The sequence below is a fragment of the Chionomys nivalis genome, chromosome 18 (genome assembly GCF_950005125.1).
Source record: "Chionomys nivalis chromosome 18, mChiNiv1.1, whole genome shotgun sequence".
Taxonomy (NCBI): Eukaryota; Metazoa; Chordata; class Mammalia; order Rodentia; family Cricetidae; genus Chionomys; species Chionomys nivalis.
Window position 1 is genome coordinate 53444024 of NC_080103.1, and position 144179 is coordinate 53588202.

Sequence of the window (144179 nt, forward strand, 5' to 3'; positions counted from 1 at the left end):
TAGTCAGTCTAGGCCTCATGCAGTGCTCTCATGAATCACTTTGCCCTAAGAAGGACCAAGAAGGACCCAGCAGCAAAGCCTCCTTCAAACCTGCTTCAGGCTGACAGATCTTCACAGAAACACTAACCTCTGGACTTCCCCAAGACAGCATCCTGCATTCACTGTTGGAGTTTCTCCGCCACTGTGTTCTGCTGTCTCATAGGCACAAGCTGGTCTTATGTACACCCAGAGACAAGGACAGCACAGATCATATTTCAACACACTGTAGCACACTGATAAGGTCTGACAGCCTAGTGCACTGCAGATTTTTATCCCCACAGCCCAGGCACACTGAGTAAGAATCTGCTCTGTGAACAGGAGACGGGATCACATACTGGACACTGGCTCCTTCCTGCTTCTCTTCAAGACAGTGTCCCACCAATTTTTTATATGTTTGGTTCACAATATTTGCTAAATTCTGTACTGATATCTTTGTTGGTTCATGGGTTTTTACATGCATGAACTTAATTTGCAAATATCTGGGGATTTTCTAGATTTCTAGATTTTGTTTTCACTTTGCCTTACTGCAAATTTGGCCAGAGAGTAATTTTAACCCTTAGGTGTATTGAAAGTCATTTTGTGATTCAAAAGGTGGTCTGTTTTGATGGGTGTTGCATGTGTGTGTGTTTTGGTGACTGTTTCATGTGTGTGTGTTTTGTAATTGATACTGTTTCGGGAATGCCAATTAGGCTAAATCAAGTACTCTATAAGCTGACTTTTGCCTGCTTTTACTATCAGTTACTAAGAAATGCCAGAATCACCAGTGATAGTTACAAGTTTTTTATTTATTCCTTTAGTGAATTTTTATCTCATGTGTTTTGAAAGCCTGTTATTTGATGAGTTGATCCTTTTGTTTTCATTAAATAACACAATGTTTCTCTGATAACAACGTCACTTAAAATTATTCTTGCACATCAGACCTGTCAATTATCATTGAGCTTGAAAGTTGACACTATTTATAGTTGTGAAGACTGAGTAAAATTGAAGTTTAATTTGTAAATACTGCAGAAAACACTATATAGGGTTTTTTTTTTTTTGCTTTTGTTTTCAAGACAGGGTTTCTCTGTGTAGCTCTCACTGTCTTGGAACTTGTTCTGTAGATCAATTAGCCTTAAACTTAGAGATTTGCCTGCCTCTGCCTCCCACGTGCTGGGATTAAAGCACGTACCAGTATGCTTGGTGACACTGTGACTTTTGAACTTTGCTGTGAGGCTTAGGAATCATAACTACTTTAAGTAATATTTCTATGATACAGTCATCTAATAGTTTTTAATTTTTATTTTCTGGTTTTCAATTTTGTTATTTGTTTATTCTCAAATACTCAGATTTTTATGTTTCTTACATTTTTAAAAATCTTCCCCCCTCATTATGATTTATCCCCATTACTTCTGATCTGATCACAATACAACATAATCAAACTAAGCCACATCTAAGTAATTAAAATGAAACTAAGATTTGAGCCTCCTAGAAAAGCTTCTGTTAAAGCAAGGTAATTCATAATGACTTTTTTCTTGGTGGTGGCAAGCAAAGCATGAAATTATGTGGTACCATTGTTACAATGTTTTATTTTCAATATTACAGAATCCTACTTTATTTGATTTTTTATTTTCAACATTTTGTACGTTAAAGAGAACACCAAAAACTGCTTAACTGTTGACTGCCATTTCAAACGAATCAACTCTGCATTTTAAATGGACCAAAGAGCAGCAGCTCAGATTGTTTTTATAGTGTGTTCATGACAATCTGCAGTGTTATTATTCAAATTACACAAGAACATTAAATATTAATTTGGCCAAGATCCATCAGATCTAACCTTAAAAAAAAAAAGTCAATCCCAGAGACAAGAATGTCGGGATCGTGTTACCACTTTCTGTTGCAAAACAAGGGGAAACACTGAGTGCATAGGAGGCAGAAAACTCTAGCAGGGGTTATTTACAAGTATTTCCCTTTTCTCTTTTAGGTTTACCAGAATAAATATTTGCACAGCTGAAAGTGTTGCTAGTAGCAGGTTCTTGTTGACTGCCCCAGGCAAGGCAAATATCTAGTCATAGCTGGAGCATGCGGTTTGGGAGAAGACAGCTCATTATATAAGGTATATGTGGCTGCTGTCCGGACATGGCTTCACTTTTGAGTGAACTCTTAGCAACTTGTAGTCATTAGCTATACTGTTCTTTCTTAAAGACTTTTTGGTATGACACATACATTTCTTAGAGTGAACACTTAGGCAGGCAAATGCATTGCTGTTTTTGCTGCCCTGAACCTGGAATCTCTCTTGCATCCCTTATTTCTGCCCCTGGCACGTTTTGTCGCTCTCTGGCACACTAAGGCAAGGTCAGCAGTTCATCCCATATTCCCCATGCTGTGGCGTTCAACTTCTGAAGTGATGTTGCAGTGTTAGACGCTGGTAAGCAGCCAATGGGTTATGAGTGGCATGTTCCCTTCATTCATCTGAGGATCGATTCCCTCCTCCTAATCTTTGGGTTCTGATCCCCATCCTCATTGCAGCCGCTTCCTGAATCCGGGTCTTTATTGGCAGTGGATAGCTGTCTTCCGTGCTACTTTCTGTCTCTCCTGGGACCCACAGAAACCCCAGGCAGTGGGTTGGTCTTCCCTGGGCTAGTCTGCCGTGCTTCCAGTTTGCACAGTGCTATGCCGTGAGACAGATGCTCACAGTGCGGCCTGCTGAAGCTGCAGTGGGAAGGCAGGGCACACTTCTCACTCTCTGTCTACATCAGGACCCAGTAGACTGTGCTGTGATGGCCAACCAATGTTTCTCAAATCTCGGTAGCTGAAGAAGTCAGTTTGAAGCCCCTTGTTTCCATGGCTTCTTCGTCCCTGGATTTAGGCAGGAACTGATATAGATAGATAAAAGACAGCTGCTGCCGGGCTAAGGGAAAGAGAATAAAATGAGGTGTGTGCAGGTTAGTAAAACTCAATCCGCTTCCCCCTTTCGCCACAGCAAGTCAGATGGGGGAAGCCTGACAGCAACCCACGAAGAAGTTTGGTTTACCTAGGACAACACAGAGACTATGTTAAAACACAATCCACCCTATGGCTCTGGTGTTCCTAAACTTAAGGGGGGTTGTCAGTCTCTTAAATAATGGGCGGCGAGGTGTTAGTGCTCATGTGGCCACAGTTTTTATGATTCTTTTTCGTGTTCCTTTCTCACATCAAATTCTCTTCCATGGTGAAGGAAGCTGTCTTGAGCTCAGGAGAGATGGCTTGCTTCTCATTTTGTCCCTGTCGTGGGTTAAAGCCCTGGCCTTTGCAGCTCCAGAGAACTTGATTTTTGCAAACCATAGACATTGTTTTATTTAAGATTTTTTTTTCCTGCTGGAGTTGGGGCAATCTCCCTGTAATTTAGCAGCTGTGGATAGGATGTGTTTGTTCTTTCTGCTTTTTTTTTCCCCCTGATGATTTGTTGTTCGTTTGTTGCCATTGTATTTCGTGTGTTCCCTGGGCTTGGTGGGACCCAAAAGTCCTAGGGAAGCCAAAGACAGCCAATCAAAGGAGAGGACAGTGTGAGCTCTTCACCACTGGGAAGCAGGGAAGTGGCTGCCAAGTAAAACCTGCATGGGGGGCTGTTGTCCGAGAGAATTTCCTGCATAGGGGTGCCATTGTCCGAGAGAATTTCTGAAGCGTGCTTCCTATGGTGGTGGCGGGCTGTCCTCTCTTGTCCATAGTCACGAAGACTGACTAATCTTTAAAGGGTCTTTCCTTTGAGGATCATGTGACAAGGCTCTTGTTAAACACAGGTGTACTCCACCAGTCCTCAAGGGGCATCCGAGGGAAGTAGCAGACGGTAAGGCAGGAAGTTCAGCTCTGGCTGGTTTCATGAGGAGTTTAAAAGGCCATGAGCCATCACTTTCTCATCAGACTGTTTCTGTTCTTATACATTATTTAATTCAAGTATTGGGTTCCACCCTGACACTTCCTACACACTCGAATTTTCTTTACAACCGTGTATATTTGAAAAGGAGCAACTATTTTGAGTTCTTTACTCCTGCATGGATTTTCTTGGGGAGATGAAAAGAAAAATTTATCTATATTGATCCAGAGAAATCAGGATAGGCCTCAGAAAGGGTTCCAGCTTGGAGAACCAATGAGTTTATTGGGTTTATTATAGAAACCAATATGACTAAGGGCAGCTTCAATGGAAAGTCCCCTGCACAACCGATAGGCACCTGAACCATAGAAAATCCCTCCCCAAGCCACTCATTCACTTCTTATATTATTTAAACAAAGCTTAGGAGAAGAGAGTCTCAGGCAGGTCTCATCCAGGCTGGCGAGTCCCAGGGATCTCATGAGCTCCCTTCTTTCCACAAGGGCTTGTAAATGGGCTCAATCCCATGAGGGTGTCATGAGGGTGGAGACAGCTGCAGATTCTGTACAGTTCTCATGAAAAGATCTATATAACATCTATCTATCTATCTATCTATCCTTCTTTCTGTCTGTTTGTCTGCCTGTCTATTCAAATATTTAAGAAGTAACACACACATACACACACACACAATCCTATCTCTGAATTATATCAGTTCACACAAAAAAGGCATTGATTTACAGTATTTATTCATTCAAAATCACATGATAAAAGCAAATAAAATTAACTATATAGTTCTGTATTCTGCCTTTTATTTTAAAAATCACATAAAGTGATGAATATATTCAATATCTGTTCTAGGAAGCATGATTTTCATGCCTGTATACCAGTCTATTCTGTTGTTGAATGGAAATACATTTGAAAAGCTTCTTACTGCAGCTTTCATTTGGTATTTGTGTTGGTTGTAGCATATTAATTATGTCTGTCATCCTGAAATGCTTACATATATGTTGAGGTCTTCATGAGTCTGTAGTGGAGGTGTCTGTGGGTTAACACGCAAACGTGAAAGTACACAGTCAAACAGTGTGAACCCGGTTGGGATTTCTTGATTATGTCCAGTTTCCTCCTATGTGGCCTCATATGTTATAACAGTGTACCACTGTTATTTTATTCATGTATGGATGTAAAAGGAGGCCAGAAAAACAATGCTTTGTTACCACTTCTAATCTTCCCTTTGTGATTATTGAGTTTCTGGACTTACTTAAGCACAAAACAATTATTTTCCATTATACTTTTGTGTATCTGTAAAGGAGAAGTTAGAGCCTTGGCTAAAGTATTCATACCTAAGGTTCCCTGTTTTTCTGAGTGAGCATACAGTTCTGCATGTCTGTTGATTGACTGGCACTGTCAGAGGCCTTGTGATGTAGCCTTAAGAACAAGAAAAAAGCAGTTTCTCTGCCCCAGGATTTCCTTCCAGTCCCTGACTTCCATCCTTAAAACCTTCACTCTGTGGCAGTGGCCCCAGGGCCACATTGCTGCTTAGTTAGCACTGACCATAAGGGACACCTCACTTAAACATGTCCCTCAGAGAGTGCATGTAATGTCCTGCAGAATGCCCACCAGAATCATCAAACTATTTGTACTCCCACCAGCAAGGCCTAAGTTATGGTCTCCCCTTAAATCCTGATCCTTGTGGGGAACCTCCATGATCAATCTCTGCAGTCTTCACCATGGCTAGGAAAAGGAGCCGCCTAGACATCCACCAGCAGTCAACGCACAAAGAAATACGGTAGATGTAACAACGTGATGGAAGTTTCTTCAGCTGCAAAGAAAAACAAAAGCTCGACACTTGCCTGGAACGGGATGGAACTGGAACTACTATGCTAAGCAACGTCTCTCATACTTAGAAAGACAAATGCCACAGACTGTCTCTCATGTGTAGATCCTAGATTTTAGTTTTTATGTATTCATGTGGTATAAGTCATGAAATTAACCCCATGACATAAAAACAGAATGGGGACCACCAGGAAAGAGAGGAGGTCATTGGGAGGCGTGTAGGGAGACGGGGAAGGGAGGTGTGAGAAGAGGCTGTAGACAGAGTGTATAACCATGCTATAATCAAGCCCGTATTAATGCATCTGCTAACTAAAGGCAGTTTGCCAGTTTGGAAGCTGGTAAGTAACTAGACTAGCTATTGTTTTTTTTCAAAATTATTAATTTGAGAATCTTGTACAGTATATCAGTATATTATGATCATAGTAACCCCTCCCCCGACTCCTTCCACTCTCCCTTCCCATCCACCCAGCTTTGTGTCCTCTTTTTTTGCTGTTCTTTTTATACCCATCAAGTCTAACTTGTACCACCTCCCATATGTTCTCGGATGTATGTCCTTCTGCTGGGCATGGATGACTGCCATGGGCCACCGTCTTCAAGTCAACTGTCTCCCTCTCCCTCCCATCACCTACCAAAGCTCCTAGGTCCTCAGCAAGGGGCGGAGCTTCATGCCCACCTCCCCTTCCTGTGCTGGGATTCGGTCAGGCTGGAGTTTGCACGGGTCTCATGCCTAAGGTCTCAACTGCTGAGAGTTCACACAAGCAACTGCTCTGCTGTATCCAGAAGATGCTGTTTCCCTGCAGTCATCCATGAACTCTGTCTCTCTCTGCCTGTGTTCCCCATCTCCTGCAATGATCTCTGACCCTTGGCAGGAAGTCTCATTGAGGGTTGAGAATCCAGCAGTTTCCCAGTCTCTTCACATCTCTGTGCTCTATGCCAGCTCCTGCACATAGAAGCCTCTCTGATAAGTTCCAATGGGACAAGCTATTCTGGTCCAAGGCTTTGCCTCCTCTTCTTGCTCCTGCATCATATTGTTTTTAACAATCGATTAATATGATTATGTAATTTAGCAAACAAATATATATTTTGCAAATGAATTATGCTTGGATCTGGATTGTCCTGGGCAAACTGGTACTAAGCCATCCCGTGTAGGATCACTTTAAATGTATTTTCATATCTGATAGCAAAAGATATCTCCCCATTACTTATTTTTCATCTTGGTCACTTTTGGGAACAATATATATAAAGTGATATTCAGATAACCATGGATGAAGTTTTTACTCCATATGTAAATACAGTTCTACTTCATATGGAATGTTGTTTTCTCAAAATAAACAGGCATGTGTTTGTTTTGACTTTTGGGTTTATGAAATTTATGGTCACTCCTATAACCATAGGAGCTTGTTAGCATGTGGCTGAGACATTCTGCACAGGGCCACCTGCTCTGCGTACATCACGACATCAGAACCTTCTAGCTAACCATGCTTCCAGGTACCACTTACATCTTTCCCTTTATTCCGCCTTCTCACAGTCTGCCTGCGGCTGGAGGCAGCCTCTTTGCTAATTAGTTCAGGGTAGGGAATTTCGACACAGCCTCAGTTCAGATTGTTCCCGAAATGAAGGGCGTGTGACTTCTTGCCCGTACGATTTTGGGTCCAAGAGTGGATGGAGGAACACAGGCCTCTTTCCATAAACCAGGCAGGAAAGTCATCCCCAGATCCCATCTGCCTCTCCCCATGGCAAAGGGCTGCCATTGTTGTTTATTAACAGTTAACAATTAACTTATCTTGTAACACTTACATTATAGCATGAAGATGCGTGGGATGGAGGGGGCACAGCTCCTTCAAGGCTGCAATCCAACCCCCCCCTTTCCTCTATGAAGCAATGCTATAACTCTTTGCTTTCCCGGGATTTAAGAACACAAGGAAGCTTAGTGAGTATTTGTTTAAAAGGTTTTGAATGACTTTCCAAGCAGTAGCCATCACAGGGCTTGCCATTTGTGGTATTAGTTTTAATTTGTTTTTGCTAAGTGGTACTAATTTTATTTTGTTTTTCACTAGTAAAAACATTTGGTAAAGAAGTGATACATTCCTAATCCAACAAGGGCCTCAGGTTCTAGTAGCCAATCCTTGAACCTAAGGGCAGTGGATTTTGTTTTGCTTTGTTGTTTGGGGGGGAGGGTGCACCATCTTTGCTTTGTCTTTCCATTCTATCCTATCCCTGTCTAGGTCACGACAACTGCTCTTGTCTGGCTATGTCTCCCTGTGCCTTCACCTCACACCTGACCCCATTTGTTAGAAATTGGGGCCAGCTAGAATGGCATTCTCCTTTGATACCGGTCAACACGCCTTTTTGTTTGCTCTCATTTGAAGGATTCCTTGCTAACACTAGCCACACCTGACTCCACAGGATCTAGGTTCTCTAGGTCGATTGTGGCTTGGATTTTTCACGCAGAGGGAGGCTGCGAGTGGAGTTACTTTTACTTCAGCTTAGCTTACCAGCTTGATATCTGTGACAGTTACGGAGTAAAGAACCCCTGAGCATTGCTGTTTGAGGCTTTCACCTTGCCCTTGGGTGTCTTGGTGTGTGAGTGGCCCTGCTTACTCTTCCTACTCGATTCTTATGCTCCATGTGCAAGCTTACTTCTGACTCTAGTAATGAGTGTCCCTCTATCCCAGTCACATGCAAGATACTGTAGTGCTTTGCTGAATTACAGATGAAATAATAATAGATCGCACATGCTGATAAAAATTTAGCCATACTCCTGTGACCGAGGCCCATGAGACTCTCACACTTTAAGAGGTGAGATACAATGGGTGAATAAAAATGTTATTAAAACACTGTCTTCAGAGATCAAAAATATGTTTTGTTTTGTTTTTTAAAAAAGATTTGTGTGTGTATATGTCTGTTGGAAGAAGGGAGTTGGGATACCCAGGAGCTGGAAATACGGAAGATTTTGAGCCACGTGACACAGGAGCTGGGAACAGAAGTCAGGACCGCTGCTGGAAAAGTAAGACTATCTTGTGGCCACCTGTCAGTCCCATTGCCCCTCATGGTCACAGAGATTCTGACAGGCTGTCTCCTAGAAGGTGGTTTCATTCATTCATTCATTCATTCATTTTGTGTGTGTGTGCGTGTGTGTGTATGTGGGTGTAGAGACCAGAGCTTGACCTTTAGTGTCTTCCTCAATTGCTCTCCGCCTTGTGTTTGGAGGCAGGATCTCCCACAGAACTAGGAGCTCACCAGCGGGCCAGGTTGGCTAGTCAGCAAGCCCCAGGGGTGGATCCAGTCCTCCTGTCTTCATCTTTACTGCATGGGGCTTGGAGGTGGATGCAGCACAGACGGCTCTTTACATCGGGGCTGAGGATCAAACGCAGACTGTCTTGTCCACGTTCCCAGCTGAGGCATCAATGGGCACAGAAAGGCCCCATTGAATGTGCGTGACTGAAGGAATGGCAAAACCCGAACCCACCACACTCTAGACATTTCCCGAGCATCTGAGGCTGAGTAGGAAGGACTTTTCACCCCATGGTATTTTCTTGAAAGGTTACCAGGAAGACCCAACTTCTAGCAAGCTGTGACCCAGACTTTGTTTTCCAGCACAGAGAGAGCTAAGCCTTTAGACTCTGCTTTTGAAACAGCTTATCCAGTGCTGTTCACTGCAGGAGACCATAAAGACTCCCACAAGAAGCTCAGATAGGCATTGTTTCCTGTTGTAACACAAAGGCAAATGTTCTTCGCCTCTGGCATTGACTGAACTCTAGGGTGACTTTGGGGTTCAGGCTTTAGGGTATCAGGTCTGATCCTGGCAGAGAGCCAACACGGGTGGTGGCCTTGTGTTATGCTTCCCAGCAGCCACCTCAAACAGGTAGGTATCTTTCCTCAGAGATGAGAGAGCGTTTCAGTTCCGGGGATCGCTTTGGAGGGCTCCTAGTTGCTACTGGCCCTTTACGAAGCCTTAGATGGCATCTTCAAGCCGGCCGCGCCCATGGGCGCTAGGTCCCTAGCCAAGCTTCTGCAGATGCCTCCCCGGGCCGCCCGAGCTCTCTGCGGCGCAGATCCGAGCCTGGCCGGCGGGGGGCGCTCTCCCGTGGGAACTTGCAGAGGCACGGAGCCGGGCGGGACCGGGCTGCCCAGCCACCTCCACCCCCTGGACTGGCAAAGTTGCCCGGGACTCCAGGAGCGTCGCTGCGGACGCTGGAGAGCAGGCGCTCGTCTCCGCCTGCCCTGCGTCCTCCGCCGCTGACTGGCCGGAGCCCGGTCGCCCCGTCGCTCCGAGGTACCCTGAGGGCATGCGGCAGCCGCCGAACTCTCGGCTCCCGGGCTCGGCGGCGCGGGCGAGCGAGAGCGGTGAGTGAGGTGCTCGGAGAGGGATGGGAGTTCCCGGCAGGGACTTTTTCGGGGTTCTCCGGTCTGTTGTCCTCTCCAAACTCCCGGGACAGAACTTTCCTCCCCTATGTGTGGCGTACCTTGCCCACCAAGAGCAAAAATCAATGCTAATGCAAAAGCCCGGCTGCATCGGCCTTGGCTGCTGGGCTGGTGGGCAGGGTGCAGGGACTCCCAGCTCCATCACGCTGCGCTTTGCAGGGGCGCTTCTTTCCAAACTCCGTGGAGTCTGTCTGGTAATGGGAAACGAGTTCTCCCCGGGAGTCCTGGGAGGTGACATTTCCACCTTGCAGTTTCATTGGTGTGGTGCTCTGACTGTTGGTAAAAGCCAAGGGGTATCTTCTGAAGGTTTGGAAAATAGTTGCTCTGACCAGCTCTGATCAGTTGAGAGGGATGAGCCAAAGGACTCTGGGATCCCCCTCACCAAGGGGGACAAAAGTGCTTTGTTTTTGTAGCAGTTTCTTCATTGCCTTCTCTGCGCAAGTTGCTGCTATCAGAAATCGCTTAGAATGTTCTCAGGCTTGTGATTTGAGGACTGAGTGAATATTGCAAACAGTTTAGTCTCATTAACATGGTCGTGGAAACGGCCCTCCAAAGCACTTAGAGGTCAGTTTGTAAATGAAATGATTTTTCCAAAATGCCCCCCTCATAATTTGCTCCTGTCACTGAATCGGTTTTGCCCTGCCTAAGTCTCAGTCTCCGAAGGTCACATCAGCAGTAAAAGGCTCAACTTTTCAGGCCTCCTCCTTACAGTTTCTAAGACTGGGAATAAAGTAAACGTCGGCCCTAGCCAAACTCGTTTTTGCAAGCAGGTGAACGTTAGGTACCTCCCAGCCTCCCCTTAATGCAGAGCACCTGAACTGCTAAAGAGAGTTCTTGGGTTTACTCTCTACCAATAGTTGTCGATCCTGCTCACAGAGGTTTGGGTTCGACCCAGGGACTAGAGCTCCCACCCCCCAGGAATGATGCAGTCGGATCAGGCTTGGCTCAGTTAACACTGCTTGCTTAAGCAAACAGGGCCTTTCTAATATATCCAGCCAGCAAATGTGGCCAGGTAGGTGGGTCTTATGCAGGGAGACCCTGTGACCATGGAGACAATCCTTGCGTACTACCATATAATCAGTGAAACAAATTGTTAAGGAAAACTTTTTCCTATTGATATTTCTTTTTTTCTTCTTCGGCATTCCAAACCTTGATGCTTTCTTTGATCTGGCGACAAATAACACTCTTCTAAATTTTTACCAAATGCATTCAACAATTGCAAGTCTTTATATCAGGTCAGGTCTATTTGGGTCTGGCTGTTTTATAAGTTGTTTAATAGAACCGATTTGTACATGTTCTCATGAATGAAAACATTAAAATATGCAATGATTTTTTTTAATGTAGCTTCATCTGAACTTGAGATGCTACAGTGTTCTCTCTCTCTCTCTCTCTCTCTCTCTCTCTGTCTCTCTGTCTCTCTTAAAAACACACAGGCACAGAAGGTATGCACACATAGTACAAAAGCCAGGTAGCAAATAAAGCTAATTCTCTGAAAGTTGAGCATTCACGCCTAAGGGTGGGCTCTTTCTTCCCTAAGCTCCCCAGCTTCCTCCTGAGGATTAGCAGCCTACTATGACTTAACTTAAGCCAGTCTCTTATTTCTTTGGGCTGGGGCAAAGGGAAATCACTATAACTCAAGTATGAATTGCTCTTAACTCAAATGACCCATTGGCCACTCTCCTTAGCCATTAGTTCAAATGCTTTCTGGCTTGTGATTATACCCAACAAAGTGGTTAAGACTGATTGTAAGCTTCTAAATGCCCAGGCCAGGCTCAGGGCATTATTAATGTGGCATAAAGGGAGGATCAGACTTCCCAGTCAGCCCAGCCTTTCTTCTAGCCGGCTTTGTGACCGTGGGCACATTGTTTTACTTCCCTGGGCCTTAATTTGCTCATCTGTAAAACTGAAGATTACACTCAACTCCCAAGATTAAAAGAGAAGACAGGAGGGTCCCTGGAATACAGGAAGTACCAAAATGGTGCTTGGCCTTCCTCTGCTAAACATAAGTCCTGGCATTCATGTAAACCTGGCCACAGTGGTCCATTGTCCCAGGGAGAGTGTAGAGATTCCAACCGCAGGTGACTTAGGGCACACTACTCTCCTGCTGCCCCATTCCTGGACATGGACCTTGGGCTGGTTTCTGTTTTAACTGCTGTGACCAAAACTGCTGTGACCAAGTCTTGACACAAAGCTACTTAAAGGAGGAAAGAATTACATTGTTTCATGATTTGAAGGCACAGCCGGTTATGATGGTAAGATCTGGAGCCGGGCTACTTGTTCACATCTGCCAGAATCAGGACACAGAGAGGGAACAGGAAACATGCCTATTAACCTCAAGGGCCCTCCCTCAGACACATTTTCTCCAGCTAGGCCTCCGCACAGCAAACCCCAAAACCAGTACCTGTGGGTAACATGTCATATCCACAACAGGCCTTGCCGTTGTCTGTCTAGCACTCTCTACAGGCAGGGATCCTTCTCCTCTCTGGGCCTGATGATGCATGAGCCTTCTCCTCTCTGGTCCTGATGATGCATGAGCCTTCTCCTCTCTGGTCCTCATGATTTGTGGTCCTTTTCCTCTCTGGTCCTGATGATGAGTCATCCTCATCTGGATTTTGTGTGTAGGTGAAAATGTTTGGTTCTGCCATGGGTGTGAGAGGAGCTGGTGAATACAGGGGATTGTCTCCATAATCGCTTAAAGCAGTGGTTCTCAACCTGGGGGTTGAATGACCCCTTCACAAGGGTTGCCTAAGACCACCAGAAAATACAGATATTTACATTATGGTTCATAAAATTGTCAAAATTATGATTATGAAGTAGCAATGAAAATAATTTTATGGTTGGGGTCACCGCAACATGAGAACTGAACTGTATTAAGGGGTCACAGGGAGGCTTGAGAACCACGGGTCTAGAGTTTGTACCTTGTAAGTAATAGGCTAGAGGCATTCGGAGTATGAGAGTCCAGGTTCTTACCACAGCTCCATCTCTGTGGGATCTGCAGCCCTTCATATGTTCCTTGCCATGTTTAGTTAGCTTGATAATTTATATGGTGGGGATTGTAATTCCTTTCCCGCCTACCTGCATGGGTTAGCAATAGGTCCCGTGAAGTTCTATTATGAGCATTGTACTCGGGGCGGGGGGGGGGGGCGCGTTCTAACAGTAGGAACTGAAAAGGCAGGGCATCCAGATGTGGACATCCTGGGCATCCAGATGTGCACCACCCCACGCAGATTCACTCAGCACTAGTTACAGGAGTGTCAGGATTTCCATGTGGGTGTCTTGAGGACCAAATGGACATCATCGCCCTCTCTCTGTAGGCCTCTCTCCTGTTCTTTGAGGTTGCACTAGACTCCAGGGAGGAAATTGTAAGCAGGGCTTAAGAAGCTGCTCTTTGAGGGATAGGAAGTTAATCTCTGAACCAAGATTACTGAACAGCATGCAAGGCACAGAGCAAAGTTCCAAGCTTTCAAGTTAAAACTCATCTCTCACCTCAGTTCTTGGTACATAAAACCCAAGAGCTAGCTACCCTCTTAAGGCCAGGAAGAGAGCAGGGACAGCAGCTGTTAGTCATGCTAGACATGGCCCTGAGACCCTACACCATCCACCCCGCGCTGCGACGTCCTATGACCTGAGTTTTTAAGGCTCACTCTGCAAAGTGGCAGCATGATAACATTGGCAGTTTGTGTCTTTCAGTGAGAAAGACCTCCGTTACTCACCACCTAAGCAGAAGCCAAAAGAGTAGCGCCACCTGAGCGAAAGGTCCCAAGGTCCTGGGTTGTAGCCACCTCCTCATCTTGGTCCTCCAGGCCTCGATTCCCTTATTCCCCCACCCCCTCCTGGTTTAACTGTGTAACCCTTATCCCCTAACTTGTCCTGTTTGCTTTGAGCTTTCAACTCCACTTCTTCCCATGACCCCTGATGTCATCTTATTCTCATAAACCCCGGGCTCCTTTCGTCAGATGTGACAGGCTATGTTTCCCACCAGGACAGCAGTCAGCCTCATCCCTCCTAAGATTGCTAATCAGGTCCCCTATTGCTCATCATGTGTTTTTGTTGTTCCTGGGACACTAGGCTGAGGGGGGGGGAGGGTCTTCCAGTCTTGGCTTTGACTCAGCAATGTGCTGACTTGCACAGTTATAAAGGGACGGCTTGGCCAGTGGCAGGGCTGGGTCAGAGGTCAAACAGCCCTGAATAAGCATGCAGATTTGCCCAAAGACTTCTCAAGGAAAAATATGCAGTCTTAGTAGAAGCAGTGATCACGTTTTATGAATAAAACTTTAAGGCAATCCCTTGTCCTTCTTTTGAAACTCAAGTCTTGACTACCAGCCAAAATATTGCAGAATAAAACTCCATTCTCAGTTTCTCACAGCAAGGGTGCATGCAGACATCCCATCCCATCTCTGGGATAGAAACCTTGGTCACCTCGTCATTCTAGTATCTGCCAGGCTGCCCACCTTAAATCACCATATTTTTATTTTTGAGTTTGTTTGTGGGGAAGGATTCTGGACTATGTTAATGGGCTGTTCCTCACTGAACCTCTACCGTGAGAACTGACGTGCACTGATGACTTCTGCAGGAGTCACCCAGGTCTGTGAAGGTTGTCAGGGGTGATGTGTTGTTTCCATACTTCTCCGTGGGTAAGCTGGTGTTCCCCACCAAGGAATGATGTACCTTCTTTCACACTGTGCTCCCTTCAAGCGGGAAACAATCATGAGACTCCCTGTGTATTCATTTTGTTCAAATCTTCTGTCTGTGCTTATGTTGATGCTCAGATTGTACTCACTGGAGATTCTGTGATGCTTGTTCTTGTCTTTTGCCATTTCTTGAGTCTTCCTTCCCTTTTCTTTTCTGTCTTTTTCTTTTTGCCACAATATATTCTAGGCTCATCTTGTACTTTCTCTAAACAAATCCATCCTTTCTTAGTATGTAACGTCATTTTCTCCTTTTAAAACTGTGTATATAAGGGGTTTGATGTGGTGTTTTGATATACTTTCCTCAACACCCATATACATCATGAAATGATCTCTACCATTAAGCAAACTCACGTACTTCCACCTCATATAGTTGTGTGAGTGTGTGTGAAAAGTACCTAAAATCTGCCTTGTTGGCAATTTGCCACTACACATTGCCATATTATTGAGAACAGCCCTCAGTAGTACACTATTGGGTGGAAGGGCATGGAAATGGGAAGGCACAAACTTCCATTTATGTCAAGGTGACTATGTCTAGCAATGTACTGTACACTGTGAGAACAGTCTGAAGACATTAGCATACGGGAAGTTCACATGCCCCGTTGTTGCCTTGGTATAATTGTTTCTACAGGTCTCAGAAGGTGGAACTGGGAAATAAACACACACAGACACACACAGACACACAGACACACACACACACACCTCAGTGTTAGACCTTGCACTATAAAATGAGGGTTCTAATGCTGCACCCAGGGAGACTCTTTTATCTTCCCTCTGTGTATGGGGTGCAAAGCTTCTCTGGAAACTGGAGAATCAATTCCTGCGATCACGAGTATGTCTTCTTGTTTGCTCAGAGTAACCAGTCTCCCTGCCATGAAGCTCCCCTCCCTGACGACTCATGTTCATCCCCTTTCCTGTTCCTACAATTCTGAATTTCTGCACCAGCTTCAGATTCTTGCATCCAGTTCATCACTCCATGGCTCTGTTCATAGTCTGTGTGCATTGTGATGCTGCACCCCCTTCACTGCCAATGTCTCTGAATACCTCCAGGTTTCTCTGGGAGGAGGACTGAATCATCCCTCGCTGGACCCTGCTGCTCTGTACCACAAGCTTTCTGAGGCAATTGTATGGCCTTATGAATGACTTTGGATTTCTTTCTCACTCTCTCTTTCTCTCCCACTTTCCTGTTCATCCTGGACAGTGGGAAGCTTGAACCGGGCAGGGGGGAGAATTGGAATGGGTGGTCTCTTGAAGTCCAGTGGAATCTGCACACCGCCTGCACACAGATCTACAAGTGCACATCCCAGGATTAACCAGGAGGAAAGTCAAAGAAACCAGAAAGTTACATTCCCACCGGCTGTCCGCAGGTCTGTCCCCAGGTCTGTCCCCGTTCACGTCTGCCCTGGTTTAGCCTCGTCAGATAACGGAAGTCTCCAGCCTTGGAAAAGTTAATCATTTGTTCGACAGGACAGATGCAGACTGAGCCGCTTCTCTTCTGAGTGCGCTCGAAAGCAGGGAAGCTAATTACTGCTGTTTTCTACAACGTGCTTTATTTGACTTTGACATTTCTGCTTTGTCACAGGAGCTTTTTACCCCAATCAACTTTAGCCAATAATTTGAAGGAGAGATGCATTTATATGTCATTGGCATTTTTAATCACAGCCAGATCATATTTCTTGGGGAAATCAGTAAAAGCTTGTGGAAGGCAATATCCTCATTATAGAGATCAAGTCTGTGTGTTCCTTTTCTCATCTGAGCAGAAAATTGGCTAAGAGAAAAGACTTTGAGGGTTAGCACAGTGAAAAGAACCTTGGGCCAGAAAGTGGGGAGCTGGTCAGGGTGAATTAGCACCCCACTTGTAGTCAACTCACTCTGCACTGCCGTTTCCCCATGTGACCAGGTGTGAAGAAATGGGAAGTCACTGAAAACTGGGCAATGTGTTCTGATACTCCAATGCCACGACAGAATGGGTCAGCAAGCACTTGGCTTCTGTGTCTCGATATCGCAGAAGTACCTGGAAAGTGTCATAGGATGAAATAAATGCCTTTGATATGCCCCACCCACCCTGCACCATCTCTCGGTGACACACGGTACACTAGATTTCAAAGATAAATGGAAGCCATGGGAACTGCCTGGCATTGGGAGAGGCCATCACAGTACTTAGTCTAGGGAAAAAAAAATCGAAATTCAGAATTTGAAATATTTTCTATGGAAGGGGCATCCCTTTTGCATCATCGTAAAGCAAAAGTAAATCCTAAATTGGCTCCCTGTAAGTTTGGAACTGTCTGCAGACAAAAGGCCAAACTTCAGCGTTTCAGGCCGCCGGCTACAGAGTTCCCTCTTTTGGAGCCACCTGGAACTCTGTGGTGGGGAGAAAGTATCAACTGGCCTCTGAAGGAAGTGGAGAGGAGAGAAGACCTGGGCTTAGTGGCTGCTCTGATGGCAGGCCCATCAGGAAGCTAATTCCTTTTTTTTCCCTCCCTCTTGGACCCACCCCTCACCTCTACAGCCAGCCTGACGATCACTCCACTCTCTGAGTTTTCTAGACTTAGAAGGGAACCAGGACTTTGCATACTGTGGCTTCACCTCGTCCCCACAGCCTATGCTCCATTTGTCTCCCTCTTGTAACCAAAGAAACTGAGCATCAAGAGGTTCTGTAGCCTTGCACAGGTCCTGCTGATGTCAGCAGTAATCAAAGCAGCAGTGTTTGAAATGTTCTAAACACATCCACTCTCCCAGTAATCTTAGGAGGAAGGTTTTCTTACCGTCTCCATTTTTCAGATGGGCAGATTAAGGGACAAAGAAACTGGATGGTTTTCTAATTGATAAGAGGCTGAATAGTTCTACAGGTCATACTCATTGGCAGTGTGGATAGTTCCTATGTCAAAGAGACGACCTTTTCCCACTTTATATGATCATCACACTCTCAAAATCAGCTGTTTATACATGCGCTTATTTCTAGACCCCCTCTTCTGTTCCATTGGTCTATACAGTTATATTTTGGCAGTACCATATCATTTTAGTTACTGTAGCTTTGTAGTATGGTTTGAAATCAGAAAGATCTCTTAGACATTTAACAATTTCATGAGTTCCAGGCTTATTTTTCCTTGCATTGGATCTGTAGATCACTTTGAGTAGTCTGGAATGTTTTAGCAATTTTAAGTCTCTGATCCATGAATGTGAGGTCCCCCCCCATTTTTAATGTTTTCTTTAATTTCTGTTATCAGTGTTCTATAGTCTTCTGTGAACAAGTCTTTTGTGTCCTTGGTTGAGCCTATGACTCGGTTGGTATTTTGCTCTGTTTTGATGATATTATAAACGTAATTGCTTTCTTAATTTCTATTGTGGATTGCTCATTGTGAGTGCACAGACATAGAATTGGCTTTGTGTGTTTGACTTCTATTTTGCAAGCCAACAGAATTACTTTGTTCGTGCTGAGACTCTTTGAATCTGGAGTGTTCTCCACACAAAAGAGCATATCGTCTGTGAACAAAGGCAATTTTACTTCCTTTCTGGTCTCGATGCTTCCGTGGCTTTCTCTTGCCTGATTGCTCTGGATGGGGTTCTGAACAGAGGTGCCGAGGCAGTACAGCGGGTTCTGATCCAGAGGAGAGGTTTTAGTTCCTCCCACAAAGTGTGGTGCCCTCTCATCACAAGTCAGCATAGGTCTCATCAGCCGTCGTTCAGACCCTGAACCTGAGTCCCGTATCCTTTGTGCCTGTTCCTTTCTTCCTTCCTGCTGTGTTGGGGCTGTGGAAGAGTGGAGCCCAAACTCTGTGGCCCTGAGCAGGACCGTGTCTTCCCTGGACTGTTGCCATTTTAGTATAGTTACAGGATGACTTTATCATAATTCCTCCTTAAATCAAGGTGTTAGATCACAGACCATTAAAATCCCAGAATTGCAGTTCTGTATTGCATTGAACTTTCAGGAGGTTTGCAAGCCCTGATCTTCTTGGGGGTGTACTTTTGTGCTGCGTGCTGGAAGCATTGATTTGATTCAGTCCTGCCAGTAACCCTGCATGGTTTTAAAGATGATGTCAAATTTAGAGAAGAAGGAAGGGACAGTGGCCTACCAGTAGGTGTTGGTTGGACAGAGCCATTTCTGGAGGGAGGATACCACCTCTGATGAAGGTTCAGTAGATGGCCTTCACCATCCTACCCTGATGTGCTGTGTAGGCGATAGCACTGGCTACCCCGTTTCTAATCTGTTTCTAATATGCTAAAATGCTATCTTCAGTTTCTTATTTTGGCTGATGAACTGCCATACCATGGAGGAGAAGAAATGAGAGGAACTCAATTATAACTCAGAACGCTCAGGGAAAGGTAGTGGTGACAGGCCTGCAAATACTGAGTAAGAATTATGAGCTCTCCCAGTGAACTGTGAAACTGTGAAGCTAGCTTTCCGGAGTGGAACCGTGATGCTCTGTGAGACCCTCTACAGTGAGTGTTGGGAAACGTGGGGCCCAGGACAGAGGACAGACATGAGCCTTTTCAGGTCAAGCCATGGCTACCTTGCCCATGCAATTCCTTGTGTTCCTTTTGCTTTTGATGGATTCCATATGCTAGTTACCACACGAGAATTCCATTCCGGATCAAGTTCTCAAGCGTTCCTATTTTCTGGCTCTGGTGCTTACCCCTTCTCTCCCATCCTTCCATCAGTATGAACCTTGAGGTTTTCTGAGATGCAGACATGGGTGGGAGGATGCACCCTGACTCTCATCCCGCCGGAGCGCCTAAGAGACCTTGGGGATAGACCAACAAGTACTTCATGAGAATCCGGCTCCTTGAGGTCGGAGAAGCGGTTATATTTTCCTATACTCTGAAGCCCTCGGTTTCTAGACAGTTTCTATTCCTTTCTGCGTTTGCTCACAAGCAGACACTTCTCCCCTGAGATGGTCTCCCTCTATCAGTGTGTTACTAAAAGCCACAAGGAGCAGTCAGTACTCCCTCAAGCTCTGGTTCTTTCTAACCCTCATCTGGAGCCACAGGCAAGGATGTCTCAAGTGCAGTGATTTCAATAAAATAGAGGTTTATCTTTCTGTCTTGTTCAAGGCCATTCAGTACTGCTGTGCGCTGTGCGTTTGGACTCAAGGCGGCCTTTCTTCTTGTTTTGTGCCATTCCCTGGGACATTGCATTTGGGACATTTCAAATCTGCTTGCCAACAGGAAGTAACATGCTTGCCTGGCATTTCCAAGGCACTGGGTTCAGGCACCACTAGATAAATTAAAAAGAGTAAAGGCGAGAAAGCATTTCTGCTGAAGACAAGTGTATTTTCTGAGACCGTTCTGCTCTTCCTGCAGTTTTATCTTGGCAATGTCAAATTGCTGTAACCATTTTAAAGTATTTATTCTTAACTTCTGTATGTATTTCCTCTCTAATGGATGCTAGCCCATGGCTGTATTCATGGCTGCCCCAGGATGTTTTTCTTGCTTCTGTGTTTAGTGCAGGCTCCGGTGAGGGAGAACATAAAGGAATAAGAGGGAGTCTGAATCTAGAAACTAAAAGCCACTTTAGGAGAATTAGCACTTGGGGCTGCAGAGATGGTGCACTCGGCAAAGGAGCTCGCCTTGCAAGTGTGAGTATGTGCATTCTGCCTCAAGACTCCACAGGAAAGTGTTGTACATAGGGGCATGCCCTTGAGATCCCAGAGCTGGCCCAGCACCAGGGAGGCAGACGCGGGGGACCCTTGGGACTCATTGGCCACCCTTCCCAACTTTATTGGTAAGCTCCAGACCAATAAGAGAGCTTCCCTTAAGGGAGGTAGATGGTGTTTCTGAGGATGACTCTTGAGGTTGCCCATTGGCCTCCACGTGTGTGTATGTGTGTGTGTGCACGCACACACACAGCAAAGGGGTAATAACATTCAAAGGAGCAATTGGCAGGGAATTGAGTCATAGGAATTCACAAGAAGTGACAGAGACTTCTGACTCAGAGGCAGCAAGGGGGCAGTTAACACTCCCAACCCAGGCACCAGCCAAGAGGAAGGAGAAGACAAGGCTGTCCCATGAGAGGGCTACTGGTAGTAGCTGAACCAGTACCCCACTTCAACCTGGGAAGAGGGTATCCAGAAATCATCATGGCCTCCTCCCTCCTATCTCCTACTGCCCAGACAGTGCCTTATTGCCAGACTTGGGGACAAGAGGCAAGCAGGATGTGGGACAGGGGCTTCCCCATCAGGGATGAGTTCACTTCCTGGCCCATCTCTGGGATCTCTGAAGCATCAGTCAGAACTGTTCCCCACTGCAGGGCATGGGTCTGGCGTGTTCTTTCCTGTGCAGAGACTGAGGTTGAACTCAGGTGAACAAGAGCTGCAGATGTAAGGGGGAATCACGGCCAACCACCAGGGACCTGATGCTGGGCACCGTGGGAGAAGGTTTAGGACAAGCCCCGCGGGGTAAGGGATTCCAGACAGCCCTTCTGGGGACTAGAGACAGGCCACAGGAGGGCACGTGATACACAGATAGACAACAACAAAAAAGTTTGGACCACAAACTTTCCTGTTGCAGATTTTACACTGTGAAGAAATATAATTGTCCTCTCAAGTGTTCAAGTATTTAAGGCAACAATGTGAAACTTTTCAGAAATCTTTTATAGACAAAATTTTGGTCAATAAATATATTTTCTTTCATATGACTACCTACACTTTTCATTTTTGTATTCTCATTCCTTTGAACAGTGAAGCTACTGATATGTGATCGCACGGTGATTTAAAGATTACCATAGGAGTTACACATAAATAACACTAATTTTAAACATCTGACTAGCATGTTTAATGAGGGTCAAAGGTCAAAACATATCTCCCTCTGCGACCTTGATGAATTGGGCCTGGATTACAGTTCTATAACGAAGTAAACACAATTAAAGATTTACTTTACATCTGCATAAACGAAGTCAGGGAATCTGTGGATCACATAAAATCCGTGTGTTATTCTTTCCACTGTGTTTCCACTGCTGCCTTCCTGTTTAATCAAGGGGCTTAAGACAGTCCCCAGCCATCAGGAACATCCGGGAAACAATACTTTGATTACAGCGGTTTATTAAACAAGTCTGAGGGTAGAAGCTGTGGTATAGACCACATGCTGGAAGTCCACCCACTCCCCAGGGAGCGATGGCAGGAGGTGACCTGGCTGCGTATCTCCTGCTGCCCTCCTTGCCTCAAAGGCTCTCTCCGCGATCTGCTCTAACACATAGCCTAAATGTTTATTCTGCTAAGCTTGGCACGCAGTTTGTCCTGAATGCCACCATCTCCCAGTTAGTGATGATGTGGCAAGGTCAATTTCTGGGGCAGGGCAGGAGTTGGGGAACACATGCGAAGATCACAGGATAAATTCCAGCGTCATCCTTAGGAATGTTCTCTACCTCTTTGGGGGAGACAGGGTCTTTTGTTAGCCTGGCGCTAACCCATGAAGCCAGACTGGGTGGCCAGTGAGTACCAGGGACCTTTGGCTCCTCCTCCCAGCACTGGGATTACAAGCGCAGAGCACTATACCTGACATTTTTATTAATACATGAGTTCTGGGAATCAAGCTCTATGTTTGCAAGTTCTCTACTGAGTCATTCCCCTTAGCTCCAGTTTCTCATTTTATTGGGGATTTTCCCAGTCACACCAAGTGAGCATTTGCTGGTCCTCTGCGTGGCCCCTCCCTGGGAACCTTACTGCCTGTGCAGAAGACGGTGGGGGTGGGGGTGGGTAACTGCTGGTGAGGAACACAGGCTCTGCTTCAGAATCATTCTAGGCGTCCCAGTTGAAGATTCATTCTTAATAACAGAGGTGAGGGTTCAGCTTTCTGGAGAGAAAAGATGGAATGACTATAACAAGGCCAGCATCCCGGAAGTAAACACACACCAGCTCTATCTCTGATTATCGCTGGCATCAACTGTCCCATTCCCAACAAGATCAGCTTATGTGGAACCTGTAACAAATTGCTATTTCCCTGTTTATTTTACTCTGGCGAGGGTAAAGCAGATGCTTTCAATTTATTTTGAAGTTACTGTAAATACAGTGGGGTTGGTAACCTACCCCTCGTTTCTAATTTAAAAGATGCTTAAGTATAGCACAACTTTAGGTTTGCAGAAAAGTGGAGCGCACAGTAAACTTCCTCCTTCATGTCCCACTACACAGTAGCTGCCCTTGTTAAATCCTAAATCCACGCAGTCCACTTGTTATAGTTAGTGAACTGACATGGATATATTGTTACTACTGAAATGCTTGTTTCCGCCAGCTCTCCTCAGCCCTTAGGATGTACATTCTATCCAGTAGCTAAGCTTCTTACCCTTGACTGTGGTACAGTGTTTTCTCTGGTTGGGATTTTTCCGCTGATTTTTTAAAATTATTGTTGTTGTTGTTGCTGCTGTTGTTGTGTGTGTGTGTGTTTACATGGTTAGCAGAATGTGGGGTTGCTTCAGGAGATCACAGAGTAAATTGTTATTTCTAACACATGGTTTCAGGAGTTAGACAATCAACAGGGCTTCAGCCTGCTGACATTGAATTTGATCATCTGATTGAAGTAATATCAGCTGAAGAGTCACAGCTTTCTCCATGTCCGTGCCTGCGTTTGGACGGGAAGCCTTTGAAAGGAGGTCACCAGGTAGCACCTCTACGACAGGAAGTCGAGCTTCCCTTCCTAACAGTGGACTCTCTGTGTGATTTATTAGGAATTTGTCTGCTGGGGAGATCCTTCTCTTTGTTCCAACTGATTATTTTATTCAGGACCCAGCCCCGACCGAATATGCATAGTGTATGTTGGACTGTAATTCCACCTGACTTTGTGTTGTGACTTGGATTGGTCCAGCTTTGACCACTGGCTCTTTTTCTTTTGAAGTTATATTCCAAGAGGACCCTCCTTTCTGAGGTCTGCCCTCACAGGGCGCCTCTGTGGTGGGATTGCCCCTCAGACCACCCGGACTGTCTGCTCTGGTGAGACCCCAGTCAAGGGCAGCAGACACTATCCTCACACCTCTGCCAGCAGGATGTGGTGCCAAGTTATGCCAGGGAAATGAATGCGTTGTGAAACTCAAATTAGAGAGCATAGATACAGGGGACGAAAGTGGGAAGGGTCAGCGTGGTTAGAAGGTTAGAGCCAAGAGGCACGGGTGTCTTCGGGTTCTTCACTCGGGTCTGTATTTAATAAGCGTCTACAGAGACCATGTGTTTGGCCTTCTTCCAGGGCCCAGGGGTGTGTCATAGCACCGTGAAATGCGTGCCTTCCTAAATGTGCCTTCTCGCTGGAGAGAGCACCCAGACCCTGAACTAGATGGTCAGATGGCGAGAAAGGCTGCTAACCACAGCGCAGGCTAAGTGGTCTGAGTGCAGCACTTTGGCTGGTTCCCCTTAGAGAGCCATGAGGAAGAGGGACATGATGAAGAGACTTCTGCACGGGAATGGGGTAGAGGAATAACCCCTGGGAGTGTGTAGAAGAGGTGGATGTAGAGATGGGATAGGAGGTGTGGAGGCTTAGATGGCACTGGCTAAAGAGAATTCCAGGAAGTATAGCTGTGTTTAAATCGTTCTTGCTGTCCCGATTTGCCATTAACATGAATTATTGAATTTAGTGACCAAACATGCTGACCTATGCAGGCCTTCCTAGGTCAGCAACTTAACTGCGACTCAGCTCCCACCTAGTAAGATTCTATCTGGCAGAAGAAAGTTGTTCTGTTTGTGGACCATAGGAAGAGAAAACAGACAGCACCATCTCACCCCTCTTCTTTGCAGTTTCCTTTTGGAAGGGGGCACATTACTGAACAGCCGGGCAACAACTTGTCTCTGAAGACATCGCTCGAAATAAAAGCTGTGTGAGTGGCTTTCTGATGGCTTCATTTTCATAATTGTTTCCACATTCCAAGTTGCCTGATTATCTTTTTCTCTTCAGAGAAACAAGCTGGGGAGGATCTAAATGAGAGCCTCGCTCCTGAAGTTTTCATTTGGATTCCACATATAGAATTTCCAAACCACCATTTTCTGAAGTCTTACATTACTGGAGTTCGAAGTTGCGGTCATCCCTCCAAAGTTTAGCATCTCCCGTGTCTGGGTCAGAACTGCTAAACCCACTAAAACCTTCAGTACAAAAACAAACATCAGCTGAGATGTGGCAGAAACAAGAGGCAGCCAGCATCGTCAGTGTGACTGCATTGTGTCCCATGTGCTATAAAAACTGAACATGTATCTTCAGGAAAAGAAAAGATCCTTTTTACCCCACCTCAGGCCATTTCAAAAGAAGGCTGTTTAGAGTGTCCATCTGTGTTTTATTCTGTGGGGACAGTCTTTGATTGTGATTTGATGAAATCAGCTCTTTTCTAGTAATGTGGCTATCACCAAGCATATAACGAGAATTCACAGGTCTGCCTGGTGTTGCCTTTGCCTAAGGAAGAACAGTGTAAACTGAGTCTATGGTACAGCCCCGCGCATTGAGTCAACTGCCTCAGTGACAGTCGCAGGCACTTACGTTTCCTCTTCTGCAAAATGGCCGCACATCATGGCTGGGAATATGAAATGAAGCGATCCATGTAAAATGCTTAATCAGGCACTTGGCCCCGGGGTGCACGCTTAGTATTAGTAATTAAATCAGACTAGAGTGGAGATATTAACTCTCTGAGAACATGTGGTTAATAAGTGATGAAACTCAGTGTCTGTTGTGTAAGCCAGCAAAGCTGCTTAACTCCAGACTTTTCATTTGAGGGGAGTGGGGCATGGCAGAGGACAAAGGTCACCAAAGATCACTCGTTCATTTACCAGATCCACCACTCTCGGGATGAGGATGAGAGACAGGCCCCTGCTCTGGTGGAGGCCAGGGTTTCTGCATCAACATGGAAGAGAAGCCAGGCATTGACTGGGCTGCAGGGTATCTGTGTAAGTGCAGAAACAAAGTGATGGCAAGTTAGACTGGTCGGCGGTATCTTGCAGAGAACACTTTAGGCTAGGTGTGAAATGACTCAATTTTTTTTGAAATCACAGAATTATGTGGTAAAGGCTGAGAGAGGTCAAGAAATTCAACCTTTGTCATTAGTTATAAACTGGCTAGGATTTTTGGTGATTTCCAGCTTAGAAAGTACAATAACATATGGTCAGTCTGCCCTGGGAACCATCAGTATGCTTGGCAGCAAATGTAGAAGACAGGGTGAGGTGGCAGGAAGTCTCATGGGCAAATTAATGAAGGTTGCGTCCAGCTGCATCAGCTGTCAGTGTGGAAAGTCTTAGGGGGATGATAAAGTTTTTAGGCAAACATCACATTGAGCAAGGTAACCCAGATCTAGAAAGTCTTATGTACTCACTCATAAGTAGTGGCTTTTAGACAACAAAGAAAACCAGCATACAATTCACAATCTCAGAGAACTAAGACAACAAAGAGGACCCTAAGAGAGACATACATGGATGTAATCTACATGGGAAGTAGAAAAAAGATGCCCTTAATGTCTGTGCTGCTGGGGTTATACGTAGGAAGTGGTCTCCTGTGCCCATGTGTTGTAGAGTACTTCCCACTTTCTCTTCTATCAGGTTCAGTGTGTTCGGACTGATATTAAGGTCTTTAATCCATTTGGACTTGAGTTTTGTGGATGGTGATAGATATGGATCTATTTTCATTCTTCTACAGATTGACATCCAGTTTTGCCAGCACAATCTGTTGAAGATGCTCTCTTTTTTCCATTGTATACTTTTAGCTCCTTTATCGAAAATCAGGTGTTCATAGGTTTGTGGGTTAAAGTCCGGGTCTTCTATTCGATTCCATTGGTCGACTTCTCTGGCAAGTCCAAGGCCCAAGATCGAGGCCCCATCAGATTCAGCATCTGGGGAAGGCTGAGTCCCTCCTTTAAATATGGAGTTCCGCTGTGGTGTCCTCACGTGGTAGAGTGACTAAAGAGAACCCAACATGATCTTTCCCGGGGTGGAAGTCCGGTGGTGAGGGCAGAGTGATACTGCCTCCACAGTGAGGGTCCAGACTGGTTTGGAATGACGCAAGCAGACCATGGTTGTCTTGAATCTTTACATAATTTGAGCATCATTGAACACTTAATTTTCTCCTTGGGTATTGAAGTGAATTCCACTAATTAATATTTTCTATTAAGCCTTCCTGTGGCGATGGTAGACTTAGCCATACAGTCACTTTTGAGCAGTCTGAAGGGATCCATCAGAAACCTGACACATTGGTATCCTATACCTTATTCTGAAAACCATGAATTATTCTATAGCTGGCTGTGTATATAAAGAGTAATGCTTATAAAAGTCAAACATTGGAAAGAACCTCAGTGTCCAAATCTAGGAACTAGTTAAAAGTAGGACATATAACAGGATGTTAAAAAGCTGTTAAAATTATAAGATTGGTTTAAGTACATCAAATGAACATTCTATCTCAACAGTAACAGAACAAATATTTAATTCACTTAAAGATATCTTTCTACAGTTGAAATATAAATTGAGAATCAGACTAAGATTAGGTAAGACTAAGTGCTTTATACTACTTAAAATCGCTGTCTGGTCTGGTAATCTCTACTGTGGTGTGGTATCAGATTCAGCATTCACAGGAAGCTTTAAAGCTTGGGATTCCTTATCTATCTTTCCCTGTCACACAAACTTCTTCCCAAAAGGTGGGCAGCAGAACTCTTACGTCTACTGAGTGTCGCGGTCCCCCTCGGCCAGCAAGGAGGTACGCACGACACACTGGAGCTCTTCTTGCTAAGCAGTTTTATTCAGGACCTTTTTACAATTATATCACTCTCTCCCTCTCTCCTTTCCTCTCTCCCAGGGCAAACCTCTCCCAGCCCTTAAGTAGGCATGGGCTACCAATCCTGGATTGCCAGGTGGGCACTGCTCATAGGTCCACGCATACGCAAGCAGCTGACAATCATTGCGTGATAATAGCATAAGTCAGGCCTAGTTGATATTAGGAGTTGATTATCACAGAGAGCACTCGCTTTCGGGATCGCGGAGGGCGGAAGCCAGCACCATCAGGTGCGACTCCACGCAGCTCTCTACACATAGCCATCAGGTGTGACTCCACAGGGCTCTCTACAACTGAGCCTGTGCTCCAATGAAAAAAATCCCAGTCTTGTTTTTTATGAGGGATCGGACAGCCCTTCCAGCCAGAAGTTAAAATCTTGGCTTCAACTCCACTGGTTTTTGGGTTTTATCCTCAGTCTTATATTGAGAGGGACCAGTGTCATCCCCGCAAGCCTGGTGCTACAGTTTGGAGTCCCCTTTCACACAAGTCCTGACAGGACTTGTCTTCACTTAGCATCGGGCTGAATTTCTGCACACAGACCCTGGAGGTCAATGGCCTGTAAAGGCCTTATCCTCAATCACCTGTGGGTTGGAGAGTCTCCTGGGAAAGAGACTGACTTGAGGGGGTTGGGATGGAAAACGCAGCACACATAATTACATAGGTACCACCAGAATGGGTGACTAGGAGGAGGAAGTGAACGAGAGGAGAAGAGGGGGTGTTGAGGCCAAAGTCTCCCTCCCTACACCATATGCTTAATAAGTGATGTTAACTGTAGCCTGAAACTAAATGATGCTGATCGATCAAGACTGGAGGAGTTGGAGGTGTGGAAATTGATCCTTGGAGAAAGCATTTGGCCCTGAACGAGTAATTCAATACTACTACCTTGGCAAGAGTATGCCTGGCATTTTTATAAGCCTGCTTTTGATTACGGAACAGAACTCATAAATAAGAAATGGCCTGGACGTTACCAGCAGAAAACACTCATTGATGATTTGTGCTGTGTTGCTGTCGTCACTAGTACAGAGTGGAAACTGTAAGACAGCACATTTGACGGAGTGATGCCCTCGCCCATTCGTTTATGACCCAGCCATTAGTTACCTGCAGTGAGCAGGCAGAGCCTCTGGATGCGGGTGGGAATAAAAGACAACAAAAGGCACTCCCTCCCTGAACTTTCGGCTGATCCTGGGAAGTAATTTGCATGCAAACAGTGCCCTGTGGTGGGAGGCCAGGAGTGACCGGACTGATACAGGGGCACCCGGAGGAGGGGTGCCATGGTGTCAGCTGGTGGCTTACCAAGAGATTTCACCGAGAGTGATGCTTGTCCTCTTTTTGTTTCTTCTAGGATGTGCAGCTCCTCTCCACAATGAACGAGTGTCACTATGACAAACGGATGGAGTTCTTCTACAACAGGAGCAACACGGACACTGTGGACGAGTGGACCGGGACAAAGCTTCTGATCGTCCTGTGTGTCGGGACATTTTTCTGCCTCTTCATATTTTTCTCTAACTCCCTGGTCATTGCAGCTGTGATCACGAACAGGAAGTTCCACTTTCCCTTCTACTACCTGCTGGCTAACTTAGCTGCTGCGGACTTCTTCGCGGGCATCGCCTATGTGTTCCTGATGTTCAACACGGGCCCAGTGTCGAAAACCTTGACTGTCAACCGCTGGTTCCTCCGCCAGGGGCTCCTGGACGCCAGCCTGACCGCTTCTCTGGCCAATCTGCTGGTGATAGCGGTGGAAAGGCACATGTCAATCATGAGAATGCGGGTGCACAGCAACTTGACCAAAAAGAGGGTGACCCTGCTCATCCTGCTAGTGTGGGCCATTGCCATCTTCATGGGGGCGGTCCCCACCTTGGGCTGGAATTGCCTCTGCAACATCTCTGCCTGCTCTTCTCTGGCCCCCATTTACAGCAGGAGTTACCTCATTTTCTGGGCTGTGTCAAACCTCCTGGCCTTCTTCATCATGGTGGTGGTATATGTGCGCATTTACATGTACGTCAAGAGGAAAACCAACGTGTTGTCTCCACACATGAGTGGCTCCATGAGCCGCCGAAGGGCTCCCATGAAGCTCATGAAGACGGTGATGACTGTCTTAGGTAAGAGGAGCCAAATGAGCCAGTGTTCCCTCCCATTCAAGCCGCAAACAGCTGCTGAGTGCCCCCTGTGTGCAAGGTACTCCCTGTGTAACCAGAAGGCAGCAGAGTTAAGATGTAAATTCCCACTCACAGAGCTTAAATACACTGAGAAAGTGCATGTTCTGATAGGCCAAACAGCACCAGCAGGACCTAGAAGACCAGGCTTTCACTAAAAAATGTAGCAAGGAAGCAGAATAGATGGCACACCGGTATAACTCATAGTTTTAAAAGGCATGTGAGGGACCACGTGCTTTGGAGCAGAGTTGTGAAGGTAAGGAAGGGGCAGCCTGGATATCTGAGACATGTCACCAGACATACGATGAAGAGGGCAGTGGGAGGACATGAGGTCAGATAGCCAGCAGACGAGGCGGCCCACTCAGGTTATGGAGGACCATGCAATTGTAAGGACGTCGGTGTTTCTGAGTGAGGTGACAAGCGACTGGAAGGGTCTGGACCAGATACTGATGCTTCTGCCCCACTGCTGCAGGAGGATGCTGGTGTGGGATGAGAGCAGAGGTGGAAGGGGTGGAAGGGGCGTTCTGGGACTTGGGAGCGTCCACAGGAGCCAGAGTACAGTTGGAAGTGCTGGCCGGATCCTCAATGCGCCTTAGAGTTGAGGGGACTTTCCAGGCTTGGAACTAGAAACCTACTACTTGGGTGACTGAGGCAGGAGGATAGCATTGAGTTCAGTCCCAGCCTGAGCAGAGAGTGATGCCCTTTCTCGAAAAGGAGCTGTGTGAGAGGAAACGATAAAATTTGTGTTGATGTTGATGAAAGGAGCAGGGGCCGGGGGTGGAATATTATTAACAAAGACAAGGAAGACCGAAGAGGAGGTGCTGTGGGGAGCGTCAGGAGGGCGGAGTCGGACAAGCTCAGTTTAAGATCCTTGCAGATACTCAGTAGAGTGGAGGTCCTGCCCTCACAGGACACTGCCGGAATCAGGGATTAAGGCTTTTGTTCTGGTCCTGTAGACATTTGAGAAACTCTACAGGAAGAAATGGTCCTAAAGCCACCTGATCACTCCACCATGAAAGTGGATGTGATGTGGTGGAGAAGAGGATTATGGGAGGCACCTCCGTAAGGAATGGCCAGGAGGGGGGGTCCCAGAAAGGACCTGAGAAATCCAGGCATCCTAGAAGGCAAGAAAAGACAGTCAAGGAAAGTGATGGAGGTTCCTTAATCCAAAACACGTAGGAACAGAAGGGTTTCAAACTCCCTGTGGTTTACACTGAAAAAGAAAATTATTTCAGATTTTGGAACATCTGTGTTGGGAAACAGAGTGTATGCGGTGTGTATGGAAGCCACGTCATTACCTTGTCTCTAGGACTTGGGGGTCAGCAGACGCCAAGCAAGATGGTTCAAACCAAGGGCCTATTTAACAAATGTTTATAGCCAGGTGGTGGTGGCGCACGTCTTTAATTACAGAACTCAGGAGGCAGAGGCAGGCGGATCTCTGTGAGTTTAAGGCCAGTCTGGCCTACAAGAGCTAGTTCCAGGATAGGCTGCAAAGTTACAGAGAAACCCTGTCTCAAAAAAACTAAAAAATAAAAAAATAAAATTTGTATAGTGCCCAATATACACCAAATATTGCCCTAGTTTTTTTAAAATGAGGATTATCTGATGCTTCAATTATCCTGGCCATGACCAGGTAGAGAAACCAAGTGTAGGGTTTGAGCAATGTGCCCTAGATCATTTATTTGTTGGTGACAAACCAAGTCTTGAGAATGTATGTACATACTTGCGCTCAGGGTCTATTATAATGAGTTTTGATTTGTTTAGAGAGAGAGACTGTGTATGTGTCTGTGTCTCTGTCTGTGTGTATGTGTGTGTAGACAGAGGTTAGCCTGAGGTGATATTCCTCAAATGCTTTCTGGGGTTTTTTTAGATTCTTATTTATTTATCTATCTATCTATCTATCTATCTATCTATCTATCTATCTATCTATTTATTTTTATTGTTCTTATTGAGCTATATATTTTTCTCCTCTCTCCTCCCTTCCTCTTCACTCCCTTTCTACCCTCTCCCATGATCCCCACACTTCCAATTTACTCAGGAAATCTTGTCTTTTTCTACTTTCCATGTAAATTTGATCCATGTATGTCTCTCTTAGGGTCCTCATTGTTGTGTAGGTTCTCTGGGGGTGTGAATTGTAGGTTGGCTTTTCTTTGCTTTATGTCTAAAAGTCACTTATGAGTGAGTATATATTGTATTTGTCTTTCTGGGTCTGGGCTACCTTACTCAATATAATGTTATCTAGATCCATTCATTTGTCTGCATATTTCAAGATGTCATTATTTTTTGTCCACTGGGTAGTACTCCATTGTGTAAATGTACCACATTTTCTTTATCCATTCTTCAGTCAAGGGGCATTTAGGTTCTGGCTGTGACAAATAATGCTAGTTTTGTTTTGTGTGACAATCTTTCACTGGCCTGGTGCTCACCAGTTAGGTTAAGTGACTGACCAACAAGCCTTAGGAATCCAACTATTTCTGTCTCATGAGCACTGGGGTTACAAATGTATTCCACCATGTCCTACTTTTAACATAAATTCTGTGGCTCAAACTCAGGTCTTCAATCGTGCAAGGCAAGCATTTACCTACAAAACAAACTCCCAAGCCCTACGTGTGTGTGTGTGTGTGTGTGTGTGTGTGTGTGCGTGTGCGTGCGTGTGTGTGTGTGTGTATCCAGCCTTCTCCTTGACCACCTCACTGTCCCCTTAGCACGCTACAAGGACAAACCTGCATCTATGGTTATTTCCCCCTGGACCTATATGGGTTCTTGATCCTTCCAGTAAAGACTGAAGGTGCCTAATGAGCTGGGCTGCTCCTCCTGCTCAGTTTGTAGCGATAATTATCTGCTTGGCCATGTGTCTTGAGGCATTACTCATCTGCAGGAACCAATACCTTCTCCCTCAGCACATCCTCTGTAGCACACAGCAAGAGGTAGAAAGGGCTCCTGTTCCCCCAGGTGGAAAAAAGCAGGTCTTTGCATTAGTTACCATCATGGGCTTCACTCTCCTGCATGTGTTTGCTACAATTATGGGAGAGTTTAAAATAAAGGTGTGTGTGGTTTCGACAGGTGTGGTGTGGGCTAAGAGAAAAACCAGAATAAGCAGTGAAATCGCCCAGAAAGATAAGAGAAGTTGTGGGATTCAGAGGCAGCAGCACTGGGGAACTGGTTAGGGACAAGGAGAGATTTTGGTGCTGAGGATCTGGGGAAATTCTCTGGTGGTGAAACAGAGGGATTTGGTGGAAGACAGGAAGTCTGAGAAGGGGAAATGAAACTGAAGAGGTAGGTGGTGAAGGTGATGTTTTAAGATGTTTGCCTTCCAATGTCTGTAGTGACAGAGATTTGGGGTTTGACCCCAAGTGTTTTGAAAGTTTTCTGTAGAGTGATCTGAAGCATACTGGTTCATCTTTTGGGGAAGTAAAATCTCCCCATCCGGTATTGAATAGATTGTCTTTAAATTCTTTCCAAGATCTAAGTAGCCAAAGAAAAGGGAAAGCAAGGTGCATGTGTGTGTGTGTGTGTGTGTGTGTGTGTGTGTGTGTGTGTGCTGGAACAATAAATGAATGAGACCCCTGCAGGGCAGTAGCCAACACAGACTTCTGTAGATTAACTGTGTCAAAATGCAGATTCTTTTCCACAAGAGCATCTCCCAGTATCTTAGAGAGGAAGCATCCAGGTGATTGCCTCATGTACGAATTCCGTTGTCCAAAACAAATATCTCTCAAATGGTGAACTATTAGGAGAATCAGCACTTCTGGAGCCTGCTGTCATTGCAACCACTGGTTCTCAGAAGATCAGACAAGTAGCTATGTGATTTGGGTATTGCAATAAAAAATGCTAAACCTTCTTAAAGAGGGAATATTAACTATGTGGGATTAAGCTCCAAAGTTTCTTAGAAATGTTAGAAAGTCCATAAATATTCATAAAGTTTCAAGGAGGCAAGTGGCTGAACGAATTCAGTGAACTTTGTCTCACTTCCAGGGAGGAAAGCTTGGAGGAGGAGGATCTTAGAAAGTCTGGGATATAGCCTAGAAGGGGAAGGAAGAATTCATGTGGGTGGAAGATGTCCCAAGGATGAGAAACAGCACAATCAAAAGTGATGATCAAAGGTGCTGAGGATGCTGAAGAGTTGGCTGAATGGTTGAGCACCCTTGTTCTTACAGAGGACCAAGGCTTGATTCCCATTGCCCTCATGGTGGCTCACAACCATCCACAACTCCAGTTCAGGGATCAGATGCCCTCTTCTGAATCCCGAAGTCACCAGGTGCCAGCATAGTGCTCATAAATGCATGCAGGCGAAACATTCAATGCACATTAAAATAAGTAAATAGATCTAAAAAAATAATCTTTTTTTTAAAGAAGTGATGCTAGAAATACCCAAAGCCTAGCATACAAGGAAGGCCCAGTACCACAGATGCTTGCTTTCCTGTCATAGAAAGAGTTCCACGCTGAGCCAGAAAAGTGGCTGTCCCCTCAGTTGGCCATGACAAGCACACAGAGCAGGATCGAGGGTAGACCGCTTTCAAGGATGGTGGTGCTGGGAGTTCCGAATCCTCATGATTGGAGAGGCATGCCAGCATCCTGTTCATATCTCAGCGGCCCTGTGGCAAAGGACATGTCCGTGGAGGAAGTTGCTTATGGGTACTCACTGAAAAGACATGGGAAACATATGATCTCTCCTTCCAAAGAGCACCACACCCTGCCTAAGATGCAATTTTGAAATCCTGCTTCTCAATAAACCTAATCCACTGCTGTCACTGAACGTACACACAAAACCATGTTTATTGTCCGACAATATATCATGTGATCTGTGGACACAGGGATCAGAAGCCAGCTGAATTTCTTCTATTTTGCAATGTCTTACAAAACAAAGGCGAAGGGGATTTGTGAACCTATGAGGCTTCCTGTTCTGTGGAGTGATTAAACTGTGGGTTGTAATCCATTAATGTACTCTCCAGTTACCCATGAGGGTATTCCAAGTCAGTATATACCAAACTTAATAGCACCAAATTTATAAACTAGATTGACAGCAGCAGCTAATCAAAACTCAGCAACTTTTCTTTTTCCCTTTTTTCCTTAAAATAACATTTTTATGGCTTCTCTTTGTCATATCCAACCTTCCAGCAAAAGCACCCTTGCCCTTTGGAGTCATTGCTGAGTAATATAAGGATTACTCAGCTAGGAGTGCCGTGACACCAGGACAGCTGGGGTGATCCTCAAGCTCCACGCCAGTAACTAATGGATGGTAGACGTATGCAGCGTGAGTCTGCCGGACACCTGTGTCCTGTGTGCGAAAGGGGCGGAACTTCATCCCGCTAAGCAGAGCAGAGTGCAAACCAAGGTTATGAATTCTGCTGTAGTGTTCTTTTTCTTATTTCTAGACCAGAGTTGATTGGTTATCAGACACTAAAGGAAGAGGAAGATACTGTGGTGAAAGCTCAAATCAATACATAAAAAAAAAAAACAATGTCCAATAAAAAGAAACATCAGCACATTGTACTGAATAGGTTTAAGTGTCATGTGCTAATCTTTATTTTGTGTGTATTACGTGTGCTGGAGTCTTATCTAATATGCATCCATTCCTTGGGTTATGGTCAGGAATATTTCAAAAGCCAAGGTCTTAAGATCAAAGAGATTGTTTTTCTCACTTTCTCTCACCCCACTTCTTCTCTCTCTGTCTCTCTCTGCCAACAAGCATTGATATAATATATGTATATAAATTATATATATTTATATAAATTATATAAATAATTGCAAAGGCCTGTGGTAATTACAACATGGAGCTATACATTTTCTTCTTTCTTCCAACCACCTTACATAGATTGGTGCTAGACCCTTCTTTGTTTCTGGGGAGATACTAGTTTAGATTTTGACAGAATGAACAAATGGGGAAATCTAGCTTTAGGGAAGTTGAGTGGCTTTTGAAAACCCGGACCTCAAAGAAACGTCCAGGTTTGCTCAGATCCAGGTTGGCCTCCAGCGGCTGTGGCCAAGACGCGCTTCAAAGCGGGCAGCAGTCTCAGTTTTCTTGTGGGTGCGACCACACACCTGAGAAGGAGTGGTATGAGGAAGGATCCGTGGTTGGGCGGGGTGCAGTCTGCTGTGGCGAGGGAGATGGCTGTGGTGGCAGAAGTGTCAGGCTGCCTGCTCTGAGGAGCAAGGGCACAGACCGAAGACAGCAGGCTGGCTGTAGGCCTCAAAGCCTGCGCCCCCCTAGACAGCCACTTCCTGAAGCAAGGCTCCACTTCCCTAGAGCACCAAACCTCCTGAGTTTGTGCCACCCACTGAAGCACAGGTGTTTAAACATCTGAGCCTGTGGAGGCCATTTCACAGTTAATTCCAACAGGATGAAGGAGCTGAAGGCAAACCTAGTGAGGGAGGGTTGCATCCCAGGAAGGAGAGAAAAGAGCAGTGATTGATGGTCCCCCCAATGGGAGGCCTCCCCCAATGGGATCCCTTGCTCTAAGCACTTAAGATGCTAATTCATTTACTCTTAAAACTCAGTGTAGATGCTCCAACCAGACTTGGAACAAGTGTCACAGGAATGGCTCTGACCCCCTTCTGCGATCTAACTGATCCATAGTTTTCCAACTTATCCAAGCAGATGGTAAGAGGAAGGATTTAGGAGCCTGTGTGTGTGTGTGGGGAGGGGGGTGGGATCAGACTTAAATCCTGGCTTTGTGGCTTTCAAGTTGTGTGGCCCTGGGCAGTTTACCTAATCTCTCTGTAACTTGGAGTTCAGATCTGTAGGACAGAGATAGCGCCTTTGATATGGCAAGGGTTTAAAGGTTAAAGAGATACTGCTTATCACACCTCTAGGTTAATGCTCAACACATAGTAAGTACCAAGGAAACGCTAGCTCTGCTTCCTAGACCTTAGTTTAACTCAGGAGGGTTTCATCCCATATTCAAGCAGAATGCTCTCTTACCCCGAGAAATGCCACCAACTCCCCTAGAGACAGAGACTAGTGGTCTGTGAGATTCCGCCGTGTGGACAGGCGGTGACAATGAAGCTGACCAGGGCTCCTTTGCAGAGGGTGCCTGGCAGCTGGTAAGTGGCACCATCTCTGTCTCTGGAGATGGAGCGTCTGCTGTGGGCACCACAAACTGAAACTCTCTGCTCTTACTTTATTGATTTCTGTGATTACTTTCGTCCCCTAGACCAGATTCTGCCATGACTCCTACCTCTGACAGAGGACGTTTGTGTTAATACTTCATTTCATTGTGAAATTCATGAATAAAACATTGTAATACCCCAATGAAAACATGCTACAGCATTGCCTTGTGGAATGGACAGATCGCTGCCTTTCAGGGCCCTTTCTTAGCAGTGTGCAGGGAATTGTATCAGACGGCACATGACTAAAGCTGTTCAGAGTGGAGCCATCAAGGCACCAACGCTTAGTACAGAGTTTAGGGGTGTTTAGACTGAGTCGTGAAGTCTCTAAGAACAAGTGACCTGTATGCTTCATGATGTGCAATGGGACTCTGTGGGCTGAGGGAGACTTGTTCTCAGGCAGGCTGGGAATGAATGAGTGCCAAGATCCAGGTGCCCCTTAGCAGCTGCCCCAACTATGTTGCTGGACTTGTCCCCTCCTGTATTTGTTCATTTTCTTACGAGTGTGACCAAACACCTGACAAAAGGTAGTTAAGGGGGAGGATTTATTCTGACCTTGAGAGGAGAGAGTCCATCATTGTGGGGAAGATGTGTAGCAGGTGGCTCCAAGGTGGGACGACTCCATGGTGGGACAGCAGGCAGCTCCACGGCGGGACAAACCAAGGTGGCAGGAGTGTAAATAAAGTTGCTCATTCACATCTCAGAGGATCAGAGGAGAGAAAGGGAGATGCTGGCACTCAACCATCTTTCTCCTTTTTCTGTTTTGATTCAGTCAGGGTCCCCGGGTCATGGGTTGGTGCCGAAAGATTTAGTATTGGTCTTATCCTTCAGGAACCCTTTCCCCTCTGCTGATCCTCTTTGGAAATGTCCTCAGACCCAAAGGTGAGCCTCATTGATGCCACTGGTGTTTCTTAATATAATCAAGATAGCAATGCAAATGAATCACCCATTCCCTCTTCTTGGGGAATGCACGGGGACTGGGAAGGCCACCATATCTATTGGTCTAGCTCTTTGTCCCCTCTCCTTGATACCTTCCCTCCACTGCCTTGTCTGTCTTCTGCTTCTCCACACCTAGCCATTTGCCATCTCATTCCTTTCTGCTGTTTCCCATCTCACTGTTCCAGCTGTCTCTTTTTGCAGTCAGCTCAACTCTCATTTGTCCAAACCAGCACCCTTCTTCCCAGGCCCATCACAGCCGGTCAATTCCGGTTTCCTCCCACAGCTCCCCATGGGCACTATTGTATTAAATGAAGCCAGCATTGGAAATCCCTGTTCTCACTCCCTTCCCTGGATTTTCTTCTGGCTTATCTTGTTTTTCAAAACCCAAGGAGCTTCAGCTGGATTGAATAATCATTGTTTATTTTCTGAGAGCTAAGGACAGAAGCACTTTTTACATTTGATCTTCTGAGGAGGGGGTTCTGGTGAAAGATCCTGCATCAAGCCTCCCGGGGGTGCAGAGTTGCACAATCCTGTAATGCGTCTCTGGGGCTTTGATTTCTGCCAACCCCCAATCTAATTTAGCAGCTAGAGTATTATAATGCATGTGTGCTGGCCCGTGGTAGAATTTTATCAAATTCACCTCCGCATTGTACCTGCTGGAAATTTCAACAGGAGCCTGCTGTGTTCAACAGGAAGTCAAGGCAGGTATATTGGATGGAAGTCAAGGAAAAGGATGATTTCTGGAATCACAGACTGAGGGGCCAACAAGGTGTCCGAAATAAGATGTTCTAGTTGGAGACACCCCAACTGAAACCCCTCCTGCGTGCTTCCTGTCCCCGGGAGCCCTGTAGTGTGTCAGAAAAGATCCCATGGCCTTAAAGGAGTACTGTCAGTTGAAAGTGCTGACTAAATTTATCTTGTAAATTGTGGCTAGTTCTGTGGCCTTGAGCTCAGGACTTCCTGGTTCCTTCTTGTTCTGGCAGGTGCTGATCTCATACCCTGTAGCAGGTTACCTGTCTAGTGTGCCAAGCGGCAGCAATACACAGGGGTCATCTACTGAGGTTTAATCCGAGGGCTTACTATACAATCGTGGGCCTATCTTACTCTTCATGTTTTCTCAATGAATAGAGAGTTCTGCTTTTTGTATCTTCTAATCCTAAACCTTTCTTTACTGCCTGCTATGACCTGGCCTCTACTCCAAAGACTCGGCGCATGTGCCTGGCTCTAGTGTTTTATGGTTGTCAGGAGATGACCAAGGCTTATGAGTCAGCAATATGTCATGTGGAAATCATGTTAAGTCAAAGCTGTTCTGTGTGGCTGCCCCACGTATGACTCACAGGAACCTGAACGATGGGTTTATCTGAGGAAACGAGACGCCTACCCAGAAAATGTAACTAAAAGAAATTAGCCAAAGGACCAAGCAGGGGAGCAGTGTGGATTTGGATGGTCCCTGAAGGCTTCCCTTGGAGGTAGAATATAAGCCAGATATCCTTTGGCCAGGAAGCCATTGCAGGGCTACGTGTGGGAACGGAGGGAGCAGGGCAGACTGCTTATGGAATAAAGTTTTAAATGGCGATGTAAGGCATGCTGCGGCCAGCACACAGGGCTTGTATCCTTAGACGGTGTACTGTTGTCCCGTGTGCCGCAGAGACCAGGCAGGTGTGAAAGTGTGAGCTGGGCCTGAGGTGGGTGTGATGCTGTACAGAGAGCCTCTCCTGTGGCTGCCTGGGCAGACCGTGTGTTATGTAATGACGCATCGCCCCCACCTCTGCCTCCCATCTCGCCGCAGGAGCTGTGTGTGGCTTTACATGGTTTCCCAGCCTCTGAGCATTTGTTGTCTTCCCAGCAAACATGTTACCCACGGAGCCACCTTCCCGGCCCTGATTGTTTCATTTCTAATACCAATGTCATGCAGGAAAAAAACAGAATTTATTTAAACAAATACCACATTGTTCTGTCTAACCCTTGTGCAAAGCTGCAGGGAAAGCCTCACTGTCTCCATTTTTCAGCATGAAGACATAGTCTGAAAAAGGTGGAAACCTGCCCAGGTCACAAGCCAAAAAGGTAAAGAAGACTTCGTTTAAATTTCATCCTCTCCATCCATCTGTGAGCCCTCAGAGGGCACCGGCAGTGGCTACCTACTCTGCCTGGGGCACGCCTGACTACCCTGTGGTCCCTCCTCTTCGGGCTCTTCTGCAGAAGCAGTTTCTTCAGCCTCAGTCCCAATGATGTGGAGTCTGGTTTGTGTCACTAGAGACCTGTCATGCTGTGCTGTGACCTGATTGCTTCCTTTTTGGTTCCCACCAATAACATCCAGCCCCTTGTGGGAAATGCTTGCTTCTCAGTCAAGATCTAGCTCTGTCTTTGAGGAAGAGCTTGCTTAATCTAGAAGAAGATCTGACCTTTCTCACTGACCATAAGGCATGGAATGAGATTTCTTTGGGAGAGTTGGTCCTAGAGGTTGAAAGATCTCTAGGACTCTGAAAGCTGTCTCCTGCAGTTTCCTCCTCAGGGCAGCTGGTCATGTGGAGTGGGGTTGTATCAGGACCACAGTGTGGGAGTCTCTCTTCAAATGGCAACAGTGCAGTGAAGGCTTTAAAGAACAGGGAGCTGTTTCTTTTCTCTTCCTGTTTCCCCAGATCTCCCTCATGTTCCATTGTTCCCTTATGAAGAGCAAGTCGAGATAAAAGTAATGAAGATATTTAAGATGCTACAGCAGCATTTTAAAGCAGATGTGGTCCCTTATGTAAAGCCCTCTGTGACCAGCTCACAGTGGCTTGGATGACAAGATTGACCTCTTAACCTTAGATAGACAGGACGAACCCTACCAGGAGCCAGGAGACTGAGAGATCATTAAATGCTCCCCCAGGATCCGGACTCGCTGTGTGTGTTGGTTGGTGTTTAATCTCCTTGATTTTGAAGTCTTTTCTTCTCTCACGCTTGTATCTTTTCCTTATCAAGCCGGAACACTGACAACAGGACAGTGTCTCAGTGTTGCTGAGAACTCCTGCATGTTATCTTGGCAGCTAGGGAGCCCCAGGGGCTCCCTCAGTGCTTCCAGATTCCTAGTATTTCCAAACTGGACTCACCCAGGCGTCAGGGGCAGAGCACCCCTGTCATGTTTTCAACCTGCCTATTTATAGGCCCAAGACAAGGCTGATGAATGCATATCATGTCCAGAACAGCACCCCTCAGGACTGAGGTCACCCCAAGAACCCCACAGGTGAGCCTGCTACCAAAGTTCAGGACTTGGTGTGCAGCTTGACCCTTGGAGGTTTGGTGCCTTCCTCCCCAGGAAATGTCCCAAGCTCCTTGTTCCTGGGGCTTCCTACAGTTGGGCCTGGTGTCCTCACAAAATCTCCGAGCTCCAGAGTCCCTGTACTGGGTTTGTTTGTGAGGTTAGAGAAGCTGTAGTCCTGGGGTTGATTTGACTTCTTAGATGTCCCCCTGTGACTCCAGACATACATGGCAAACTAGTATCTATCTGCCTGCCTGCCTGCCTGCCTGCCTTGGTGCATATGTGTGCATTCGTGTTTGTGTGGTCGTGCGTGTGCGTGTTGTATACAGGTGTATGGAGACCATTCATCTCGGAGGGGATTTTGTTTTCGTTCGTGTTTTGAGTCAGCCCCTGACTTTTCCCGGGAATTCCCTGATGAGGCTACGCTGACGGGCCAGCAAGCCCCAGGTCTCCTCTGTCTCTTTCTGCCCAGCACTTGGATCACAAGTGCATGCCACTGTCGTTGGCTTTTCATGTGGATTCCGAGGACTGAACCCAGGTCCTTGTGCTTGCACAGAAAGGACTTTTCTGACTGAGTCAGAAAGTTTGGAGGAAGGAAAGGGAGAAATGATATAATTATCTTATAATCTCAAAAAAGAAAAGAAATAAATTTTAAGGAGAAACTGATCAGTGTCTGTCACATGACAGTCAGAGACTTAACAGAGCTGTAGTAACAATAAAAGGGGGAGGCAGCCACAGTTTGAGTACCTCAAGAGACAGGCTTCATTCTTATGTGGCCCCTTGAGGACATACTGAACATGCCAGCTGTCTTGAATGAACAGTGGGCTGTGGCACCCTTTCATGAAGGAAGATGCTAAGATCACAGTGGAACGAGATATTCCTCACCATCAATAGGTTCATCAGCATCTCTGGGCTCGACTGAGTTTCCTGAAGACTTCCTCTTCACTTTCTCAGGATAGGTACATAGACACCTAGAGATAGAGGGGAAACTTATAATGAGCCTTTTTCTGTCCCACAGCCAGATCCCAAATGATGACAGGGAGACTTCTTATGAATTATGAACGCTTGGCCTTTAGCTTAGGCTTACCCCTAACTAGCTCTTATAACTTAAATCAGTCTTTTCCTGTTAATCTGAATTCTACTATGTGGCTTTTAAAAACCTCTATTTCTGTACTTCCGATTTATTTAGCATCTCCTGGCATCTTCTTGGCATAGTTTGTACACCTAAATTTCTCCTCCTCTTCCTCTCTCTTCCTGGAAGTTCTGCCTAGCTATTGCCCATCCAGATTTTATTAAGTGAACCACAATGACCCATCTTTACACAGAGGTTGTGCACAGAATTCGGTTTCCCGGACAGCTGTTTGGAGGGCTCTTCAAACTACACAATTCCTATAGACATGTGGTCTAAGGAGGTGCTATGGCTCTGTGTCAAGAGGCATTTTTAGCTTGTACATAAATTCTCTGTTCTTTCCTGCACACACACACACACACACACGTGTGTTTCTAACTCAGTGATCTAGCCCCAACATGGATTTTGGAGAAATAGCTGAGGCATTCTGGATACTCTTATCTTGGTGTAAGCGGTGACTGCTTGTTCATTTCCTGGCCACCCAGCTCCAAAAAAATCACACAGAAACTATTAATTACAACACTGCTTGGCCTATTAGCCCAGGCTTCTTATTAACTAACTCTTACATCTTAAATTAACCCATTTCTAGTAGTCTGTGTATCACCATGAGGCTGTGGCCTACTGGTAAGGTTCTGGTGTCTGACTCCTTCAACAGCTACATAGCGTCTCCTTGGATCCGCCTACTCTCTCTCTCTCTCATCTCTTCCACCTGGCTATAGTCTGCCCTGCTATAGACCAAAACAGCTTTATTCATTAACCAATAAAAGCCACGCATATACAGAAGGACGTCCCACATCACCGGGGGGAGGTGCAGCATTTGTGTGAGCAGGGCAAAGGACATGAAAACACCAGGTGCCCCAGGAGGTGGTGACAGAGGTGGTGTGAGGGGAGTGGCAGAAGAATTCAGTTTGTCTAGTGGAAAAACAAAACAGCAAAATAGTGGCTTAGAAACAGAGCAAGTCCAATTAAAAAAAATTAGTGTCCCTAAGTGAAATCCCCTACCTTCCTATAGAACATGATATACTGATATACCATCTTGTAAAACCCCAGGAAATACCCTTCAGCCCTGATCTCTAGGAGAATAAACTACAGTAAAGTACAATAAGCCCCCAAAGTGACTCCATTTTGATCTAGCGGCTTCCATCTTAAAATTCATTTCTTCTGTCTGTTTAAAACTTTACAGTGTATTGTCATTGTCTTGCTCTTTTAGTTATGAGGAATGAACGGTTTTGTTAGGTTTGCTTGTATCCAGTCTCATCTACATAGCACAAACAACTCCTTCGTGGGCGCTGAAAGCAATTTTAATGGCGTGGTCTGAAGAAGGAAGCACCATCACTGTAGCTATTAACACCAGGGGACTCTCCTCACTGACCTCGCCCAGTGGCCTGCAGACTGTACTGCCCCTATTACTGCACTCCTGAGGAAACACAGAGAGCAGCTTCTAAACATTTTAGGGAATGTGGGAAGTCATAAAGAAAAGCAGAGAGTTCCCTGTAAATGAGAGGCAAGAAGGGTCTTCTAAAATTAATCCGGTGGCAGGATTTACTAGTTTTGAATGGTTACCGCGATATTGGAATTGGGCAAAGGAGCTACCAATGCAACATAATAAAAATTTTTTTTTTTTTTTTTTTTTTTTTTTTTTTTTTTTTTTTGGTTTTTTGAGACAGGGTTTCTCTGTGGTTTTGGAGCCTGTCCTGGAACTAGCTCTTATAGACCAGGCTGGTCTCGAACTCACAGAGATCCGCCTGTCTCTGCCTCCCGAGTGCTGGGATTAAAGGCGTGCGCCACCACCGCCCGGCCAACATAATAAAAATTTAAAAAAGAAAATGATGTCAAGTTCTGTCACTATGTCTACTGTGACTGTTGGTGAAGACTGGAATAGTTGAGTGGATGCGAATGGAGGCTGGGCATTTCTGACCTTGACTAGCACAGTGTGACGGGGGTCTCTACTGGCATAATATAGAGCAGGAACGTCTTTAAGACACTTCTGTTAATTCTTAGGAAACTCTGGGTAGTCTTCTTAGCAATTTATAAACATTTTTTCTTGGGTTTCTGTTAAATCAGCATTTATTAGTGACACATAGTAACAGGTTCCATTATGACATCTCTCTCTCTCTCTCTCTCTCTCTCTCTCACACACACACACACACACACACACACACACAATGTATTTTGACTACATTCAGCTCCATCATTATCCTCATTGCCTACACCCCACTGATCCACTGGGTATCAACTGAGTATATAGGAAGCTGCCTTCCCCAAGCGGAAGCTCCCCCTGCCATGTAGAAATGAACTCCCCGGTGTGAAGCCTTAGCAGGAGCAACTCTTCAGGGCTGTGGCAAGTAAGACTGGCAGAGCGTGTTTTCCCGTGTCTGTTTATATACATTCTGAGGATGCAGCTGAGGCATTGTGTAGCAAGCACACCTTTAGACGCTCCCCAGGGCTACCAGCTTCCTTTCTACAGATGGGTGAACTCCATGCCTCTGCGTTTTTTCTAAGTCTCATTTTTTTTTCTCAATAAAATGTGCTATTTCAGTGCCTACTAGCATATTATCAGCATTTAATTTAAATGGTTGATCTTAGTTCTTAGTACGAATAGACCAACACCCTCTGCAACATGAGAGACATGAATTTTTATTGTGGTTGTGTTATTTTACAGTTCAAAGGGTGGGTTTTACTTCCCCTGACCCTGTCATCCTCATGCCTTTTGTCGTTGGCAGATTTGTACCGTGGAGGTGTTTTCATTTGCTCTCTGGATAGTGTGTGCAGTGTTAACATGCCATGTCGTGACTCCGGATAAGAAGCAACTCAATGCAGGAAGGATCTATTTTGATTTGTAGTTTGAAAGGATACAGGCCCTCATGGTGTGGACAGCCTAGGGCAGGAGCCTGAGGCCACTAGCCACAATGTTTCTGAATTCAGATAACAGAGAACAGCAGCCAGGGTAAAGCTATCAAACTTCAGGGTCTGCTCCCACCTGACCCACTTCCTCTGGCAGGGCTCCAGCTCATGAACTTCCACACCTTGCAAAACAGTGCCACCAGCTGGGGACCAAACACTCAAAAGCCTGAGCCTGAGGCAGACCATTCCCATTCAAGCTGTGGGGGTGGGGAGATAGGACCAAGGTAGAAAGTTCTGGGTCCCAGGAAAGAGTTTAAGTTTTCACAGCGTTTTCCTCATCTGTGAAAGTCGTACCACACAGAATGTGCTCTTGGGAGTAAATGGAAGACAAAGCCAATAAGAAGTTTAAACAAAACACACAATGGTCTCTTGTCATTTGGTGATTACAAAATGTTTTCCATCAATTTGGTTTAGCCACTCCGTAACCGTGAGCCATAGAAGGGACAAGTTCTGAGGATTTTGTAAATAAAACCTATAGAACCGACAGAGTTAGTTAATGTAAATATATGAGCCCAGACCTTAGTTTCATAAATGTTGAATTGCTTTGGCTCTGGGATTTAAATAAACTTTAACAGCATTATAAGTTTCGTTCTTATGATTGCAGTGTGCTTGCTGCTAAAAATGTTCATTTTACAAAGACTGTGGCTTAGAAAGTAGAACTTTTTTCCACCTCTATGACCTTGGAATCTCTGCAGGTGCTGACACAGCATTTTAATACCGCCTGTGTACCTGTGTGTATCTGATACCCACACAGAGAGGAATCACACTCTGTCACGACAGTGTAGACTGTTCAGAATCCTTCCCACCTTGCTTTTATTGCTTGACTGTGTATACTGGTGATGAGGTCTCCTGTGTCCTTATAGACGTCTATATAGCTAGTCTTGTCGATGGCTCCAAGATTATATTTCCATTCCACACCGAATCTTTGATAGTTTATGAGCTTTTTCTAATTTTTCATCATGAAAGTGAGGTAGTGGTCCTCCTTCTAATGCTGCACACTTTCAAGTTAGTTTTGATCAGCTACGTGATTTGAAAATTTGTAGATTGAGAAAATATATGTTCTAAAATTTTGTTAGATGTTTCTAAATTACCCTCCAATGGGTTGTGTCCGAATGCACTTCCACAAACAATGTAGTAACCCTTTCTCCATCAACGCCAGGCTGTTATAACACACAGACCTTTGAAGGTAACAGTTCTGCTTTGGTACAAGATATTTGAAAGGGCACATACTATTCAAGGAACTGAGATTCAATGTCCCTTCCCATCCATCCATTCATTCAGATGATATTTTCTGAGAATGGCTATTGCTTGCCTATTTAGAATCGAGAACCAGCCCCCGCTTTCATGGATTCCAGTGTGGGTGATCCATAAACGAACACAATAGAACATAACTTCACGCTTTGTGAAGACAAAGAAAACACAGAATGGGGTTGATGGGTTGGTAGGGCTGGTGAGGAGGAGGCCCTGGAAGGCTTCTCCTCTGCTTGAATTGAAGTCTAACCTCACAAAGGCTGAGTCTACTGATTACCTGGGATAGAGAGCAATGTCCAGGCAGACCTGGCACCAGCAAGTGCAGAAGCTTGAGAAGGGAGCTAGTTGGGAAAGTTCCAGAAATAGCTCTACTGTTACACTGACTTGATTTGCCAGAAAAGGAAAATTGGGCAACATCCTTTGTGTTTGGAAGGACCTTGTGAACTGTTCAAGTCTCTAGAAAAAGCTGTTGGAAGAACAGGGTTGTTACTATTTATGCCTTCCAGGGAATCCTGCAATGTCCCACAGTTTGTACAACTTTTGTGCCTAGCAAAAGACTGTGGATTGTGACGTTTAAATAGGGATAAAAGAGGCTCATTGCCTTGCCATTGTAGAAATGTCTGTGGCATCAGGCTTCTTCCTCATGCCCCATTGCCTCATACAAACCCCACGGATTGATGTGTTTGAACGCTACTCAAGATAGTACATCACACTTGGAAGGAGGATCCAGAAAAAACTTCCGCTTGCTAGCTGTGTCTATGGACAGCCCCATCCCTGCCTAGAGATTCTGGCCCCGGTTGAAGTCAGCCTGAGGGGCTGTGTGGGGTAAAGAGGAGGGGGTGAGAAAGCAAAAGAACAGTTTCCACATGGGGGTGCAGGGTTCACCCCAGACCAGAGCTTTTGCAGCTCTCGACATGCATGGGTCTCAATCCTACCACCTCCACCTCGGCTTTTACATGTGAAGACCAAGTCGTCAACTGTCTCTAAAGTACTTGGATGTCATCATTCTTTTACCCTGTCTTACGGAGAGAATGAAACTGCCTGGGAGAAAGCTCAGGGAGACTGAGGCGTTGCTTACTGGGTGGTTTTTTTTCTCTCTACATAGACTCTGCTGTGTCTCAACATGTAAGGAAACCCTCTTTTTCATTGCTCTCTTCCAAGAGTCTTATGCAAGAAGGCTCAAACAAGAAAAACCTCCTTGTGAACAAAACAGCACCCTGGAAGACTTTGAAATCCATGCCAAGTGTGATCTTAGCCAGGAATTCAGACACAGGACTATTAGTTTATCTGCTCCTCCTAAAGAGACTTCCAGTTCTACCCTCGTCCACCTGCGTGGAGGCAAAGAATTTGCTTGCTCATGAGTAGTTTCCCAGAGGAGACCTTTTTAAAGAGGACAGTTCCGAGAGCGTGATGAGCAGGCGCTGGGGAGGTTTGTCATTTGCTCTAATAACACTCATTTTTATCAGAGGAAAAATGAATCCCCTTAAGTGGGTTTCACTTAGAGCATGTCTTCAGAGCTCTACTTTAGGAAGTGAAAAGTGTCAACAGCATGACATTTGCGAGTCCATTTGAATCGTCAGAGCCTCTGGCATGGCTGTACCACGTGAGGGCTTTCTCACTTTCTGGGAACTTTTAGGCTTTGGTGAGTGCATCAAGGTGTTTGTTTGATTTTGGCTTGAGACCCTGAAAGTGTAGCACCTGATAGAGGACCGATTTCCACTTTGGAAGCTCTGTGTAAATGCAGCATCCCGTTGTATGCACTAGCTGTCCTCCTGCTTGCAGAAACAGGGAAAGACTCTCATTTACTTAAGTGAAAAGAGAGGAGCAGTCTTAGATGATGCCAGGGTGTGGACATCATGTGCTGGGGCAGTCAGGGGTAAGGCTGGGAAGCCCCAGGCATGCTGGAGCTTCTTCCTGTTCGGTTCTCATCTGAGCTTCTCTCCTAATGCTCATTCATGTCTGCCTGGTTCTGTTTGTGTGAAACGTGGAAACCTGCAGCTGGGTGCTTGTATCACAATCTCTCTCTCTCTCTCTCTCTCTCTCTCTCTCTCTCTCTCTCTCTCTCTCTCTCTCTCTCTCTCATATTCCCTTTAACTAACTCAGCTTATCCAACCCGGAGCTAGAGTTCTGACCCCCATCCCTTGATACCTATGACTGTTCTGTCTGTCTGGAAGCTGGGATCTAGGAAAGGGATTCTAGTTGGTCCAGCATAGTCAAGGTCTGGTACTTGAAAGAAACTAATTTTGATCAACAGGAGAATCATGTTTGCCATGGACATCATCTGTGTAACCATGTGAGGATGCTTGGCTGTGGGAGGGGTGTGTGTGTGTGTGTATGTATGTGTGTGTGTGTGTATGTATGTGTGTGTGTGTGTGTGTGTGTGAGAGAGAGAGAGAGAGAGAGACTAAGAGAGGAATATGCACAGAGCAGTGGTTATAACTCCACTATAGAGTGGAGATCTTTGATTCGTGTCTGTCCTTTTTAGTCTTAGAACATGAAACTGAATACATGAAGTGGCTCGAAACTGCAGAGCAGGAAGTGTCTAGACTAGCAGAGGAGCCAGTGAGATTTTGTAGACTTCCATTTGGGACCATCATCCATGTCTTCCCTCTAAAGGAAATTTCCCCCTTAGTGAAAAAACACTCCAGATGGGACTTTTTGTTGTTAATGTTTCCTCTCCTCTCCTCTCCTCTCCTCTCCTCTCCTCTCCTCTCCTTTCCTTTCCTTTCCTTTGTGTCTCTTCATTTTGTCTGTTTGGAAGGGTCCTTCTTACCTGGGCAGCCAGACTGACTTCACTATCTTCTTACTTCCATCTCACAAATGTTGACATTATAGCTGATAATTTTTGTTGTAATGAGCTATTGTTGTTTTTAAATGTTTTGATTAAGTTAATGAGCAAATCAAACACTATGTGTCATAAGAAATTACTGGATATCTTTGCAGATCTCTTAAGTAAATATTTTTATGATCATGCTTGTGTTTTAAGTGGCATTTAAAATATAGTACACAAAAATGGGGAAAGAAGCTTCAGGAAGTCAATTATGGGCTATGATCTAGAGAAGAAAAATATGGAGCCACATGAAAATGCTGCCATTTTTAAGACCAAGCATTGCCAAAGGAAGTATAGCTGCTTATAACTGAGGGCCTGGATCCCATTCATCTAAAATCTCAAGTGATGACTTAGATATGTCACAGCTATGAGGATGAAGGTCTGCAGAGGGTCGGCTCTGACTAGGTGGAAACCATCCAGTATTTTCTGGAAGCAGGGTCTCTCTTTCAATAACCTTTGCACAAGAGATGCTGCTCCCAGTCAGGGACACGATGTTTAACCACTGCACAAACTCTTGGCACACTGCCAACTCCTTGGGTTGTGTTTTTTTCTTCACAAAAAATTACCCACTTCAATGCATTCTCCTATATGGTCAGCCATTTTTATATAATGCAAGTCTAACCAAGCTACTTTGTAGCTTAAAAGTCCTTTGGATACAATCCAAAGTCCACCACCAGAAGCACAGGCAGGTTTCACGACCTTTCTCCACATTATTGTTTTAATGAGATACCTGCCCTGCTCTGCAGAGTATACACAACTAAGCCCACTCCCCTGACTGAGGGTGCAATTCTTCCCATCCTTAGTAAACTGTTCAGAAAAAAGAAAATGCTTGTAGAGGGAAGGTCTTCCATCCCGAGCACTCTCACAGGTGCAAGGAGACGTCTCCTTTCAGTTTTCGTGTGAGCTGCTCCTTGTTTGTAAGAATGCATAGGAATGCATCCTTCCTGCAAGCTAGTGGTGTGCTTGCTCGAAATGACACTTCTGGCTGCCCCTTTTAGAGTGCAGCTCGACAGGAATCCTTACCAGAGTGATGAATAGCAAGTCTTGGAGTGATGTTATTAGCTCTAGGTCCAGCATGTGTTTAGGGATTGTCGTGTTGTCTCTGCTGTTGCTCTTTCCTGTAGAATGCTGTGAGTGACATACATTCCATTTACAAGTGCCCGTAGATTCTTCTTTGCTGTTAAATGCTGCTAGCCTCAAAGCAAACACTCGCGATCCTCACTGGGTGCCAGGTACCCTTTGAAGCACTCTACAGTTGTTTGTTGATTTTGTTCTTCTCTCAGGTGTGGGTTGTCATCATCCCCACTCTAGGCAGAGAAGGTCACATGCTCAAGGTCACATGGTCAGTCATGGGAAGAGCTGAGATTTGAACTACGCATACCATGAGGTTGTCGTTATTTATTGATTCCACAAATCTTTATTAAGCATCCTATATGAGACCTAGCCTATGGTACAGACAATTGAGAAGGCAAATCACTATAAATTCTGTACCAGCATGGGGTCTTGGGAGCATCTGGAAGATGGTCCCTGCTTTGAGACTCATGCAAGCTTTCCAGACCAGATGATGTTTTCTCGGTTTTTCTGAGTCAGCTTCCTTATTCTACAAAAGGGGAAAATGGCCTTGAAGGACACATGTGAGCATTAAATGCTGGCACACAGTGTAAAGGGTCGTTTTTATGAACCTGAGTGCTGTGAGTTGTGCAATTTGGAGAGGCCCTGGCTTGTGACTCTGTGAAGTACATTGAAAGCAGAAGGATCCTCAGGGACCAAGTCCCCAGAGTGGAAGACAGAAGGCAGGAGGCAGTCACCTGAAGAGGACTTACTCAGAGCAGAGAGGAAGCTGGCTAGTCAGTTGGGTGAGACCGTGAAACCTGCCTGCACTTCTGGCGGTGGACTTTGGATTGTATCCAGAGGACTTTTAAGCTACAAGGTAGCTTGGTTAGACTTGCATTATTTAAAATGGCTGACCATATAGGAGAATGCATTGAAGTGGGTAACACTGAGGCCGGAGGTCATTTGAGAGACTCTTAGGTTAATATATAGAATTGATGGGGTCTGGTATAACCACCCTCAGAGAGATAGATAGATTAAGGATGCAGGACCATTGGTACCTGGTGATTTTTCTCATATAAAGTGGAGTGCTGTATAAAGGATGACACCCAGATGTCTGAACATCTGGGCAGATGGGAGGGTTGTTCACTAAAGCTCAGGACATTTCACCTCACCTGAGTACAGGTGGGAGTCACTGTTCACAGGAGCGTGAGAACACAGGTGGTGGACGGTTCAGGGCAAGAGGTTGAACTGTGAAATCATCCATCATGGACCCAGGTGTCAGTCCCAGCCAAGACAGCTTTATTAGGGTTCATTTGAGATGTTAATCACAGTCGCAAGACTATTGGCACGGGCTGTTGACATTCCTCTGCTTGTCCCCTACTCCCCAGGGCCTGGCTAGTTCCCAGGCTGTTGATCCAGTACTCTTCCTGCCCCAAATCCAAACTAAGACCTCAGTTAGCTTTTCAGATCAAACCCCATTGTATTAGTAGGTGTAGTCCAGCCAACCAAGGAAGCTATTTATTTGCATATGTGTTTTTGCATTTTTGAATGTTTTATTAACAGAGATAATTACACCTAATAATGGCTGTCATTATGAGATTTTCACATGTGCATATAACGTGCCTTGATCATATCAAAGAGGATATTTTACAAGTAGATATCATAGAACTGAATTATTTATGCATGTTCTAAACATTCCCCCAACCAAATAATTTAAAATTATTTTGTTTTATTATGTGCACGGTGTTTTGTCTGCACATATGTCTGTGCACTACTTTTGTATCTGGTGCCCGTGGAGGACAGAAGACCATGCTGATGCCCTGGAACTGGAGTTATAGAGAGTAGTGACCGGGTCTTCTGGAAGAGCAGTCAGTGTTTTAAACCACTGAATCGTTGGTCATTGCATCATTTAAATCCAGATCCAAATTCCATTCTTTTCACCAAATTCCATTCTTTTCCAAACAAGAACATAAGTTTATATGCAAAGGTAGGAATCATATCCCATTTGATAACAGGTGATACAAAGGAAAATAAAGCTAGCTAACAATCTGCACGAGCTCTTCCAGACTTCCCACCGCCTGTCTCTTTACCATTAGTGTCTCGGCGCTCTCTCTCAGGGGCACCAAGGACTCCATCTCATCTGAGATGCAGGCATAGCGTTAAGCACTTTAATTGCCTTAAAAGCGCATCATCTGCCAAAAGCAAAACACTCTTGCAAAAGGTCCATGAAATACCTTTGTTCTGGCAAGAGTAATTACAACTGCTGAGCAGACAGGATGATTCATAACACAACTGCTGTTCAGGAAAAAAGACTGAGGCCCCAGGTCGGAGGAATGGCTCTCTGCTTCTCTATACTCTCAGCTGCCAAGGGCTCCTGCCTGGCACTTCTCTCCGAGGGTTGTAAACTGCTGGTCTCTTAGTATCCGGAGGTCATCTTACACTTGGGCAAGTGTCTACAAGTATCAGCAAGGCCATTTATTTATTCAGTAATTTGATCATTGACTCATGAATAGATATTGATCCAGTTCCCACTCTGTAACAACACAGTGCAAAGAAAAAACCTGGGGATATGAATGTAAATTTTCTCTATATGGCCTCACTTCTTGATATATACCTGATCTAGTTGAGAAAATAGACACGAAAAAGGACAGAAGTAACAACGATAAAACCAAATACCTACGGCATTTTGGAGTCAATACAAAAGGTTTCAAATTGATATATTTCAGCAAGGTCCTTCTGCCTCATAGGTCTCTGACTCTGTTCCAATTCACCTATCTTTAAGTGGCTAAATTTATCTTTAAGAAGACACTATCTTCTTAAAGGCTGGGAAATGGCAAAGCGGGTAGATGTGTTTTACACACACACACACACACACACACACACACACACACACACCGGGAATTCCTCATTGCTACTTTCTGTAACTCAGATGGTTCTGGTTTTTTGAGACATGTTTCATTCTGGACGTCTTTAAAGCCGACCAGTGGCCTCTATAAATTGGGCTTCACATAAGAAGTCAGTCTACCCCTACAACCTCTGAAGCAGGTACACATCCATGTTAGCTGATGCACAGGTTGGTTACTAGATTAAATAATGGTTGGCCCAAGTGGACCTGGGATTTGAACCCAGTGGTCTGTCTGTAGAGGCCAAGCTATTGATGTGTGATGCTACCTTTCCCCTCTATCAACCGTTTCAGCCTATCACAGCACAATAGATCTTTCCTAGAAGAGAAAAAGAGTTCATCACCATCCAGATAGGCTTGACTCAAAACCTCGTGCCAAAGGGAAAGGCTCTCTCTCTGTCTCTCTGTCTCTCTGTCTCTCTCTCTCTGTCTCTCTCTCTCTCTCCCCCCATCCTCCCCCATGTGTCCGCCAGCCCCAGAGAGGAATTTATCTTCTGTTACACAAATGAGGAAGCAGGCTTGGCAAGTCTTACTGGCGTTTGCCTAACCAGCAAAAATGTCTGTATCAGTAAAATAAATTAGTCATTGTGCTCAATAGTAAACACAGGTGTTTAAGCAATCAAAGAAGCGTGTGTTTAAAAAGGAAATTTTAGTGCTCTGCTCCTGAGGGAAAGGGCGCCTACAGAGCAAGAGGAGGGTCTGGTCAAGATGTCCTCACTCTACAGTGTAAGTGAGATCCCACCCCACACTCCCTTTATAACGACAGAGTCGATGTGTTTTCTGTATTCTGGACCAAGATGGGCAACCTCTAATGCATTACAGTTACTTGTTTATATCGGGGAGGGCACTTGGTATGATTTGTGTGGAGGTCAGAGGTCAGCTTGTGGGAGTCAATGATCTTTTCCATCATGTGGATCCCTGGGATCAAGCTCAGGTTGTTGGACTTGGCCACAAGCACCATTAGCTTACGAGCCACCCCAGTAGCCTGGTGAGCACCCACTCACCCAGAGACTTCTTTAAACCTGGGCCTATCTGCCTTTGAATCTGTACTTACATGATTTGGAGGTTTTGCTTCCTTAATTAACAACTTACAAAAATTTTACAGCTGTTTGTATGTTCTATCTTGCTAATCTTATTTATTACTAGCAATCGAAAGCTAGCAAGTCAGTTACTAGTAAAAGTAACTCTTAGAAGGAGGATTCCTTAATCGGGGTGTAGCATAGCATAAGTGTTTTCTTTATTCACAGCTGAATGTAGGGGTGCAGTACAGTCCTGGTGCTTGCTCCAGGGGTCAAAACATGAGCATCATTTAAGGCCAGAGACCAGAAGTTCAAGGTCAGTCTGGGCAGTAAAACAAGATCTCCTCTCAAAAAACCAAAAAACAAGCAAAGAACCAACATGTTTGACTGCCCAAATGTGGGAAAACAGGGCTGTAATAAGAGCCTCTGGTTCTCATGTTTCATATGATAACAACCCTTTACCATGAGAGGGGGAGCCTTGGTATCTTAGGTTCCTGAAATTACAGACGTCATGGTTCTTTTTGCTGTGACCCCTTGTCATTACTATAGTACCATACATGGTCCTGATTGAAGGCGTTTGCAGTGTTTCGATGGTATAAGTTTGATCAACCAGCACAGGAACAAATTATGAATATTCCTCCTTCCCAACATTCCAACAATCTCATTCTTTGTTCTCTTCACAAGCCCCCGAGTATTATCTTCCTCTTCATTTTCCTTCTATCATTACTACTCTGAGTTCCGGTCTTGCTGCCCATTCTGTTCACTTGATGTGTGCCCTTTGTTACCTTGCAACAGTTATTTTTATTCCCAGCTAGAGACAAACCCTTGGAGGCCAGGCCCTGCTCAAATCACCTTGACCTCCTGACATTTACTATAGAGACTCAGGAATCATGTTGGCGGTTGTGGGAAGAGACAAGAGGGGGAAGCACACAGCTTGCTTTCTTGCATCTGTCCCGAGGTCAGGAAGGTTCTGTGGTTGGCTATACAGACTAGAATGTTCCATTAGATACCATAAAGGCTCAACAGTCCAGTAAAGTGCAGCGCTCTTCATATTGAAGCTTGTGCTCTGCTTTCCAGAACAGAGGAATAAGAGCTTAGCCCAGCCCAGTGTTTAGCAGGAACGGTGTCTCTATGGAACTCCATGCCAAGTTAGGTATCACAGTGCCTGTGGCCTTGCTTCTACTCTTGACACAGCCTCAATCTAGCCAATCACGGGGGCGGGGGGGGTGAGATCCGTTTGTGTTCAACTCGAAAAGTAGGTACAGATGTGGGAATGGGGAACATTTGACTCAACCCAGGACAGAATAGGAAAAGCTATGGTGAAAAATACTGAAAAAAAACGCTGTAAAGGACTTGGAGGGTAGCCAGGAGTGGTGACTCACAGCTACGATGCCAAGGTAGAAGGGTCACTGTGAACTCCAGTCCAGCTCTGGCTACAGAATGAGACTCTGTCTCAAAAATAAAACAAAGCAAGCAGAAACAAGAGAGGGTTCCGCAGATAGCAGCAGTGCAGAGAGATGCGTGGGAAGGAGGATTGGGGTCAAAGCTCAGCTTTGCTCTTCCCTTTGGCCCGCCTTTTCTCATGTGTGTGCGTGCATGTGCGTGTGTATATGTATGTGTGCATGTGTGTGTGTATGTATGTGTGCATGCGTGTGTACATGTGTGTGTGTGCAGGATGCATACATCTGTGCATGACTGTGAAGCCAGACAACAACCTCAGGTGCAGGTCATAAGGCACCATTTAAAACCTTGCTTTTTTGAGACTGGGACTCCTAACAGCCTGGAACTGATCAGGTGGGCTAGAGCCACCGGCCAGCCAGTTCCGGAGTTGCCTTCTCTGCCTCCCTGGCACTGGGATTGCACGATGCAGTCCTCTTTTAAAGTAGGTTTTGGGAATTGAACTTGGGTCCCCATGTTTGCGCAGTAATTTCTTTACCCACTGAGTCATATTCTTAACTCTCTTTAACCTGAACATGAGCTGAACTCACCATGTTTTCCCAGGTTCCTGTGGACCCATGCTGCTCATTAGCACCAAATTGCATTTCATACAAACCTTGAGGCCAGAGTTGAAGGCTCCCTTCTTTCCCGTAGAAGGGTTCCCCAGAAGACATGTTCCCAGTTTCATGGAGGCTGAGGTGGTCGTTAGAATTTGGGTTGGCAGCTGAGAATAAAGATCCTGGTTAGTGGAAGGTCCACCCTTCACACGGGGAGCCCTTGAATGTTTGTCAGACCCCTTGACTCTTGGCCTCATTCCTGACTCATCGAATCAAGCGTCACCGCACATCTGGTGCCTGTTGGTGAGTTAAAGAGGCAAAGTCCCTACTTTCATGTTTACTTTCCAAGCTGAGTAATGGCTATTAATCAGTTAATCAACCAACCCATAAAAAATAATTGCAGAGCGCAACAGAAGGAACCCGGTCAGAATAATATTGAAGGGACTGACTAGGGTGGCCGCTGCTTTCTATGGAACAAAGGAGGCCTCTGCAATGGAGGTGACTTTGGGATTAAACTGGGGAAAGCTGTATTGAGTAAAGAACTAATTGGGAAGAGAGGGAGGAGAGGAGGAAGGGAAAGGGAGAAAGAGAGAGAGAGAGAGAGAGAGAGAGAGAGAGAGAGAGAACGCTCTTGTATTTTTCTTGTTTACTTGAATCCTGAGCAATTAACACTAAAGTTGGTTCCTTATAAGGGTTTGATAAGGGTTCAGTAAGGGCTCGATAAATATTTATGAAATGTCGCCTAAGTCCTCAGACAGCAATGTTTTTCCAAGGACTGAACCTGAATAATGGAATTGCGGGGGGCGGGGCAAGGATTGAGAAATGGACCCAAGACCTCAACTCTACCATCACACGTTAGACCTCCAGCCCAAGCAATTGTTTTGTAATTTGCAAGTTACTTAGTTAACTGACATTGCTCTCCCAAATAGAAAATAATCAGAATTCTTAATGAGAGAATAAATAAAATTGATAGCTAAATGCACATGAGAAGTAAAGACCACAGAGGCAGTAGAACCTGTGAGGAGGGGAGGGATGAGGAGATTAAGATAAGGAGCCCACATTTGTGCCTCTAGTGTACAATCAGTTTCAACACCAGTCAATCACTGCTGCTGCATTCTTGGGATGGAACCGGCTGCTCTTACTCTCATTGCTGTGTTGATTGCGAAGTAAACTTTAAATAAAAATCTTTAAAAGGGAAAGACGGTGTCACATTACATTTCCTTGAAGCAAATTCTGGTAAATACTGATTCTAATTGGCTTTGGGGAAATTCAGATATGATCGAAAGTAACAGAGGAAGGTATTCAATACAATTTGAATGGTCCTTTGAATGTTGCCCTTGCCAAGTAAAAACCATAAATGTTTGTCATTTGGACTCTTAGCAACAGAAACATTAAAACACAGAAACAGCAGGATGAGTTATTGGGGACGCTGGTGATTTAAGATTTAGCAGATGACCCTGTGCCTGTGTCTGTATGTCCAGGGGCTCTCGAGCCTCCTTTGACCAAGTGACTTGTCACAGAGAAGAGGGTGACTATGCTTTTCCTCTGTCTTAGAGCCAGTGTCTAGAACTCAGGACAAATTCTGGAGCTGAGCTAAGAAGGAGAGTTGTTTTTGCTTTGTTTTGATTTTAAGTAGTGATAATGACAATGAATTCTTTTTCCCATCTTTCTTGTGAGTCTTTAAATACACATTAGCCCTAACTCCTTATGATGGCCATGTAGCAATGACTTGTTTCCTTAGTGTCTGTCACAACCAATGGATGTACCTGTGGTGGAAAATGGCCTGGAAACAGAAAATGTTTGCCTAAAGTCTTTCAATGTGGCTTGTTCCTGCATCATTCTTCAGTGCGTCGTTGGATTAACTATTTCCTTGCAGCTCTTATATTAGTTAATTTGTTGCTGTAATGAAACACCATGGCCAAAGACAACTAAGGGGGAAAGAGTTTATTTGGGCTTGCAGTTTCAGTGGGAGAATCCACCGCAGTAGGAGAGGTCTGGCAGAACATGGACAGAGTGGTGCTATTTATGCCCAAAGTCTGTCCCAAGGATGTAGTTCCTTCAGCAAAACTCCACATCTTAAAAGTTCCATAGTCTCCCCCAAACACCACCACCAACTGGGGACCAAAACTTGAAATATATGAGCCTATGTGGGGCATCTCATTCAAACCACAACAGAGCCGATGGTCTCCGATTCCTGGGAGAAATGAGAGCATCCACGTTGGAAAGTAATGGATGTGCACTGTGGCAGTAATATAGTGGTCAAGGAAAGACAGATTTGTGATCAGTAGGATCTAGGTACAAGCTAATGTGGGAATGCGTCTACTTAGAAGAATTAAGCTTTGGTTGTCTGGAAGATGGACTTATGGGGGCTCTTACCTTCTGAAAATAGGTAGCTGAAAAGAGCCAGCATCCCCCTAACACATAGCACCCCACCCACTGGCGCTGCCACCTGCCTGATGCCTTTGTTTTCAGATGGGAGCAGCCATCACTGTGCTCTGGGAGCAGAGGGTCAGTGATCATCTGGGACCTTCCTTGGGCCACTGTCCAGGCCGTTTCCCTTTCTACCTGTGTTTTATTTTTTCTCTGCAATAATAGGGATTGAACCTGTAGCCTTGCACGTGGCAGATATCTCCCGCTGAGCTACATTTTTAATATTGTATTTTAAGACAGGGTCTGGCTGGCAAGTTGCCCGGCTTGGCCTTGAATTTGCAATCCTTCTCCCTCAGACTCCCAAACAGCTAGGATTGCACTCCCTGTGCCACAAAGACTGCCGGCCCCAGATACTTCCTCTTTTTTACCCTTGTGACTTATTTTACAACAAATATAAAGAAATTAGAATAGGCCTTATAATAACAGACACCATCACTTACATAATTGATCTGTATTGATCCTACATCAAGGGTTATGTTGTGAGTTTGCCACTCAGTGACTCATGCCCTTGTATTCTCCCCTTCAGTGAAGTAACTGAAGACACAATAGAGAGGCAGCCATGACCTTCTGGTACCTCAGTTTGTGGGGTCAATCTGACTTCATTTATTATGGCAGAAATCCAGGGTATGAAGATGATTTATCTCCAAAGTTGAAACAGAAATAGTTTTAGTGGGTTTATTATTTGAAACAAAGATATGCTTGTGGCAAAAGTTAACACACCAACAAAAAGTACATAAGGAAAAGACTGTTTGGATCATGCTGAGTAGAGATTATATCCATCTGCTAGGAATTTTACATATCTATTTTGAGAGGATTTCTAGCTACACAAATACACAACCATGAAAATTTAATGTGATAATATACGGAGAGTGTGTGACACAGAAAACACTTTGAACATGTTGGCTCTGACTGTCCAGATAAATCTGGGCCTTCTCTTGCTGTGCTGCTTAGATAACCTATAAGCAGAACTAGGAGCAGGCTTTGCCTGCTATAACATGCTCACATGTGCACACACGCACACATGCAGCCACTTACTGCCACTATAAAAGAATGCCACATGGCAGGTAAATTATAAACTATATAAGTTTATATGTTTATATGCTGGGGAAACTAAACATAGTGCCTGTGTCTGGTGACAGCTTCATGCTATGTCATAACATGGCAGAGGAGCAAGCCAGCATCCATGAAACCCGGGCAAGAGAGTGTGATCTTGTCACAAACCTCCTGTCGACATAATGAACCCGTTCCTGGGATAATGGCATTTTTTTGTTTTGTTTTGTTCTGCCATCATGGCCCTCTTAAATGTCCTACTTTATAATACTGCTATCACAGTGACTGAGTCTCAGCATGAATTTAGAGGAGACGGCCAACTGTTAGCATACACGCTCGAGTGTGCAGTTTCTCACATCCCACCTGTTCCTGCACTATCTGGGAGCCGTGCAAGTCTGACAACTCAGGAGAGATCCCTTTTGTGTATCTCTCAGTTTGGGATGCTGGTGCTTATCTGGGGGCCTCACAGCTAGGAGATGGGGAAAGTCCCTTGTTATCTTGAGAGTAAAGTCTTGGCTGAAGCCTAGATTCTGTCCGCTGTGATTTTTGCTCTTGACTCTCCTCGGTTGCCAGTTTCTTCATCTATGCATTACTGGAATTGGACAGAGAGCTCCTTCTGGCTCTTATAGTCAATAATTGTGAGTTTTACTTCCTGACTCCATCTGTCTTTTAAGTAATCGAGAGACAGATATTCTTCATAGCTCCAGATGAGGGAAGTCTTGGGTGTAGTCAGAGATATCTCATGACTCCAGTCAGAACTGATGTCTTGAAGAGGCACTTAGAATGCCGTCAGGTGTTCAGTCCACACTCACTTCATTGACAAGGGACACTTGCTAAGCTCTGGATGCTGCACTAGATATTAGGTGAGAGAGACAAGAAGGCAGAAGAACATCTAGGGAGCGCGTAAGATTAGGCGTGAAATACTACGAGGTAGTTGTCTTAGCTAGCTTTCTGCTGCTGTGTAAAGCACTGTGACCAAATGCAACTTGGGAAGGAAAGGCTTTATTTCACCTTACAGTCTCTCATGAAGGAAATCAAGTCAAGAACTCAAGGTAAGACCCTGGAGGCAGGACCTGAAGCAGAGGCCATAGAAGAGTGCTTCTTACTGGCTTGTGGCATTTCCTGAAATAATACAGTGCATGCCTAGAAAGACTATGTTTGGGTGACATGATGCCCTTATGATGAGTATCTACGTGAAGCCCTGTATATACTCATCATATAGACATCACAGTACCCAAGTAAATGACACTCACAGAAATGTTTTATTAGAGTGGTGACCTCTGGAGCTGTACAATAGGGGAGCCTTGTGCTAGCATGTTCCTTCTCAATAGCTTAAAGAACATTTTGCATACAAACATTTTATATATATATATATACCATTATACTAATATGTATGTAAAATATATACATAACTTAGTACTTCCCAGTGTCTATAACTAAGTCTATAGGTGTAAACTCATAGACTCTCCGTGAGTATCTACTAACTCACCTACCAAGCTAAGATGTGTCATTTCCAATGAAACATTCCTTAGGGAATTTCACCTAGAAGGTAAGTTACTCTTGAGGCCAAAAACATTCTGTGAGCATCCTAAGTTTCCAGGCTTCTTTTTCTTTGCTGATTGAGGTTTATGTTGGGTGATTTTAAGAACTTTTTTTTAGATTAAAAAAAACCCTTGGAAATTAAAGAACTTTATAATTCAGCTAATAAGCACCCTGACCTAAATCAATGTCTAAAAAATGGGTCATAATGAGAGGTTGGATTTGGGTTGAATATGATCAAGGTACATTGACGGATTATGAAATTGTCAAAGAACAAATTAATAATATTTTTTAAAATAAAATTAAATAAAATCTATACCACACACCAGTGAAGGTTTACTGAATAAATTATGATTTATTCAAACAGTGACATAAGCTGTCAAGAGCCATACTAATATGGATATGACACATACCTATAATTTATTACTTTTTAAATAAAAATAAACCATAAAACTTTATGCATAGCATGAATATATTATGCTTAAGTGAATGGATTATTTCATTAAATGATCTCTCCTGAGCTGTTGATCTAACATGGCTCCCAGATAGTGCAGGAACAGGTGGGATGTGAGAAACTGCACACTCGAGCGTGTATACTAACAGTTGGCCGTCTCCTCTAAATTCATGCTGAGACTCAGTCACTGTGATAGCAGTATTATGAAGTAGGACATTTAAGAGGTTGTTGGACCATGAGGGCAGAACGAATGCCAATATCCCAGGAACGGGTTCATTATGTCAACAGGAGGTTTGTGACAAGATCACACTCTCTTGCCTGGGTTTCTGGATGCTCACTTGCTCCTCTGCCATGTTATGACATAGCATGAAGTGGTCACCAGATACAGGCACTATGTTTAGTTTCCCCCACATATAAACTAAATAAACTTCTATAGTTTATAATTTACCTTCCGTGTGGCGTTCTGTTATAGCAGCAGAAAGTGATTGTGTGAAGCCGGGCGGTGGTGGCGCACGCCTTTAATCCCAGCACTCGGGAGGCAAAGGCAGGCGGATCTCTGTGAGTTTGAGGCCAGCCTGGTCTACAAGAGCTAGTTCCGGGACAGGCACCAAAGCTACAGAGAAACCCTGTCTCGAAAAACCAAAAAAAAAAAAAAAAAAAAAAAAAAGTGGTTGTGTGTGTGCGTGTGCACATGTGAGTCAGAGCCAGCATGTTCAAAGTGTTTTCTGTGTCACACACTCTTCACATATTATCATATTAAATTCTCACAAAACCCCCATTGCATCATATAATCTTGCTTATTCTATAGCTAATGGGCTGAGGAATCTTAGCTGATTTGCCTTTAGTCGTAGACAGGATTTCAACTCAGAGCCTGTTGGATTTCGAGCTTTTGTTTTTCTATTATGGAAATGGAAACAGTGTTTCTCTCAAGAACAAATTCCATTAGATTGCTCCAACTGCTAGTAACACTCTGCTACATATCCGGCCTCCTAGGAAGTAACATCATGAGTGATTAGCCCCAGTGGTGCCTCTGTGATACAGGCTTACTTCTCCAGTTTCTGGCTTCTGTACAGGAGTGTGGTTTCCATCCTTTCCCCAGTACCCACTACTTCCTGTTGCTTCCTCCCAGCCCTCAGTGGTACCTTCCTGGGCCAACTTTCTATGCTATTTGAAAATGTCAATCCAGCAAAGATAGACTTTTTCTGTCTCCCCCAGGACCCCATTTTGTACTCAGAGATGTCATAAAATGCTTCATGTCTATAGTTGAAAAGATAGCATTCTGGGTAGAGGATCAGAGGTGGCTTCTGGATCCAAAGGAGGAGCTCCAGTGGGAAGAGCTTTAGATCCTTGGGTGACGAATTGGTGTCTGTCAGCGTTTATATTATACCAAACAGCTCCTTCTCTGCTCATGCTCGCCACTGGCCTTCCTCCTTTCTTCAGACAGGAGACCCTTGAGAGAACAGTTGTTAAGACTGACACAGTGAGGGTCCACACGCAAGCTGCTTGAAGTGGGATCTAGAGGTAGGAGCAGTGTCCACTTGCTGGGTTTATGGTTTCCAGCTCTTGTCCCAAGTTAAAGACTAGAATTAGGTCTGGGCTTTGGCTGCAGCTGGCATGCCTTTGCTGCAGACTGTGTTTTAGAAGTGCTTGGCAGGAAGAATTCCAACTTTCTGAAGTTGGCTACAAATTTAAAACAAGTGTCTGAAAACTATTTGTTCGAGTCAGAAGCTTTGACAGCAGGAACAACAGCATTGGAAGAATATTTGTGGGCAGTTTCATTGTGCAGTGTCTCTTTCAAGCTGTTTAGATTTGCTAAACTATGTATTTTCACTCCTTTTAGACAGCTTTTTTTTCTGTTATTCAACTTTTAAAACCCCATGAGTAAATAAATATGAATTAGACTACGAATACATCTGGAAGCATTATTTTTAAATCATGGAACAAATTATTTAATGTTGTAAGAACATTTCCTAAATATTCTGTCAATATATGACATATATATTATAAAGCTTCAACGCCAAACACCTATTTATTTTTGCATTTTTGCTTTGATTTTCTTTGATTTTTCAAACACGAAGACCGCGTCACCAGAATGCTGTCCACCTCCTGACTTTTCTGTGGGGTTGTAATTTTCTATTTTGGTAAATCAGACAGCCCTGCGGATCCTAGGTTAGTATTATTGCTTGTGCTCTGTGGCTTTCTCCTGGGCTAAAAACAAAGAATGACAGAGTGAACAGATTTAAAATATATCCTCCTGTTTGATGAAATTAGTAGTCCGTGTGCCAGAGCGAGACCAGTCTGGGTGGCTGCTTTTGTCGTTATGGGTGTTTTGTGAGCTACTCTCGTGTCAAAGTTTCATTTTGGTTGCATGTGTGAATTTTTGATAAAAAAAATATGGATACACATCTTACAGGTTGTAGCCCATCAGCAAGAGACACTAAGGCAGGGACCCAGAGCAGGAACTGAAGCAAAGACTGGAGACACTGTTGACCCCATGGCTTGCTCCCCACGGCTTGTTCCCTCAGCTACCTTCTTATACAACGCAGGACACCTGCCCCAAGATTACGCTGCCCACAGTGGCCTTGACTCTTCTATATCAATTAGCAATTTAGAGAATGTCATAAAGACATAGGTCTTTCTCATCTGGGCGGTTCTTCAGTCAAGGTTCCCTCTTCCTAGACGACTCCAGGTTTGTGTCAAGCTGGCAGCTGAAGCTAACTGTGAGAGTCACCTCACCCCCAGAAGTGCTAAACCATCTTGAACACATGGTGAGGGTACACTGCCCCTCTGGATCACCGTCCCTGTCATGACCTTTAATGTACATGTGAGATGCTTTAACTGAATGCTTCCAATAACCTTAAACTGCTGTCACCTCGGTGCTAGACTGGAATATTCCAATACCCGATCCCCTAGACTTTAAAAACTAACCAAGACAGCTTGTGGTTTTTATTCTGAGTATGGCACTCAAACTAGTTTATTTGATTATGAGAAGAAAGTTCATTTATAGTCTAATTATACTGTTAGTGAGTTTCTAAAACAGTTACCAAAAGAACAGAAAACACCATTAAGAGGTGGCAGACACACCTTTAATCCCAACACTTGGGAGACAGAAGCAGGCGGATCTCTGTGAGTTCAAGGCTAGTGTGGTCTACAAAGCTAGTTCCACAGAGAGAAACCCTGTCTCAAAAAAGGAGGAGGAGGAGGATAAAAGGAAAAAACAAACAAAGAAACAAAGAAAAGAAAAAAGAAATAACAGTGTGGCTGGAGAGGTGGCTCAGAGGTTAACAGCTCTGACTGTTCTTCCAGAGGTCCTGAGTCCAATTCCAAGCAACCACATGGTGCCTCACAACCATCTGTAATGAATGAGATTTCGTGCCCTCTTCTGGCGTGCAGGCATACATACAGGCAGAACACTGTATACATAATAAATAAATAAATATATTTTTTTAATTTTAAAAAAGAAGCAATGTGTGTGACTATTACAACTGATCTGTCACTTGGAAATGAAGGGAACTAGACTTCTCTTTCGGATGACATCATCACGAAGACAGTATCTGGCATGCTAGGCACTTGCTCAGTAAATATTTACTAACAGAAGGGCATGTGGCTTCAGTTGCAGCCTACAGCTGATGGCTCCCAAATCAGCATCTCTACCCATCGCTCTCAGACTCATAGCCTTGTTGCCAGCTGCTCTCTACCGTAGAAAAGCCACAGGTAGTCTATGACAGGGCCCCTCTGTCTCCTCTGCTTGGTAAGCACAGACACATGCTTCGAGCTATTCTCCGTTCTTTCTCTGTCTTCACTGCCAATATGATCCAAGTATGCGATGCCTTCAAGTTCTGCCCTCCTTTCTCGCTCTCAAATTAATCTACTTCTGCCCACTTACACCACGGCCTTTTCAGATCCTGGTCAGTGTTTCATGTGGATTTCTGCCAGTCTTCAGAGGCCTTGGCCAGGCTGGCGGTTCTCATTGTCAACCAGGCTAGAGCACTTCCAAGGGAACGGGTTAAACAGGGAGACACCTAGAGCACATCTCATCTCAGTTGGTAGTAACTGGAACAGTAAGTGAGCTCCTCCCCTGGAGCAATCCTGATGCAGGTGGGAGCAGACTTCCCTTCCCACCTATTCCTGTCTGTCTGAGAGTCTGGATAAAGCTTGGCTCTGAAATCTAAGACTTATAGATGTAAGATTCAACAGTATCAGCAAGTACCTTGTAGAGTGGTAGTTTCCAGAATGTGGCCAGTGAGACTGCCGAGGACTTGACGTGAATATGACCAACCACCAGGCAGAAGCAACATGAAGGGGTCCATAGAGAGGGCTCAAGTCCACCACAGTAGGGAGGGTAGTCAGCAGGAGTTGCTTAGCCTGCGTTGTTGAAAGCATGGGGCCAATAAGAAGCAGGGGTGGGAGAGGAAGGAGACAGGCGTATCATCTTCCAAGAATCCATCTCCCAAGTGATCCACTTCCTCCAAATGAGGCCTCGCTTCCCCAGCCTGGCAGAACACTTCCATCAGCATGGGGGGAAAGTGTTCAAAAACATGAAGCTATGGAGGGGGTGAATTCAAACCATAGCAGTATATGATGGGGAAGAAAGACTCGTGGGAGAAAAATAAGAGTGGGTTTGCTGTATGGGGCTCAGTCAACACTCCTCTCTCCCCTGCTTCCTTTAGTCAGAAAAACCTGCCTAAAATTTCTGATGAGAAAGTTCCTTTGAGAGAAATCTTTCTTCACTTTAAAAAGGGGATTTGAAAACCATTGATGCATAGAAGTGGAGTTTTAAGTTTAATTTTCAATTGGGATCTGCAGCAAGAGACAGTATAGCTTCCAAACCCCAGCCCAGCACACACATGCTCCTGTGTGTGACTGACACACATTTTATGAAACAAATACACATTTGCTCCACTTTATATATGATGATGCTTTTTGCTCAGTGTGTTTTTTTCTTCTTCGTGCCAGTTGTGAAACACTAAATTGATCTGATGATCCATTGAGCCACTGAAATCTTTGACCTAGTCTTCCTTATTGGAGTTCCTTTATGAACCATACAAAGAAATGTTTTCTTAATTCTCTCAAAAAGATACATAACTCACACCATGTCGGATGCTCGGGAGACAAGTTATTTCATCACCTAGAATGGACGTCCAAGAGCATCCGAGCTTACTTCTCTGGAGTCATTGGAGAAGGCATCTTGCGTCTGAGCTACGCCAACCCAAACTCCTGAGCAGTGTGCGCGAGCTTGCCTAGATTTCAATTCTCAGGCTCCATCTGACTTCCTTAATCACTCACCTGCTTTAAAACCATCCTGGGCTGTTTGGGATTCCCCAGGTGCCTCGAGCTGTTTCTGACCCTTCTGAAAGTCGTTCTTGGCCCTCAATACCCAGCTCAACAGAGTGTTACTTCCTCTGAGCTCTTCTCTGCGAGGTGCTGGGGTCACTGGGCCTGGTTTCCACTCCTGCCAAGCTCTGAGAAGTAGGGTAGTACGCCATCCACAATGACAGTTGATGGCTCAGCTAGCTAGCACAGTGCCTGGCCCACACAGCTCTTGGTAGCCTCCAGTCTGGTTTATCTGACTTAATCTCCCTTGTTGATGAATGTGGGGGTTCATACTAAGGACTAGAAACATGTCTAAGATAAAGATAAAGCTTGTTTGTTTACAGGACTTATGAAAGGCCTGAGAGACAAGACCTGAGTATTAAAAATCACTGAGAATAATACACCATGCTAAAGAGCCAGCATAGGGAAAAGGGACCTTAAACCCTGGCTTCAATCTCAGCTGTTCTAAACGTCAAAGTTCGTCACCTGAGAGACTAAGGTAGCAATCTTGTATGGCTGTGCTTTAAGTGGCGAGTACATCTAAATCTCTGAATGTTCCGCCTGGCCAAGGGCTCTGGGGGCATGATAGCATGGAATGAAGCAAGCAGGGGCCCAGAGACATGCTAGTATTGCAGTAGAAGGTGCTAGGAGGGCCAAAAGGAAGGACGGATCCCTATGGTGACAGATGGGAGCAGTCCAGTGGAGCAGGAAGCACGTGAATTAAGTTTGGAAAGAAGAGTAGACCTCAGGTTAGGGTGTGAGAGGCATTTCTGGCAACAGAACCGAAGACTGACGGCACCCAGGGAGGAACATGTGTGTCTTGCTACAGACTAGTTTTGAGGCTAGAGTTTATACATTGATTTATACATGTATTCGTGAACATTTTTTTCAAATTTGGGGGGAATATATTAATCTCTAGAGATATATTTTTTCTCATTTTAAGGAAGTTTGTCTTTCCCCTTTTCTGTATTTTTTAATATATTTATGAAGTCTAATTTTGTTATCAGGATCAGATTGTTTGGATCATTTTGGGTCAGTTTAGAGATAGTTTACAAAATGGGCTGTATCTTACACTTACCCAGGGAATCAATTAGTCCTTCACGCTTCCACATCCTCCCAGAGATGCTGATATTAGGTCCATGGGGGACCAGAAGGTAGAGTATTAGAATATTCTCTTGTTGGACTGGAGAGATTGCTTAGTGGGTAAAGTATCTGCTGTACCAGCATGAGATCCCGAGTTTGAGCATCAGAACCCATGTCAAAAAGAGCCTGAATGTAGCGGTATATGATGGAAATCTCCGCAAAGGGTGGATGGAGACAGGCGCCTCTCTGCCACTTGCTGGCCGGCAGGACTAAACCATTTGATGGGTGGCTATCTCAAAAATAAAGTGGAAAGCGTGTAAGACATAGACTCCAAGTTTGTCTTCTAACCTCTGCATAGATGTGAATGTGCACTCACACACGTGGACCTGCACATACACACATACATGCACACAGGAACACATATACACATGCACTTCCTTGTAACTCAGCTGGCTAGCTAACTTGGGGAACCACCAGTTTAGAGAAATCACCTTCATCAGTTTTTAACCAAGATTTTGCATAAGTCCTGAAAATCAAATTTGTCTGAATTTTACAATGAGTTGAATCTAATAATTATAGGGAATTTGGCAATCTCCTACATGAAATAAAGCTCAGCAGAAACTCAGCATGCCTTCCATTTTAACCTAAAAATCTCTCCTCTGTATGCGGCTTAGAAAGATGCAAAGGAAACCCTTGTCCCAGCGAGACTTAAATCCCTCTGTCTACCCCAGGTCTCACATCCACATCTCGGCTCTTTGGAGGCCTCCATTTGTTTTACGTGCCCTTCTGGAGCAGTCGGGACAAGCCCGCACCTGTCTCTTGTATGACCAACACGCAGGTTGGAGAAGACAGCTGACCCATGTCTTCCCTCAGTCTGCTCTTCTCCAAGAAAAGCACTCCTAATTCTCCCCCCCGACACCGTCCCCAGTGAGGCTCCAGTGGACCCATGCCTATTGGTGATTCCTTTGTTAGGTGCAAACTTGATCTTATCAGGGCTTCTTTCAACCCTGGTAGTTAGTTCCCAGCATTATTTGTCGGCACATTGAGTCAAAGAAACACAAAGCACATTCCTTTAAGGTTTTCTTTTCTTCTAGAATTTACAGGTGACTGGGAGGGAGTAACTGGTCTGAACCTCCCAGGATATCTTTCCTCTCCCCACGCTCCACCCCACCTCACTTGGCTCAGAGTCTTGTGTGTCTCATTTTGTCCTTAAGTCGCTATGCAACTAGGGATGAACTTAAACTTCTAATCTTCTACCCCTCCGAGTGCACAGCCACTTGACTTATTTGGTGGCGGTGGATAGGACCCAGGGTGTCATATATGCTAGAGAAGCACTCTACTGGCTGGATCTCAACCCTTTCTCCCATTTTTAAGGGTTAACACAGTTACCTGTACCTATCCACTATTTCCCATATCCTTCTAGAGGTTTCTACATTACGGGTCCCCAGAGCCCAAGCAATTCTTGACATATCATTTAAAATATTTCGAGAGAGTGGCTTCATACCTGACAGCTGGCATATGATAGAAACCTCTAGGAAATGGGCTGTTAGATCAGCATACCTGCATTCAGTCGCACATTCCCGTGAGAACCTGGCCTCCGGGGGCGGAGTCTTACACTATCCCAGTTCCTGCCTAGGACGTGGACCTCAGCATGAAGCACCTGTTCCTTAGGTGCTCAGCCTCCAAGGTTAGGCTGTTCCTTCAAAGAAGATACGCCTTTCATTGCTCGCCGGAAACCACATCAACAGATCAGCGTGGCCAGTTTCTCTTCTCCTCCTATCCCTCTGGTCTCCCTTTGCCTTCTAATCTCTTTTCTCTCTTTCCTTCCTGATGAACCTCAGAAATGGACTTGGAAGCTGTTCCCCAGTCAGATGTGACAGACTGAAAGTGGGGACCTTAGAAGTTCAGGAGCGACTTCCTTTCCTTTAGAAGGAAGACATTTTCTGACCTGGCGTCAAGCATCCAACCTAGCACAGGTTCCCTGGCTTGAAATCCCGGCCTTGCCGTTAGCACCTGGGTGCCTCTGAGCATATCAGCTGGCACTGGGCCTCAGGGCTAAGATGAAAAGTGTGTCAGAGCTTATTTCTAAGAAGTTAACTGAAAATTAAGTGGTTAACTCATCTACAGTTATTAAAGCAGCATCTGACATCTAATTGGGGTACAATAGATGTTATTATTGAATACACTATTTGAAAGAGAGAGAGAGAATTACCACGTTAGAGACACCAACTTAAAGGTTTATTTGTAGTGTTTAGTCACCTGTTGACCAATATAAATCAATGTGCTGAGTGGGGAATAAAGCTTTTAAGATTTAAACACACACACACACGCATACACACACACATTGAAAACTCCCTGTTTTCATACTGAGAGCTTTTCCCCTCCCTCAGTTCCATCACCCCCTCCCATTAGTCTGGAAGCTACATATTTACAAATTTTGCTGTGTGCTTAACAAAGTCTAAATAAGACACTGCTTTTCCTTTCTTCCCGAGAACCTTGGAACATTTCCACTGGGGTTTCTTTGCAATTAGGCGATCTCATACAGAAAAGACTCTTCGCATCAGAGCCAGGAGTCTCTGTGTTTGGTGCCCGGCTTGGTTCAGCTCTGGTGCCTTGACAACCCTGCAGCCTGCTGCAGGAACACCAGCAGGAATAGAGGTCTGCTGCTGTGGAAACTCCAGACCAGACAGCCCTGCAGCCTGCTGCAGGAACACCAGCAGGAATAGAGGTCTGCTGCTGTGGAAACTCCAGACCACTGGAGCTGAAGAGGGCCCCAAAGCTGGTTCACACCGGTGCTTTTCAAAAATTCCACCAACCTCAGCAATGAGAAGTAGCACCCTGGGGTGTAGAGAGATGGCTCAGTATGAAGACTGGATGCTGCTCTTGAGAGGATGTGAGTTCAGTTCCCAGCACCCACGTCAGGCAATTCTCAGTCACCTGACTCCAGCTCCAGAAGGTCTGATGCCACTGGCCTTTGGGCTCCTGCACTCAAGTGCACATACCCACGTAAATACACCTCACTAAAAGTAATAAAAAGTATACCTCTTTTAAAAGCGTAGCTACACGGCTCCATCGGCATTGCACCCACGTGTGATACCTAAAATTTCAGGAAAACCATAATTCCCTTGTCTGTATAACTGCGAGCTATTCCATCCTGTTTTACCCCTATTTTTTAAAAATGGTTAAAACCCATTAAACTGACTGCACACCCACCAAAGGATTTTGGAGATCCAGATGTGTCCTAAAGTCTCTGGTTTACAGCCAAGAAGCCCAGCCTCTCTGCCATGATGTGGATCTCCAGGAGTTGTACAATAAGCGCCCAAGGACCTAGCTATTCTTTCTGACCTCCCATCCAGTTCTTTGCACACATTAGTCAGATAAGAAAAGAACACTTTGTGTGATGGGGAAACAATTGGTTTGGTAATGTATAGTTATAAAACAGAGAGCTGACCTCTTCTGTTATCTCTTATACATCCAATTTGGGTTCAAGCAAAGCCACAGCTCAGAGGCTCTAACGGAGTACTGGGGACCATTTCTCATCAGCTCTGACACTCACGTGTGGCCAGACTTATGTGAACAACGAGGAGAAATCTGCCCGGAGAGTGTCCTAACCCATCGGAGTCACTAGTAGTTGGTAGGCTTGCCTGTTCTGTTTTCCACATTAACTTCCTGCTCCCTGGCACTGTCTGGTGCAGCCCCAAGCATATCATAAGCTTGATGTGAATATTTATTGACTTGTAGGCAGTGCATTATAAGGGCACCCAGAGAAAAGAACTATACCATGATAAGGAGATGGGTCACACCACAGTGAGGAATGCTGTCTGTGGAAGGAGAGGATGCATTGGAAATCAGGTGTCTCCTAAGAGCAATTTATTATGGGCAAGGCGCATAACTTTTCTGCAGCCAATCTCATAGCATGACCCTATGAGTTAATCAAGAAAAACATTTCTCCCACCAGGTTTGGCTCGTAGTAAGCATAAAACGTTAGCTGCTGTCTGTTGCCTGAGGTTATGCTAACTAAACAGTAGACTACTGTACTTCTTTCAACATCACTGAGCTGAGCAGGAAGGTCAGGGTGATCCAGGTACTAACGGATGGTGCTCATGTTCCAGCACGGTCTACAAAGCACATTTCTAGCCATCGCACCACGAGAGAATGGTTTCTTACAAAGGCGCTGGAGATCATGGCAAACGATTCAGTAAATAGCCTACCAATATGTCACCGAGAACAGACGGCTTAGGAAGCCCCAGTGTGTGTGAGTGATGGATGGAGCGTTTGACTTGATCAAAGTCGAAAGATAATGCCCTAGGAGCCGTGGCTGCCCCTCACAAAGCCCATTGTACAGTGTGACTTGGCGTGGGTGGGGTGGGTGGGGTAGCTGTGTGGGGTGCATGAGTCATTCCTAACGTTTTCAAGAAAGTGATTAGGAAATCTGAAGTCCGGAACAGCAGAAAGGGTAGGAATAGGAGTGCTGGATCCCTGCACACAGACGCTAAGAGTGGAGCCTCAGTTTCCCTTCTGTCAAATATGAGCAGCTGCAGCAGCCTTCTGATGTGCTCCGGAAAAACCTCTGGGGCTCACATTTGTAGAGCACTTTGTAATTACTTCCTGAAGGTTAGCTTTTGTTAATAAAGATATAAAAATAAATCTGGGTAAGCAGATGACAGTGAGGTGGAGCCTGAGGGATGGTCAGAGGGCATCCCAGCCATCCAGCGCTAACCCTCTTCTGAAGGCTGTAAGTTCCCTCCGCAGGTGAGGAAACACCGAGGGCTGGGATAGAAACCCTGAAACAGCATCCCCAGGTCTGAGCAGCCCTCACCTCTTCCTGACTTCTCCCCGCAGGTGCCTTCGTGGTGTGCTGGACCCCAGGTCTGGTGGTGCTGCTGCTGGATGGCCTGAACTGCAAGCAGTGCAACGTGCAGCACGTAAAGCGCTGGTTCCTGCTGCTGGCGCTGCTCAACTCGGTCATGAACCCCATCATCTACTCGTACAAGGATGAGGATATGTACAGCACCATGAGGAAGATGATCTGCTGCGCCCCGCAGGACAGCAATGCCGAGAGGCGCCCCTCCCGCATCCCCTCCACCATCCACAGCAGGAGCGACACCGGCAGCCAGTACCTGGAAGACAGCATAGGCCACGGCTCCTAAGCCAAGGAGGTCTCTGCCCGCTTCCTCTGGGGAAAGAGCTGCTAAGGATACGCGCCCGTCTAACAAAGCCCATGCGCAGACAGTGTTGTCTGAGGTCCGAGGTCTGAGGTCTCCATGCTGGGGTTACAAAGTTTTCGTTTTCAAGGAAGATAAGATACTGCGTTTAGTGAAAGTTCACAGGAAAGGGAGACAGAAATATTGGACTCCTGCTTGCTGTCTGTGAACATCTCAAGTCATCCTCCTGTTCCAGGCTCTGCCGCCATCTTGCCACCATTACCTTCATGTTTTCAAAGACGATGAAGGGTCTAGGTCAAAAGAAATAATAAATAGTCATACTTGAGCCTCCTTGTGTAGCTGCTAGACACTAGGTAGCTGTTTCTGCTTGCATTTAAGATGTCTGAAGATGCTTTAGCAGTGGGCTTCGTTTTCCCCAAAGAATCCTTGGCCAGAAACTGGATGTACTGTAGGATTCTGGGAAAAGCCAGTACAGGCTCTGGAGTAAACTTGATTTACAACCAGATGAACTTTCTGAGGAAACACATTTACTGAAAAGAACACTGAAAATATGGAAATATTGACGTTCTTCTGGGGCGTAGAGTCTTTTGTCCTCTAGGTACACGAGGCTATGAGCTCTGCGTGGGTGTACAATTCAGCTGCTTTGTAAAGAGTCAAGTCAGTGATGGTGAGCTGAATTCACAGCCTCCTAGACTTTCCAGTCCGAGCTAGTGGCCTTAGAAAGAACTTTTCTCAACAAGGAGAGAAAAAGTGTTCACTTCTAAATGGGCAACCGTATCACAGAGAAAATGATAGCATTGACAGGCAGGCTGGACCTCTCTGAAACAATGTGGAGTATGAGCATGACTGGAGCCTCAATCTGGGCTATCTGGACACCACTGGTAGGCTTGCTGGACTCAGTGTGCAAGGTAATTGCATAGCTAGTAGTTTGCCCAAATCTGCCAGCGTACTCTATCTTCCTTAGGGACTGAATTTTTTTTTATTATTTTTATTCTTTTTTAATTAAAATTTCCACCTGTCCCCGTTTCCCATTTCCCTCCCCCTCCTCCCAAATATTGCCCCCTCCCCCCACTCCCCTTTCCCCATCTCCACTCCTTTTCTCCTCCCCCCACTCCATTCCCCCTCCCTCTCGATACTGAAGAACAGTACAAATTCCCTGCCCTGCGGGAAGACCAAGGTCCTCCCACTTCTATCTAGGTCCAGGAAGGTGATCGTCCAAACAGGCTAAGCTCCCACAAAGCCAGTTCATGTATTAGGATCGAAACCTAGTGCCATTGTCCTTGGCTTCTCATCAGCCTTCATTGTCCGCCATGTTCAGAGAGTCCAGTTTCAACCCATGCTTATTCAGTCCCAGTCCAGTTGGCCTTGGTGGGCTCACAATAAATCAGTTCCACTGTCACAGTGGGTGGGTGCACCCCTCGTGGTCCTGACTTCCTTGCTCATGTTCTCCCTCCTTCTGCTCCTCATTTGGACCTTAAGAGCTCAGACCGTTGCTCCAAATTGAGTCTCTGTCTCTATCTCGATCCATCGCCAGATATCCCAGACCCAAAAAGAGGAACATGGGATGTACTCACTCATAATTGGTTTCTAGCCATAAATAAAGGACATTGAGCATATAATTTGTGATCCTAGAGAAGCTAAATAAGAAAGTGAACCCAAAGAAAATCGTATAGTCATCCGCCTGGATAGGGGAAGTAGACAAGATTGCCGGGCAAAAACTGGGAACTTGTGGGTGAGGTGGCTTGGGGCTAAGGGGAAATGGGATGAGTAACGTGAGAAGGGGAGGATGGGAGGAGCTTGAGGGATTGGGATGGTTGGGATATAGGAAGGGTGGATACGGGAGCAGCGAAGTATATATCCTAACTAAGGGAGCCATCTTAGGGTTGGCAAGAGACTTGACTCTAGAGGGGCTTGCAGGTGTCCAGGGAGATGTCCCCAGTTGGTACCTTGGGCAACTGAGGAGAGGGAACCTGAAATGATCCTATCCTATACTGATGAATATCTTACATATCACCTTAGGGACTGAATTTTGATGTTTTATTTCTCTCATTTGAAGACCAATGAAAGACAGATCGGTCAAAGACAGAAATAGTGTTCCACACACAAAGGGTACCTACCACCATCTTCTGTGTAAGACATTTAGAGACTATGCCGACTTAAAGAAAGAATAGCTTCAAGGCAGGTACTATAGTATTTATGTAGTTTGTACAAGTTTACATGCTTTCTTTCTCTTTTTCTTTTTTTGCTATTGTGATATAAACATTCATGTGCACAAACTACTTGTAATAAAAGAATTTAAGAAGTCATGCTTTGAGATATAATGGCCTAAAATATAAAGCATTATAATTTGAAGGCTTAGAGGTTTTTATGCTTGCTGCAGTAGGTGGATGTACCCAAAGCTTATGTTAAAGCTACCTATAAAATAAAAATTTAAAAGGACCTGCTCCCCCTTGACAATGCCCATTATTGCTTTTTGTATTCTCTAAGCAAAAATACGGCTGTGGTGACCGTGCCTCGCATTTCTACTGCAGAAGAAAAATCGAATTTGCTGTGAAGTGCGTGCTGTCAGTGTTTTCTGTAAGCATTTGGAATCCACAGCTGGCCAGAGGGTGGAGAACTGAAATTGAATTCCAGTCTCCAGATAGCTACTAAGGGATCTTTAAAGGTTCTGTGCGGCGGCAGGAACCATTTTTAGCGCCCTGCATCCAAACATCATATTCAGAATGGTGTCTGGAGGGGATCCAAGCTGTGGAAACACGGTGCGGAAATAGATAGCTTGTGTTTATGTTCACACACATCTCGAGAATGGCACAGGAATAGGGAATTCGTGTATATTTGGAAATGGTGATTGGAGAGGTTACAGAGTTCACCGAGACCGCTGAGAAAATCCAGCCTTTAGTGTGTGAGGGAATAAATGCAAAGGAAGAAAGAACACTCCCCTGGCAATTCTAAGACCCTGAGTCTGCACGTCTTATCCGCATTCATTGCAGCGGCCATACTGAACATCTTATCCAGACATTGTCAGATCCACGTTTAAATCTAAGCATCGTGGTTTTTTACAAAGTTTCAATTTTATGCAGCTACACATGTTTTTCTGTATCAGCAACTTCAAATTTGTACAATTCAACTTCCATAAAATTCACCTATGCTTTATTTGCTGCTTAGATTAGAGCTTGTGCACTATACAATAAGATACACTGAATAAAAAGGGGAGGGCTGAGTACCATAGCCCATGCTGAGTCTTTGTATACGTTAAGAAAAAAGAGTCTGCTACTTCCTGTAGTCACTTTAATATTTTTCATGTGTGTTCACATTTGCTCATGTATGACATGTTCATGTGTGCAGGTGTACATGCATATGTATATACACGCATGAGAAGACCAGAGGACAGTAAAAGGTGCCATTTATCAGGACCCTGCCCACCTTGGTTTTGAGACAGGGTCTCTCCCTCACATAGATATTATTGTTCAGCAGCATTTCAGGTTATGAAATCAACATACAAAACAAGTGTCTTCCACATACACTAATAATGGATTTGCTTAGAAAGAAATTAGGAAAAATATCTTACTCTCAATAGCACAATAAAAGATACCTATGAATAAGTTTAATCAAGGAAATGAAAGACCTCTATAATGAAAATTTTAAGAGACTAAAATAACAAATTATGAAGATACTAAATAAAAAGACCTTCCATGCTCCAGGATTGGCTGATTTGATGTGTGAACATGGCTATATTACCAAAAAAAGAGTCTACAGAGTTGATGTAATGCTCCATCAAAATTCAAATGATATTCCTTGTGATCGTAGTTGATATACAACTATGGACAATATATCTTGACATCATCTATCCCTCATGTCTCTAGGATCTTAACACAATAATGAATAAGAAAGGTAGCTATAAAATTCAGGCATGCAAAGTCATTAAAAGTAAGGCTTATTATCTCTGTGATCGTAAGAGAGAGAATGGGTCAAACTAGTTATAGGAAGGAGCAATATTTGATCCGAGGAGAAGAATGGGTTTTGATGAGGGAGGGGAGCACTAAAGGTTCTTCATTTGATAGGAAGAGGGTCATGATTAAAGCACCTGTGAGGAAATTTTCATGAGACTCTCTTGATATAGCACATGGAAACTAAAACCACAAATTTGGATGGGTGTTCACAATAAAATGTGTCTACATCAAGAGTGGACTTTAAGGTCCCCCTGAGATCTTTATTCAAAAAGTGTTGGTTTCTTTTTTTCCCAAAGAAAACAATCTTTACCTTCCTTTATTGGAGCAAGATTCCTGACGTATACAGTGCTATGTTTACTAAACAGAGTCCTGTGCAGAAATTACACACTAGCCACCTAGACAGTTTTTTCTTAATAATTTTGTATGACTTCAGATTCTGAAGAGCCTATATTTAATAATAATACTACCCTAATGAAGAAGGCCTTTATTCTTAAAGTGCCTTTGTTTTTGAGAATATATGCTAGAGAAATGATTCCAAACCGGGAAAGGGCTTTGGACACCAAGGTGGTTAACACAGCGTGATTTACGACAGCTAGGAACTTAGAAACTATGTAAATAACACAAAAGTATAATGTGGTGCACCACAGTCCAGGCTACCCTTGTGGTGATTTTATATATCAGCCAGAGGCACTGGGAAGTTAGTCTGTGCCTTAATTTATCCATCTTTAAAGAAAGATGATAATTATATCTCATAGGGTTTTATGGAACTTAAGGGGATCATAGATAAAACACTTAGAACAGTGCTGGGCACTAAGCATGCATAGTTATTGATGGAATGCTACTTAGCAATTTAAAATTGCAGGCATGAATAATCTAATAACCAAAACATGTGTATTATAGACTTTTCTGATGGACTGAATATCGTATAAAGAGATACGTCTTAATAATGACTTTAAGAGCTTGGGCAGAGCTACTACGAAAGCAGAATTAATTTTGCAGAAGCAGGACACCAGAAACACCTTATGTGGGGTGATTAGATGTGGCATTGATGTTGTTCAGACAGAACCAGATGGGGATGCCAACAAGGCAGCCAGGGAAATAAATCTAGATCGGATATTTCAAACTCAGAGACACTCGGGTATGAGTGACATTAAAACCCTGAGCTCAGAATTCACTCAGCTAGTGAGTGAAAACAGACATAATAACAGGTTGGAGACTCTGCCTCTGAGGACTCTCAGTGTCTGAAAGACAAGAGATACAAGAAATCAGTTAAGACAGAAGGCAACGCCTTGACGAAGGAAAGGATCCAGAACTCCATGGAGACCATGGAGTGAACAGCTATGTCGAGCATCCAAGTCCGGGCTTGAGATCTCACTATTAATTTGGCCTTCGAAGCTATGAGGGCACCGACAGAGTAGTTTCAGCAGAGCGGTGGGGATGAGAGCCAGCTTGAAATAGGTTCAAAGGAAAATGGGAAGAGAGGTTTGGAAGCCAGGAGGACGGGCTATTTTTGAGGCAGTTCTTGTTTTGTTTTGTTTTTTCCTGAGATGGGACCACAGAAACAGAGTAGCAGCTGGAGGGCCATGTGAGGTCAGTAAGGGATGAGATGCTGGAGGGAATGGGTGACAACTAAGGACAGCAGTGACAATGATGGAAGGGATGGGAAAGGCATGCCCAGCGGGTCTGGTCACACAGGGACACCCCACTCACAGTGGGAGGAGGGAAGACGAGGTGTGCCTGCAACAAGCGGGGAGACACAGCGAGGAAGGGGTGGAGTCACTCGTTTCCTCCTGCGTTATAGGTAAATGTCAGGCTGTGAGCAGAGAATAATGCTAAGTCAGGATGAGTCAGAGGTGGGGAAAAGGGTAAAGAAGCCATAGTCCAGGCTCCACGAGTGGAAACAGCGAAGACACAACACAGCACGTTCTAATCCTTTAAGAAACAACCCCTGTAATGAACTCATGAAGCCAGGGAGGTCTCTACAAGGAAGCAGGTGGGGAAGCCAAGAATCCGAGCCCGGCTGGAAGCACAGCTCCAGCGGGCACCATGCCAGCCTGCCAAAGAAGGCTGCACAGGAAAGAGCAGTAGAAACTGCGAGGAAGCCCTGCCCCTCACCACGCTCCACCTACAGGGCCAGGAAAGACCACCATGGGTGAAGTGTGAGGTCTGAGGGGAACTTATCATGAAATGCTATACTCTTCCTCCTCCACACACAGAACCCCAGGAACACTGGGGCTGCAGAGAGCACCAACTCACACTCGCCAAAACCCAGCACCAGCTGGAACCTCCTAGAGCCTGAGGGGTCTGAGAACATCATGCTTCATCTCTTCATCTCTTCATCCACTCTTGCACACAGCTCTCATGATGCTTTTGCTTGTGTGTATTGTTCGGCAGAGTCTTAGGAATATTGTTCATGTTTCTTCGGCCACACCTCAAACTTTCCCTCTTATTTCTCTTTCTCTCATCTTTATCCCTTCTCTTTTTACTTCTTAATAATAATCTTCCATAGATTTAACAGTATCTACAGTCGTGGATGCTAACAGTATCCCAGCTCCTTTGCCCACCGCAGTCTGAGTATGCTCCATCTCATCTTTGGGTGTTTATCCTCCAACAGTTGTAGAAGCCAAAGGGACGACCGCTATTAACTAGCTACTCTGATATTTACATGATAGTAATATCAAACTGCTGTTGTTGCTCCCAGTTAATCCTGCTCTTGTGGAATAATATAGAGCTTATACAAAGCACCTGAGATTCTGAACTAAGGGATTGCTTTTCTGAATTATTCATTCAACTCTACCATATCCATATCCCACAAAGCATTTCAAGTACTCTGACCGAAGGGAATAGCTGATAAAATAAGTAAGCCTCACATAGAAAGAAGTCCACGTGTAAATCTTGACACAGTAACCTAAGAAACACGCACAAAGGCTAAAACAACATAATTTCTCCAAGATTAATAACCCCCCAGTAATGCTATTAAATGAGAATAAGTTAGAATACATCCCCAATGAAGAGGTCAAAATAACATTGGAAGCATGTTCGAAGACACAACCAGACAACCAGTAGAATAAAATAAGAAAATATAATGGAGTATGAGAAAGAGAAATTCAACAGGAGTAAAACTACTGAATAAGACCAAATCTAAAATGCTGGAAAGTATAAATAAATAAATAAATAAATAAATAAATAAATAAGCAAACAGACATCTTTGGAAAGTCTTAGCAATACTATGAACCAAGGAGAACAGAATATCTGAGCTTATTGATGTGGTGAAGGAGCTAATAGAGAAGTCAATAAGAACAAAGATGAATAATGAGAAGTCACTGGTGGTGATTTCAGGATATTCATGTTATATCTATAGACAGTTAACATAGAAGGAAGAAATCTCATTCTAAAAGCATAAAAACATTTTCAAAAGATTCATAACTCAAAATTTCCTGGAGTTGGGAAAGGATAACACTCTATATTCAAGAGATGTTTAGGACAGCAAACATACAAGACCTGGAAAGATCCTCCCCTGGTCATATTATAATTAAAATAATAAGCATACTGAACAAAGGTAGTATACTGAAAGTCAGGCCCATCAGAACAGCAGCTGACTTGTCAATCGAAACTTTAAAAACCAAGAGGTCCTGGAAAGATGTATTTCGAGTTTTAAAAGAAACTGCCAACCCAGACTATTATACCAAGCAAAACTATTTGTCATAAGTGAGGGAAAAATTTTTAAAAAAATCCGTGATAAAAATCCATTGAAGAAATCCATGACCAGTAAGCTAACCTATAGAAGAAACTTGAAGAAACAGTGTAGACCAAAGAGGGAAAATTTATGTACAAAGCCACAGGAAAGAATAAACTTTTAGAAGAATAGTTAAGGAATAAAAAAAGGGGAGAAAAATCCAAACACTACAAAATCAACAAAATTGCAGGATAAATGCATACCTTACACCAATAACTTAATGCTAATATTCTCAATTCCCCAATGAGAAGGCACAGGCTAGTAGGGCGGGTAAAAAAAAAGTCAGTAGTTGCCTATGTGTTGCCCCCAAGAAACACCATCACCATGAAAGGAAGACTCTGTTTTAGGGTGAAAGAAGGTCAAAGGGTATTCTGAGAAAATGGAATAGGAAGCAAGCAGGTGTTGCTGTTTTCATATCTGATGAAATAGACTTCACAGCAAAACTAGTGAGAGAAGACAAGTCTCTTTATAGTGACTAAGGGAACAATCCATCAAGAGGATCTTGGTTCTACCCTATGATTCTAAACACATGTGTCCAAAATAGGAGTGTACACAATTTCATAAAACCCTAGATACTACCAGAATCAAATTAGCAGCAATGCCTCAGCACAGTAAGAAGAGGTGAGTTCAGGATCTCTTTCTCACAAATTGGCAGGTCATCTAAATAAAAAGTCAAGAGAAATAACCAAATAAAATGACATCATAGATCACAGATATCTACGGAAAAGTCTAGACACCATACCTGTGAAATTACACTTTTCCAAGCAGCTTGTGGGACTTTCTCTAAAATATAGCATATTAATATGGTACCTTTACATATGTAAATGTACAAAGCAAGTCTTAACAAGTACAGGAAAAGTGAAAATCATTCCCTGTGATGTATCTGGCCACAATAGAATAAGGCTTAAAATCAACAGCCAGAGAAATACTAGAGCTACACAGACTCACAGAGATCAGACAACACACTATTGAAAAATGAAGGGTCCTTGAAGTCATCAAGAAGGAAATAAAATCATTCCTGAAGTCAAATGAAAAAGTAACATATCAAAAGCAATATGATACGGTGAAAGTAGTTCCAGGAGGGAAGCTTACAGTTCTAGGTGCCTTCTTTAACAAACCAGAAAGAAATTAAATAAACAACTTAATGCTCTGGGGAAAGAGCTTAATCCAAACTCCAAATCAGTAGACTAAATAAATAAATAAATAAAAGAATTAAGATCAGCGTAGAACTTAGTGGTAACCAGTAACCATTGAGTAAGTACTTAGCCATAAATGGGACATCTGTATCCATCCCTCACCACCATGAGGCTCAAGGAGCATCGTGGAAAGAAGAGTCAGAAGATGAGGGGGTGCTGTGAAATGCTGTTTCTGGACGTGACATAATCATTGTGCTCATGAGTGCTAATCAGCCATAGCTACCTGCACAGGACCTGGACAAGAGTAAGTCAGTCAAACTTCCAGCATGTATTGGGTTGGGACCCATAAGACCCACAGCAGCTGAGGAGCTATTGGCTGTCAATGGCTGCTGGGGAAGGAAAAGGCATTTTTCTTTAGGGATGTAGCCACTGGTAGGTAGCGCAGGCGCCAGAGGATGTCCCCACATTCATGAGCATGCAGAGGAAGCCATGGGCTAAAAGATTGGGAAGAGATTACAGACTGAGATCCACTATAAACCTAGCAGGCAGGTATTTAAGGTGTGCTCATCCATCTCGTGGCGTCATTTGGCACGTGCAGCATTAAATTGCTTTCCTGGACAGTATCTAGACTCCTCCAGTGTGAGTTTCTGAGACTTGCATAGATTCCATACCTGTGAAATTACACTTTTCCAAGCAGCTTGTGGGACTTTCTCTAAAATATAGCATACTAATATGGTACCTTTACATATGTAAATGTACAAAGCAAGTCTTAAACAAGTACAGGAAAAGTGAAAATCATTCCCTGTGATGTATCTGGCCACAACAGAATAAGGCTTCCAAGAGAATCTATGCATACATTCAAAGTGACTGTCGTATACAGCTCAGACTGGGAACCACAGGCGAAGGGTGCACTATCCTACTGCAGCATCCCTTTGGACGACACGAAATACAGTACATTGGCCCACAGTCACAGCAAGGAAACAAGCAAAACATCATGATAATTGCTGAGTCTGCAGAAATGGCAATGAAGCCGTTAACAGCCCCTTGTAGATGGAGACACACAGAAGAGTCTACTTATGGCTCCCCCTGCCTCCAGAGACATGTGGTCTTGGGGATGCTAGAGTATATCAGATGTGGGAGATTGGTTTGGAACCCGATGTTACATCTTTCTTAAGTTCCCACTCATACTGGTATAATACGGTTAAATTACCCAAGTTCCTTCAAACAGTCCTCATCTAACTCCTGTAAGTAAGCCCACTTGTTAGTTTGCCAAGTTGGACTTGGGTGAAATAATTTCTTTGGTGTGCTGGCACCTGGCCTGGGGTGACTAGATGCTTTCTTACATATTCCTAGGAAAAGTCATACGATGGTCACTGAGAAGCCTGAGACCCAGGAAATCCAGCTGGAAAATTCAGCGTACGTTGAATTAATAAGTGTGGCAATAGATGTTAACTGTTATAATCCAGTGGGCAGGAGCCGAGTGGCGGCAGGGAGCTAAGACCTGTTTCGTACCCACTGTGAGTAGGGAAGTGTACCCGGCATTTTGCATGCTTAGACTTGAAATACTCTTGATCAAGGAGAGCAGCCTTTAGTGTGAAGACGCTGAGACTCAGAAAGGCAATGGAAGCGGCTAACAGCACCCCAACTTGTGAGCACTAACGTCAGAATTTGGATCCAGAACCATGTAATTCTAGCATTTTGTTCAGTAATCTGTAGGAGAGTTGTCCGTTGAACTGTGTGTTAGAAAAACAGGTTTTTGATTCTGAACACATAAAAAGGCTTCTCAGATGGAGATAAAAAACCCACAGACTTAGTAATAGACACGATAAATGCTGAAGAAATGGCTTGGTCAATAAAGTGCTTGCCTTGCAAGTGTAAGGACTGGAGTTTGTTCATCCATAAGCCACATAATAAACCCAGCATGGTGGGAAGTGTTTATAATCCAAGCAGTGGCCAGATGGAAATCAAAGATACGCAAATCCCCATAGTTCACTGGCGAGGTTTTCTCTTAAACAGCAGGTGGAAGGGTGTCTCAAGATTTCCAGGCTTTGTTGACTCCTTACCCTATGGAAAGGAGTGGAGGGGGTGGGCTGGGAGGGGGGAAGAGGTGAGAGAGTTGTGGTTGGGTGTAAAATGAAATAAAAAAAATAAATTAAAATATTGTCCTCTGATCGAGAGAGAGAGAGAGAGAGAGAGAGAGAGAGAGAGAGAGGGAGGGAGGGAGGGAGGGAGGGAGGGAGGGAGGGAGAGAGGGAGAGGGAGAGAAACAATGGGTGTAAGGAACTGTTAAGGAGAAAGCTTGCCATAGCCAGAGGGGCTAAAGTAAATGAAGAAACAGTGCCCAACCACCAGCCAACAAGGAATGAATCCAGACAGGATATTCTCAGTCCTCTGACTATTCAGCAGCCTACAATGTACTTTGGCACAAGGAAGCTGCGTTGCAAAACTGCTAAGCGAATATTCCCTTCATTGTTTGTACAATTCATTATTTTTAAAAAATGACAGCTGTTGGGCTCCACAGAAATAAAAGATGGCCTCTAAGCATAAGTTCATTATCGTCTGCCACCACGGCTGGGGAGCTTTATGTGTCCGCAGAATCTCCAGATCTATATTTCTCCAGCCTTAATCCCAGGGTCGATATCCCAACATGGCTCTGCTCGTAATAAATAGCTCGCATTAAATGATAGAGTGGCCTACTGTCTTGCACATTATTTGGCTTTCAAGCGAATCAATTTTACAGCTGTCTGTCTGAGAGCCTGGGAGAAAAAACTTCTAAAGACAGCTGAGAGTCTTATGAAAAACTGGAACAGGCTGACAAAATAAATCTTTTTTCCTCCCACTTCCTCAGAGAAAAGAGGCCCACAATCGAGCACGGAGCATGCGCGTGGCGCAGTCCCATGCTTATGTGGTCCTTTGCTCAGCTTGCAGTCGCTCTGCTTTCTGGGCAGATGGCTCAGCCTCTTATACTCGCCCCTGTGATGTGCCCGGTGGCTTGTTTACCTCCTGTGTTAGTTACTCTCCTGTCCCTGTGGTAAGATACCATGACCAGAGCAACTAGCAGAAGGGCAAGTTTATTTGGGCTTATGGTTCGGAGGAGTGAAAGTCCAGCGTGGCAGGGCAGCAAATGATTGGGTTGGTGACAGGGACAGAATGCTGATGCCTCGCAGTCTGAACCACAAACCTGAAACAGAGAGAGAAAAGTGGAGGTGAAGTTTAGTTTTTTAATCTCATAGCCAGACCCGGACGATGTACTTTCTCCAGCAAGGCTGAATCACTTAAAATTCCCCAAACACCACCATCAACTGAGCACCAAGAGTTCAAATACCTGAGTCTGTGGGGGACATCCCCACTCAACCACCTCGTTTACCTCCTCGCGGAGGCGCAGAGTTGGTCTTCTACTTTGGTGTGTCCTAAAAAGGTAGTAAAAGAGGGTGATAGAAAGCAATCTAGCCTTTCTCCTGTGGTATTGTAGGTATTGTACAATAGAACTCTCCTCTCCTCTCTTTCCCTCTCCTCTCTTCCCCTCCCCTTTTCTCTCTTCTCCTCCACTCTCCTCCCTCCCCTTCCCTCCCTTCTGTTCCTGTCCTCTCCTTCCCTCCCCTCCCTTCCTCTCTCTCTACCTAGTGTTTTCTTCTGAAATATTTGTGGACTAAAGAAAAGGAAAAAATATATCATTGGGTGGAAATTGTTCACTTTTGAGTGTTTTGTTGGTGGTGGTGGTGGTGGTTTTTCAAGACGGTTTCTCTGTAGCTTTTGGAGCCTATCCTGGAACTAGCTCTTGTAGACCAGGCTAGTCTTGAACTCACAGAGATCCTACCTGACTCTGTCTCCCAAGCGCTGGGACTAAAAGCATGCACCACCACCATTCGGCTCACTTTTGACTTTTTGTTACACAAATGTACAGATGATTTTATTTAGGGCTCCAGAGCCATGGCTCATCAGTTAAGAGCACTGGCTACACCACCTAAGAACCAGGGATCAATTCCCAATGGGTAACAACCTTTGGCAGCTTCAGTCCCTGGGTATCCAATGCCCTCTTCTGGCCTCTTCAAGCACTGCACACACAGTGCACAGATACTCAGGCAGGCAGCTACATACATAAAATAAAAATAAATAAAATGTCAGAAAGCATTAAAGGAGATATGGCTCCGAGGTTGAGAGCTGACAGGTATCCTCATCAGTTTCCAGAACACATCAGGTGTCTCAGCTACCTGCAAATCCAGCTCTCAGGCTCCATCCCCTCTTCTGACCTCTGAGGAAAGTCACACATATGTACATATATACACAGAGAAACATACACACAATCACAGAAATAAAAATAAAATAAATCTTTTTAAAGTATGTAACCAATTAACTATTGTGATGGTTTGAATAGGAATGGCCTCCCCAGATTGGCATGTTTGAATTCTTGGTCCAGAGGGTTTGGCACAATTAGGAGGTGTGTCTTTTTCAGAGTAGGTGTGGCTTTGTTGCAGGAAGTGTTTCACTACACAGTGGGCTTTGAGGTTTCAGAAGCTCAAGCCAGTTCACTTCCTGCCATGCTTCCCATGATGATGACAACAGACTGAACCTCTGAAGCTGTAACCTAGCCCCAGTTGAATGCTTTCCTTTATAAGACTTGCTGTGGTCATGGTGTCTCTTCACAGCAATAGAAACCGCAAGTCAGGTATATAAATGGAAACTTCTCAGTATAGCTGTGTTTGTCTGAGCTTCACTTTCCATCTGAGAAAGCAGCTGAAGTACCTCACAGGTGCACCATACCTTGTCCTGTTATCATTAAGCAAACCTTCTAGAACACTGACCATGGGCCAGGTGCTGTTCAGGTCTGAAGAAAGGGAAAGCAAAACTCAGACTCAAGAAAAAACTTATAATTGTACCAGTAGGCACTGTACCAGCAGGTATTCCCAGGAAAGATGACTGCTTGACCATACTGCCGAAATCACAGGACCAAGTCTCTCTTCGTATTTGTGACTGTCAATCAAGAAGTGCCATGAGAATTGCCTCTGCATGGGTTGCAGCACCTGGCAGTAAATTTATTACTGTTATTGAAGTGGCTAAGAATCAAAAGCTGCAAGGGCATTTGCATGTGATGTGGTGATATGTAGATTATGTAAATAAGTTGCATTATACTTCAAAAATTATTGTTATCCCTAGGCATACTCCTTGATCTTTTTAATTTATTGTTTGTTAGTTAAATTCACTTGATACTTCTATAGAAGTGTAGGCAGAAAGCTTAAAGACATTAGCTACATTGGATGAACTGGCTGTGCTGGGAGGACAATGGCAGATGTTACCAGTGCTGTTAAGAAGTGTTTGGTCACTAGGAGAGGGCATTCCACAGTGCTACATACAGACCCTAGAGCACTGTGCCCTCTCGCTACTGTTTCCAAGTCTGTTTCCAAGTCTCTTTTACTGGCTTCTCTCCTCTCCCTGACTTCTGGATGCTGGTGGAATTTTCCACTGGTCCATTCTTCTGCCTACTCACACTCTGCGGTCATCTCAACCAGACTTGAAGTATTGTCTACATATTGACAGCTCCTAAATATATATTTAGAGCCGAATCCTCTCTCTTTCACGCTAACCCACAGGGAATATTGCACTCTAATGTCTAGAGGACATTTCCTCTCACCCAAACCCTGCTCTGCCTGCTTCAGTTGGGGACCACACAAGCCTCCACGGTACTCACATCAAACACTGTAGTGTATGCCTTAAGTTTCTTTTGCTTATGTCCTATGTCCAAAATATCTACAAATCGCTTTCCTTATTTTTGTTGTAGAAGAACCAATTTTTACCACTTCCCAGACTGCTTCCTGCTCTGAGCTTCCCTCATCTTTGAATTTGCCTGGATTCCTACACATCCTCTGGTTAGGCCCTCAGCTTAACCCTTTCTTTCTTACAGCCAGAGTGACCCTTTTCATACCCAAGCCTGAAAATGGCTTCCTACCTTGCTGATGAGACGCCGGTGACCTGATCTAGGACCACCACCTGTCTACAGAACATAACTCCGGGCCATGAGCCGCAGTACAGCTGCATCTGAACATCACTGATGTTGCCGCTTCAAACAGAATCAAGTGTGTCTCAGAAATGCGGCTCCCAGGACAGCAGTCAGTGTCCCCATAGCAGATCTGGACTCTCCGTGACTCACTGGAGGGACAACTTTTCATGGGGATAGGATCTGAATGGTGGCCCCCAAGAAGAGTGTCAGTGTCTAAGTCCCTGAAAACTGAATTTTACTTTATTTGGGACGGGGGAAGATCTTTATGGTGTAATGATGTTAATGATCTTGAAATATCCCGAAAAACCCAATTGACCCCAAATGCGATGACAATGACCTCGAAAGATACAGAGAACACACTGAGATAAGACGACCTGGAGATGGAGACAGAGACATCGGTGCTGGGGCAGCAAACTGAGGAAGAAGGGGGTGCGAGCATTCCTCAAGGGGTCCCCCTCGTGCCCTAGAAGGTCAAGCCCTCAATGACCCTTCATTTCAGAGTTTGGCAAGACTCTACCCCCTGAAGGTTACACAATCTTTCTAAACAACAGCACTTGCTGGGGACTGAGTGTGCAAGCAAGGCCTATGGGGGACTCCATTCAAGCCACAACACGTGTTTAAGGAGACCAGATTATTATATATAAGCATTTTGTGTGACGAGATCCATATTTGATATCTTGATTGCTTGGAATATTTAAGATAAGCTGAGCCAATAGTGTGGGTAATAAATTTAAATTCTAACTTGTACGGATGACTGGTTTGGATTTTTAAATTGTACTTTTATTGCTTATATACAATTACTGAAAAATTTTAAAACTGAATCTTAGCCTTATTTGTGTGTTTCATTTATTAGTGTTCTGTGACTTGACTACACCAGAAGGTTACACTAGTTTAATCAAAACACTGAAGTGAATTTTAAGAAGGAAACTCATTGATTTATGAGTGCAATTTGAAATATGTAAAGGTGCTATATTATCTAAGATTAAAAGCAGGGTAACATGCCACTCGAAGGTTCATGGCATAGTTTTGGGACATATGAGAGCTGTATGTGTTAACTTTCTGAGGCTGTGATAAAACACCATGACTAAGGCAATTTATGGAAGAAAGAGCTAATTTGGGCTTAAGATTCCAGAGAGCTGAGAGTCACTGTGGCCAGGGAGCATGGGGCAGGTGTCTGGCGAGGCAGGAAGAGGAGGAGGATGCACACTCACATCTTCAGGCAGAAACATGAAAGAGAATAACCCGGAAGTAGGACAAGGCTCCATATCTTAAAAGCCTGACCCAGTGGTGCTGCCTCCATCAAGACCACAACTCCTGAACCTTTCCAACAGCATCACCAGATAATGACCAAGTCTGAGCTTATGGGGGAAATTTTCTCATTCAGAGGACCACACAGGCTGTTTGCAGTTTACAAGAAATAATGACAAGAACTCTGGGGAAAAAAAAGTTAAGTGTCTTAATCTGTATCTTAAATAAACTGAATATTAATTAATTTTTAAAAGCAATGTTACACACTGAACAATTTTTACTGCCCTCAAAAACCACTTAAGGGCACAAAAAGCTCACCTCTAATAGAAGCAACATAAAAACAAAGAAACCTTTATCATTTTTTTCCATACAGGGCCAGGGGAAGCAGTCCTTTGCCACAGGGAAGCTTCAAGTCCAATGGCCCTCAGTGATCAGGCAGATAGTAGGTGTTTCGTCAAACTTGACTTTCATCCTGTCATCTTAGTCTCTCCTCCCTAACTCAGGGGCGAATGCCACACTCAGGAAAGCACCTGAGTGTCTACTTCTTTCACTTGGTTTGATAAACAAACCCTGTCCCCACAGAGGAAACCACCGGACACATACTTGAAGGGATCACCGTGTCTCTCTTAGAACTTTAGTTCCTGCTCACTGTTGCCTGTCTCACTGATTTCCTTACATTTAGCATCTGGACCAAAAAATCTCCATTTGTTACCAAGTCTGCCCTATCAAAGGCCAAACAAGCTTCTTTATTCATTAACCAATAAAAGCAACACATATACTGAAGGACTTCCCACACCAAATAATAACCCCAAACCTATAATAAATATCATCAAGTCAAGAATCTTGACTTTGTTTTCATCCAGTGCATGAAAGACTTAAAGGGGCGATTAAATATCAGATATAACACTGGAATAGCTTTATTGATTACACCCCACACTATTGCTTGCTTATCAGACTGGTTCTAAACTGAGGCTATTATTGAAATGTCCCGTAAAACTCACAAATACCACTCTCTTGGCTCAGGACTTGTTTTAACCCTTTTGTTGTTTATTACTCAATAATGTTTTGATGTTCTAATGTTTTGGTGGGGTTTTGTAAGCTATATTTTCAAAACAGTTCACTTTTGTGCCCCTTTATAAATGTATTAATGTAAAGGTTTCCATAGCTACCCATCGTCTTGAAATTTTATGTTGTCTTTCTCTTTCATAGTGTTTTGAGACAGGCTTTCAGATAGATCAAGCTAACCTTGATCTTGCTATGTAGACAAGACTGGTCTTGAACTCCTAGTTTTCCTTCTTCTACCACCAAAGTGCTAGAATTACAGGTGGACATCATCATACCTGTCTTAAAACTCTTTACCTAACATAATATAGAAATATGAACACACGTAACATAGAACAGTATGTCTCCTAAGGGTATAGTCAGATAAATTCCTTCATTGTGCACAACCATGTGTTCACACATTAGGAAGCACAGGGATTTGAGTATTTTTTTAATTCAGGAGAAATACATTATAAATCAAACCATATTACTGTGTATAATCCAGTGGCATTTAGTACCTTGCCAGTGATGCTCAGCCCTCCCCTCCCTCTAGTGTCTACATATCTCAAAGAACTGCTCTTCTCCCCCAGCCCCCAGCAACACCAAGTCGCTTTCTGTCTCTACAGGTTTGGAAGTGATTGATATGTTTCAAATTATTTTAATATATGAGGGCCTTTAGTTGTGCATATGTAGAATCTCTGTGTGTGTATGATATATGTGTGTGCTTACGTGTGATAATGTGGGCAATGTGCACGGCAGCACACTTGTGGAGGTGTCCCTCTGGTGTTCATCCTGGCCTTCCATCTCACGGGAACCAGGGTCTCCTATTGCCACCACCGTGTGCACTAGGCTAGGTGGCATTCAAGCTTCCGGGATTCTTACCCCCATTTTATCGCAGACTCCTTGAGATTACAGACACATGTTATCACTTCCAGATTGACATGGGTTCCCGGGTCTTCACACTTGCACAAGCACTTTTACCTACTGTGCCATCACCCCAAAACCTTAATTTATGTTTCTAACTGGTTTCCAGCTTAATTGCTATGTGATCTTATGATAGTGATTCTTTGAAACTTAATTTTATACTTGCTTTATGTCCTAAATTGCTGGAAGCGCTCATAAATGTGGCGTGGAATTTTGAAAAGAACATATGTTCTCTGATGGTTGAGTGCAGTGTTCCATGTAAGAGTTTCATATCAGACTTTTAAATCATATTTATCAAAGTCTTTATAACATCACTGGGCTTTTTAGCTGTTTGATCTATCAATTACTATGAAAGATGATAAATCACACACTCTGGTCACAGATTCATCAATTGCTCCTTGAAGCACTGCCAGTTTCTGCGTTTGTGAAAGACTTTTCAGATAACACAGAGAGACACTAATCAAAGCAGAGGCCTTGGACGCACCGAGGTGTGGAAAGACTCTCTCAGCCCCTCCGTCTCTTCGGCCACATTAGCCCGGTTTAATAGATGTCTTTCCAGAACAAGGGGGGCTGGCTTTTCTCTCTTGTGCCACCCATTTTTCTTTCCCACCATTTCAGAAACACGTGGGTGTAAAATCAAAAGGGGGAGCTAACAGATGTGCCATCACACACTTCCTGGAACCTTTGACCCCAGCCAGAGAGCAGGGAGGAGGCCTTGACCCCAGCCCAGAGAGCAGGGAGGAGGCCAGGGGGATCGCAGGCACTCACTGACCAGCCAGCCAGTCGAGCAGAAATGCCAAGCTCCAGTTCTAATAACAAACCTTGTCTCAAAATAAAATGTATTTGACGAGATGGCTCCATGGTTAAGAGTGGGTGCTGCTCTTGGGAAGGACTTGACTCTGGTTTCCAATATCCAGGTCCCATGGTCCACAGCTGCTTGTAACTCCAGCTCCAGGGAAACGAACATCCTCATCTGGACTCTATAGACCCCAGCACTCAACTATACATGGCAACACACAGACACATTTATACACATAATTGAAAAATAATAATAGTACGAAAGGGATAGAGGAAGACATCCACGTGGCCTTTATATGCATTCACACAAACACTCACACACACACACACAATGGGCAAAGAAGAACTGAATAAAAATCCTCTAGATCTTTAGACTTGCAGCATTAGAACTACAAGCATTTTCATGTGATTGCTTCATTCACTGATATCCAACCTCACAGTCCTCCATTTTCCACCAATGCCTCTTTCTAACCCGAGGTGTACTGGATGAAGGGTGGATGGAACACTGTGGCCATCTCTCCTTCATGTCATCTTCGGAATATGGTCCCTCTTCATCAGACCGTGAAGGGTGAATTGTGATTCATTCCACTTGGAAGAGAAAGTCCCTGCCGTGCCAAAGCTGAATTCACGCTGTGTTTCTCACTACCGTAGCTGGAACAAGAAAGAGAAACATAAGCGGTGGGTGAGTCAGGGTCCTGGCTTTAGCATCCCTAGTCCTCATTACCTGCTGCATCCAATGGTAGAAGGATTTTGTCTTGTTCATAAGACCAACTTGCTGACGAGCTTAGAAAAAAAAAAATGCCAAGATGCCTTTCATTCCACGTGGATCCATTTCCCGTAGGAGACTTCATGGTTTTACATGTTTGTTTTTAAATCAATAAAGTCAAAATAATGCCAGGTTTTGAGAGAAGTCAAGTTTATTCTTTGGGATGGACCGATGCCATTGAAGGTAGACCAACTGCATCTTCCATGCAGAAAGGCATACCAGTCCAGAGAGAGACACCTGGGTTTGCTCAAATCAACTCACCACACTCAACATCGTAATTGTTTATTTAAAACAAGCAATCCAGCTGGCAGCTGTCTGTCCCGCTGCAAGGGCCCCGGGGTTGCTGACTCATTCCTCTTCCCAGACTGAATGGCTCATTATTTCAGAAGGAAGATAGAGCCAACCTCATCTGCCCCGACTCGTTGGAGGTGTTATCTAAGAAGGGTCTCTTTTCTTATTCTTCTCCTGACTTTCAAGAGAGTCCTTTGGACTTTGTTACCAGAAATAACGCTCAGAACAGATGCTGCGTCTGGAGGTCAAAGAAGGTCATAAGGTTTGCTGAGTCAGTAGACATTGTGAGAGTGACACGTGAATGTTTGGGCTCATTAGGCCCCTTTGTCGCCAGGAATCATCACCCACCTATAAAACACAGGTTTGTGCAAGGTAAAGGACTGTCAAGTCATTGCTTGTCACGTCCTATGGTGCTCAACACCATGTTAATGTCCTTATGGAACCCTTCTAGAATTTAGTCAATCTAGACAGCATGTTTGTTATTCAAGTTACATACCCGAAATGGTGCTAGGTTTTATGAACCCTTAGTAGAAGTTCATATCCTTATGATTGAACTAGGGGGCTATAAGGGTTTGGATGTAAAATGCCCCCGACAGGCTCACGGGTTTGAACACCTGATCCCCAGCTAGGGGTGGAAGGTTGTGGAATATTCTGGAGGTGGAACCTATCTAGAGCAAATGAATCTCTAGGTCAGGCCACTAAAGATGTACTTTACAATTCTCACTGCTGCTGCTTCTCTGCTTCCTACTCTGCAGACAAGAAGCTGAGCAGTATCAGGTGGGTATTCCTGTTGCCATGGAGACACCTGCCTGCAAGCCATCCCTGCCAGGATTGACTGAATCACCTTGTGTCCTTTAAGTAAATCTTTCTTCCTTTACATTGCTTCTGCCTGATAGTTTGCCATCACAAACAGGAAAAGTAACTATATGGGACCAAGACATAAACATAGCGTGTAGGTCATTTCTGTTTACCACTAGGAATCTATATAGGGTTCAGTTCCTGAGCAGAACATCCTATTGACATGGGCAAACGGGACAAGCCAACGGCAGACAGAGCATCCCCAAACACTCTACTCATCATTTCATTTGGTCTTCAGAAAAGTCATTAAAATGTAACAAAATTCATAAAAAAAAACCCTTAAAATTAGACTTTGTAATAAACACTATTCTTTTGAGTATCAACCTTGCTCTGCTTCACCCAGGCCTAGAATTAGACTATTTTCTGTGGTAGAACACATTTCCTACTACACTTGAGAAGCAGATCTGGACTGCAGTATTGTGAGGCGCACTCTGCAAACACAAATCACATGTGTCTAGTGTCCACTCGTGATTGTGACAGCTGACTATATGGGTTTGTGGACAGAAAGTGGGAAAAAAAAACCCTTGTTGATAGGAGCCATGCATAAACTATAAAACATTCCCGTTAAGTTCAGAAGCTCATATCCCAGATTTGAAGCTAATCTATAAGTGTCACCCTATAAAAATTTCCCCAACTGTCTCAAAGGCAAACATAAATTATCAAATATGTGTAATAAAGAAACAATCTTTTGTAATGTGGCAGGGAACATCTTTGTTGGAATACTGCTCCAGAGAGAATGGTCTCCGAGGTCAGTTATTCGGGATTCTGAGGGCCTGACTGGGGAAGAAAACATCAAACAGGTAAGACAAATCGCTGTTCCTCATTTGCTTCAAATGCCCCTTGGACCAAGTCCTACAGAATGCAGGTCTGTCGCTCCAGGCACTGTCTGCAGCTCCGAGAGCACACTCCATATCCCTCTGCGCCCACATCTGGAATGCCTACCCACCTTCAGGACTGAGGAACCAACCTATGTTCTGGAAACCAACCAATGTTCACTCCCCATCCCAGGGAGCCTAGGCTGGCTTATGAGCCATCTTCTGAACTCCCATTTGTCAGACTCTTGATTGATTAGTGGGCTAATGACTTAGACCCCTCCTCAGATGTGGATGTATATGGAAGTTTCTGTACTGCCTGGTCCTGCAGCCATCCAGTCCCAAAGAAACACACAGAGGCTTTTAATAATTACAAACTGCTTTAATAAGCCTATTAACTCAGGCTTATTACTAACTAGCTCTTACAACTTAAATTAACCCATAAGTCTGATCTAATGTTTAACCATGTGACTTGGTACCTTTTTCTCAGTAAGGCATTCTCATCTTGCTTCGTCTGCATCTGGCTTGCGGCTGCATCTCTGCCTTTCTCCTTTTCAGAATTCTTCTAGTCTGGTCACCCTGCGTATACTTCCTGCCTGGCTACTGACTAATCAGTGTTTTATTAAACTGATACAAGTGATGGATTTTTACAGTGTACAGGAACATTACTCCACAGCCTTGTGTACAAGAGCCTTATCCCACAGCATCTGGAGCCACATGCTTTCTGTTTGGCACCCTCACCATCTACTATAGAGCTTAGTCATAGCGTGTGCTATGTGGTAGAGGATAACCTTGAACTTCTGATTCCCTTGACTGCATACCCAGAATGCTAGGACTAGAGGCGTGTATCATCACAACCAGCTTTTAAAGGTGCTGGGATCATACCCAAATTAATTGCTTTTGCTGCTGTGGCAAAACATCATAACCAAAAGCAACTTAAGGAAGGAAGAGTTTGTTTTGCTTTACAGTTCCAAATAGAGAGTTCATAATAGTGCGGGAGGCCTGGCAACAGGTGGCAGGAGCGAGAAGCTGGGAGATCACATCGTTAAGTATGGCAGAAAGCGGAGTGAACTTCAAGGGAGGCTACAACCTTTCAAAGCCTGCTTCTTCCAGGGAGGCTTCACATCCTGAAGTTCCATAATCTCCCAGACAGAGAGAGCAGCTGAAGAGTACATGTGCACACACATTCACCTACAGAGGTCATTTCTCACTCAGAACCCCACATCCTGCCGCCCATCAGCTTGTGGCCACCTCAAGATGCAGAATGCAAAGTCCCCACAGTCTTTCTTAGACTCAACCCTGTTGAAAAGTTCAAAACCCAGAGTCTCTTCTGAGCAATTCTGGGCAATCTTATAGCATTACCCTCATGTAATAAAAAACAAATTACATACTGCCAACATACAATGGCACAGAATATCCACTATCATTACAAAACGGAGGAACTGAGGCACAGTGGGGAACTATTGAAGCAAAGCAAGACTGAAATCCAGCAGGGCAGTCTACAGATCCTGTAAGTTCAATGTCTGGTAAGTTCTAAGTCTGAAGGACTTAGATGCCTGCAGCATCCATCTCTCTCTTAGGCTGGTTCCAGTCCCTATGTGCAGCTCTTCTTGGTAGTCATCTCATGTCTCTGGCATCTCCAACATCTTGGAGTCTGAAACATGCTGACTACACAGAAAAAGGAATTAATTCAGAGCCTGAATCTCCAGCCAGGTCAAGACTAGAACGAAAGACGACACATGTAATCCTAAGATTGGTGTTGAAGAATCTCAAACACCTCTACCTGGTCCTCCGCTCCCCGTCTCACCACTGTACTGGGTCTTCAGTAAGAGATACACCAGGTCTTCCTGCCCTCTTCTGCGCATGTCTCAGGACCTCAGGGCAGGCCCCTTCTGGAAGGCGCTTCAATTTGTCCTTCAGAATTAGGCTCCCTGCTGGGGGCATTATAAATATGGATGGAGTGTGGCATCTTTAAATATTGTACAGGGGGAGAGGCCAGGTTCAAATGATAATATTTTGAGACTCGGCGGGGAGCCCACGCTGCTGCTGGATTCTTCGTTGTGATTGATGAACCCGTGTGGGTTTTTCCTCATCCTCAGAGACAGACCATGCGTTCTCTCTCCCCGCTAAAGCACTGAAGGAGTTTTTGGATCCCTGAGTGTACTGCGCACACACAGAGAAGTCTCTAAATGAAAGGCAGGCTTACGCCCATTACCAAGCCTCCCGATTGCTGCAGCCTTGAGAAATTAATTAACGGCAATGTCGCCTGCTCTTGCCTCCCCCGTGCTCTCTGTGGACTTGGAGCCCTGGAGCTGTGCTTTGATCAGTACCCAGCCAAGAGCCGCCCTGTGAGTCCTCAGCCAAGGTGACAGTTTTTCCAGGGTACGCTTTGGATTTCTTTTCCTAGAGGAAAAGTCAGCCCTGAATAATTAAGTGACTGAGCCTTCCCACGGCCTGTAGTGTTTGGTTTTAGTCTAAATTATGCAGTTTTCACTTCGAGATTCTAGGGTGTCTCGTATATTTCTTTCTTCTTACTAATACATATGAAATATATGCATTTATTGGCCTTTCCTTTATGCTAATAGTCAGCCCTTTCATGTTGCTTGATTTATTAGGAACGATTGAAACCACGGACAGTGTGTGTGTGTGTGTGTGTGTGTGTATGTGTGTGCGCGTACGTGTGTATTTACTTACTTGTATTCACAACAATCCTATTGTGCCAGTATCATGGTGGGTAGAATAAAAAGTTCAGAGGTTCTGATTAATTCACTTAGGATCACACAGCCAGAAAGTGGCAGAGGCCAAGCCTGAACACAAGGGACTGTCTCAGAATCCTTGTCCTAACCATCAGTCACATTTGCGGCCTCCCGTAAGCATGCATGTGTGTATCCACATATTGGGTCTTCTAAACTTATTTATGTTTGATTTTTACTGTATATAACTGAGGTGTAAATAGACAGCTTTGTTCATACATAGAAAAGTGACTAATAAGTAATCAAGTTACTATATCCAGCACTTAGATTTCCATTCTCCACCCCCCCACACACACACCTGTAACAGCATCTGAAATCTACTGAAATAACAAGTTTTCAATATTAGTAATTGTAGTTTTCTAGAATTATCTATTGGAAATAATTGCAAGTTTGTCCCCTTTTGGAAAATTCCATTTCTTCATCTTTCCCAACATTGGCAGCCACTCCCCTCCTCTCCATTTTAATGTATTTGCTTTTTTGTAGATTCCACATGCGTGTGGTGTTGTGAAGCACTTTTTGTTCTGGTCTATTTTGTCCCACTTAACATAAAATATTACAGGTTCACCCTGTTATCTCAAATTTTTGTAAAGCTCAATCTACTAATCAGTCATATCTGTCTGTCCATCTCAGTTCTCTTAGCATGGTGACAGAAGCATCTTCCTGTAGGAAAGGTTCATGTGTCTCCAGCGCTGTGGAAGTCATGGTGTCTGACAGTACCTCCCTCCTTGGTGATACTGGCTTATGGTACAGTTGGTGTCAAGTTGGTGAGCAGGAAGTGAAGAGAGCTCAGGCCAGAGCCATGAGCAGAATCAGCGTCAAGACTTCCTCGCAGAGACTTCTCTTTAGATTGACCACCAATGCAAAGGCCCCCAGCTCCAAAACAGCACCTCTAGCTGAGGAGTAAAGACAGAAACACATGAACCTGGTGGGTATATGTCACATGCAAATAATGACATCTGTCTATGCCATTGTTTTCCTATGAATTCATCCAGTAATGAGTGCTGTAGCACGATTAATAAAAACCTAGAGACAGATAATGAGGCTCAATCTGAAGGTCAGAAAAGCAAAAACCGTAGTTCAGTCAGTCACTATGAGAAACTTATGGAGGTTCTTCAAAAGACCAAATATGTAGTTTATGTGACCCAACTATATCATTTCCAAAAGAAACTGTGTTATATATATATTATGTATATATACATATTATTACATATATTATGTATATATACGAGATAAGCTTTATCTCATATATATAATACAGTTATGAATATATATAATATATATGAGGCAATAATATGTCATTAAAATGAATCTATCATTATTTGAAAAGTCATCTGACTGAGAAGACGAATAGCTATTCTCCCAAGTTTATCTTTTCAGGAGCTGACTGGGGAGAGGTTTAACCTTATGGGTGTTCAGACTGACGAGTGAAGTTCTGGGATTGTGGGTAGATGACTCAAATCTGTTGATTGGCTGGTTGGTTGTTTTGAGACAGGGTCTAACTCTATAGCCCTGCCTGGCCTTGAACTCATGGAAATCCTCCTACCTCAGGCTCACAAATGCTGAGGTTACAAGCTACCACACAGACCTGTATCTAATCTTAATTGCCTAGTTTTATTCAACAAACCTCCAGTTAGTCCCTTTCAATGGGGCATGGTCTGTGGATAGCCCCCAACTTACTCCAGAATTGTTCCAATAAAACACACTCAAAAGCCAGAAGCTTTCTGTAGCTGCCCTGAAATGGGTCAGGTCACTCCTCATCCCTTCTCCCAGCTGCCTTCCTGGGAAGGAATCCATCAACACCTGCCAGACAGATGTGAGCCTTTGAGGCACAGCGTCTGGAGCTTGAGGAATTCCTGCCCCACAGCACAGCAATTGTGCCTCCATCTTCTAGGGAACTAAACACTATGGGTGGTTTTCGGTAGAGGTTGGTTTTAGGCCATCGAGGTAACTTAGGGATTAAATACACCTGTGTGCAAGTCTAGCGATCCGAGTTTGATCCCTGTGCCCAGCTGCAGTAGGTTGTCCTCTGACCTGCACACTTGCTCCACAGCATACACACATGCATATTTGTTTTTATTTAAGGGGGCACTTTCTTTCCTTGCAAATAAAAGGAGCATTCAGGATGCAGACTTGGCTGCCATGCAGCAGCCTCCACGGTCTGCTGGCTGACAGATGAGAAAGTTCCATGTGTGCACTCTGGACAGAGCAGCCTCCCAGAGGGAAATAAGGATGGGCACCTCTCCCTTAGAAAGGAGACTCTGTGGGAACATCAGCCCAGCAACCCCTCGGGGCAGAAGCCCCAGGGAGCCCTGTGAAGAAGCCATCAGGGCTCTTGCTGTGCCGTCAAGAGAGGCTGGTGGTCTGGGTGCTGGTACCAGTCAGGGAGTGAGGCAGCTCCTTCACAATACGGCACATCTATCCATACAGGGAGTCTGACAGCTGGCCTCTCTGCCACTGCATCTCTGCCATTTCAAAGGCCTTAAGCCGTCATTGTTCATTCATGTGCTCCCATGAGCCTGGGAAGGCTGACCTCATTGTTCTGCTGCCCTCTCCCTCCATCCTCCCACCTGTACCAGTGTCCGCCTCCTTTTCTGTTCCCACCTGTCAGCTGTGGCAGGCATTCGGTCATACCTTTCTCAGAAACAAATGACATGGTCACATTGGATAAAAGTCACTTAGTAGGCTTGGGTAGGAGACAGCTAAACCTGGAAAGAATGGGGCTAGATTCTGGTTCCTGCTGCCACTTTGAGTAGCTCCTAAGCCTTTGTAGTTGTGGCAGGACCCTTTGCTCAATCTCATTGTTTAGTACGAACAAATGTGTGGCTCTTGCTCTATGTGCTTCCCAGCCCCTGCCTGTGGCAGGCATGACTAATCAATCACTGTCCTGTATAACCTTAGACATGGCCTCATCAGCCTTAGTACAGAGCTCCCAATGATGACTGGTCAATGACTTGAAGGTGACTCAAGGTGACACTGATTTTCCTCACTACCCTAAGGCAGTACATCACCTGAGAATGGAATGAAACTCAGAATAGGCCAAGCCCCTCAAAAACTAGATAGATAGATAGATAGATAGATAGATAGATAGATAGATAGATAGATAGACAGATAGACAGACAGGCATTTTTAAGTTAGCCGGGTGGGGCTAGAGAGAGTGCTCAGAGGGTAGGAGCACTTGCTGTTTTATGAAGGACCCAGATTTGATTCCCAGCACCTACATAGCACCCCACAGCCACCTATAAATCCAATCCCAAGGAGATCCTCTGTCCTCTTCTGACCTGCACAAGCCCTGCATGTGTGTGGTGCATATGCATGCATCAAAACAGTCACACACATAAAATAAGATAGATCTCTTTATTTTAAAAAGCTTCCAAATGTGGTAATGCCTACAATAGCAGTACTTGGAAAGCTAAGGCAGGAGGATTGCTGTGAGCCTGAGGCCAACCTAGGCTACATAGTAAGACTGTGTCTTTAAAAAAAAATGATTAATAACCCAAGCCCAGAAAGACAAATAACACATGCTCTCTTTTACGTGCGTATTCAGCTTCAATTCTATTGGTTTGTGTGTTTGATTTGGAGTGTCTCTAGATGTCAGGGAGCTAGAATGGGCCTGAGCAGTGGGGGGAAGAGACCTTCAGGAGAGAGGGACAGCAGAACGCATGCGACATGAAAAAGAGGGAGAAATATAGGGGCAGGAAGTGTTAAGCAGGAATAAAGTGGGGAGAGGGGGAAAGGTGGGGCTGGGGGGGACATACTCCAAATCTAAGGGTGTATGAAAGGCCTTATGGAAATCCTTTACTGTGCAAGCTAATTTAAAATATGGTTTTTAAGGGGGAATTTGATGGAGACATTTTGCATGGAGGGATAATGCTACTCCCGGCAGCCATGGATTATTCAATGAAAATCCCAGTGGCATGCATGGAATACCTCCGTGTGAATTGTTGGTCAGGGAGGACCCAGAGACCCCAAAATAATACAGGCTGTCGCCATTGCTCTTGGTTGCCCACCATAAGTAGATGGTGAGACCATATGACTGAAGATATGATACACGTTGGTTGCAGGACTTGAGAAATCAAGGTGGAACTTCCTCCCAGCTAACAAGATTTCATTGTTCTAGAAGGTACCATGCTCGCCACTAGGGGAGTGGAGCCATCAGTGGTCTTATCCAGTAGAGGGCCCTGCAGGCTGCAATGCTGACCTTCCAGGTAAGATGTGCCCACCAGTGCAATGACGTCGCGAGTACTGTGGAAATAACAAGCCACTTTATGATTGGTTTTGAGACCTGCTTCGTGAGAGGGAATTTGTGCTTGGTGCCATGGTCCAAAAACTGGAGAGTTCATAGGCCAAAGGGGAGAACCGACAACTGTGTCTTCACTAAATGAACACGGTGCCAACTGCTCGCTAAATCCTTACATGTCTACCCACAGATATGCTCTGCTCTCTACCTTAGTCAAAAGAAGCTTCCCTTTGCAGCAAACAGTAGTTAACGCTGAGAATAAATGCCTGCTAAGTGCTCGTCCCTAAATAGGACATCTGTATTAACCCTGTCACAGCTCAGGAAGCATTGCCAAAGAGGGAGGCAGGAAGAACCGAAGAGCTGGAGGATGGGAGGAGACTGTGAGCCGCTGTCTTTGGGACACGGTAGGGCCATTGTGTTCATGAACTCACAGTCGCTGTGGTTACTGCACAGACTGAACATTCTTTCCCCAACATTCCAGCATAGATGGGGAAAGAGCCTGCGAGGCTCCACCCTTATCCTGGGAGCTAATGGCAGTTACTAGATGCTGTGGGCGGGGACGTGTTTCTTCAGAGGAATAATTGCTAGTGAGTTGCCCATGATCTGGTAAATAACCCCACACTCATGTACATGCAAGCAACCCTGATTAATGTCAGTGGATTTTATTTAAGGACATGAAGTAGGGGAAGATATGTTGAGAAAAGGGTCCCAGAGGGACTAAGAGGGAAGAAGAGAGTGGAATGAGGGCAGGAGAATATGTTCAAAATACATTATATATGTGTGTGAAGTTGTCAAAGTTGTAAATATTATTTAAGTTAAAACATTCAGATAATAAGCCCTTCTGGCAAGACTGTTTTTTTTTTTTTTTTTGTTTTTTTTTGTTTTTTTTTTTGGTTTTTTCGAGACAGGGTTTCTCTGTGGTTTTGGAGCCTGTCCTGGAACTAGCTCTTGTAGACCAGGCTGGTCTCGAACTCCCAGAGATCCGCCTGCCTCTGCCTCCCAAGTGCTGGGATTAAAGGTGTGCGCCACCACCGCCCGGCCTGGCAAGACTGTTAATGACACCCACTTATTAAGCAAAAGTGTCCTTACTTCATTATTTCTGTCTGGATAGACTCAAGGTGAGAGACACTGAAACAACACCAACGGGGCCAAGAAGACGGCTGAGCAGTTAAGAGCACACGCAGCTCGTCCAGAGAACCAGAGTTCAGCTCCCAGCAACCGTGTGGGCAGCTTGCAACTCCAGCTCCAGAGATCTGGTGCTCTGGGACACCCCCATACACACAGCACCCGTTCACTCTCTAAGAGGATGGGAATCCCCTCTAGGGGAGTGTCTACACAGCTGTAGGATTCCCTGGCACAGTAGCTTGGTGTAGGTTCCGAGAGGTCAGGCCTTCTGAGTCCCAGGACACTGCATCCTCCACTTGCTGACTCCACTATGCTGCTTGGCAAAGAAGAAAAAGAAAATCTCACATTACTATTTAAATCGCAGGCAATTAATGGTTTTCAATAATGCTTGTGGTAAAACTTAATGAAGCAATGACCCTTCATTGAGACTATGAAAGCAAATCCCTTCCCTCAAACGCTGGGTGAGGAACAAGGAGTCAGATCATCTTTGTTTATAATAATTCCATCACTCCCCACCCGGACCCTTGAGGAGTCTCATAGCCTAGTTTTAAACCTTGGTTTCCTTGCCTGTACAATGGACATCAATAAGATTATGTGTGCTGACCTCCCTGGATAGAGCAACTGTCTGCACCGGCCTTTCTGGATAGAAGAGCAGCCAGAAAAGAGTGCGGATCTTGCCATCCCAGGGGACAGCTATCACCAACATCTACCTGATAAGTAGAAGTGAGTTGCCATTCCCAGAACCCTAGTAGCGTCAGACGAACACGGGGATGCGTGAAAAACAATACCCCACCTCTCAGAGGGATGAAAATTTGAGGCTCGAATGAGCTGGTTCTATGAGTGTTTACTATTCTAATGGAAATGCCAGGGAAAGGCACAATGCTATAGAGGCCACTGCAGGAGGAAAAGAGATTGCCCCAGATCAGCAGGAGAGCCCAAGGCCCTTGCCACCCCTCCCTACTTCAGATGTCTGGAGGAGGGCAAACACGGCGTGCATGCTTAATAAGTATTAACTGGGAGCAGCTGGAAGTATTAAGGACCAGCGTGTAACAGATTAGCTCGCCGGGAGTAACGCAAACACATCTCCTTGGGGTTACGTTTATCAGGGCCCCTGCTGGGTGCTCTCCGTCTCAGAAACGGCTTTGTAACCACATGCCCGCAGCACCAAGGCCTCTGCCATAGGAAGTGGCGCTGTATTTGTTCACCCAGCAGAGATTCCAAGGATTTGAATTAAACATGGGTTCCTCCCAGCTCTGGCAGTTTGCGGCATTCTTGCGGAGGAAAGGCAGAAATGGTTCCGTTCTTTTTCTTATGATCAAGGAGGAACCTGGAGGCAGAAGGCACGGTAAGGGGGGGAAGGCTTCTAATTTGGCCACTAGGTGGCGAAAGAGTTCTACTGAAGAGATCCTGGCCCAAGGCACTCTAGCAAATTCTACACAGGAGTTTGAGGTATCCCGTGATTTCAGAACAGAACAAGGCCTGAGACGCCACTCCAAACCTATCACGCTATGTGAGAAAAGGAGATTTCTGAGGAATGAAGGATCTTGCCTGATGTGAGCAACTTCTAGCATCCTTGCCAAGACTACAAACCAGGGCTCCAACTTCTAGAACAATCTTATTCAACAAACCACTAAGTTTTCCCCTCTTTAAGTATGTTTGTCTTGGATTCTCTGCCAACATCTATAGGGGGGTGGACTTGGCATTTCTAATTGCTCCAGGTCAGTAATCAGCAGCCAATAGAAATGCTGAACAGACACCACAGGAATTCGGAAATCTGTGAGCTGGAATAAATGGTGAGAAACACAAATCTCTGTCTTGAACTATATAATATTTGTGCATAAGAAAGAAGCCATGGAGGCAGGAATGGACTGAAACACGCACACTCTCACACACACAAACACACTTGCACACATATGCACACACACACACACACATACACACAAACTGAGTTTTAATTACATAGCTGAGGGATATTGGGCCACACAGAATAACATGTGATGTTACCTGAGCCAACTGTCAAGTGACCTCAAAGTGCAGTCTGTTTCCAAGTCCACCATGATATGGGATTCCCCTCTGTGTGCTGTGAATATGTTTTATTACCATTGGTTAATAAAGAAGCTCCTTTGGCCTGTGGCAGTGCAGAATATAGCTAGGTGGGAAAACTAAGCCAAATGCAGGGAGGAAGAAGGCAGAGTCAGTCAGATGTCATGTAGCTGCCAAAAGAGAATGATGCCAGAACCTTACTGGTAAGCCACAGCCTTGTGGTGATACACAGATTAATAGATATGGGTTAATTTAAGATATAAGCGCTAGCTAGGAATACAGGTAAGCCACTGGGCAAACAGTGTTATAATTAATATAACTTCTGTGTCATTATTCGTATCTAGGTGACTGGGAAATCAGTGCACAGTTCCGTTTTACAAATGACACCAACATGGGACCAAGAATTTCCACATAAAGCCTGAGAAAGTTTTTTTTAAGGATTCTAGACAAACAAAAGAACAGAGTCAAGCACAGCTTCTTGGTAGCAGCATTGTCTCAGGTGAGTTCTATCTGCTAAAGGCAAGCAGAGGTGCGGCTCCTTTAATAGAGGCTTCCTGACTCAACCTTAGCAGCAAAAGCTGTGAAGCTCTTTTCAGAGACCCTGCCACCAAACACTTAAGCAGTCAACAGCGGGCTTCTTGGTTGCGGCCTGGATCCAGAAACTCCAGAGTTGTGGGGAAAAAATGTGGCTCCCACTAGTTCCTCCGCCATGAAGCTAGACTCTCAGAAAACCAAGGAATGGGCCGACCCAGCCTCCAAAGCTGCAGCTTTAATCCTAGCACTTAGAAAATTAAAGACTCATGTGGTCAGAAAAAGAGAGAATCCTAATCATAGCACCTAGCAAATTAAAAACTCACATGATCAGAAAAAGAGAGATACACAGTAAAGACAGATTCAGACGACCAAACCTCTAAATGGTGCAGTGTGTTTAAAAACATACATAGGCGGGAGAGAAAAAAAGAATAGAGAAAGAAATAGAGCAGTTAGATGTGGTGGTGCACGCCTTTAATCCCAGCACTTGGGAGGCAGGTGGATCTCTGTGAGGTCAAGGCCAGCCTGGTCTACAAAGTAGAATCTAGAACAGCAAGGGCTACACAGAGAAACACTGTCTCAAAACACCAAAAATTATAAAAACAAAAAGAAAATATAGAGGTTTTTTTTTTTTAAAAAAAAGTCACATAAAGATGGGAAATACACAAAGAGTCTGGATTATGTATATTACTGTGTTTTCTTTAAATTATTTGACTGTAAATGAGCTGATTATAAAGAGACATTTCATTGTACATGCTACTAAGCTAAACCAAAAAAAATATATTTTAAAGGTCTCTTGACGTCAAATTTTAAGTTTGTTGGACATGTTACTTTGGAAAAGAGGTTCTGCTTTTGTTTCCACAGAAGATGAGAACCTATGGATTCCTTCCAGGCTAATGTGGTTTGATGGAATAAGACTACCCAAAAGGTTTCTGTGAGCCCTAAAAATACTTCTCCCAACAAACAGCAGGAAGCAGTTTGGAGAAAACATTACCCAAATTCCCAGAGTTATTATTTATAAATATTTGGTTTCATTTAAAGGGGGATATGATATAGAAATGAATACTTTACATTGGTATGGACTTTAGTTTATTGATACAAATTTAAGGTCAATTTTGTTATATGCATACTTCTACTCTTGTTTAAGGTATTCTGTTTATATAGATCATTTTAAAATGTAATATATAATTAAAATTATGGATTAATAGTTATCTATAAGAGTCAAACTTATAGTCATGTTAGTTAGCTTTTCTGTACAAATATATTTCAGATGGATAGGTATTCTCCAAACCTTTCAAACACCTACAGAATATGGCATTTAAAACATTTAATAATTTAGACTTTTCTTGACAGTGAGATGTGTCTGCTTCTGGCAGGACCACTTACTTCAGAGAGCTTGATGTCATTGAAGAAACTCATTATGGAATTTGCCTTCAATGTGACAAGGCTAGCCATTTGGGCGAGAGACTGATCTTGCCTGGACTGCTTGACGGTATGCCCTATAAACTGGACATGCAGAACCCACAGAAAAATGACTGCTGAACTTGCCAAAGAAGGCGAGACAGTAGTACGCTCGGGTTCCTGCTCCACCAAAGACACTACCAGACATTCTGCAGGAATGTCACAGAAGAAAGTGACTGACAAACTGCCAATATAGGCAGAACAGATCTCAAATTTCCTGCTTGACTGAAAAGTAAGCCAGACATTATGGGCCTATAGGCTGAAGATGGATGCCCCAATATTGCAAAAGAACTTAGGATGATTGTCCAGGCAGCGAGATGTAGCTGTCATTTCTAGAACTTTGGAAGTTGCTTTCAATGCACTTCCTGTTCCTTATGTAATATATCCTAGTGGGGTCTTTGATGGAGTTGAAGACAGATAATTATAAGTTTTCCTTAGTTACGATAAAGATAAATTAGATATAAAACTTCAGCCTCACAAAGTTAGGATAGACGATAAAGCATTTTCCTTAATTTGCCAAATGTAAATGGACTAAATATTGTAACTATGATTCTTACTTGATAACTGCTTTGTATATGTAATTTTACTATCTTAAAGTTAAAATCTTCCTTTTAATTTGACAGAAAATGGGGATGATGTGGGATTCCCGTCTGTATGCTGTGAGTATGTTTTATTACCATTGGCTAATAAAGAAGCTGCTTAGGCCTATGGCAGTGCAGAATATAGCTAGATTGTTGGCAGAGGCTGCTTGTTCATTTCCCGGCTGCACAGACTCCTGAAATAATCACACAAAAATTTGTATTAATTGCAATACTGTTTAATTGGTATCTTAGCATATTTCTGGCTAACTCTTATATCTTAAACTAACCCATTTCTATTAATCTGTGCATCAGCACGTGGCTGTGGCTTACCAGCAAGGTTCTGGTGCATTTGTCTCCTGCAGGTGGCTATATGGCTTCTCCCTGACTCTGCCTTCTTTCTTCCTCTATCTATTTGGAATTTCTGCCGTGCTCTATTCTGCTAAGCCACTGGCTGAAACAGATTTATTCATTAACCAATAAAAGCAACACATAAACAGAAGGACTTCCCACACTACTACGTGGGAAATCTAAGATGAATACAGGGATAAAGAAGGCAGAGTCAGGAAGATACCATGTAGCTGCTCAAGGAGAAAGATGCCAGAACCTTACTGGTAGGCCACATCCTTGTGACGATACACAGATTAATAGAAATGGGTTAAAGATGTAAGATCTAGCTAGAAATACACCTAAGCCATTGGCCAAACAATGTTGTAATTAATATGTCATTATTCATGTCTGGGAAGCCAAGACACTAATGTGCAGTTCCCTTTTATGCTACCAGGTCCTCCCTTCCAATGAGAGAACAACCAGTCCCTTGCAGAAATCAGATTGTCCTCTTGAGTGAGACTGCGAGAGAAGTGGGTGATTGGAAACATCTTCCCCTGGTAGAGAAATGAAGACATCATTCCTTTTCTCTGCAGTAAGCAGTTTTCTTAAAATCTCTTATGTGCAAGTCATTTGGGGGGAAGAGCCACATTGTACAAAAGTCTACACCATATTCAGACATTCTGTCAAAGCAATAAACAGCAAGATCATTTTGGGCTGGGGAAACACTCGGTTGATATTTTTGGCTCAGTAGAAACCTAAGCAGGCTATAAGTTGCCACTGGTTAAGATTATCAGGTTAGAAGTACAAAATGCCTGTAAAAATAGTTATTGTAGTTTGAAAGTAATTGGCCCCCATAATCTCAGAGGGAGTGGCACCAATAGGAGGTGTGACTTTGTTTGAGTGGATATGGCCTTGTTGAAGGAAGTGTGCCATTGTGGGGGTGGGCTTTGATGTTGGCTATGCTCAGGATACCACCCAGTGTCACAGTTGACTTCCTGTTGCCTGTAAGATGTAGGACTCTCAGCTCTAGCACCACATCTGCCTGCATGGCGCCATGCTCCCATCAGGATGATAACGGACTACATCTCTGAAACTGTAAGCAAGGTGAGCCACCCCTAATTAAATGCTTTCTTTATAAGAAATGTTCTTGGCGTTTCTTCACAGCAATAAAAAACCCGAATGGAGACAATATTCATCTGCTTCTCATTTTTAAATGCAGAGAACGGGGGTACCAGACACGATGATGGATAATTTGTGGGGTTAATTCACATCTATCTATCTACCCAGCCGTCCATCAGTAGCATGGACTGAAGGAGTTCTGTGTGTCAGGTCCAGACAAACTTTAGCTGCAAGAAGACTTACATGAAGATATTCTCCTCATTAAATACAGATTTCACCTAGTTTCCCACCCCAAGGGGAAGAGAGGGACCAAACAGATGAACTAACACTATGGAAAAGTCAGAAGGGTAAAAAGCAAACCATAGTAAATATTTATTTTCCCTGGGTATTGATATGTTAACCTTTGCAATGCCCCCATTAGTATTCATTAAATACTTTAAGTCACAAGAAGCTAGGATGTGACTACTCAGTCATTGAATCTTCTCACAGCAGAGAAGCGGGCAGCTCGGGATAGATTAGCATCTTCTGAGTTTGAATGTCACCTCTGAAATTCGTGGCTGAAATTGACTTGTTACTGCTGCAGCGTTGCCAGAGGTGACCTTCGAGAGATCACTCACTCAGAGTCACAGCCTTCACAGAAGGATTAGTGTCGTTCTTGCGGGAGTAGGCAGCTCAGCCTCTCTGATCCTCTCTGTGCCATGGCTGCTCTCTGGTCATGTGATACCTCCCAACCACATACAGCATGGCAAAAAGGCCCTCACTGGGGATGGCCCTTGATCTTGGATTTTCAGGCTCCAGTTTGTAAGAAAAGAATTGTATATTCTTTGTGGGTTGGCCAACTTGTGGCACTCTGTTACGGTGGCAGAAATTAGACATTGAAAACATCTATATGTCGGTGGCCTCCCTTTTTGGTGACATGGTTATGATAGACCCAGCTCTTACATTTGCACATGAAATCACACAAAGCAGGAAGAGAGGGAGGTGGGTAAAGAGGAGGGCTTTCTACTCCTTTTATCAAGGAAGCCATTTCCTCAGATTTCCCTCTCTGACCTGCTAGCTGGAGCCAAATAGCATGACCATCCCTAGCTTCGGGAGGAACAGAAAGGAGCACGTATGGAACTGAGCACTGGGCAGGCCATCATTTGGTTCCCACTGTGTCCCATCTGTTGTAGTTTGAATGTCAAACGTCTCCTTCAGCTAATGGATTCGAATGCTTGCTCCCAGCTGGTGACACTGCCGTGACCCCATTAGGAGGCTGAGCCTCACTGTAGAAAGCCAGTCAGCTGTGGGAGGGTGGTCAGCCTCGAGGTTGACAGCCCTGCCCTACTTGCTGTCTGCTCTCTGCATCCTGGCCGTGGATTTGAGGTGATCAGCTTCCTCAGGCTTCTGCCACCATGACCCCATGATGGACTGTCTCCTCTCAAACTGGGAGCCAGAATAAACCCTTGCTACCTTAAATTACTTCTGTCAGGTATTTGGATAGAGCAACAAGGAAAATGCTTGACACACCATTCCTATCTCTCTTTGTAGAATGGGAAGTGGGGTCCTGGGACAGGATATTTACACTGACCTATGTCTCATAGGCAAAATGGCAGACTAAGACATAAACTCAAGAGAGTGGTGTTCTGAGTCCTGAGTTAATCCCCACCAGATAGATACTCGCCTCACCTTCTCTATAAGTCTCTCTCTCTCTCTCTCTCTCTCTCTCTCTCTCTCTCTCTCTCTCTCTCCCCTCCCCCCCTCAGCTGTACTTTCTTGCCCTTTTCCATGTTGTAAATCTTTCTGAGTTCCGTCATACACAATGTTTCTATAGCATAGTGAGGGCAGTGATGCTCCAGGGAAATAGTAAAAGGCAGCCCTTTAAGCAGAGCATAACATCAGGGGGTGAAGCCTGCATGCAGGGAAATGGCAAATTCGGCACAGGAGCTGGAAAGTGTCTTTCAGGCAGAGCTGACTGATGGACATCCTGCTCCCATTGGAAGCTGCAGTTAGATACGCCAGGACTCAGATGACCTTCTGTGTCCCGGCTTTAAGAGTTGCTTCTCTGGTGGGAGAGGGTGAGGCAAGCAACCTGTTAGCTCTGCCAGGCTCTACTGAACTTCTGATGTTTGACCACCCAGGGGTGCGTGGTGACTTGTGGCACTAATAGGAAGTGAGTTCTGGGTGCTAAAGTAAAAATAGATCCACACGGGCAAGGGTGAGGTGGCCAGCTAGACTCATGGGAATAGGGCTCCCTACGAGAACACAGCCCAGTTGCCCTGTGAGCCAGGTCTGTACTTCTTCATGTGACAGTTCCTCAGATGCTTCCAGGAACACAAAAGCCTCCTGCTTGAAAGTACCTCCCTCCAACACACACACACACACACACACACACGCACGCACGCACGCACGCACGCACACACGGTTCTGCTGCCCTGTGCTAGGGGCCCGCGGGGCCAAGGTTCTGAAGTCCGGAGTCTTAGATTCAGGACCCCTGGCCACTTCTCAGGCCTGGCTGGTGCTCTCCTCTGTCCCCTCCACTATTTTCCTTGCTCTAGTTTTAAGTGACTGGCTGATGAAATTCTCTGTGGCTTCCCTGGGAGGCTTGGTTCATTACATCCATTAGCGCTTCCTCCATTTCTCCCCAGCGGGAGATTTTCAAAAGCATTAGTTCAAATGGCAGCCGCCTGCCCTCCAGCCAAGCGTTGACATTTCCCCCTTGCTGTGCTGGGTCCCCAAGCCTCCCTTGGCAGTGGAGACATCCCAGTTGGCCTTCCTACTGTGGGGGCTTGTTTCTGGTTAAGGAAGCCTGTGTGCCCTAGGGCTTTACAAGGATGGCATTTCTCCGTGGAGGTTGTTCTCTGATTGCAAAGAGAATTTGGAGAATATCCAGGGTGAACCAAACATGCTTTCATCCTCAGCTCCGGAGGCTTCCTTGTTTTAGATGAGCTGATTTTGATCACAGAGCATGGTGGGGGCCACCCAACTTCCATCTGAGACCTCATTGGGGAATCCCGTGTACAGAGACTGGAGACCTGGCTAGAGCTTTTGGGCACAAACTACACCCTACTGTGGGCACAATAGAAATAAAAATAAATAAAATAAAGGATGGCAGAATATATATTTGGTCTCCAAGTAGCTGGTTGAAGAATCAGATTCTGCTTCATGGTTGAGCACCCTGGTCAAATTATTAACTGAACGTAGAAACGGTGTTAGGCAGGATTCGGTACATACAATCTGAGGCTCAGAATATTGAAAACGAAAGTTCCAAATAATGATAATACCTTAATAATTCCAAATACAGAAAGCATTAGATACAACTCTTTTTGTTGTTACGTTGTTTTGTTTGTTTTGTTTTACACAGGGACACTTGCATTTCAGACAGGCCTCAAACTTGCTACATAACTGAAGGGGATCTTGAACTTCGGCTCTTCCTTCCTTGACCTCCAAGGGCTGGGATGCACCACCATGCCCTGTTCATGCTAGGTCTCTAAACAGGGCTTCGGGCGTGCTTGGCAAATACTCTATATCCTGGGATTACGTCCTAGGGTTTTAAAAGATGTCCCTGTTATTGAGCCAGAGCTGTGGATGGTGGGAACTCTCAATCGGCAGGAGCCTCCAAGAACCGGTGAGCCAGCGGTGGATGATGTCAGAAAATCAACAAGCAGCCGAGAAACTGACGCATTCTAGTGGAGATCACGTTACCTTCACAAACTATTGTAAACCACCAAGATCATGTACCAGCAATGATGAAGTTGTGTGCTCTTTGGAAGTACACTGTGAAAAAATGGTCAAAAATGGCATGTGTGCTGTCCCTTGCTATCTCAGCAGACATCACGCATGAATCACCACCCTGTTCTGCATGACTTAAATACCGCATGAACATCAAGAGGATTTTCTGCATGGTGCCTACAGGGTTTATCATGCTTGATAAAACTCTGGGCCTCGAATTAACATCATCCTCTTAGGCTTTTCATTCTAAATTGTTTCATATTGGAAGGATTTAGCTCGCTGTCATGCCTGGGATGAGAGCCAGACAGGTGACAGGAACAAGGGAATACCGTGGGAGGAAAAAGTTTATTGAGCTAAAATAAATGAATTTATGAGATAAGGAAAAAGTCTCTGCAGGAAAGATAATATTTGAGTTGGTTCACTATGGATAAGAAGAAATAGAGTCCAGTGGAAAACTGAAAAATCGTCAAGAAGGTTGAGAATGTGGATCAGTTGGTAGAGTGCTTACCCAACATACATGGTGCTCTGGGCTTGGTCTCCCCCAAATAAATCAGGTATATTTGTAAGCCCAGAGAGATAAAGGCAGGAGAATCAGGAAGTTCAAGGTCATCCTCAGCTATGTAGTGAGTCTAACCTGAGCTACATGAGAACCTCCACCTCCAAGAAAATGTCAATATCTAGAGCCGCACTCAAAGGAGAGTACAAGATTAGGGAGGGCAGTGACTTGGAAAGTATTGGGTGATCCCATGGCGTTGGCGTAAGTTCCAGTCAGTATCACTAATTCGGCAGAGGAGCAAACCAGCTTCCCACCTGGCCAGCAAAGAGGGAGAGAAACACTAACTGAGCAGGCAACCGCAGATGGACTGCCACAGGGCCAGCCCACACTCAGGCCTCAACACTGGTCTTTTTGTTGTTGTTACTTCATTTCCACAGGTTGTGGGGGAGACCTGAAACGCTATCATTTACCCCTTGGACAGCCCCCGAATAAGCTGTATAGAGGGACAGCTGCCACTCCCTCTGTCCCCAAGCAGGGTCACTGCCCAGACCTCCACATCTTGCTTACCCTACTCATGCTCCTTAAAGTGTGTGTTGTGCTCAGAAGGACCTCGCTGTGTTAGAGCCCAGAGGCAGGTTCCATAGATGGCTTTGGAATAATTACTGCATGTTTTTGTCAGTCAGCTAGAGCAACATACTCGAGATGATTAACTTCCACGAAAGGGTTAGTTTGGCCCGCACTCTAGAGAGTTCAGTACATGACCAATGGGCCCCATTGTTTAGTGCCTGAGGTCATTGTGGCGGGAGTGTATGGTGGAACAAAGTCTCTCAAACAACGGGCAGGAAATGAAGAGGAAAAAGAAGGGGTGGATGGATCACAGTGCCCCTTGAGGGTCGCCTAAATATCTTCGATTAGGTTCACTCTCCTGAAGGGGTTGCACCTTTGGTCAGCACCGCCCTGATGACCAGTCCTTTGACATAAATACATGCCTTTGGCAGTTACTAATATCCAGAGTAGAGCAATATTGTGTTTGTGCCCATTTATGTATCTTTGCATCGGGCTCACTAAGAACTTAAAACATCTGCGCTAATGAATTTCTTTTCTGCATAAAGACTTAGTAATAGCTGCTCGTTAACCTAGCGGTCATGACTGTGTGAGCCAATGCATGTAAAATGCTACAAACAGTGCCTGCCACGTGGTTCCCATGGTTTCTGTTCAACTACACTTGCTACTCCAGAGAGTTGTAGTGCATTGCTTAGAGCTCCTTCCTGCCAGCACTCTGGCCGGCAGATCCCTGGACAAGTGCTGCGCTTCACTTCTCTTCTTAAATAAGGCTTTTCCCTAATATTAAGAGCAGCCCATGAGGCTGAGGCAGAGAGAGAAGGAGACATAGCGAGACAGAGAGAAATAGAGACACACAGAGAGAGACTATCTACAAAAAAATAAGCACTGTTTGCACATTTAGTTTCCTTTGCTAAAATGATAGACCCTACTTCTTTACTCATGGAAGCTGTTTAAGCTCCTGACAGGATTAAATGGTAAGGCTGGAGAGCTTCCTTAAGGCCCCCGTCCCCTGGATGTGCACAGCACAGCTTCCCGTTGTCAGCACGCTCCCAGAGTGGAGCATGTGTTACAGTCACTGAAGCTGTTCAGAGACATCGTTAGCACCCAGTTTCCATGGTTTGCATTCTGGCTCACTCATTTTGTTTGGCTTTACAGGCAGGGTCTCATTCGGTAGCCCAGGCTGTCCTCCAACTTAAGGCAATCTTCCTGGAGTGTATGTGTGTGTTGGGAGGCAGGGTTGAAATCCTGAGAGCTGGGATTACAATTATAAACCACCACATCTGGCTTCTGGAAGTGTGTGTGTGTATACACGTGTGTGGGTCTGTCTGTGTGTATGTATGTATGCGTGTGAATGTCTCTGTATGTGGTATATGCAAATGTTTCTATGGATAGATGTGTACACATGTGTGTCCACATGGAATCGACAGGTTGACACAGACATCTTCCTCAATCATGGTGTGCCATATTTTTGAGACAGGGTCTCTCACTGAACCTGGAGCTCATTGAATCAGCTATGCTGGCCTGAGAGTCCCTGGAGTCTGCCTGGCTCAGCCCCCAGCACTGCTTACAGGTGCATCCCAACATAGCCAGCTGCCCAGAGTTTAGACAGACGCCGAGAGTCTGACCTTTACCGACTGAACCATTCTCCAGCCTCCAGGGGTTACTCCCATGCTGTAAGTTCTGTGGCTAGATTACTTTTGATCCTTTACACACACACACACATACACACACACACACCCTTAAAACACGGTACAAAACTCTTACGGTATGTCCTTATACTACCAAGAACTTATGTAACCCAAGTAACAGTTTTCCACTGAGCCACTCACTCTCCAGCAGAAGTCGCGGAGAACTTCAGGTGCTCAAACACCTGAGCACCACTAGGGGCGAGCAGAGGTCAGCACAGCTACGCTCTTCCTGGGAGTCTTGGGAAACAAACCCCTTTCTGGAGGACGTAGAATTGCTGTAGGAAGCAGGGTCAGCTGGCTGATGGTGGGGCAGAGCGGAAGGCTCCTTCGTGGGACACTCTTTCCTCCAGGGCTGTGAGTACATTCTGACCCTGGTCCTGCGCCATCTGACCACATCTCTGTCATCCTCTTCCCTCCATGCCCATAGACACAGCGGCCAATGGGGAGGCTCACCCATCCTTGCCGTCTTGGCAAGAAGCCTTTTGAATGTGTGAAAACAGAGCTTTTAATTTTTACAGAGAAACACGATTGTTCCACTGATACATTCTCTACTGATTAAATAGAGAAAGGTGATTTATTATTTATTATTATTTAATTGCACTTAATCTATCTGATGGCCGAGTCCAGTCCTCGCACCCAGCATGCTGAGGGAACAACCGGGCACTCAGAACCACCACAGGCTCTGCCAGCAAAGCTTTGCGAACGCTGCAGGAGAAGGAGTAGCCTGTGTATTATTTATGTTCCCCTTTCAAAGAACGAAGCCCGTCTTCTGCTGGCTGCAGTGGCATCCCAACATATGGCTGTCATTCCCAGCTCCCTCAGCTGAGGACTGGAGTGGGTGTCCAGGTTGCATGAGGGGACCGCCTGCAGCCATCTGCTGAGTGTCAGTTATTCCTCTCTGAGCTGCATCCTAATTGTGGAACAGGCTGTAGAGGGAGAGAGAGGAGAGACACAAAGGGTGACTTGTGACGGAGAAAATGTGGCTTTCCTGACCGTCATCTCTTACATGTTGAGTTCAAGTCTATTCTCTGGGAGAAGTGTAAGACTGTGGGGAGACCTGGGGGTGAAGGCAGAGGGGGAAGGAAAGGGAAAGAGAGAGGCAGGGAGGCCGGGAGGAAAACAAAGTCCTGTGTGTAGCTTCCTGATCATAGCTCATCACTCGACAGAGCTGCCCCCACCGCCTCACACGCTTATGGAAGCATACGGGGCCATATGGAAAGTGTGTTTTCGGGAGTAATATGCTTTGCAAAATGAATGCTTAGCAAACTGTGACAGGAATTCCACCCTCTTTTGTTTGGATGTCCCGAAATGAAAGATGTGTAGGATCAACTCAGCCCTTGTGGCATTGGTGAGGCCCTTATTGTGTGTTGAGCTTTGCTTTGTGCCTGTGTAGTCGGAAGCATGGCAAGGTAGGGGGCGCTGATGAGCATCCCACAGTGCTGAGCTGGAGACCGTGCACTCATGCGTGTGTTCCTGTGTAGGGGTGGGGGTGCACATGCAACTCCTTGAAGCAATTTAAACACTTAAAATATGTGATGTTTAAGGTCACATGCTGCATGTTGTTGGCACTATGGTCCATGTCCAGGCATACTAATACCAGAAAATATAAATCACTCACATAGACAGATTTTAAAAGACAGGATTTGGGTTTTTTTTAAAAATCTTGTTATAAGGTTATTTGCTTACTGCTGTTGACTTCCAGTTCAAGCTATATTGTTTAAATTCTCACATAGAAATTATTTGGATTGAATGTGTATTCAGGACCACATTGTGAAGTGGTAAGCACTGCAAGCTGTCTTTCACAACCTTTTGCTGACTTTAATATATAAATTTTATCTTTTTGCTCATGGCTTAATCATAGCATAACTTAAGGAGTATATTACCAGTGTCTGTGCTTTAGAGCCTGTAGTCCTGGATGGTACTAGAGCTCTTAAAATAAGACATGTAGCATGTACAAGAAGACACTTGAAACATGTCTTTAGAGGTCATGAGCCTTCTGAAGATCATTGTCCTCCTGAGTTCCAAGCAGCGGACCTTGTCACCCATGCTAAGAGTAACGCTTGTGTCCATCACTCACCTCTTGTCTTAGGATGATTGCCAAATTGACAGGACCCTGAATCACCAGTGATGCTAGACTCTGAGTATGTCTGAGAGATCTTCTAGATTAGGGTATGGTAGTTAAGACGGGGAGACTCACCACAAATGCAACCCCATTCCATGGGATGGAGATCCTAGGTTGAGTAACAGCATCCCTTGGTCTCTGCTCTCTGAATGTGGATGCGGTGTGACAAACTGAAGCACACAGCTGCTGTGATGGACTGGCCCCTCAAACTGTGAGCCACATAGCCCTTCTATGTTAGGGCCTTGTCTCATTGCTGAGAAAGGTACCTGACAGAAATGGCTACCAGAAGGACTTTTCATCCCAGGTCAGCTCACCAAACCTAGACAGCGGCCCACGGACTCACCTACAGTTTCCGAGGCGAATCTACGACCCATCAAACTGGAGAGGTTAATCATAATTTCCTTCTTTAGACTGTGTCAGTAGCAAGTAGAGAAGTAACCAATACAGCCTTGGGAAGGTCCTAGCAATGTGGATGTGACTCGAATATTTTTTGTTGCTATGGTTTGTCTGGTAAAGATCATAGAGTTATCCTCCTCCCAGGCAGTGAATGGAATCTGATTGTTTAAAACACAGTCATGAAGGGGAAAGAAAATGAGGGAATCTGATATGAAGTGTCTCCAAAATGTGTAGCCAGATCTGTGGTGGGGTTCTTTTCCGGAAGTGAGCAGACTCCCCGGGCACCATAGACTCTGGCCACTGTGAGGCAGGTTCCGCTTGGACTCATTTTGATAAGGAACTCTTGGGAAAATGAGGTGTACTCCAAGTACACCTTGGGGACAAGCGAACAGAGGCACATCCAGCAACGTTCATCTGCCAAGGGCCCGGCCATCTTAGGCTTTGTGGGCTGAGGCAAAACTGAGCCGATGAAAAGCTTTATTTTTTCTCATTTGACAATTTGCATTTAGAATGGGAAAGCGGTTTTCAGCTCTCCAGCAGTCTGAAATGCGCGACTGCGTTTGAGCCCACAGGCAGACATCCACAGTCTCCGCACAGCGTTTACCCGGACTGCCATTAGCACTTTGAGTAAATACCTCCAAGTGATGGGAAACCCACCATCTATCAAAGTCACCAACTCTATCTAAGTACACCTTGAATTGCTAGAAACCATTTTTGTGTTGGTCTGAAGTTTGCCTACTTCATCTTACCACCAAGGAATTATTTTCAGGGTTGATTAATTTCTAGAAATGATCTTTGATGGGCACGGTCCTCTCTGACCCATCCCCTGCTCACTGGTCATGTTGTAAACATTTCTTGACGTGGAAGAACCATTATGGAAACAAAGTATTGTATCCTGCTGACATGCAGAGAAGCCCTCGAGAGCCACTGGGGTTTGTAGAGCCATTTGCCTGCTCCTTAAATGTTCCCACACTGCAACGCTCCATGAATTCTCACTCTTTTCTCAGTTTCTCGGCCTGATCCCTTATTATTAGGATGTCATCCATGTCCTTTCTCACTGTTGTCTGTGTGTCTACCGAAACAGTTCACTTCCCTCTCCTAATTAAAGGAGGAATCTTCCCCTGATTTTAAACCAGTTCACCGTGAGAGCGCACACCAGGGGCCTGGAGCGCAGGGTATTTGACTTGAACAGTTTCATTAGCAAAGCATTTAAGCCACTCGGAGAATCTGTCTCTGTCTCTCCGTCTCTCTCTCTCTCTCTGTGTCTGTCTGTCTGTCTCTCTCTGTCTCTCTCTCTCTCTGTGTGTCTGTTTCTCTGTCTCTGTCTCTCTCTCTCTCTCTGTGTCTGTTTCTCTGTCTCTGTCTCTCTCTCTGAGTGTGTGTGTGTCTGTTTCTCTCTGTCTCTGTCTGTGTGTGTGTGTACGTCTGTTTCTCTCTGTTTCTGTCTGTCTGTCTGTCTGTCTGTCTCTGTCTCTGTCTCTCTCTAGGCCAGTCTCTGTGTCTCCATCTCTCATTATTTCTGTATCTTAGTTCTTAGGTAGGTTTTGGAATGAACAGGAGACGTCATCCCTTACCATTTTGTAGTTCACTGGTTTTTGCTCCCTACCGAGGTCCGTGACTCTGTTTCTCTACATTACATAGCTTCGGGTCCCATCTCGGGATTCCACAAACACTAGGAACTTGGGAGACCATGAGAATGAAGAGCTCGAGGGCAACGCTAGGATGGCTTGGTTCAGCATATTTCAATTACCAGTGGAAGTTTCGTGTGTGTTTCTTTAATTAACACTAAGATTAGGACTATTAAATAATATGGTTAAGAAACTAAAAGAAATCAACCCTAAGGGATACAATTTGATATAAATAAAGACAGGCAATTTCCAGGATGCTATTTCACATAATCCACTCAACCTTGACTCTCATCCAGCATGGATCTATGGGACTTATGCAAATGTGCCCAGGCTGCACCCGGCTGTGCTTGACTGAGTTCAGGGGCTGGGGTTTTCTGTGTGGGATGTCTCTGTTCAGAGTGCTGGATGCTGGGAGGGGCTGTGAGCTTTAACTAATTACACCTCACATCACCCCCAGGAGGCAGGGAATGATTGTAGGCGGGCTTGGCTGAAGTAACTCAGAATGTCTTAATAATCACTTAATAGAATCTTATCATGAGAAGCAAATTGCATTAAGTGGGCAAATGAAGTTGACTGTGAGGAACGGAGCCAGGAAATAAAGTGCTATAGGGGGTTTTATATGGGAAAAATCCAATTAACACCTTCTTAAGAGAGTTGGCCCTATGCCCTTTTCATATCCCTCACAGTGTCTAGTAGGGGGTTACCCTAAATAAATGCCTACCCCATTAATATGAAAGGACTTATAGGTAAAAATGAAGGATGTGAAGGCGATGTTGGGCAGAGGAAGAGGAGGAGGAAGATCTAGAAGTCTCTGGACCTTACAATTCCTCTTAGCAACAAAGAGCAAAGGAACTTCACTGTGAAGCGGCTTGCACAGGCATTGCAATGAAATGCTGCTTTCTGATTTGATTCTTAAGCGAACAGCTATCATTGTGTAATAACACAAAACACGGAGCAGATAAACTGTGTGGGAATGACTTGTGTGCCCTTGTCTATCCAGGAAGCCCTAGCACTGAATGAGCCAAGCGTGGACGGTAAGTCAGGAAGGCAGCAACCGTGTTTGTGGGGGAAAAGTTCAGGTGAGCACAGGCTCAGGTGAGCACAGGACCCAAGGAGGTGCCATCTAAAGAGGTGATACAATGTGTCTAGAGGTGACGGGGCACAGTGGAAGTTTCTGGGGGACTTGTGATACTGTAGGTGTGAGGAAGGAAGGCCCGTCCATTACTTTTCTTGTTGTTCCTCCTGGCTCACAGTTGTAGGGGATATCAGTCCGTCACAGTGGAGAGAGCATGGTGATGGCAGGAGCTTGGTCTCTAACAGAGAGAACCTGTGGCTACTCACTGCCCAGAGCCACATGGAAGTGGAGAGTCTAGTGAGAACCAGAGCCACCATATCTCAGTGAACTTCTGTACAGTTAGAAGAGCCATTCTGAAGCTGTGGGGCTTCACTTCTGGAGTTTGCATTTTCTCTGTGGGATATACTTTGATGTGCTTGTTCGCCACCAAAAGTGAAAATTCCATGTCAGAATTGGAACTAAGAATCCGCCTCCATTACTTCTGTCCATTACCCACCCTTAAAAAGGAGAGGGAAGTGGGAGAGCAAGAGAGAGTCACAGACTGAGTCCAGACTGCGCACTGGTGATCCAAAGTGGCCCAGACAGGGGCGGAGTGTAAGGAGGCCAGGCTCCAGTAGAGGGCAGACGCGAGTCAGAATCTGGAAACTGTGGGCCTCAGACTCAAATCCAAAGTAGCATCACAAACTACACTCTGCAAAACCATCATTAGGCTGACTTATATACCTAATTGTACATATGCGAACAGCTGAACATTATGTCTGTATATTTGTGCACACGTATATGCAATTATCCACCAAACTGCTCCGAGGCAGTCTCTGGGAAGGTGGGTATAAGACGAGAGAACGACTTCCATCGCGTAAGTCCCAGGCATGAATTTTCTTTTATAACAGACACACATTCCAGCGAAACAACTATCACTTATTTATTATTTTAAAAAATAAAATCTGAAGTGGGTAGAGTAATAAACATATACCACTAACTAAAGAGAAATCAGGGCTTTGGGCCTTGGTGGAAGAAACTGCTAGAAGGGACAACAGAGCCTGTTTACCGGGTAGATATTTCACCGTAGTCTGCCAGCTGGGTTGGGTCTCTTAGGTCTGTAAACCTCAGATTTCTGCGGCCTTTCTTTCTTCATTATTTCCACAGTGATACTTCCACTTGCCATGTTGTCCTACATCACACAACATCAAGAATCATTGACTCATTTTCCAGACCAGAAGGACCCCTGACCATTAGTGACGTGTTCTCCCCGGAGTGATGGGCAGGCCTCGGGGGTAGGCGCTAGGGTCGTTCTAGTGCCAACGCTGTGTTTCCCTTTACTCTTGCTTTCTTGTTCTACGGGGTGTCTAACAACAGAAAATGAGTGTGTGCAGCAGGCACAGGCGCTCAGGGTCACTGTATTGGCACCCGGAAAGGCGGCAACAGATCATCACGTGACCAACATCAGGCCTGCCTGATGTGGCAATCGCAGCTTCCCGTCCAGGCTTCGACACATTCAACCTAACTGGCTTCCAAATTCTTGCTGGGAATGCTTAGGTGTGAGGCATAGATTCTTCCGGAGTGTTCTCCCGCTGGTTACCTGGGGAATTTTAAATTTTTATTACCCTTACTCATTTGTATGGGTGTGGATGTCAGGCAACTACCGAGGGCAGCTCTCTTCTACCCCTGGGGCCCTAGCTCGGGTATCGGGCTCAGCAGCCCTAGTTGAGGAATTTGAATAACATGCCATTTAAAAATTTTAAAAGGTGAAACAAACGTAATAAAATAAAGCGAAGGAATTAAAGCTTGTGAAAAACAAAGTACACATAAGCAGGACTTTTTAAAGCACACAAATCTGAAAATGCAAGATTTCCAAATCTTGGTTAGCTAGAGCGGGGTAGAGGGGAGGAGTTATCATAACAACGCCAGACTGAGCCACCGCGTTTCCAAATGTCTTTTTCTGTGGGGAGATGTTTGGTGGCAGATTTTGATTTTTTTTCAATTAAGGAAAAGAATAAAGAATCAAGCGTAGTGGGTTAAGAGCCGTGCTAGAATGCCAACAAGGGTCCTCCAAGGCCTGCCAAGTCTGGAGAGGAGAGCGGTTTGGGAAATGACAATTGACCACGTGGGAGCGCTGTTGTTCCACCGCTGCCTCCGCCTCGGTCTCGCTCTCCCCTGCTCCTCCTTTGAGCTGCCCTAACAGTCATGGAGTCTTTAAACAGTATTTATGTCTACTCTGCGCCTGAGACTCTGTGACCCTCTTGGGATAGAGTGGCGCACAGCAGCCGGTGACGTTCACAGTCTAGGGAGAGAATTAAGTAAGCGAACGGAATCATTAAGCATTGGGGTTAGTGTGGATGAAAAGGGCAGCCCCAGTGATGGCGACCGAGGTGGCTGCGGGAAGATCTTGATTATGAATTATTAGGCGGAGACCCACGACTGAGCAGGGCGCTCCCTCCCCTTCCCCTAAGGCTGAGCACCAAGCGGAGGGCAGTACAGGACCACGTGACTGGGTGCAGGGGATAGGAACCTTGAACTCCGGGGCCAGAGTTCTTTAAATTAGCCAGACAGCAGCATGGGACAATCTAAGCACTGAAGTGATCTATTCAGTTTGCACAGTTTGTACTTCACACTGTATAGCAGGTCCCCTTCCTGTGCGAACTGTTTGCTGTTTGTTGCTTTTGATGTGTGTAATATTGAAAAACCTCTTCAATATTATAACAATTTAATACTTTAATATGGCTGTTGTTACAACACAGATATAGGCCATCAGGTCTAGCACAGCCATCGTGGGTGGCACAGAATTTTAGAAGTTTGAGGGAAGGGAAGCTTTTGGGTGAGCAGAAGATAGACTGGTGTTAGAGGGGAGACTTGGGGAGCAGCCTTCTCCGTAGCGTTTCCGTTTCTGTTGTTGGTCCTTCTTTCCATGACTGCTACCAAGAGTGGTCTCTCAGATCGAGAGGCAGAGGATGCCTCGCCCATCTTAGTAATAACACCGACTGGCGCAGCAGTACAGAGAGTGCAGGACGGGGGCAGGGCAGGAGAGAAGGAGGGTTCGCTGAATGGACTGACAGGTAGAAAGTACGAGGCGTGGAAGCGCCAGCATGGCTGGGTGAGTCTTCCAAAGAATTTTGGTGACCTGTTCTTAACATTTAGAGATAAGGCTAAGAAGTTTTGCAGCCTCCTTCCTTACACACGTCAAATACTAGTGAAGTACCTACTGTGTGCAAGTCCCTGCCCCAGATGCAGGAATGCAAAGGTGAATACAACCTTATAGTGTAGTAATGTTTACCATCGGTAAAATAAATAAGCCCCAAAGGTGATGGACCCGAATTTTAGGAAGTATTTTGTATGTAAAAGGAGACGTGGATTGATGTCATCAGGATTGAGAGATGAAAGGGTCTCACAAAGATGACATTGGAGTTTCACCTCCAGAATGGGAGATTCCCTCCAGGACACAGAGATGCTTCCACTGGGTGCAGGACGGTGTTGCCAAAAGAGAAGAAACACCACCAAGCCCTTTTTAGATGCCCAGGGCATCGCCACCCTCTTCATCGGGACAGCCCAGCTTCTCATACCTGGACTGCAGGCCTCTGTGGACCAGTATATCCTGGGTATGTCTCTGACCACATCCTCAAACCTTCCCAGCAGCCTTCAGGACTTCCAGTCAGTCTTCAGTTTGCAGCCACTCTTGCCGGAGTATTTCTCCGTCTACAGACCATAGTCCATTAGTGGGTCAGGAGTCAATACAGTGGACACAAGCAGCGTTTTTAAAGCAGGGTAGAACAGAATGGAAGCTATTGAGTGCATTGCATAGTAAAGATATGTGTGTGTGTGTGTGTGTGTGTGTGTGTATGTATCTTGAGTGCAGGTGGCAAGAGTGGCAGCCCTGTTAGGTGACCCTTCTCTGGCTCCGAGGACAAGGTTCCTTAATAGGCACTTCCGTGGCAATTCTGAACTTTCATAAAATTGAGATCTCTGTTAAATTTAGATTTTTCTCTCAAGCGCAAGAATGTGTAAATCAATGACACAGCTGGTGAAGTACATTCCAGTTCTAAGTAGAAACTTACTTCTCAAATAGATATTTTGCTTAGTTAGCATTAAAATAGTGCCACTTCTTCCTTCAGGGCAAGTGTGCACAGGTCTTCCCCTCCCTGGCCAAAGGGGCTCTAGGGTAGCTCTGCAGAGCGTGTCCACGAGACAAGAAATACAAGCCAAAGAAAGAGCCACCAAACATTTGCGTCAGGAAGCACCCGAGCCCTTCAGAGCTGCGGGACCTTTTGAAGTACTTCCAGGCTAGGCCACACCATTAGGAGTCCCTAAATTGTGGGCTTCGGTCACTCCCAGTCTCAACTCAGATCCACAGAAGTCCTGCTTTGCTTGATGTGGGGTTTATGGTGTGTGTGTTGGGGGTCGGGGTGATTATCCTCAGGAGACATAAAAAAAAAACATCTGCCTCCTAAGTAAGGAGGGTCCAGACTGGCCGTGAAGGGTTCTGGTGGATCCAGCTTGGCGAAGTAAGTGAGATTATTCGGAATACTTACAGCGGCACGGGCTGGTCAAGGGCAGCCCTACCACCAAGCCCCGCCTACCTCGCTCCTGCTGTTTGGGGCTTTAAGTCTACTGTAGCACTCAGACAAACCCAGAGGCAGTTTTCCCTGGTTAGAGCATGCTGGTTGGCCACAGCCTCCAACTACAGAAGGAAGCAGAGATTTTCAAAAGCTGTCTCTCCTGCTGAAGAGTCGCTTGGGAAGAAGGAAAGAATGTGAGCTCTGGGGATGTGGGTGCCGTGACCCACAGAAGGAGCAGGGCTTCCTATGGGACACAGCCAAGGCTGCAGTCTAGAGAAGTCACTAGATGCCAGTGACTTTCTTGTTATGATAAAACACCGTGACAAAGGCAACCTAACGGGGGAAGGGTTTGTTAGGTCACCTGTCCAGTATATGCTCCATCATGGCAGGCAAGTTACAGCATCAGGAGACTGAGGAACCTGGTCACAGCCCATCCAGTCACAGGAGAGCAATGAACTCACTCATGAGTTCTGCTCCACTTACGAATCCAGTGCCACTCACAACTAAAATGGGTCTTCCCACATCGCTTAAGGAATCAAGGCGCACCCCAGCTCATGCCCAGACACCCATTTCTCAGTAGCTATAGACTTTTGTCAAGCTAGTAATTGATACTAATCACAGAGACCAAGCTGGCCCATCTTAAATCCTGCCGTCAACCACTAGCCTATGATACGGCTTTTCTGGGGTTCTTAACTCTTTGAATGGTTTGGTTCAGATGCTGGATCTTATGTCTCTGAGTGCCGTCATAAGATATAGAGGTCCTGCAGTTCATAGTTCACCATCCCGGACTGCCGGAAAGCAGCTGCCCTTGAGGTGACCCACGCTGTGCTGTCCCCGCCTGCCTCTGTCTGCATCAGTCCAGATTTGTGGGCGTTAGAGTTAGTCTCAGCCCATGCAGCAACCTGGCTCTTTCCCATAGGATGCTTCCAATCCATGGAGTCACACAAAGCCCAGAAGAGCCGTGAATACAGTCCAACACAGAGTCAGAAGGCAACTTAAAGCATTACAAATATTGGATGAATGCTGTTAAATTTTTTTGTTATTATTTTTTTTTTTGCTGGTTTTTTCTCAGTTCTATGATTCTTAAGAATGAACAGTCACCATGTCAAAAGGTGAACACACCACCGTTTTGAACCCAGCCAACAGTTTGCTGTCTGGGAATGTTGGAAATGAGACTGTCTGGATCTTCTTCTCACTCATGGGGCATGACTGTTTCTCCTTTAATGACTAGGTTTCCCGTATAAATATTCTAAGAATAAAACCAATATGACTAAGAGGAGATGGGCTATGTGGCAGTAGCTTTGGCCACAATTGTAATTGACTTACAAATATTTATCATTCTTTTTTTAACTTTTTATTGATTCTTTGTGACTTTTCCTTCTCAGTCCCATTCATCTCCCCATCCCTTCATGTCTGTCCTCTGCCCTTGCAACCCACCCTTCAACATAAAATAATATAAAATTTATTTTTAATAAAATAAAAAGAAGAAAAGAAAAATCTCCCTGTGGAAGCTGCAGTGTGGCACAGTGAGTCATGCAGTAAGACCTTTTAACCATGTATCTTTGCTTGGAAGTGTTCATTGCAGAGTCGTTGGTCTGGTTCAATATCTCTGGTTTTCACTACACTACTTATACTGGGCCCTCACTGGGTCTTCTCTTGGATATCCTGTTGTCCTGTGTCATAGAGATCCTGCAGCTTTAGATCTGTAGGACCTGCCCCTTCATGTGCTCCAGCAGTTCATAGATGGGGTGGACGTTGGGGTGGACCAACTCATAACCCTGGTTCTCTGCCTCAAGGTTGCAGGGTTGGTCAGCCCACCAGCCCTCCCCATCCTCACTATCGGGTAAGTTCTCCAGCCCTGCCCCGTGCTCACCCTAAGCAGGAAGGGGCAAGGCCAGTTCTCTTATTTTCATCCCCTCCATCAGGGCCAACTCTGCTGTGTTGCCCAGGCAAGGTGCAAGGCTCTCTCCAGCTGCAGTTGGTGAGAGGCAGGAACAGCTCTCCGGCCAATACCATTCCCAATTAGCTGGTTCTCTCTCTCTCTCTCTCTCTCTCTCTCTCTCTCTCTCTCTCTCTCTCTCTCTCCACCCCCTCTCTGCCTCTGTCTATCTCTCTCTGTCTCTCCCCAACCTCTATCTCTCCTGGCACTGGAGCTGAAACAAAGGGCCTTGCACACAAGACAAGTGCTCTTAACTGAGCCACACTACACACCGTGCCCCAAAGGTTTATTCCATAAGGGACCCAATTATTTCTTGTTTCAGACAGTTGCCTTGTTCGTAGTGATGGCTACAAAGTAGAATCACCTAGAAAATTATTAAAGTCTAGTCATCATATGACATCTTGTATGCTGGTCTTCTGTCGGTTTCTTTATGCTTTTGTTTGGTTGGGTTTTGTCATGTGGGGCCTGGGACCCAGGGCTTCTCACATGCTATGTAAGTGCTGTTCCACTGAGCTGTATTCCAGGCCTGTAATAGGGATTTTTCAGAGCTATTGGAATCATTCCGCTATGTAGACACAAATATGGGTATAGATAGGTGTTCAAATTCTCCTCCTGATAGCCAACTGCTAGCAAGCGAGTCTGGAGCAAATAATATCTCTGCACCTCAGGCTTTTGGGTTGTAAAGTGAGGATAATAATGCAAAATTTCCAAGATATGTATGTGTGTGTGTGCGTGTGTGTGTTTCAAGACAGGGTTTCTCTGTGTTACAGCTCTAGCTGTCCTGGAACTCACTTTGTATTTGTAGACCAGGCTATCCTGGGCAGTAATGTGAAATCTTGTTTTGTATGTACGAGGTCAGGGAAATAGCAATCTGGTCAGGTCTCTATCAACTCCTGAGTGCCCAGATTAGGATTCTGAGATGCTACTTCCCATTGAAATTAGCTGGAGTTCTCATTCTTAAAAACTAACCAAAGAAATGATAAAACTGAATAAAGCCTTGGGCTGGACAGGTGGGGAGCATCCTCATTCTAGATGACAAGGAAAATGCCAAAGACATTTGTAGGGTTTGCTGGGAAGAATGGGAGCCAGTTTCAAACCTGTCCCCACTGGCCTACAATGGAACAGCCTAAGAGTTAGAGTAACAACTACAGGGGGAAGGGAGTTTATCCATCTTTAAGCCAAAGCACCATGAGCAGGGTGGCTGGCCACTTTGTCTTCTTTGTCTTAAGTGATGAAGACAAGGTTGTTTGGTGGGTAGTATGTCATTAAGTCACTAATTTGCTTTGTATGATAGCTTGTCTTTTTGTCTTATTTCCTAAGAAAGTTATTTAAGACTGTTGATCTAGTGACACCACATAAAGTCCTTGGGTCTTAGCTTCTTTGCCTGGGTCATGAAGAAATAGCTTAGAAATATACTCTGGAATTCGACCTCACATCCTAAATGATGACGATCTTCTAGCAGCTGTTTATCATGGCTGTAGGAAATGACTGCATGCACCGTAATTCTCCAGGCGGGGGTTTAAGTCTCTCTTAGGCAGTAGAGGCAGTGGAATGGACTGGCTTAGTTTTAATGATCCTTGTGACTCCCATAGTCTATTTATTTAGTTCTCTTTCCTGGGAATGAACTCTTCCACCAGAAGCCCATAGGGAAGAGGAGAAAACTGTAAAGACAAGAGGCCCCTCCTCTTCCTCTTGGGGGATATGTGTTTATAACCATGTTCACCTAATCCCGAGGGTGATCAGAAGAGGCACTCAGCCAACACCTGATTAGAACCATCATCACAGGGCAAGGTCTCCCAGCTTCTCCCAAAGCTTCACCAGCACTGCATGGAGGTCCCATCCCATCCATGACCGAGCTGTGGTTTGGTGCTGGAAATTCAGAGGAGGATTCAGCTGAGCATGAGACTCTCAACAGATGGCTTTGCCCTTCAATGAGAGCAGTCTAGGGCCACCTCTGTGGTGTCCAGGAGAGATGGGCATTTGGTTAGAACATCTCCTAGTGTTATTCCTTACACTTGTGTAACACCAACTGCCAAACGATGCTGGCAGCCATCTCCAGTGCCTACTATATTCTAGACTTCATTGCTATGTGATATTAAAACTATATCATTATAGCCGGGCAGTGGTGGCACATGCCTTAAATCCCCGCACTCAAGAGGCAGAGACCAGGGTGGGGAGTATAGCAGCTAGGAGCACGGCAGCAGGCAGGCAGACATGGTGCTGGAGACTTCTACATCTTGATCCAAAGAGAACAGGAGGTGAACTGAGACACTGGGCATGACTTGAGAATGTATGAGACCTCCAAGCCCGCCTTCATAGTGACACACTTTCTCTAGCAAGACCACACTTCCTAACAGTGCCCCTCCCTTTGGGAGCAAGTTTCCGTTAAACCACCACAATCACCAACAAAATGTAAAACCTGAGTCAAAAATGTCCACTCCGAGGACAACAGATGATACCAGGAATCTGCATCTCTCAGACTCAAACCTGGTCCCAAACTTAGACATCTCTAGAAGTACCTGTGAAATGGAAGTGTGTTGAAATGCACGGTGAAGCCCATGTCCAGTGTCCAGCTGCTGGCCACAATTCCATTGTCAATATGTGGTCCTTACGTTAAGTTGCAGAGAGTGACACAGAGACCAGATTGTTCTTCTACTTTGTAGAACATTTTTCCATCAGATTAGCCCATTTTAAGATCCCTTGTGATAAGCAGGAGTATGAAAATCACAAGTGTGCATACTTTACTAGAAATATCATACTCTAACTTTAATGCCAACATGCAGTGGGCAGAAGCAGATGGATCTCTGTAGCCTGAGGACAGAGATCCTTTCTACATACTTCCAGGTCAGCCGGGGCTGCATAGAAAGACCCTGTCTCAAACAAACAAATAGACCATCTATTTAGTCAAGGCATCATGAATCATGATTCTTCATGCTATTTTGTATCCATAGGAGACTCACAGTCAAGGACAGCTATATTTCCTTTAAGCATTTTCCCTTCTGCTTGTCTTCTGGAAGATGTCCAGGCCTGTGGCTGGTTGAGTTTCTCACTCCTACACACCACTACAAATGCTGGGACCAAATGTATGGCACTCCACCAGCAAATACATGAAAATGCCATGCTATGTTTTATGCAGTAATCTTTCCTTTTAATCTGTTACTGTTCTACCCCAGGTGGGTCCTATATTTTTGTATCATATCTATTTGTGTAAGAGAATGAAATTAATTGACACATGATTGATTATACTCTTGGTAGAGAATCCAGACTTTGTGTTGAAGACAGCAACTTCCAGGTCACGTGACAGCTCCGGGGTTGAAAGCCAGACTTTAGCTCGTAATTTTGAAGGGAGGAAAAGGATGTGTGATGTCGCATTCCCCACTCAGAATGTGAGATGCGTGGCAGAAAACCAAGCTCTGTTTTATTTCAGAGTGGGTGTCCTTGCTCTTGGTTGTCGATATTTGAAATTGCTGCCTTCAGAATCGAAGCGTTATTTGATCGACTGTGATTTACTTTTCTGAAAGTTTTCTTTTTTTCTCTTTCTTCTGGAAAGAGAAACGAGTGCCAGTTCTTAAGACAGCTGCCTTCTGAAAAGACCAAGATGTGGAAAAACTAGGATAAAAACACAAAGCTTGGAATGTTTTAGGTTAAATTAAGAATTTTGTTCTCCCCAGCCAAGGTTAATTCTGTAAAATTTCGTAGCATCACTCAGTGATTTTCTTTTAGGATTCCGTGAATGCAAGTTTTTATCCTAATATGCTAAAGGTCATAAGTAAACAAGCAAAAACAAACAGAAAACTAAAATTAAGTAATTTCAGGTGGGCATCAGTGCAGCCACCAATTTCGGGTCAGGTATGTGGGCTCCACTTCCCGCATCCTGGACTGAGCTTTAGAGCCGCATTAGAGGACAGGCACTATGTGGACACCAGAAGCAAAGATTTTCCACTGATGAAGAAGTTATTCATGAGCTGTACAAACTCAGCATTCTCCAGGGTCAAGGTTAAAGAGGGTAAGTCCTTATTCTCCAAAAAAGGGGGGGACACATTCAACTTCCTTCTGACCCCTTTCTTCCTCCTTCCCAAGGCAAAGTGGACTGCAGGGAAGGTGGGCCACAGTGGCAATCAGAGTAGGGAGAACTGAGAATGCCAGCTCCCTCTTCCTTCTGAGCAGTGTAGGTCCAGACACACTACCTGTCAGCTCCCCCACGGTCTCCGCTCAGTTCTGTACTTGCCATGTGCTTGTGTAAGAGACTCACAGCCACCCCGTGACAGCTTGGTGGAGAGACAAATTTGATAAAAAAAAAAAACCCATTGGCCACAAGTTAAAAGCCATTTCATATGTTCAGTGTGTGTGTGTGTGTGTGTGTGTGTGTGTGTGTCTATGGGTGTCTGTGTGTGTCTATGTGTGTGTGTGTGTGTGCAGGTGTGTGCAGCCATAGTATGCATATAGAGGTTAGAAGACAACTTTTGGGAAATCTATTCTCTACTTCCGCCATGTTTTGAGGCTCTGTCTTTGTTTCTCCTCATCTTGTTTTTGAGACAGGGTTTCTCTATTTAGCCCTGGTTGTCCAGGTACTCTGACCTGAAATTAAAAAGATTTGCCTGCATCTTCCTCCCAACTTCTGGGATTAAAGGCATGTAACATCATTTCTTAACTATTTAAGCTTTGGTTGAACCTAATGTGATGACAGATTTGGGGAGGAGAGGGCCAGTATAACATGCTCAGCAATGCTTGCATTGACTAACTGAACATCTCAACCCATGTTGTTCAAACTGACTGGTTAAAAAGGAGACCAGGTGGAACACTGTGGTAAACAGAGTGTGGGGAAGAAAAAGGAGCTACTACCAGATGGATGGTGAGAGCAGAGGGCCAGAATTCCGATTTTTCAGCCAGAGAACTTGATTTTCTGTATCTCACCAAGCTCAATGCAGTGTTACAAAAGTACTGACTGACTACATAGAGATGGTCTAAGGACTGCAGGTGTTGAAGAGAAAACCATGGAAACCAGCTCCATCCCCAGGTTGGTATGAGTGTACTCTGGGTGTCCCATCTGTTTACAAGGTTCTGCAAAGATCTTCAGTGTATATAACAGAAAACCAGGCTGCCAGCCCTGCCTTGGCCCACTGCCTTTCAGTCGAGAGTAAAGGACACCATCTAACCCTCCTCCAATGAAACCTAGAAATTGTGAGAGAGGATTCCCAAATTTTAATTTAAATCCAGGAAGACAATTCATTCAACGCTCCTTTTTCTAGTCAAAAGCAAAGAAGAAAGTGGAGGAAATCATTGCTCTCAGGAGAGAACAGCCAGGTGCTAAAAATGGAAGCCAGCCATGGACTAGGATGGGGCTGCCAGGTGCTGAAAATGGAAGTTAGCCATGGACCAGGCATGGGTTAGCTAGAAAAATTAGAAATAAATTAATTATCTGTATTTAACCATTGGATTGAACTCTCTCTCTGTTGACAGAGGTTTCTGTACCACCCAGTTCTGCAGTCATTCAGTTCCAAAGAAACACACAGAGGTCTACATTAGTTATAAACTGGTTGGTCTATAGCTCAGGCTTCTTATTAACTCTTACAGCCTACATTACTCATAATTCTTGTCTGTGTCAGCCACGTGGTTTAGTACCTTTTATCAGTGAGGTGTTCTTATCTTGCTTCCTCTGTGTCTGGGTGACAAATGTAGACTAAGTCTTTCCTCTTCCCAGAATTCTCCTGTTCTCATCACCCGGTCTCTACTTCCTGCATAGTTGCCCTGCCTATACTTCCTGCCTGGCTATTGGCCAAACAGCATTTTATTAAAACAATACAAATGACCAGATACAAGATCATTGTCCCACAGCATCTCTCCATTAGGAGGTCTGTATTTAGTGGAGGCCTGGCTCCCAGGTACTTCCACAGAGAAGTGTTTCATGGCTCCTAGTTGGAGAAGATTCTTCTTCATTTACATGCTTTTATCAATACAAAAACCACAGCTCTCATGTCAGAGGGGATCATAATAGGTTATTCTGCAGTGATTTTGAGTGACCATGGCCCAGGGAACACAAGTTCAGTTTACCTGGAATCCCATGTGCTAACATGGAAGAAGCTTCATGAAATTTTATAGTTTTATGGGACAGAGAAAGTCATATATCAAGACTTTAAAATATGGTGGTGGCTGCTGCAGAGAGGGAGTTGCAGCAAACGGGGGAGCTTGTCTCTAGGCCCACAAGGCAGTCTGATGGCATTCCTAGCTTTGGCGTTGGTCTGATATGCTAGTAGATTCCAAAATCTGTCTGTTAGTCACGGTATGTTAGTTCTGACACCGAGGTGGACAAAGAGTGGCTGTTCTGGGAAGGCTAGGTCTAGCCCAAGACAAGGAAATTAGCCTCTGGATCAGCCACGTTCTGACCTCTCCACAGTACTGAACTTCTAACCAATCCAACAGCCTCTGCAGACACGGCTTCTCTTCAGTTTTTCTTCATGCTGCCTTAGGCAGGTTTGCATAGACATAGCCTTTGCCACCACAGTGTGATTTGAGTAAGAGAGATATGTGATGTGGGCATAGCCCTTGCACTGTGCCAAGGAGCCATGATGAAGAGGGATGGTTTTCTGTTTCTCTTTTATTCTCAAAGTTCTCCATCTCTAGAAAGAGCTCATTTGAATAATTGAAATGTTGACATTTCATTTGAAAATAGCTTTGACCCATTAGCTGGTCTGTAAATAATAAAATTATGGCTGGCACTGGGGAGTAAAGAAAGAAAGACTCAGCACCTCCCATAAGTGGGGGTGGGGTTCTATTTAGCCACTGACCCAATTCAGCTGGTCACAAGCTCTGTAATTATCACTAGATCCAAGAAATTTAGCTAATATTTTCAACATCTTATATTTTGGTGGAAAGAATGCATGATGTGTAGGGGTGAGAAGGGTTAATAATTTTTTATAACCCAAGTAAAGCAGTTTGTTTGCTTTCAGTGAGCTAGCACAGGTGAGCAAGGCCTTTGATTCCCTGGCCTATTTGACTACAATCAGTGCTTTCTCTTCAGGTTCAAAGAGATGTTTGGAGTTTTTCATGAACTCAAAATGTAAGCCAGCTTGAGTGTGTGCAGGTTAGTTAGTACAGGGGGCAGAGTGTGTGCCACAAAATTTCTTTGTCTTTGCTGCTCACCGGATTTGCGTTCAAACGATAGTTTTAAAATTCATTAGACCAGCAACAACTCTGTGGTATTTAAGCTGCTGATCAGGCACGGTTCCAGCTCATTGCTGTGCTCTGTTCGCACAGTTACACACTGATAAAAGGCCTTTTCATTCTCTTCTCTGCCTGCTCAATCAGAAAATGCATGGACATTTCCTTTCCTCGGTCACACGTCTCCCAACTGCACATTCCGCTCGTGTTTGCAGCCACGGTGCCTAGCGATCCAGCAGTTGTACAAATGCACAGTCGTCGCCTGATTACGCTGAAAAGGCTGTACGTTCTCAGACCTGTGACTGGCCGTGGGGCGACTCCCTACATTCTGCAGGCATGGATGGAAAAACCGTGAAAGTTCGAGTGTAACCACACTCTAAACTTGCAATGAATGGAACAAGCTGAGCCTTAAAGCACAAATGTTGGCTAGTTTCTGTTTTGTCAGTTAAAATAATGTTCTTCTCCTAACTTGAGTGTTCTAACTACAACTTGCGTACAGTGATGGGTGGCTCCCAACCTTGGCTCTAAGCTTGCCAGTTTCATTCGGTTGGAATAGACTGTCCATCTTTGTGGAGAACCTTTGTGTACTGTGGGAAGACAGGGCTGTGCCATGCTCTAATTTACTCCATATTTTGGGAAACAAAGGCTTCCCGACTGTGCCTTGGCCCGGTGACCCCACTTTATAAGTAACATGTGGCTCTTTTGCATGAACACAGAAGCAGGATGACTCCGCATCGGGTTTGTGTGTCTGCCCAGGACCACCCATGAGGCACGGAGCAGGTGGGGTGGAAAAGGAGAAAAACAGGCCTCTCTCTCCTGAGCACTTTGAGTTTGGACCCTAAAATCTAAACTCACACTGGCTGCAAGCAGAGCCTTGGCATCTGCAAGGCCCTAGGCTGACTACAAGTGCTGCAAACACAAATAACAATCCTCTCTACATTGAAGAAAATAACAGTACTGGTTAGACTGAATTTGGAGGCTCTTGCTTACAGCCAAGACCAGCTTTGGGATCTGCCTGCCTTAGCGTTCTCTGTGCTTTTTTATGCTAGTTTTACAGTTAAGACATGTTTTTTTAGTCTTCAGTCTATTTTCAGTTATCTCATGGATTTTTTCTCTCTCTTTTTAGTATTTTTAAAGTTTTTAAAATTTTTAATTAAAATGCAATTATATCATTTTTCCCATTCCCTTTCCTCCCTCCACCTCCTCCTAAGCCTCCCTCCCTCTCAAATTCATGGCCTCATTTTTTATTTTTGTTACATATTCATACACTTATCTATCTATAAATGTATATAGACATATACATATATGTAATGAATTCACAGCTAACCATTTGGTATTAGATAAGTCAGGGAGTTCCTGCCTGGGACAGGCTGACATTCCCTCTCCCAGGAATCAGTTGCCTGAGGCTCTTTGTCATGTCTTTGTCAGGCACAGGGAAGCTATACCCATGGGTGGATTATTTAAGATGCTTATTTATTTATAGTAACATCCAAATAAATAAGGTGTATACATTGTATTCATTTGATACATTTGTGTCTCTTTTTATTCTGTAAGTTCCTCTTCCCTCTTTACTTTTCTCTCCTTACATTTTAGTTATTGAAAGACCTTGATCACACGTCCTGCAGGCTTTTGCACATTCGAGTATCATTGATCTTTCTCCTATCACTGAACCGTTCCTCTGCCTGCTATCCATCTGTGCAGCTCCTGTTATATTTAGTCTCATTTTTAAATCTTTCTCCATCCTTTCAACTATTCACATGTCTGTAATATTTCATGAGCTCTGTCTGAAACAAAGGCAACACATAAGAGGTTTTGGGGGGTGGAGGGGGGAGGAGAGCGGTCTCCTTATTTTCAATGAGTATAATCTTTCACCTGTGGGATCCAGGTCTCACATGTCTTCCTGAATGAGCATGCTCTTTTCCTCCTCTCTGTGGTCTAACCAGCCACTTTTTTACAGGTGACTCACCATTTCCCCAAATCTTTCCTGGGACGCCAGCAAACTGAACACACACAAAGCTTTCATTTGTCTTGCCTTTCGCATCCTATACCCCACTACCTTACCACGATGTTTCGAATTTCCTTTTGTTTACCAGACAATGTCTAGTGCCCTGGGAGTGCTGATATGCCGGTCTGTTCCTATTCACTGCAGGGCTAGCTTTCTTCCTCAGAGAATAACTTCTGTCTGATTAGACATACTGAATGGCTGGCTTACTGTCAGACAGACTAGTGGGCTATCCCCTGGGTGGAGGTGGGCCTAATCCTGGGCAGCACTGGATATACTCGCAGCTGGGAACTCATTCTGAAAGCAAAGCCCGTGGGAAAGAGGGTGTCATGTCATATTCAGAGGAGGCTGTTGTAGTTTAAAAATCAGATAAGCCATTCTGAGATGGTCTCACTGTCCCTCTGTGTGTAAATGCTGGAAGATACGGCCATCATTTTATCTTAGCCTTTGGGTGATAGAAGAATTGGTTTATGTTCTCTTACTGGACCTCAGAACTTTGTCATTCCTAGTATTTTAATAGCTTTCTATACCCTGTTATGTAAAGAATATATATGTATGGACATGTATGTTTATTGCTAGCTAGCTAACTAAAGTCTTAGATTGACTTTGCTATAAAAATTTCTCAGTTGCATACATTTCTCAGGTGCATAGAACATCAAATCTATCCTATCTTTTTGAAAAATAGAGTTATTTTTATTGCATTGAATTTCAGTTTAGAAGAAATGAATTTGCAAGTAGAAAAGGGCTCTGAGAAACAAGAACCCCAAGTCACATTATTAGAGAAAGTGCATGACGAGTTGGAATGTGAGGTTGTGAAGGGGATGCCGACAGACTCAGAAGCAGAAACTGATGACCATGGTGGGATGCGTTATCCTGACAGGGGCATTAAGAAGTTATCATTCAGGCAGAACCCTGGGAAAGATGAGGTTTGCTATTCAACAGAAAGCACTGTGTTTTCGTGCCTTTGGGTTGGAGAGGAATGGGAACCAGGTGAGTTTGGGGGAGAGGCGTAGATCCTCCTTATCTTCACGGTCTGGGCAGCTTCCCAGAAGCCAAATAAAAAGAAAGTTCCAGTGACTCTTTGCAAATACAAAGCTCTCTCCGTGGCCTGTGTGAATGCCAGTAGTGTCAATGTCACACATACACTTAGGGCAACGTGAGTCTCCTGAAATGTGCCTTCTGGAGTTTCTATAGAAAACATGAAATTTGGGCTTTGTAGAGTTCAGTGAATCGTCGTTGAGCATTGAGGAGCTATAGAATGTCGAGAGAGGTGTTGGTTGCTTCTGAGGACTGGAGCAAGAGGTTTTGAAGGCTTTTAGCGACCCCAGTCCCTGGGTGGCTAGTCTAAGTGAGAGATAAGCTGTGCCCAACACTCAGCCTCATGTCCTCCTTAATCCTATGCCAATGTCCCTTTGGGTTCTGCGTCTGTCCACTAACCAACTACTGAGGCCAAGGAGGGCAGTATTCTTATTGGTCAATGCTGAGTCTCATAACCACCTTCAAATTTAGGGTTAGAATCATTCTACCCTAAAGCTGCTTCAAGGACAACTGTAGAGATACCCCTTAAAGACAATTCAGAATGCAGTCACCAGTACGGGGAAGAGGTACTGGGTAGTCCAAAGAAATCCATGTCTTCTGCTCACTCCTGTTACACAAGGTGAACTTTCAGGCCTCACGGCTTTAAATCAGGAAGATAATTTTGAAGATTTCAGGAGGGCGAGATCTCTAGATAACGTCACCGTATCTGCCCACTCCACTTGAGTAAGCAGCAGAGTCATCTGGCCTGGGTTTGTCTGTTGTGTCCACGCTGCTGCAGTTCTGGCTCCAGTCCCTTTGCTTATGAAGTCAGCTCGCAGCATTTAAACAAGACAGAGTCTTAAGATGCCCGGATTTGTAAACAGCCCATAATGCTTTAGAAACACAGGCAGCAATCTGAAGATGTCGCCTTCTCGAGACCTCCAGCAGAGTTGGTGACCCTTCCTGCTTTATTCATCTTGCTTTGTTGCTCAACAAAGTTGAAAAAAGAGAATATCTGATTGCTAACAATTAACCTTCTACTAAATAAATGATATATAGCAAAACCTTCTTTACAGACAAACTTTGAATACCCATTTTTATTTTTTAAGGCAATGAATGTTTGAATATTTTAGAATGTATTTGTGCGGTTGACTTTCTATACTAGGTTTATATAAAACTATGAAAATTAATGTAAAGGTTTAAGATTATGTGTGTGTGTGTGTGAGAGAGAGAGAGAGAGAGAGAGAGAGAGAGAGACGTGTATGTGTAACGTGTGCACATGTGGAGGTCAGAGGACAGCTTGTGTGAGACAGTTCTCTCTTTCCACCCTGTGGGTTCCAGGCTAAAAATCAGGTTGTCTTCCTCGGTAGCAAGCACTTTTATCAACAATAGGGCCTGAAGGGTTTCGTTGTTGCTCGTTTTTGAGGTTTTTTTTTTTTTTTTTTGATATGGAATACTTTAAGAATTTGCATCTCTTTCTTCTGCAGGGGCCATGCTAATCTTCTCATTTTCAACGTGCTGCTGAAGCAAGCACTCAAAGGTTTTTTAAAAATAAAATTGATAACGGAAGATGTTAACCAGATTTTTCTGATCTGTATTGCTAACTTAGAACATAAAAATTAGACTTTTTCCTTTCTCTAGGTCTCACTTCTTATGACCTTTGCTTAATTTTTTATAAAAATTTATGGATGAGTAGGTAAGACAATTTCAATGCATTGACATGTCTACTTGGTTATGGAATAATTATAATCTAAACAGAGTTCGGTCATATCTCCTTGAACTTCAGAGAACACGTATTACTTTTCTACATCCTTCATCTCCTTTCCTTTGGTGACAGCATCATCTCTACATCCTCTCTTTTGTTACTGTGTTTCTGTTGGGAAGAACAACTGCAACAATGTTGCGTCTGGCAGAGAATTTTACCATGACCAAAGCTAGGCTAGTTGTTGCCATTTTTATTAGGACACAGTGATCTGGTTTAGAAGAGCCACGTGATCTAGAAAAAGAAATGTCCACAGTGGAAACTAAATATAGTTGGTAAAGGGTGGTGCTACCTACAAAGACAAAAGTTAAAGCAAAGACTTTAGCATTTTTCTGTAAGGAGAAGCAGGAAAATGTGGCGGTACTTGGAGAAAATAATATGAACAGGGAGAGTTTATAAAAAGATCTTTGTTTGTTAATGGAAGCAATTCAATGGTGGGAGAAAAATTTGAACCTAAGATGAAAGAAAGCATCTTGTGGGTATTTGCAGACGCAGCCTAGGTACAGAGAAGGTGGTGTGCAGGCAGAAAGGCGAGCAGCTTCTCTGTTACCACGAAAGGAGAAGCTGAGAATATGGGGACAGTTGCGATGTGCGTTTGAATGTGTCGCTTGTGGTTTTCTTTAAGAAATATGAGTCATGGCCAGTGAAGTAGGACCAGAGCAATGGGATTTTGAAAACAAGAGACTAAGCAAATCAAAGAAGACATTGACTAGGAACATGCACAAAGATTGACTGGCAGCACTGGGGCACAGTTAGTATCTAGAGACAGCATAACCATAGTTTAATTGAGACATATTCAGATACTAAGGGGCAGATTCTAAGATGACAAGGTGGGGATAGTTCTAGATTTGAGGATGTGGGTTTTTTGTTTGTTTGTTTGTTTTTGGTTATTCAAGACAGAGTTTCTCTGTAGCTTTGGTGCCTGTCCTGGAACTAGCTCTTGTAGAACAGGCTGGCCTCGAACTCACAGAGATCCGCCTGCCTCTGCCTCCCGAGTGCTGGAATTAAAGGCGTGCGCCACCACTGCCCAGCTGAGGATGTGTTTGAGAGGTGGTTGAGGACCGCTATAGGCTCACATAATTGAATGCTTGGTCCCCAGTTGGTGGAGCTGTTTGGGAAGAATTTTGAAGTGTGGCCTTGTTGAAGGAGGCGTGTCCCTGGGAACAGGCTTTGAGGTTTCAAAAGCTCATGCCATTCCCTGTTAGCACTCTCTTCCCCCTTATTGTTGGTCAGACCTAAGCTCTTGGCTGCTGCTCCAGCACCATCCCTGCCTGCTGCCATGCTCTGCTCCGTGATGGCGATGAATCTGACCCTCTAGAACCCTGAGGCCCCAACTAAACACTTTCTTCTCTAAATGACTTTGGTGTTTTGTCATGGGGGTAGAATGGTAACTAAGACAGGTGGGGATGATGCAATGGAAACATTAGAAAGTCAAGAAAAGTAAGAATGTGCTTGAAGAACATAGTCATGATGAAGGGTAATGGAACTGGGGTGGGCAAGAGAGGAGTGAGAGTCTTGGGAGAGCAACAGGGAAAAGCAGTAAGGTCAAAGGAACAAAATGCTAGCAAAATAGAATTCTTAGATCCGGGGCATGAGGGAGCAAGAGCTGAAAATATAAAAGTAGGAAGTCTGAAATGAAGATGATTGGCAGGTGACGAGGAGAGGAGACTATGGAGAACAGTGGCTGAAGTGTGAAGGCAGAAGATGACTCACTGGGAATAAAGAGGCTGATGGATGCAGAGGCCACAGGAGGGTTGGGCCATGTGTGGAGGAATGAACTTACCAGGAATAAAGGCAAAAAAAGTGAAAGGAAAATGGCTCTAAAACTGTGCTGGTGTCTTCAAGAAGGCATGAAGATGATCTAGGCAAACAACAAGACCACAGGAGGAACGTCTGGAGGGAGGTCACTGCGGTTTCGGTCATAAATGCACCCACTAAAGGACCACATGGTGGAGGTTACATCCTAGGATGGCTCTGTTGGGAGGTGGCAGAACTTTTAGAGATGAAGCCTGGTAGACAGCCTGTAAATCCCTGGAGACATGCCCTCAAAGGGAACAGGGATGCCAGCCCTTTCTTCCTCCTCTTCTGCTTCCTGATCATATGCGAACGGCGATCTGTCAATTGTGAAGCTGATTAGCCACAGACCCAAAAGGGCCAACAGGTTATGACTAAAACTTCCAAAAGTGTGAGCTGAAACAACCCTTTTTTCCACACAAGGTTGTCTCAGGTGTTTGTTGTAGTAACGGGAAGCTGATTAAGACAGGGGTACAGTTGGCGAGCAAAGCTTTGGAGCAACTGCTGAGGTAAGGAGGACACAGTGGTTTGGAGCGACAGCAAGGAACAAGAAAGCCATGTTCATTACCTGAAGGCCCCGTGGAACATGACCTGTGGGGGAAAACTGATCACTGCTAGAAGAACTGCAGAGAATCCTGTGGCTTTGACAAAAAGCCAGAATCACTTTTGGGTTAAAAGACGAGAAACCAGCCAGAGAACTCTGGTGAAAGGAGAGTCCTTTCTGGCGTCAGGGTGAGAATGCGGGGAGAGCTTTTCACCAGAGAAGCCTGGGCATTCTTTGGTCACTGAAAAAAAAATTTACAGGATCATCTGGTGATTGCTCAAAGCTGGGAACATTAGTTCGGATTATTCTTGGAACTTGAATCAGGCAACTACGCGATAAGGAAAATTCTAAACTTTTAGAAGCCGCTGCGTCAAGATTCATTTTTTTCCTCACCAACTCCAGCTGTCCTTTCCCTTTGGTCTACACTGATTCTGTCTTTCCTGGGGTCCTCCATACGCCCTGGGTCATAACAGCTGTGTCCTGGTCTCACACACAGCTTGTCCATCTTTGACCAGACCAGTCCTTCCACGTCTTCAGAGTGTTCTTTTTTTTTTTTTTTTTTTTTTTGGATTTTCGAGACAGGGTTTCTCTGTAGCTTTTTGGTTCCTGTCCTGGAACTAGCTCTTGTAATCAGGGTGTTCTTTACAGACTGTTAAGTTCAGTAGGTGCCACCATTGCTCTAAACCCATGGATGGCTTTCCAGGTGCTTCAGGTCACAACACTGTAGTTAATAACATGGCTTCATGCTCAGGCTTTTGCTAAACAAGATCATTCTTGTTTGTGCTACAAAGACAAGAGAATGATGATTAATTTTTAAAACATCTTTTATATTGACGAAGTGAATCACCAAGACAAGCTTGGAAAAAAAGGAAAAAAATCCAATTACAGAATTGATTAAACCACAGGAAAATGGTCAAAGCTAAGACTGAAATTAAAGTAAGAGATCTCTACCGAGGCTATTGAAGGCTAGCCTTCCTGCTCCAATTAAAATCAACCAGGAAACAGATCTTAGCTGCTTAGTGTGGGGGACTCAGCAGTTAGGAGCATTGGTTGCTCTTCCAGGGGACTTAGTTTTGAGTCCCAGCACCCACACGGCAGCCCACATGTCTGTGACTCCAATCCCAAGGAACCTGATGCCCTTTTCTGGCTTCCATGAGCATCAAACATTCATGTGATGACAGGCATACATGCAGGCAAAACACTCGTACACATAAAGATAAGTTTTAAAATATTTTTATATAGTTAGTTCAGTCTTTGAGTAAAGACACACTCAGTTCTCAGCTGTTGGATGAATATCCCGGTCATGAAGAACAATTTATTTCATTTTAGGACCTGTGTTATTCTGTGTACAATGTTTGTGTTAACTGTGACCTCAACGGGATCCTAAGCCCCTTGGAGCCGCCTTCCCTCAGCTTCAGCTCCACCACTCTTCCTTCATCCTTGTATCCTGCGTTTTTATGCTGCCACCTATAATTTCTCAAGTATTTGTAGAGACTACATTGGCTGACCATGAGCCCCAAACTTGGTACCTCTCTAAGAGACTTCACATACCTTGAGGCTGGGACGGGGAGTGCTGGCAGGGTAGGAGCACTTAGTCCAGCCTGAAGATTTCTATTAATTAATCAGCAGTCATTCAGACAAAGGTGACGGAAATCAGCAGCAACCAAGAAGCAGATTGGCGCTGGCAGATGGTTAGGAGGGGAGCTGGGCACAAAGTAGAATTGTTAACCTCTCCTGGGTGATCCTCATCTGTAAGTGGAGGCATTAGTGGCAGGGTTAGGAGGATTAAGTGAGTGCAGAAAGTGTGGACCATGCTTCAGACGCGGCAGGGCAGCCTCTCCATGAATAAATAACAGTGGGACATGATGACACACGACACAAAACGGGGACAATAGCTACAGATAAATTAAGGTTTTGTACACATTTTACTTTTGCCTAAAGAAATTTGCTTTATTTACAGACAAAGCAAAAAGTATAATTTCCCCCCCTTTTACTAGCAGTTGTATGTCAGAACCGTAATTCTCGTCTGGAGTTTGCACTTTAAGGACTCTGTTGTGCCCCTTGAAAGACGAATGATACAGAATTATATGAAACTGAAGATGAGCAAGCTTCGAGATGATCCCTTCTAGGTCAAATGGTGGCACATTAGAAGGATATGCAGTGCCACTGTCTCCATAGTGGTGAGAAGTATTTGCGGGTTTTACCCTCATCTTTTATTTTTATTATTTCCACGGAACATCCATTATTTCAATTTATGATGCTTCTTCACACACACACACACACACACACACACACACACACACACACACAGCATTTTGCCCTTAGACACTCAAGGCTACTGTTGCTGGGGCTTCAGGGAGATTGTGTTTATTTTTGCTAAATGAAAGAGAAATCTTTTTCTTCTCATATTATTTTCTTTCCCCAAAACTTCCAAGTGTATCCACCCCCACCTTGAGTCTAAATTTGGGTTTGTGTTTGATAGCATAGTCAAGTTGAACAACACAACAAAACTTGAAAATCCCCATCTGAATAATGCTGACTTCAGGAGCAGCTGTTAAGATAAAATAAAACCATGACAACCCAGAAACTAAATGCATTTGTTTCTCTTCTTAAAGGGGCAGGCAGGCTTAAATGGCGTCGTTTGAAGCACAATATTTTACTTGGTGCAAAAATGCTCACATCTGAAATTTTATGTGTTTGTTTTGATTTTGATTATAGAGAGGATCCTGTTCCACAATTATTCAGCTTGAGCAGTTATTTGCTGATGAGTATGTGGGAAAAGAAACTGCAAATGCCAGGGAGATGGTCCAGTGTTACCAGGGAGTACTGCTCTTGCAGAGGACTGGTGTTCAATTCCCGGGGCCCACAGCAGGCCGCTCACAACCACCTCTAGCTCTAGTTCCCAGACGATCCATTGCCTCTGACA

The 144179-nt window shown here is 44.7% G+C and overlaps 1 protein-coding gene across 1 annotated transcript; it reads left to right on the forward strand.

The window, feature by feature from the left end:
- Positions 1 to 9850: 9850 nt before the first annotated feature.
- Lpar3 (lysophosphatidic acid receptor 3) lies at positions 9851 to 74037 on the forward strand. Its single transcript, XM_057793760.1, has 3 exons — positions 9851 to 10042; positions 28865 to 29621; positions 72753 to 74037. The coding sequence occupies exons 2-3, from the start codon at positions 28886 to 28888 to the stop codon at positions 73058 to 73060; spliced, it is 1044 nt and encodes a 347-aa protein (XP_057649743.1). The 5' UTR covers positions 9851 to 10042; positions 28865 to 28885; the 3' UTR covers positions 73061 to 74037.
- Positions 74038 to 144179: the final 70142 nt, after the last annotated feature.

What these genes read in the sequence shown, in the direction of transcription:
- Lpar3 (XM_057793760.1), top strand. Translation starts at nt 28,886, where the DNA reads ATGAACGAGTGTCACTATGACAAACGGATGGAGTTCTTCTACAACAGG. An exon ending in GACGGTGATGACTGTCTTAG is followed by an intron (nt 29,622 to 72,752) that starts GTAAGAGGAGCC and finishes TTCTCCCCGCAG; the next exon opens with GTGCCTTCGTGGTGTGCTGG.